The 122,182-nt window shown below is 40.4% G+C and overlaps 1 protein-coding gene across 2 annotated transcripts; it reads left to right on the top strand.

Annotated features, from left to right (window-relative positions):
* Positions 1–24,151: 24,151 nt before the first annotated feature.
* Positions 24,152–99,033, top strand: MAP2K3 (mitogen-activated protein kinase kinase 3). 2 transcript variants are annotated; one of them, XM_074205338.1, is made up of 13 exons: positions 57,017–57,058; positions 57,193–57,243; positions 75,642–75,711; positions 77,312–77,360; positions 83,141–83,254; positions 83,740–83,859; positions 84,516–84,632; positions 85,310–85,361; positions 88,344–88,471; positions 89,812–89,889; positions 93,548–93,687; positions 94,890–94,935; positions 97,178–99,033. In XM_074205338.1, the coding sequence occupies exons 2-13, from the start codon at positions 57,228–57,230 to the stop codon at positions 97,259–97,261; spliced, it is 1,014 nt and encodes a 337-aa protein (XP_074061439.1). In that variant the 5' UTR covers positions 57,017–57,058; positions 57,193–57,227; the 3' UTR covers positions 97,262–99,033. The 2 variants fall into 2 exon arrangements, with proteins under 2 accessions (XP_074061437.1, XP_074061439.1); XM_074205336.1 differs by lacking the exons at positions 57,017–57,058; positions 57,193–57,243 and adding an exon at positions 24,152–24,449.
* The last annotated feature ends 23,149 nt before the right edge of the window (positions 99,034–122,182 follow it).

The raw sequence follows: 122,182 nt of genomic DNA, 5'->3' as shown, positions 1-122,182 counted from the left end.
ATATAATTATATTACTTAAATATAATATATGCATATTACACATAAATACATATATTTAAAATGAAATCTAAAATTTACATATATTTATCTGGATCTATTGATTTATTTTCAATTGTCCATTTATTTGTTTATCTGTTTGTTGGGCTATACCTGTGCTTTCCTGGTGGTATGGAACTACCAACTATCCACACAGGGTGGCATTTTTCTTCACCTTCCAGCTGCTTATGGCCACTGAGAGTTTAAGTTACTTGCCCAGGGTCATTCAGTCATAATTTGTCAGTTAAAGGACTTGAACCTTGGAGTCTTGACAGGATACCAGCTACATTCATTTAAAAACACACACCTATATTGCATATACAAGGTGCCCCCAAAGTCTGCTAATAATTTAAAACAACGCTAAGACTGAAGACATCCTGTATAATATAGAACATATTTTATGTCAAATATGTCCTTATCTATCATAGTAAACATATAAAGGAAACTATATAAATATAGTTTGTTAGACTATCACGGAATAAATGTATGTATAGCTAATATAAAAAAAAAATCTGTTTTTGTATGTTAAGTATAAGTGCACATGCATGCATATATATATTTATTTATGTATGAGTGGTATCTTGGTACACTTGTACTGGCTATATGACTCTAGATAAGTCAACTAATCTCTCAGTGCCCCCAGGTTATCCTCTAAAAGTCTGCATTGCAAAGTTGGTGTGAAACTGCTGTGGTAAAGGGAATTTCTTAATCCCTATGCCAATGAAATCACTATATATATATATATATATATATATATATATATATATATATATATATATATATATATTTTATATTTTATATATATATTTATATATATATATTAATGTTGAATACAGACTATGTCTATGTTTGATATATGCCTATATATTGAAAATGCTACATGAGACTAAGCAGAGGAATAGTTTGGAAAGATTTTCTGGGGTAGGATCATTTAAGGTCTTGACTTTATTATTGGGGTTATTCTAGATGGATTAGATACATTGATATTTGTATGACTTTCAAATATTGGAATATTAAATAAACATAAATTCATTTTAGTAAATATTTGTAGAACACTGTTCCTCACTGCCCTAGGTGCTGTCTGGGGAAAAAAGTGCTATGTAAGTAGGAGTTAATGTTATCATCATCATCATTATTATTAATCATAGAAAAGAAGCACCTGGTCTCAAAGAATTCACTAATTGAATAAATAAGACCTCACTTTCTAGATAAGAAAATGAGTTAGAATGTCAAAAACATGACTGAGGTCATACTATGTCAGTGACAAGACCAAGACTAGGCCCAAGATCTCCTTCAAAATGGCCTTATGACTTATGGAAACCAGAAATATTTGTTCTCTTTACCTTCCCAGGAAAGGGTTTGAAATTTCCTCCTTTGTCTGATTTTTCTGATTTTCTTTCTCTAACTGGTCCCTCCTTGGTTGTCTCTCCACCAGTAGAAATCTTTCAAAATCTAATTCCTTCATGAAACTTTCTCTGATTCTACCTTGTTCCTTTACCCTAAAATCTATCAAGGGACTGTTTGGTGGAACAATGGATAGAGCACCAGTCCTTAAAGCCTGAGGACCTGAATTCAAATCTAACCTCAGACACTTAATAATTACTTAGCTAAGTGATCTAGGGCAAGTCTCAACTCTATTATCTTTCAAAACAACAACAACAACAACAAAATCTATCAGACCACGCCCATCCTTCCCATACACTTCCACCCCTCCCCCACCCCACCTTGCAATAGGTTATAGTCTACCCACTGGATTGGGAATTCCTTCAAAATAAATGTTAATAGTACTTATGGAGAACACAGTAATAGGTATTGAAGAAGAAACAAAAATTTAGAAATAAGATCCTGCTGTCATGAAGCTTACAGTCTAATAAGGGATAAATCCACAGGTAACTATCATATACATAGTAAATATATTAATGATGGGTTGAAAAAAAAAGGAATTAAGGGAAGGCTAGGTGGCACAGTGGATAGAGCATCGGCCCTGAAGTCAGAAGTACCTGAGTTCAAATTTGGCCTCGGACACTTTATAATCACCTAGCTGTGTGGCCTTGGGCAAGCCACTTAACCCCATTTGCCTTGCAAAAAAAACCTAAAAAAAAAGGAATTAAATGCATCTGAGGGAGAAGTTCATTATTAGGGAGACATCAAGGGAGACTTCCAGAAGGAAGTGACATCTGAGATGGGTTCTAAAAGATGGGCAAGAATTGGGGTGGTGGCTAGGTGGCATAGTGGATAGAGTACAGGCCCTGGAGTCAGGAGTATCTGAGTTCAAATCTGACCTCAGACACTTAATAAATACCTAGCTGTGTGGCCTTGGGCAAGTCACTTAGCTCCATTGCCTTGCAAAAAAAAATAAGAATTTAATAAGGGGTAAAAGAGAAGGGAGGATATTCAGGAAAAAGGGGCAGGGAGAAGAAAGGCAGTGGGGCAAAAGAGCAGAGGGTATGTCCTAATTTGGTAGGGAATATTCCATTTTGGAACTCTACTTCTGGAATAATGACTATATGGAAGGTATAACAGAAGTCGAGAATGTTTCCTAGCACTAGAATGCAAGGAAGACTTTGAATGCTAAGCAAAAAAAAATTTGATTTTACAGGGAGGCTTTGAAGACTTTTGAGCAGAGGAGTGACCTCCCTTACATATAAGACACAATTCCTGCCTTAAGGAACTTCTAAGCCATAAATAGTTAAATGTCCAAGTGGGAAATAAAACTGGTGCTATTAATAGCCAGTGTTTATATAGCATTTTTAATGCTATATATTTTCCATGCTTATTTCATTTGATCCTCACACCAACTTTGTGAAGTAGATACTATTGCTATTCCCATTTTACAGATGAGAAAGATTATTCTGAGAGAGGTTCCTTGACTTTACCCAGGGAGAGATCCAGACAGTAAGGGTAGATGGAGTTCAGAGGAAGGCAAGGGCATTAGGGGCCAGGTACTAAGGGGAGGCTTCTTGGGGAAGGTGGGATTTGAATTGTCCCAAAAGGATGGGTAGGATTTACTTAGGCAGAGAAGTATGGAGAGCATTCCAGGAAATAGGACTGAATGAATATGGAAAGACATCTGAGGTTGGAATAGGCAAGAATGGCAGAGTAGCACAGAGCTTTTCCTGAATGGATTTCAGTCTTATTTGGAGGTTGAGGCTGGTAAGGGAGAGCTCAGGTTGAATAGGATGGTCCAGTAGTGGATTGAAATTGGATCTTACCAGCTCTTAGGCTGTTTGTTAAATTTCCAGTTTGAGCATTTACACTCTGAAAATCAGAAAATGCTATGTATAAGAGATTAATTTTTCTTTTTATTTATTATCTAGATTTAAGACAATGACAAAGAAAATGTTAATGATACAGCTTAAACTTGTGTGTCCTGTGAACATCAATTCCCCTTTCACCCCCACCCCCTCAAGCTTGTTGTTAAAACATTTGCCAATATGCCCCTGGTGGTTTTTGTTTGTCCTTCATTTTGGAAGAGGACTTTGGCATCTGAGTCATGCATTAGATTCAGGAAGTGAGGGAGGGCTGTGAAAAGTCAAGTTTTCTCCAGAACCATCTGGGTCCAATGGAGTTGGATGATGAAAGCACTTGAGTAGCAAATACTGTTTAGTAGTTTCTAGAGGTACCTATAGTCATCTATAGATAGATATCTATATATATCTAAATATATAATAGTTATATGCATAGTTGTAGATGATAAAGATAGAGATCTCTATAGCGATATTTCTCAGGGACAGCTAAATGGTGCAGTGGATAGAGTACCAGCCCTGGAGTCAGGAGGATCTGAGTTCAAATTTGACCTCAGACAATAATTGCCTAGTTGTGTGACCTTGGGCAAGTCATTTAACCCCACTGCCTTGCAATCCCCTCCAAAAAAGATGTGAATCTAGAAATATTTCCCTATTTCCAAAGTTACCTCTAGACAAAGACATACATGCCTACAATTATAGATATCTATAATAGATATGTTTAGCTATAGCTATCTATAGATCAATATATCTATAGATTTTAGATATAGTTGTCGATAAAAATAGATTTCTATAGACATGTTGATATTTATCTATGAACATTTCTATAGATACCTTTAAACAAATATAACTTACATAGATACATAGATATGGTTAGATATAGCTATTTATTGATAGATAAATGAATATATGTCTAAAGACAGATAATGTTGTAGTAGATAGAGATGTATCTCTCTATTTTTATTTCTATTTCTATCTTTATCTCTATCATCCCTTAAGAGCTATTCCTAAAGCAAGGCATGACAAAAATGGTACTTTTTAAAAAATTCAATTTTATTTTATTTTCACTTCCAAATTCTTTCCCCTTTCCTACTTCCCTCCTCCCCTCATTGATAAGGTTAGAAAAATAAAACCCATTACAAATATATTTAGACATGCAAAACAAATTTTTGCATTAGTCATGCACAGAAGTGGTACTTTAAGAAGATGAATATGACAGAATTATTTAGAGGTAGAAGATATACAGTTGAGGAATCCAGAAAAAAGGTTTTAATGGGAGAGTATCTAGAGAGCTGACCTTGTTGTCAGGGAGACTGGTTCAGGTCCTGCCTCTGATATGGTCAGGTTTGTGTGACCCTGATCTTGACAAGTCCTGTGTCCTCTCTGTGTTCTCTAGACACCTTTGTGTGGGTTACCAAGAAGGAACCTACCTGTTGCATTAGTAAAGGGAATTTCCTCCTCCCAACTCTGATACCTATTACTAGAGTCAGAAGACAAGTCTGAATTCTTTGCCTCTAGGTTTTTTTGATTTCCTGGCCAAGGGCAGGTCACTTAGCTCCTTGAGGATCTCAGCTTCCCTGTTCAAATGGAGTGGTTTAGAGTAAGCCCTGCCCCGCTTCCAGCTTGGACATCCTGTGATTCAGTGATCAGATCAGCCTGTTGCTTGGATGAGGTCAGCCTGAATCTTTTGGTTCCCTGAACACCTACGTATCCTGGATTGAAAGACTTGTTTCAACAAGCTTAGAAAAGCCACTTATAATTCAGAACCTCTTAAACACTAACCATTAAGAGGAAACTCCACGGGATTGCTAGGAGGCAGAAATGTTCATATTTCCTCATAGAAGGGGTCATCCTAGAACACCTGCAGCTCTTAGACTTTTGACCTGCCATCTAGTGGACAAGGCACAGGGGTGATGAGTGTCATATTGTAATTTTCCATATGCTTTCTGCACTCATGATTGATATTTGTTAGGGGAGCAAGTTCATCCATTTTTCCCTTCAATTGAGACCCAGAGAGACAACCTGATATGCCTAAAAAAAAAAACCCCCAAAACCAACAACAAACCAGATAGGGGCAGCTAGGTGGTGCAGTGGATACTAGCCCTGTAGCCAGGAGGACCTGAATTCAAATCCTCCCTCAGACACTTAATAAGTGCCTACTTATATGAACTTGGGCAAGTCATTTAACCCCATTGCCCTGCAAAAAAAAAAAAAAAAAAGAAAAGAAAAGAAAAAGAAAAAGCAGATAATCCAGTAATTAAGGCAGGACTATAAACTAGCTAATACTCCTTAGGTGTATGCATAGGTCCTTGGTCCTATTTGATCAAGTGGAGACCTAATTTGCTTCTCCCAGATAGGGAAATCAGGAGGCCCAGGTTCTCTTGCTGACTCTTCTTGTGACAAGGTGTGTGACTCTGTTTAGATCATTTTGCCTCCCTGGGGTCTCAGCTTTCTCATCTGTGAAATGGAACTAGTCATCTTCTGCATCTCTGAGCTCATGGGCTTGGTATGAAACCAAATAAGATAATGAGTTTGTATTCCTTAGAGATAAGGATTATTTATTATTAGACTTTGAGTATTTGAGAATAAGATAGGGTCACATCTGCTTATCTGATGACTTATATTTAGAATCTTAAGATGATTGAAGAGGAAACTGAGGTCCACAGTAGTTAAATGAATTGCCAGAGGTCACACAATTAATTTAGAAGCAGAGGAAGGCTCAGCAGCATGGTAATTAGAGCACTGTCAGAACATTTATGATTTACTTTTTTTTCATATTTATTCATTATTCAAGTAATAAATTTATTTGCTTATTTACAAGTCAGGACAACTAGATGCTAATTCAGCTTCTGATACTTATTTGATGGGCTTCATTGTATTAAAAATAACTTCATTTTAATTCTCTGCAGATGATAATACACTTCCATACCCTTCTATGGGTTTGCTGTTGGGAAAGTACTTTGTAAAAGCTGAAGAGATAAAGAAATGTGAGTGATTATTATGAACATGATTTGTAGAACTCTCCTTGAGTATTGCAACATATGGTCATACTGCTTAGTCAGAAATAAGGTCATGTGGGGCAGAACCCTCAATTTGGAATCAGAGGATGCTTTTCATCCCTGGCTCTTCCATTTACTTGACCTGTGACTTCAGGAAAGTCAGTTGATTGCTCTTTTTTTCCAGTATCTTCTGTAACAGAAGAGGGTGAACCAGATGAACTTTAAAGTCCTTTGCTGTCTCCAGATCTAGGATCTTCTAGGCACATCTACATAATTGGAATTGATATTGGACTGGATTTCCAGCACCATTCGAACAATGCTTAAAGTTTTTATTTGGAGACTCCTGAGTGCTCCCTAGGGCAATAGGGACATCTGGGAAAAAAAAGTTTTAATTCTATGTTTAATTAAATAGAGTTTAAGAGCACATAGAGTTTTGGAGATGCCTGGGCTCTTGCAGAGGTAATTAAAACATTCCTTTCATTAAGTTGCCGAGATGTGTATGAGTCCAATTTGTTTTGTACAGGACAGGGCCATATAAACTTTTTATAGACACACAAGGTTATCACAGCAGGGTAATTACAGAATCATTAAGACTCATTGAAAAGTCAAACCTGTTTACCTTTTCCTGGAATTCTTTAGGGTTCATTTGTTCCTTGTTATCTTGGAGAGGGCCAACATACCTTTCTGTCTAGAGGGATGTTCATTGCAGCTGAGTCTTCTGGACCCTTTTAGCTGCTCTGCAGCATCTGGTGAGGATTCTACCTGATTGGAGGACCAGCTGTGATTTTCCTCAAGTATGGAGACCAGAACCAGGATTAGGAGCCAAGATTCCCTCACTCTTAGATATTTCCTTTGGTTCTTTTTTTTGTTTGTTTAATTTTTTTTTGTTGGCAAGGAAATGGGGTTAGGTGACTTGCCCAAGATCATACAGCTCAGTAAACATTAAGTGTCAGAGTCTGGATTTGAACTCAGGTCCTCCTGAGACTGGTGCTCTATCCACTGTACCATCTGTCTGTTCTCATCTCCTTTTGTTCTACAGGGATCATGATTAGGAATGGGAGAAGAACATCTTGGCTCTATCCTCTAAGATTGATACCCTGAGATAGGAGACTGAGGGATTCTTAAGAAAACTGTTTTGAAGGGAAAAGAACACCACTGGTTCTATTCCACACATTTTGCTTTCTAGAGTCATAAGATTGTAAACTGTTAGAGTTGACCTTAGAGGTCATAACACTAAACCCCTCATTTTGTTGTTGTTATTGAGTCATTTCAATCATGTCTGACTCTTTGTGACCCCAGTGGGTGTTTTCTTAGCAAAGATAATGGAGAGGTTTACCATTTCCTTCTACAACTTATTTGATAGATGAGGAAACTGAGGCAAACAGAGTGAAGTGACTTGCCCAGGTTGGCAGAACTAGGAAGTACCTGAGGGCAGATTTGAACTTAGGAAGATGAAGCTTCCTGACTCCAGACCTAGTTTTCCACCCTTCAGCTGCCTCTCTTCGTTTTATAGATGAGTAAAACTGAGGCCTAGAGTTAGGAAACAATTGGCCCAAAGTCATATAGCAAGTCAGTCTCAAATTCAAGTCTCATGATTCCAAGAGTCTAATGTTCTCTTCACTATTCAATATGGCCACAATGGCTCTACCATTATATATCTATTCTTTCTTCATTCTAGGGGTTAGGGGTAAGGGGTATGGCATTCTAAAAATCCACATAAATTTTTTTTTACTCTCCCTTTATGCCTGAGAAAACATCTGAATTATAATGGTATTAAAGATAAAATATTTTGACATTATATAATATTATACATGTATTTTATGCATTGTGACTTTATGATTTCTAAGATGATTCTTCTATGTCATCTGTTGAGTTTCACATATCAACTGTGACTTTTGTTACATCCCCAAAATTTTCATTTAATTTTTTTGCCAACCTATCAATCAAAACCACAATGGGGAAATTTGTGATGTGGAAGGAATAGTTATATATCTGTATATGTGTGTATATTATATATATATAATATATACAAAGAGAAAGAGAGTATGTCAAATTCTTGATTTTTTTACATCAAATTATCTGTTTTTTTGCATATCTACTTATATGTTAGTAAATATAATAGAATAATGATATTAGTATGTATGTATATACATAGTCAAACTTGATTACATGTGAATTATATGTTTGCAACAAATCTACATATATACATGCATATATAAAATACATATAATAAGCATATATCAGTGCACATAATAGTTTAATAATATATGAGTATATATATATATGCACCCCCTTTTAGCTCTAAATCTATGATCTTATTTTTCTAAGGAAGTCTTATCTTCTAATTAGATTGTCAGCTCTATTTTGTACCTTATTTATATATTTTTCTTTGACTGTATGGTATGCTGAATGTTTAATAGGTACTCAATAGTTCTTTCTTTTACTGTGATTTTGGGCAAAGCATTTAATTTTTCTGGGCCTTAGTTTCCTCAAATCTAATGATTCTGTGGGCTAGGTGCAAAAAGAAAGGAAATGAACACCGGATGTGGTTTTAGGAGATTTGGACTTGAACACTGGCTTTGTCACTTGTTAGTATGACTTGGAACAGATCACTCCTATAAAATAAAGAGAATGATCTTGGTGCCACCTGTCTCTTGGGGAAAATCTTCAAGTGGTCTATAAAGAAGAGCTCCTACTTGTATTTATTTATAAAAAGGGTTTATGGGGGGGTTCCTAATTAGATTGATGAACTTCCTAGAAGACTAAACTTTTTGAGGATTGTCTATAATTCTCCCTAAGAATTATGAACATTTTTATCTGTGGACACCTTGTTAAGAGGACAACTACTGATGTGTAGCAGAAGATATGAAGTCCCATCAAATTGAGCTGGTCCAAGGTGAACTGTTTGCTTTGGAGTTGATTCTTTCTATTTTCCAGGGCTGTGGTTCTCTGGGGGGGGGTCTCCCAAAATCCTTTCAGGGTACAATAAGGTTAAACTATTTTTCATAATAATGACAAGATGTCTTAATTTCTAATAAACTAGAAACAAGGGCCACTAAACTATATTTAAGGATTCACACAAGATATACATTGACTTGGAAAACCATTTATTAACATTATCTGTGTTCCATTGTATTTTTATTTATTCTGCTAAATATTTCCCAATTACATTTTAATTTGGCTCATGCCATCCTCTGAAGAGTTGCCCTCCATCATATATTTGGCACCTCTGTTTAAGAATATAAAGGAATCTTGGGACCAAAAATCTTGTGAACCCTTTGCCTATGGGATAGATTCAGGGCAGAAGCTTCCTCTAAAATGAATTGGTTGGTCTTGGATTAAAGGATCATAACTTTAGAGTTGGAGAAACCTGAGATGCCATTGAGGTCAATCCCCATATCTTTGAGATGAGTTAATCAAGGTTCAGGAACCTGATATAAGAGATTTCATGGAGTAAGGGATAAATAGAGCATTGGACCTGACGTCAGAGAATCCTATGAGCCAAATTTGTCTCAGGGGTTTAAAAATTCTTGGACAAATCATCTTGGGCAAATCTGTTCTCAGGAAAAGCAGAGAAAGATCAGGTGGGTCACCTCTTTTTGGTGCCTTTAGAGGAAGTGCAGTTTCCGTATTCTTTTGCATTGCCATGAATTTGATTACCCTCTCTTGGCCTCAGTTTCCTCATCTATAAAATAAGAAGGGGTTTCTGAGACTCCCACTAGCTCTTTAACTATGGTTGTTGTTTTTTTTTTTTGCAAGGCAAACGGGGTTAAGTGGCTTGCCCAAGGCCACACAGCTAGGTAATTATTAAGTGTCTGAGACCAGATTTGAATCCAGGTACTCCTGACTTCAGGGCTGGTGCTTCATCCTCTACAACACCTAGCCGCCCCTATGGTTGTTTTTTTAAATTTGTTTTTTTAATTCAGTTGTGATGGTGACACCATTTAGAGAAGATACTTGGAGTAGTTTGGTCATTTTACAAATGAGGAAACTGAGGTAAACAGGGTGAAATAACTTGCCTAGAGTCATGCAACAACTTTGTGTCTGAAGCCAGATTTGAAATTAGGTTCTCCTGACTCCAGGGCAGATGCTCTATTCACCTTATTGCCAATCTTCCCCTTAACTATGATCTGATAATAGTTGACTTGCCAAGGGGCACAGAGCCCCACTTAAAAATTCTTTAAAAACAAGTGCTAAGGGGTGGCTAGGTGGCACAGTGGATAGAGCACCGGCCCTGGAGTCAGGAGTACCTGGGTTCTAATCTGGTCTCAGACACTTAATAATTACCTAGCCGTGTGGCCTTGGGCAAGCCACTTAACCCCATCTGCCTTGCAAAAATCTAAAAAAAAAAATTTAAGTTCCAAATTCTCTCCTTTCCTCTTCCATCCACTCTTTGAGAAGAAAGCAATTTGATATAGAGCAAACATGTTCAATCATGGAAAACATGTTTCCATATTATTCATGTTACAAAAGTAAACAAAAGACCTCCCTTTACCCCGATACATACAAAAGAAAAAAAAAAAGAAGTATGCTTCAATATGTATACAGACGCCATCAGTTCTTTTCTCTGGAGGTGGACAGCATTTTTTATCCTAGATCCTTCAGAATTGTCTTGGATCATTGTATTACAGAGAATAGTTATATCTCTCACAGTTGATCATCTTTACAATTGAGGATTCTTTTGAGAAGTCAAACTAGGCCATCAAATGAGGCCATTTGCCTAGTTTCTCACTCAGTCTTTAATCATTGAATGGATGTTGCTTCAGATGTCCTGGGAAAGACCTTACCTTAAAAAAGGCTATCTCCTGGGCCATCTCTGGTCATCCTGACCTACTGGACTGGTAGCTTTGTGGAGCTCTTCCTCACTTAAATCCAATTTACTTAAAAATCATGGCATCACCTTCCAGATGTCACTTATCTTCTTTGAGAATGAGAAACAAATGACAATTCTTACAATACTGCTATTACCATGTACATGGTTCTCTTGGTTCTGCTCACTTTGCATCAGCTCATATGAATCTTTTTCCCTCTTTAATTTAAAAAAATTTTTTTCTCAATTACATGTCAACAAAAATTTTAAACATTCTTTTAAAAAAAAATTTGGAGTTCTCTTCTCCTGACTCCTCCTTGTCTTTTCCCCCCTCCTTAAGAAGACAAGCAATTGGGGGAGGGGTGGCTAGGTGGTGGGGGCAGCTAGGTGGCACAGTGGATAGAACACCGGCCTTGAAGTCAGGAGTACCTGGGGTTCAAATCCTGTCTCAGACACTTAATAATTACCTAGCTGTGTGGCCTTGGGCAAGCTACTTAACCCCATTGCTTTGAAAAATCTTAAAAAAAAAAAAGACAAGCAATTTCATATAGATTCAGTCATGTAAAACATGAGGTGGGATTTAAAAGTTAGGACTTCCTACCTCAAAGACCAGGTTCTTATCTACTAGACTATGCTGCCTGGATCAATTTTTGTGAGAAGAGCCATCTGTTTTTTTTTTTTTTTTTTTTTTTTTTTGCTGGAGAATAGAAATGAACCAGCAGACATGCTCAGTCTTTTTAGTTTCCTTTTTGCCCTAGTTTAGAGATCTTGAAAGCACACCAACATTAAAATCAAATTCAAATTCATGGCAATGCAAAAGTATATGGAAACTGCACTTTCTCTAAAAGCACCAAGAAGAGGTAACCCACCTGATTTTTCTCTGCTTTTCTTGTGTTTTTCTGAGCACAAATCAGAGACCAGAGACCAGAAACCTAAAAGGTAGACTTTTCAGGGGAGTAATGGAATATAGTGGAATATAGTATAAAGTATAAAGAAGCTCTGTATGTATTCCAATACACCCTAAAGAAGCTTCAAGGGATGATGTCATCCCTGAACTCCCATCTCTTGGTAAGAGGAGGGGGATATTGTGGTCAGCTGATCCCAATGTTGACTTCCTGACAATACCAAGTTCAGTTTCCTTGTAAGGGGAGTTCAAACAATGGTGTGTCATGAAATTAGAAGGATTTCATGACCCTGGTGGAAATGGAGATGACTCATTGGAGAGGACAATTATGTTGTTTACTTATGGGCCACTGTGAGTATTTTATATGTTTTCTATATTTGTTTAAGGCTCCTATGAGTCCCCTGTATCATCTATATTTTTATGGGGGTAAGTGGGAAATACAGACTGTTCTGGACCCAATATATATTGAATACTCTGTTACCCCCCCATCTGTGGAACCTAGATCTTAGATCTTAACTATATATATATATATATACATATATATATATATATATATATATATATATTTGGAGATTTTCCTATAATAAATTCTGAGTTGAGGTAATGAATAAATGAGATATTGCTCTTTTAGGATCACCCATCTGTCACTATTGAACCCAGTCTGTGGGAACTCAGAGTTAGGGAGTCTCATGTCTTGAGTTACAACCATTCATTTTTTATAAAAACTCACACATTTATCGTACTTCTGTTAAGAGCAAGACCCTGTGTTAGCTGTTTCGGGGTCATAAATGACAAAGTCACAGTCTGATTGATTGATTGCTGATCAAATAATAATGGCTAATATTTCAATAGCACTTATTTCAAGTTGGGTACCATAACCTAAATGATTTAATGCTCTTGAGTGGGAACATGAATGAACAGGTGGAACAGCTTAAACCTTCAATTCAAGTCATGCAGATGACTACCGCTTGCACAGTTAGCTATGGCATGGCTGATTTTTCCCTTTTGGTCTAAACATGCTCCCTTCTCGATGACCTTCCTTTCTCTATTAATGTCACCACTCTCGTTCCAATCATTCAGAGCTTGAAATGTAATTTCTTACTCTTCTTTCTCCTTCAACTCTTTCATCCAAACAGTCCCTAGTTCCTACTGAGTTAATCTTCATAATACCACTCACATTGTCACCATCTCGATCACATTTTCCCTGGATTATTAAAACCAATTTCCTCACAATACCTTCTGAGTTTATTTTTGAAGAATGCTAAAACCAAGTGCAGCTCACTTCATAACCTCTTAAGTTTTTTCATTCTGCTCTTAAATACCAAAAAAGAGCATTTCTATATTTACAGGAAAAGAAAAAAGAGAAATGCATATACAAATTTAAATCTTCATTTCATATTGCTTGCTTTTCCCCTCTTTTAAAAATATCAAATATTTTATTCTCTTAATTACATGTAAAAACAATTTTGCATTCTTTTTTTCAAATCTCCCCCACCCCTTCGCTTACCTCCTCTCCTCATTGAGAATTTAAGAGATGTGATATAGGTTATATATGTTGCTTTTTTAAAAATAAATCCCATAATTACTTCCAGAACTATCCTATTTATCTGTGCTTCTGTCCAAACTTCTTTCTTTTCTCTTCTGCGCACACATCATAATATTTGACATCTATTACCTTATTGATGTTTCCAAAAGACTTCTGAGGGCAAGAATTGTTATTCCAATTTTTTATATGTTAATTTTGTAGACACAGGTTAAATGACTTGCTCAGTTAATAAGTGTCAGAGCTGGAGTTTGGATCATCATCTTGTTCTATACAATTTATCAGACAAATATAATTTTAATTATCTGTTGGAATCTTAGAATCCAGAATTAAAAGGAAGCTCAGAGATCATTCCAAAATCAAACTTTGAATTTAAAGAAAATTAACTTTTCTTTTCAATTAATAAATTTTTTTCTCTCCCTCACCATTGAGGGAGAAGAAAAAAAGTTTCTTGTAACAAATATGCATACATTCCTGAAAAGATATGTCCAAAAATTATGTCTCAATGCACAGAGTTTATTACTTTGTCTCTCTCTCTCTCTCTCTCTCTCTCTCTCCCTCCCTCCCTCTCTCCCTAAATCAGGAAATCAGGATTAAGTGTCTGAGGCCAGATTTGAATTCAGATTGGTATTCCTTGCCAATCTAGCTGCCCTAGTCTATTACTATTCTATCAATAGATGGGTAGTATGCTTTATCATAAGTACTTTGGAATCATGCTGGATTATTGTATTCATCTTAAGTTCTACAATTTTTGGAGGTAGTAAAGTGTTCTTCAGTCTTTCAAAACTGTCAACTCCCTTACTTGACAAATGAGAAAACTAAGGTTCAGAGAGCCAAAGGAATTTTCCTTAAGTATTATATGTAACAAGTAGCAGATCTAGAATTTTTACCCCAGTCTGATGACAAGAGCATTACATTTTCCAAAATTCTATGCAATTTGTCCTTATCCCTGCTCCTTTTCATTAGTGCAAAGTGAGAGTTAGCTGATAAAAACAACTGAGGCACTATGGCATAAAAATAGCAATAGTCTACATAAAATATTACTTATTTTTTTCAATTTTGTTCCACCCATTTTCTCCATGGATTCTTCTTTGTTTGTTTGTTGTTTTTTTTTTTTTTTTTAGTTTTTGCAAGGCAATGGGGTTAAGTGGCTTGCCCAAAGCCACACAGGTAATTATTAAGTGTCTGAGATCGGATTTGAACCCAGGTACTCCTGGCTCCAAGGCCCGTGCTTTATCCAGTACACCACCTAGCCGCCCCTCCATGGATTCTTATGACAACTCTTGTCATTATTATCACCATTTTATAGATAAGAAAACTGAGTGAAAGTGATTTGACCTTGGTCACATAGCTAGGAAGTGCCAGTAGCAGATTTGGAACTTAGGTCTTGCCTATTTACAACTCCAAATTTCTTTCCACTTACACAATGGAAAGAGGCTTGAATTTGGGGTTCAGTCAGAGCATGTGAGTTCAAATTTCATCTCTACTACTTGCTTCCTGCATGGTTTGGGCTAAATTTGGTAATCTTTTCCCCCAAACTCTCCCCTTTTCTGAACTTCCTTATTACTTTTGAGTAATCCTACTTCTGCAACCTCCATTCCTTTCTTCCCTCACATAGCTGTTGAATCTGTTGGCAAACCATTTCGAACTTTATAAGATCTTTCTACCTGTATAGTCACCACCTTAGGCTCTCAACTCCTTAGAGACTATTGCAATCATCTAACTGATCTCCCTGCCTCAAGTCTTTCCCTACTCTAATCTATACTCTGCTTCCAAGATGATTTTTCTAAAGCCTAAGTCTGATCATGTCATTCCCATTCTTAGTGAGCTGCAGTGGCTCTCTATAACCTTTTGGATTCAAAATATCCTTTGTTTGACATTTAAAGTTCTTTATAACCTCTCCCCTTCCTCTCTTTCCAGTCTTTTTATACTTCATTTTGCTACACATACTGTTTAGTCCAGTTATACTAACCTATTTACTGTTCCTTGAATAGAAGACTCCATTTACCATCTCTATGCTTTTGCTTTGACTATTTCCCGTGCCTGGAATGCCCTTCCATCTCATCTTCACCTCTTGAAGTGTGCACACATCAAAATCTTTGACATCTATTATCTTATTGATGATTCCAAAAGACTTCTAATGAGGGCAAGAATTGTTATTCCAATTTTTATATGCTAATTTTGTAGACAGGTTTAATGATTTGCTCAGTTAATAAGTGTCAGAGCTGGAGTTTGGATTCATCATCTTTTTGTCTTATACCATTTATCAGACAAATATAATTTTAATTATCTGTTGGGATCTTAGAATCCGGAATTAAAAGGAAACTCAGATCATCCAAAATCAAACTTTGAATTTAAAGAAAATTAACTTTTCTTTTCAATTAATAAAAATTTTAAAACTAAAGTCAAATTCCACTTTCTAAAGATCTTTCCCAATCGCCTCAGATGCCAGAATCTTTTCTTCTAAAGTTAGCTTCCATCTACTCTGCATATAACATATACATACATACATACATATATGTGTATATGTATGTAAATGTAGTTAAAGATATTAATTTGGATTTATAATAGATCATTAAGCTCTCTATGGAGAGGTTTTTTGTTTTTTAGGTTTTTTGCAAGGCAAATGGGGTTAAGTGGCTTGCCCAAGGCCACACAGCTAGGTAATTATTAAGTGTCTGAGGCTGGATTTGAACCCAGGTACTCCAGACTGCAGGGCTGGTGCTTTATCCACTTCACCACCTAGCCACCCCTGGGTTTTTTTTTTTATTTGCATTATATCCTCAGGTTTAGCACAGTGCCTAACATATTGTAAATGCTTCATAAATACTTGCTGACAGATTGACTTTTTGTATTTCAATTTCCTCATTTATCAAATATGAGACTTATATCAGGTGATCTCTGAAGTCCCTTTCAGCTCTAAATCAATGACATATGGGTTTTAAATATATGCTTATTTTCTCTCCATTAAAGTCTTTTCTTGCTGCCTCATGGTGGCCTGTAGGTGACCCTGGGTGGGTTCTTGAAGACCATGCCAAGATGTGCAAGTTCTGGAAGGTTAGATCTACCAGAATCTGCCAGCTGGAAAGACCTCCAGCTCAGACTTGATGACAGACTGTGTCTGTGTCATCTAAGGACCAGCCTGGCTAATAATACTAATATTAGCTCATATTTATATAGCACTTGAAAGTTTACAAACAACTTTCTTCACCACAGCTTGGTGAGGTAGGTAGCTAATTTCAGAGGGGCTCATCACTTACTTAGGTGATGAATATTTTTGGCCCTAGCAACTTCTGAAAACTATCTATTAAGGCAAAGAGGGCTGGGTATCTTTGTTGGGGGAGGGAATACCCACACTGATGAAATCACTTTGAAAAATGTATGGTTATAACCACCTTCTAAACCAAAGGTTGGAGAACAAGCGCTGAAGATTTAAAAAGAAAAGTTTCAACTACAGTCCTATTATACGTTTTGGAGGCTATGTGGGAGAGTGGAGAGAACACTGAACTTGGAAATCAGGAAGACATGAGTACAAATAATACTTTAGTCTCATCAGCTGTGTGATTCTGGGCAAGTCATTTAGCCTCTGTGTCTCAGTTTCCTTACTGTAGAATGTGGAAATTGGACTCAGTGACCTCTGAAGCTCTCATTACCAGCTTTCCTAATTTTGGGGAGGTTTTTTCCCATATTATTATCAAAAGAGATGGGCTTTTATGCCCAAAATAACTCTGGAAGACCATGTAATAACTTTTAAAAAAATTTTTTTTAAATTAAAGATTTTATTTTGAGCTTTACAATTTTCCCCCTAATCTTACTTCCCTCCCCCAACCCCAACAGAAGGCAATTTATCTGTCTTTACATTGTTTCCATGGTGAACACTGAATCAAATTGAATATGATGAGAGAGAAATCATATCCTTAAGGAAGAAACATAAAGTATAAGAGATTAGCAAGATCAGACAGTAAGATATCAGTTCTTTTTTCTAAATTTATAGTAATAGTCCTTGGTCTTTGTTCAAATTCCAAAGTTGTTTCTCTGGATCATGTAATAACTTTTAATGGGATTTTGGTCTCATTGGTAGAGGGGATACCCACATAGATGAAATGAAAGATTCTTGAAATATTATTAATTCTCACTAAAGTCTTTTTCCAACATCCCATTAGAGTAGATTATGCTCTGACCAGTCTTGTAGAAATGAAGTGGAAGCAGTTGCTTTCTCAATTATGAGCTTTCCCAACAGATTTTAAATATATACACATACATACATACATACATTTATATATGTATATATGTATATGTATACATATATGTATATATGTGTATATACATATCCATATACACAATACATATGTACACATGTAAATATCTATGTATATGCATAGGGAATTTTTCTAAACTGGGATGGGGTTGATTTAAGGGAGTGGGGAGGGGGAGTAGGGTCAACAGCTATCTTAATTTAGAGTTCCTCAAAGCCTGGCCGCTAGGTGGCAGTGGCCCAACAATGGAAATTTGTAAGAATCTGCTTCCAATTGAGAAGACTTTTTTCTCTCCCTAGAGTTAAACTGTACTTGGATGGGATTGAGGATGGGAGAAGGAGGTGGACAGAATCCTGGTGAAGAAGAGCATCAGGCTATAACAATGACCACAACAGTGGCCACAGCGACAGCAACAGCAACTAGCATTTACAAAGATCAAGAAAAACTGAGAAAGATCCTCTGCAATATTGAGTAGATCCTCCTTCCCCTTTGGATGGAAGGAGAAAGACAAGAATTCTCTTTAGGAATGGGATGCTATATGCATTTTTGGAGGATGTGTCCAAATCAATGAGTGTTTAAGTTTGTAAAGTGATTCCCTTGTGAAGAAGATAATGAAGGTATCAGTATGCCCATTTTACAAATGAGGAAATTCAGGCTTATTGAATTATGTGATTTTCTTAGGGTTATGCAGCCAGGAAGCTGTGGGACCTGGAATTTGAACTTTGTTTTCCAGATTTCAAGTCTTTTACACTCTCTTGCCTGATGACCAGTCAAGGCTGCAATTACCCCTTGGCAGCTTTTCCTGTCTCTGGATTCTTCCTGGTCACTAGGAGAGTAGCTTTAATTCATTCTTCAACTGTTGCTAGGTTACTGTTCAGGAAGTAGGATTCCTGTTACTCCTTTGATAACAAATCTACATTGGTTACCCATTGTTGACTACAAAATGGGTTTTCACTTTTGAGAACCCTGCCTCATATAGCCCCTCTCTCCAAGTTTACCTCCCACTATTTCTCAAGGTAATACTCCACTTCAGTCAGGCTAATCTTTTTGCAATCAAGTCAAAGGATTTTTATTTTGGGAAGAACCTTTATGATGCAATGGATAGATTGTTGGGTCCTACTCTTGCAATTCTTTTTTGTTTCAGAAACTGGCATTTATATAGGCATCATGGTAGTGGACAGAGAACTGGCCTTAGAGGTACACTAATTGTGTGACTCTGCCTAAATCACTTCTCGGTATTCCTTAGGCAATTCTCTATAAATTATAGACCAGCAACTATTACAGGCAAGGAGTTTCCATAAAGGGAATTTCCTGCAAATCTGGACTAAAAAATCTGGACTTTGCTTTGAAGTCAGCAAAAGGCTTTATGACTTGGGTTCCAATCTCACCTCTGCCACTCACTTGACTCAATGACTTAAGGCAAGTAATTTTCCCTCTGAAGGCCTCTGTTTGCTCATCTGTAAAATGTGTGGGCTGAATATGATTATGCCTGAGGTCCCTTTCAGCTTTAGATTTTATGATCCTATGGTCTAATTATCTGGAGTCACCAGATGCTGGGGCCTAATTTGTCATTTGCTAATGGGGATCACCAGGTTCTTCATGGCTTAAGGAAACTGAGATAGGAACTTAGTAGGTGCTCAGTAAATGTTTATTCATCTGAATTAAATAAGGTTAATGTACCATCCCTACCCTAGCCAAGGATCACACAAAGGAATAGGACATTTTCATAGCTGACAAGGTATTTTCACATTCATTGTTATTCCATTTATGAAATGATTCAGTAGCACAAGTTCTATTCCCATTTTTACAAATAGACTAGAAAGAGCATTGGTTTTAGAAGCAGCAACCCTGGATTCAGATTCTGACTTTGCTGCTTACTAGCTGAGTATCCTTGAACAAATCACTGCTCCTCCTTGAGCCTCAATTTCTGTCTCTTAAAATTCGGACATTGGACTCAAGGAGTTCTAAGGTCAGCCACAGTAATAATATCCTACAGTTCCTAAGGAAGAAATGGAGACCTGGAGCAGGGAACAGATTTGATTAATATTTCATGGCTAGCAAGTGTCAAAGTTGGGACTGAATTTTGGTTTTTTGTTTGTTTGATTTGTTTTTTTTAACCATTTCTGTAGTTTATAGCACTGACTATAGAACGTGGGTGAGAAACTAGGTTGAAGAATGTTCCTGGTTCAGCTAGTCTAAATTAACTTTATCAGTCTGTGGTACTTGTTCTCTTACATATTGTCCTAGCTCTGAAGCATTCTGGGGTGCTCTGACATGGAGCCTAGGGCAGTAATTATAGTTAGGTAGATGGAACAAAGATTTCTCTTATCAATAGTCTGTCTAAAGTCAGTGGTGTTGTGAGAAGTAGAAGGATATTAGTGAAAAGGTGCCTCTGGAGCCCAAGGTTCTGGGTTCAAATGTCACTTCTGGTATTTAACTCCTTTAGTAAGTCACTTAAAAAAATAATAATACATAACATGTATATAGTACTTATTATGAACCAAGCACTATGCTAAGTTCTTTTAAATTATCTCAATTGGGGGGGGTGGCTAGGTGCTGCAGTGGATAGAGCACTGGCCCTAGAGTCAGGAGTACTTGAGTTCAAAGCTGGCTTCAGACACTTAATTACCTAGCTGTGTGGCCTTGGGCAAGCCACTTAACCCCATTGCCTTGCAAAACCCTAAAAATTAAAAAAAATAAATTATCTCAATTTAACTTTACTACAAGCCTGGAAGATACTTGCTGTTATTATTCCAGTTTTACAGAATGAGAAACTGGGGCAGATAGCTGTTAAGTGATTTGCCTAAGGTCACAGAGATAGTGGGTATCTGAGGGCAGATTTGAATTCTGATCTTTTCTGACTCTAGGACCAGCACTCTCTTCACTATACCACCTATTTTCAGACCTATTTGCCTAACTATAAAACAAAGGGGTTTAAATCAATGATGTTTGAGATTCCTTCCATCTCTCTAGCTGTAGAATTCTGTCATTTAGGATAAAGCCTGGATGAACTCAGCCAGGATTGTCTAATAGGTAAAGTTTGATTCTATGGGCAAATCTCTTCCCTCTGGATCTCATTTTTCTCATTAATAAATGTTTATTTTGTTAATTATCAATTAATAAATTACATTAATAACATGTTTCCTCATTAATAAAAATAAGAAAGGTGGATTAGATGATTCCTAAGATCTCTTGCTGCTATCCTAATCATTCATTTTTTACAGAAAACTTTGTTTTATAAAATACTTTATCTATTGATTTGTGAAGTAGGTAGGTAGTGGAAGAATTATTGTTATTGTCATTTTACAACTTAGTCAGCTGAGGCTTAGTGGTGTTAAGTGACTTTCCCATTACAGTCAGGACTTACTCAGGCTTCTTGATTTCAAGTCTCTTGCTATTTTTGTATTTCAGTTTTTCCTTTTAGGTTTGCCATATAAAAGATTGATCCTCTATGCAATCATGAATATTTGTTTTCAGGGTTTTCCCCCATTTTGTGGTACTGGCTCCCCCTTACCAGGTGAGGTGTCTTTTACTATCCTCTGTTCTCTACTAGTTACTTAACCTCTGTGGTAGAGCCCTTCCTAGCTCTTATTAGTCTGATGAGCCACAGTCAGACACAGTGTACCTTAACTCCAACATAGTGACATCATTTTGGTTCTCTGCAAGAACAAACCAACCAATCAATCAATTTAACTCAGTTTCTTCATCTGTAAAATGGGAATAATGATGGCACCTAACTCTCAGGGCTTTTGTGAAAAATCAAAATGATATAATACCCGGTAATTACTTAGCACAGTACCTGAGACAGAGTAAACATTTTACAAATGTCAACTATGATTGTTGCTATCCTGTTGAGGTTCCTCCTTTTACCGACCAAAGCCTTCTTTAAGAAAAGATCTTGGAAGCTTATTCACACTAAGGAAGAGAATGATATGTAAAACTTAATTTGTGAGTGAGGGATTTTCATTTTGAAAGGTGATAATTTTTTAAGCTAAAGCAAGGCAGACCCTAATCTGGACTTTTAGGCATTAGCTTCACCAGCTAGGTGGAGCATGGATTGTTTTGGATAGAGGACCCTCTTTTCATCAGTGCCCCAGATAATTTTCTAATTTCATAGCACTTTGCATATACTTACTATGTACTAATTGCATCATATTTATGTGTATATAACAAGTCATTTAACCTCTGCCTCAGTTTCTTCATCTGTAAAATGGGGAGAACCACTTTCCCAGAGTGATTGTGAGTAGCACAATGCCTGGCAATAGGAAATGCTATATAAAATCTTATATTTTTTTAACATGATGCTTGAGGCCCAGGAGCTTGTTTTATTCTCCTAGAGATTCATACAGGATCTTGAACTCAGAAAGTGCTTAATGAATATTAATTGCATGAACTAATGCTAATGTGTAGGTCTGACTCTGACTATAAATACTGTGAGGTTCAGTCACACCCATGGGTGCTAGAGAAATAATTCTGGAGGGGTGAGGGAGACAGTAAACTGAAGGAGTGAGACTTTTCAGATTTTTGCATTCTGGTTTATAGCCTCCTTTCCCTCTCTCAAATGTGCTCAACTCCCTGTCTCACCCCAGGTCTTTTCTTCCTTTGAGGCTTTGTGGTTTGGTGGAGATTTGGAGCTCTGTAGAGTAACATAAAAACTCTCAGCCAGAAGATGAGATGGGAGATATGGTGTATATAGTATGTTTATGGGTGTGTGTGTATATATGTATTTATACGTGTGAGAAGAATGAATTCATGCCAGTTTGAACTGGTAGACCAGTAAGCAAGAAGACAAAAAAAATGTTTCTTAGAAAATACACTGGATCTGTGTGGTTGGACAATGACAAGTGAATGTGTGTAGGTCTATTTTAGATTAACAGGATACTGGAGGGAAAGGAAACTTAACCTAGTTCAATAATCCCTTTATAAGAATGAAGTCAATTCTCCTGGTAAATCTAAGAGTATCTGAGTGCCTCTCAATTAATATTTCTGTCCCTACCTTGGCTCAGATACCTGAGCTAGTCACAAGTATCTCTCAAAGCTAGTAATTTTTTTCGGGTGTAGAACAAACCTTGTCTCCTCTAGGAAGCATTCCTTGATGACTCTAGTTCACTCTAAATGGCATTTGGTGCTTATCATGCATTGTTTGCATGGCTTTCTCTTTTATCTGTAGCAGTCTTTTTTTCCAGTTAAATGATGAGTTTTTGTTTGGTAAGGACTTCATTTTTCCTTCTCTCTAGCATCTGGTAAAGGGTGCAGCACATGGTGGACACTTAAAATAAACACTTATTAATTGAATTTGCAGCCTATTTACGTATCATTGTGTTTATTTTTGACTCTATTTGTACATATGTATGTGAGTCATGCCTTCTGTATACTGTAATGGGAAGAGCACTGATCTTAGGTATTAAGACTTGATTATGATATCCAGTTTCAACCCCGACTGGCTTCCTGGGACACTGTGATCACCTGGTGCTGGAGACACCTAACATCTTCCTACCTTTTCCCTTATCTGTAAATGAGATTGACACAAAGTAACCTTGCAAACCTTGAAATACAATATAAATATCAGTTGTCATTAAAACTTCACTCGGGGAAGGCTAGGCCTGCACAGTGGCCCTGGAGTCAGCAGTGCCTGAGTTCAGATTTGACCTCAGACACTTTAATTCCCTAGCTGTGTGACCTTGGGCAAGCCACTTAACCCCATTGCCTTGCAAAAAAAAAAAGGAAAAATTAACTTCACTCAGACTTACCCGTTTACCGGCCCTGAGCCTTACTCTCCAAGTCCTTTCCCCCCTTTTTTAAACTCGAGTCTCCAGTTTCTGAGGAATGGGAAGAGCTAGCTCGGGTCCCGTTGGAGGGTTTGCGGTGTGCACATGGACACTTTGTATTTGCAAAAACTGCGACTTCGGGACTTGGCTGGTTGATTTGTTGATTGTTTAGACTTGGAGAAAATAATGCAGATTAGATTTAGAAATGTGCTGTTCTCCAAATCCCCCCTTCCTCCGGGGAGCCAGCTGTTCTCTATTTGCCAGGACATTCTTGCAAAGAAGCCCTAATCCTTGCACCATCCACTTCCACCCGTGGCGAGGAGCGCGTTTGGCCGAGGCCGGAGGGACACGCAGGCTATTATTAGCGGTGCAAACCCAGCCCGGCCTCCGAGGGCCAGGGCGTGCGCTGCGCTCGGGAGGCGGGGCCGAGGCTTTAAGCGGCAGGGGCGGGGCTGCTGGGAACGTGCGGGAAGTCGGCTGTGTATTGGGCGAGCCGACGAGGGGCGGGTCCTTGCCTCCCGCGGGGCAGCCCGCTCCCCAGCCTCCCTCCCTCGGCGGCTCAGTCTGGCTCCGGCGCCGCCCTCAGCGGACGGACGCGTTCGGCCCTCCGCCCGCGGCTCCCCGGCCGAGCCTCGCCAGCCCCCGCGCTCGGGGCCAGGGATGTGTGCAGAGGAAGCCGCTCCGAGCTCTCGTGGACTCCGCCCGTCCCGGGGAGGCGAGGCATGAGCCTGCCCCGCGCCGCCGCCGCCGCCGCCGCCGCCCGCCGCCCCCGGCTCTAACCCCCGCGTCGTGCTCGCCCGGGCCAGCCTCCGGCCTCAGCCTCAGCCTCCGGCTGCAGCGGAGCCCGGCCCCGCGCCGCCGGCCTCAGCATGTCCCTCTCCACCAGAGGTAGGTGCAGGCAGGGCCTCCGGCCGCACCCCGCTCCCGGACTTCCCGGGCTGGCTCGCTTGCACCCCTCTTTCCCCACCCTAGCACCCCTAAGCCGACTTCAGGTCCTTCCCTCCATCCCTTGGCATTTCTCCTGGCCTCTAGTTCTGCAGAGAGCTCCCCTGCTTTTTCCCTTCCTTCCTTCCTCCTACCCTGAACCCTCCCCTCCACCTCCTTCATAGCTGCAAACTTATCTGGAAATTACTAGGCTTTTCCTCCGGCCACTAACCGCCCCCCCACTCCCCTTCCTTTGCTCCCCAATTTGCATTGACCCCTCCTGTATTTTCCAGGCCTCTGTGCTTTCTAGCCCTTCTAGGCTGGGGAGGGTAACCTATCTCATCTAAACCTTTCAAATTCAATTCCTCGTAATCCGGCGTTTATCACTGGCCCCGCCCAGGAAAGTGTGCAACTGTACAGTCCCTTAATTTTTTGAATTGAATTGGGAGAAAGCAGAGTTAGGCGCATTTCCATTTTCCTGGCTCTTGGGATCCTGCTAGGGAAGAGCTGGGCTGCCTTGCATTGCTCCCAGGCTGGCAGACGCTTTCTGGGAAGGCTAAGGACTGTTCTGTTCTCCCCCACCCCCCCCTCCTAGCTCCTTCCTGGAAATTTAGAAAAAGGCAGTAGCAACAGAGAAGGATTTGTCATTCTGAGGGGAACTCAGGCCTGTGGGAAAAGCAAGGGAAGGGGCTAGAACAGAGGAAAGGGGGTTATTTTGTGGTAAGGGAAAAAATGATGATTTGGCATGTTGGTACCTTGTATGAAGGTTGGGTCTCTTTAAGTAATTCCTAACCTGACAGAACAGTAGATGAATGTGCCCTGCTAACAGGTTTTTCTTTCCTCAATTTACTCACAGGGGAGTAGAGAGATTGGGGCTTTTGATTTGGACCTGTTGCAGGCAGGCAAGGTCAGAACTACTTTGCCCAGTGGTTTCAAAACCCAATAGCTCAATATTTTAGGATCTTGGAGAGACTGGAACAAGTACTTGATCCTCTTTGGGTTTTTTTCCTGAAGATTGCAGAAAAGGGGGGGGGGGGATGTCCCGGCAAGCAGGTTTCTCATTTGATCCTTCATTGGAAAATACACAGCAGGGGAAAATATGCACTGTAGTCTGTATTGGTCATCAGTCGGGTGGGATGAATGTGTCATCATTTAGATTTCTGCCACCTTAGGTTTCCGTGACTTGAGCACTGAAGTATGGATTGACTGGGGGCTGTACATTATTGAGGTCAGCAAGATTTTAAACTGTAATTACATCTTACATAAATGGGGATGCCAGATACCTGACCGTTGCCCAACTGTTCATGAGTAACAATTGAAATACTCGGTGAAGGAGCATGAAGGAACCAGCACGTGTCGGAGAATAACATGCTTCTCATAGTTCTTAAGGTATTTCAAAGATGTTAAATAAGAGACTTCTCAGAACATTCTTTGGAAGTGGTCATTGGACAAAAGAATGAATTTATTTCATAGAAGGGAAACTTTTTAGCATAGAAGATCAACTTTGTAACCCATCTGGGGTTCAAGTCTTGTTTTTATTAGGGTTTGATTAGAACAACTGGCTTTAAATGATGATTACAGTTGCCTAGGGAGAGAAGTAAACAAGTTATGATGTTTCATGTGTGAAAAAAAGAGAGAGATGATTTAATACTTGGTTATCCCAAGAGCATGTTTAGAAGACTGGGACATTTGCTTTGTCCATCATTAAGGTATTATAAACAGGTTACTCTTTCTGGAGGAAAATTAACTCTGGCCCTCCTATTGATGTGCTGAGCTTTTTAAGGGATCTTTTGAAGGGAGCCCAAGTTGATCTGTCAGACTGATATGACTTTGGCTTTGTTCATTACCTGCCTAATAAAAAACTCTAAGAACAGGAGATGCCTTTTCCTGACATAAGCACGTGTGTAATCAATTTGAACCTATGAATGGCAGGCATTATGATCTCTTCTGATTCTTACCCTCTAGTGGGAATCGATTCTAGACCAATTCTTTGGTATCTCTTCACAGATGGGAGGGATGCAAAAGAGCAGCAAAATAAACCTTGAAACAGGCTGCTGCACAGCTGGCTTTCCAATTTTGCTTTGGGAGTTCGGAGCTCCCCACTCTGTGGACTCCAAGGAATTTGAACAAAATAGGGAGTGGTTGTCACTTGACCTTAGGCTTTTCTTTGGTTTTAAGTCATTGAGCTTCTTCCTTTGCAACTAATGACAGGGTACACCTCTCTCTCTCTCTCTCTCTCTCTCTCTCTTTCTCTCTGTGTGTGTGTGTGTGTGTGTGTGTGTGTGTGTGTGTTGGTGAGATAGCTCTATGAAGTTTGAAAGTTTGCCTGCAAAAGTGCAACCCAGCCTACTTAGCAACTGTATTTTAAGATCTGGCCTGTTTGATACCCTTTCTCTTTAGATGTTACAACTTTAGTAGTCAAATCCAGAGCTGTTGCATTTGCAAAAGATAAATCTTTGTCACAGTTTATCGGATTTGTATGCATTCTGAGTGTGGCCCTGATGGAGGATTGTTTCACCCAAGACTGTATCACCTTCAAGTCCAATATATAAAGTGAAAATAAAGCCTGGAGGTGGGGGAAGTGGGAAGGGGAGGAGTGAGAATTTCCCTTTACTTCCCTCCTGTGTGAGCTCTTTTTTTTTTACCCGAACTAGTTTCTGAATTTCTGGGCAGGCATACCACTTTATCCAGTTTTAATCTTTTTTTTTTTTTTTTTTGCCTCAGGCTCTGCCTGACATAAGAGTGTGTCATGGACCCGGAAATACATGACACTTCAGCCCTGTTGCCTTTTTTTTCCTTGATGGCAGTTAAGGAGGTACAAAATTGAGTGTTGTAGGTAACACCAAGAAGGACTTCCCCCTCCCTTTCAGTGACGCACAGGAAAGGCTATATTAGGGTGCCTGTGACTTGGGGTTTTCATTGAGCATAATTCTTAAACTGCGTTGTGTTTTTTTTTTTTTTTAAGTGGAAGAGTGGACTCTAGCTTCCTGTGTAGCCAAGGTATGAATCAGCAGCAATAAAATGCTACTGAATGGGGTTGCTGACTCACAGGCAGAACATGCATGTTGGAACCAGCCTCTTGATACAACAGGCTTGGATTGGCTGCTTAAAAGGGCGATGTTTCATCTCTCCCGGCCCCTCACCCCCACTTCCCCATAGATTCCCTTTCTAGGACTCTTGTTTCCTGACTCCTTCTGACTGGAGCCTCTTTCCACATATCAGCCTCTCACTTCCCATTTCAATAACCCTGCTGCCATTCAATACTAGTCCAAGAAGCCTTCCTCTGTGGGTTGAACCTCTGCCTTCTTTGGGAGAGTTTCCCTGAATTGAAAAGAGTGATTGCTGGTTTCATCTTGCACATGTTCCCCTGGTTTGGGCAGAATATCATGACACCCTTACCTCACTCTGTCCTAAGACTTTCTAGCTAATGTGTGGTCTTCCACTCTCCAAATCAACTGATTACTAATGTGTATTTGCATAGCCAATGTTCTTAGCTCAGAAGTCTTCTGTAAGTGCAGAAAAATGATGATGAAATGTCTTCCTATTAGGTCATCATCATGGCATCAAAGATTTAGAAGTGGAAGGACCCTGGGAGTTCATCTAATCCAACCTCCTCATTTTACAGATGAGGAAAATGAGACCCTGAGAAAGTTAATGAGATTGTCTATGGTATGTAATAGGTAGCAGAACTGGGATTTGAACTCATTCCCTGTTTCATTCCCCTGAACCACGTTTCCCCAAGTTCATAAGAAAAATAATTAGGATTTCATAGCCTAAGTCTTTTTTGGCTATGAATAGACTCCATTAAAAATAATTCCTAAAGGGATTGTTGTTAGGATTCCTGTTTTTTTCTGGACATGAAGTCCTTTGGTCTAAATTTGATTACTTCATTCTTTGATGAGCTATTGCTATGTATAGATGTGAAAACCTTTGTCTTATCACAAGAGGGTTGGTCTGCTGCTTTACCTTTATTGAGATAACTAGGTTATAACCAACCTAGAGCAATATTATATGGGAGTGATTGAGGGAAAGGGAAGTGATCCAAGTGAAGCAAAGGAAGCAAAGAATGTGGATACATAGAGCCTCCATCTTGCCTTGGAGGTCTTTCCCATTGGGCCATTACTGTTCCCTGGTCTTTCCTATTTAAGACAACCTCAATCTGTTCTTGATGTTTACTGTTGCTGACTCCTTCCTCTTTGGTCTTAACTAGCAGTAATCATAGAAATCCCAAAAAAGCAATGGTATGAAAGGAGGATGTGAGCAGGAACAAGGGTAGGGTAGCACCAGAGATACTGGCCCTTTCAAAACTCTCATTGTGGGGACTTTTGATATGTTTCTTTGGAAAACTTCAGACCCTAGTGCCGCTGTGTTCAATCATGTCTCTATGTATTTAATTAATAATATGTGTCTTGAAGTTTTGATTCCTGATAAGAGGTACTGTATCATTTCCAGATTATAATGCTTTTGGCTGAGTTGAGCTCTAGTAACTTTTCTCCTGTCTCTCATTGTGTTCTTTCCATTCCAGATGCCAACTTAGACCTGGCCTATTCTGTTAACTTCCTGACTCCCCAGATATCTGCATGCTTGTACACTGTTAGATACGGATTTCTAAAACCACTTCTCTCCTGTTTTACCCCTGCTGAAGAACCCATACTCTGAACATTAAGGACCCTCCATTGTCAGATAACTAGGAGATGTTTGGTATACAGTAGATATGAAGTGAGGAGACTGGGTTAGATCTTAGTTCTTTTACTTTGAATAAGCTATTTTATTTTTCTAGGTCTCAGTTTCCTCATTTGTAAAGTGAGAAATTTGAACTAGATAATCCAAAGCCATTATTATTTATTAGGGGGCCTACTGTTTGCAGTGGGTAGTGTACTGGCTCTGAAGTCAGGAGGACCTGAGTTCAAATTTGGCCTCAGATACTTACTAGCTCTGTGACTTTGGGCAAGTCTTTTAACCCTGATTGCCTTTTTTTTTTTTTGCAAGGCAAACGGGGATAAGTGGCTTGCCCAAGACCACACAGCTAGGTAATTATTAAGTGTCTGAGATCGGATTTGAACCCAGGTATGCCTGACTCCAGTGCTTTATCCACTACGCCACCTAGCCGCCCCTACTATGCCACCTAGCCGCCCCTAAAGCCACCTAGCCACCCCTCTGATTGCCTCTTATACAGAGCCATCACCAGTCATCCTGAGCCCTATCTGGCCACTGGACCCAGATGGTTCTAGAGGAGAAAGTGAGACTGGTGACTTCACATAGCAACCCCCCTCATTCATTCAGATCCAATTCACATGCTTGTCATGGCATCACCTCCCTGATGTCATAATGTCACAATCTTCTTTGAGAATTAAAGACAACATCATCATCACTATTTACTCAGCCAACTACCATGCCTTCTAACATGTCTTTTTAAACTTTGCTGGGTATTTCCCAGACTAAGTCTTAATCTAACCAGTTTAGGTTTCTTCATTGTACTCAAACATACCATACTTGTTCCTACCTACATGCTTTTGCTCATGCTATTTGACCCTTGAGCTCACCTCTTTCCCTTTTCTTTGACTTTTAAATCCTAGATTGATCTTTGATGTCTTACCTTCCCCATGAAGTCTTTGAACTTGAAATCCTGTTATGATAGCTCTTTTCTTTGAACTCTTATAGTCTTTAGTGAAGCTGAGACTTGAATTTGCTAATCATGGGGCATGACCAGTATCATTCTGCATTTAATCCTACACTGCTTTGAGTTGTTGTTTAGTTGGTGTGTCTTTGCTCCTTTATGCTGATGTAATCTTCTAGAGGGCAAGGGCCACACATTATACTTTGTAAACCATAGCATAGAGTTATGTACAGGGCATAGGGATGGCTTGGCTCACGCCCTTGGGAGCCCATGTCATAGACCAGCCTAGTTGGTTGCTTCCAGTTGGCTTGGTGCATCTGGTGGTGAAGAAGATTAAAGTCAAAGCTTGGGTTAATTTGACTCCCTTCCCTCTTCCACCTACCCCTTCCTTCTCTTGTTCTTGGAATCTTTTTGCTTAGGTTACTGTGGGGAGAAGAATTTGAAATTGGATCATAGATCTTATAATAGAATTGTAGATTTCAGAAGCTAGTTGAGTTTAACCATTTTGAATGTAGAGCCCTTTCTGATATATTATTGTATTCCATTAGAATGCAAGTTTCTTAGAGTCAGTTTTTTCTTTTTTCTGTTCTCTTTATTATTATTATTATTCTGCATTTATGCACATTATAGGACTTAGTAAATGTGTGTCCATAGAGAGATTGATCCCAAGAAATTAATTTGCTCCAGACTGCATAGGTAATATGTAATACAGACTCTTAGCCAGTGCTTCTTTTCTTTTTTTTCTTTCTCTCTCTTTTTTTTGGGGGGGCGGTGAGCCAATTCGGATTAAGTATTTTACAGCTAATAAGAGTCTGAGGCTGGATTTAAAGTCAGGTCCTCCTGCATGCAGGACTGGTGTTGTATCTACTGCACCACTGAATTGCCCTAAATTCAGTGCTTTTGAGTTAATGTGGTTTGTTTTGTTGTTACTCTGTCCCCAGGATGTGAAGTGCATTTTTAGCTTTGGAGTCTGCTGTGCTCTCTCTCTCTCAGTACAGTTATGTTCTTAAGGACCTCCAGCCACTATTTTTTTTCTTTGCATTTTTTTGTCATAAGACTCCTTCAATATGAGTTTCTGGTTCCCCCCCCCCCCCCTTCTCTTGGCAGTTTTTCCTAGGAACATTTTTATTCAGCCTGCAGGATATGGTATTGTGCATGGAATCTTAGCTGTTCCCCTGAGAACCCTGTGAAACTTATCACTGAGAAACCCCCAGCTACCAAGTAGACCGATGCAAACATTTTTATGTGTCGCTTTACTTCTCATGATAGTACAGTAGCTTCCTATAAGTTATCACAGGAACCAGCACCCTGGAGCCCAAGTATAAAAGTGACATATACAGGCTTTTGTAGAACATAGTCTGGTTGTTGCTTTCTACCTACCTCCAGCCATTTGTGAGAATTTCCCCAGCTCTGCTGTTTGAGAGGATTAGCAGGAGATCTTTGGTCATAAGAACACAGGGAAGAACAGGTGTTGTTAGCTTGATGTTCCCCTCTCCCCCCTTTTTTTTGGCAAGGCAATGGGGTTAACTGACTTGCCCAAGGTCACACAGCTAGTTAATTATTAAGTGTCTGAGGCTGGATTTGAACTCAGGTACTCCTGACTCCAGGGCTGGTGCTCTATCCACCTAGCAGCCCCTTGATATCCCTTTTTTTAGAAAGATACCTGACCCCCTGTCCAGGAACATAACACAAAGGCTTTAGACTCACAGAATTGGACTTTTTAATTGGGGTTCTGTGGATAGATTTCAGGGAATCCATGAATTTGGATGGGGAAAAATGGCATCTTTATGTAATTTTTATTTTAATGTTATTTTATGTTATGCATTTAAAAACTTTCTTCAGAAAAGGGGTCCATAGACTTCACCAGATTGATAGGAATATACGATTCAAAAAAAAAAAGATGAAGAATTGCTGATCTAGACCAATCTCTACAACTTTGCCATTCATTCTCTACTTAAAGACCTAAGAGTTCAAATTGTTGTGGAACGTTACCACCTATGTAGAGCTGAAGTCAACTTTTCTTTCAGTATTTACCTATTGGTTTGGATTTTGTCTTTAAGCAAAACAAGTCAAATCTCTCTCTCTCTCTCTCTCTCTCTCTCTTTTTTTGTTTTAGGTTTTTGCAAGGCTACTGGGGTTAAGTGGCTTGCCCAAGGCCACACAGCTAGGTAATTATTAAGTGTCTGAGACCGGATTTGAACCCAGGTACTCCTTGACTCCAAGGCCAGTGCTTTATCTACTATGCCACCTAGCCGCCCCCTCTCTCTTACTCTTGATAGCCTTTCGGGTAGTTATAGACAGGGATAACATCCCACTTAAGTCATTTCTTTTTTTTATTCTAGAACTCTATTTCCTTCAACTGATTCCAATGTAATAGAGCCTCCAGTTCTTTCATTATCTGAATATTTCACTTTGCAGGTATCTTTTCTAAAACATGGCACCCAAAACTGACTTTAGATGTGGATTGACTGAAGAAGATAGGATAGGTGCCCTTATTTCCTTTGGTTTGATTATCTTTGCTACCTCTATTCATTCAGCCCAAGACCACACACCAACTAATTTGACTGCATTATCACATATTGACTCATATCAAGTTTCCAGGCCACCAATCTATGCTTATCTCCCCCTGGATCTTTTTACACATATTATTTTGTCATACCCCTCTCCTCACCATACATTTTGAACTTTTTTTTTTTTTTAGGTTTTTTGCTAGGCAGATGGGGTTAAGTGGCTTGCCCAAGGCCACACAGCTAGGTAATTATTAAGTGTCTGAGACCAGATTTGAACCCAGGTACTCCTGACTCCAGGGCCGGTGCTTTATCCACTGCGCCACCTAGCCGCCCTCCTCACCATACATTTTGAACCAAATAACCTTATTTTTGAACCCATATTTGGTATTTACATTTATCCACCTGCAGTTCCCTTTGATTGGATTCATCCTGTTTTTCCTAGCCTTTTGAGATCTTTTTTTTTTTTCCAAGGCAAATGGGGTTAAGTGGCTTGCCCAAGGCCACATAGCTAGGTAGTTATTAGGTGTCTGAGACTGGATTTGAACCCAGGTACTCCTGACTCCAAGGCCGGTGCTTTATCCACTGTACCACCTAGCTGCCCCTTGAGATCTTTTTGAATCTTGCCTTTTTTTTTGTCATTCATCATTAACTATCCTTTCTAGTTTTGTGTCATCATATACATTTGCCATCTATGCTATCCAAATCATTGATAACAATGTTCTGTTGACAGTCTTCCTTCCAGAATGGAATCCATTGCCTTGGGAGTTGGTAAGTTCATGCTCACTCTTGTCTCCAGGCAGAGGTTGAATGACCACATGTCAAGCATGCTGCAGTTTTCTGTGTAGGTTGATCCAATTGCCTACTGAACTTCCTTCTGATTGTAAATTCTGTAATATGTTGACATTAATTATGATTTTGGGGGTTTAATCAGTCAGTATAATTTGAAGCCACCTGACAATGCTGATATCTAACCTACATCTCTCCATCTTATCCATGTTGACATTGTGAGACCTTTTGTGAGCTCTTTTACTGAAAATCCTAGTATGTGATATCTGGTATTTCTCTGATTTAGTCTGGTAAATGTTAAAAAGAAATAAGGAATGAGCTTAGTCTGACATGACCTGTTCTTTATGAACTCATGATAATAACTTTTAAGTGATCAACACCTCTGAGTACTCAAAAGTGATTTTTTAAAATAAATAAAATGTGGAGTATAATAAAGTGTATATTATGTTATATGAATAAGTGTATAAATAAAATATGAGACACATTAATAAGATATACAAATATCTAAATATTTAAATACATATAAATATATATCTCACCTTTCATAAGTATGAAACTGATAATAGAAATCACATAATTTGAACACTTATTGTTATTTTCAAAGACAGTGCCTGGCACAATATTAAGAGCAAAAAGGACAGTCCTAGCCTCAACGAACTTCTATATTCTGTTGATCTGACTTATATATTGTGATAGGGAAAACTAATACTTAAAAGGTATTAAAAGGTATTGCTTGTAGAGCAAGGAGGAGATATTTGTTTGTACTTGGGCAAAGCTGATGTGAAAAAGATAGAGAACTCTGGAGACAGGAGAAGTGGGAGTGAGCATGGTGTGGGCACCTCATGAAATGATTTTCTAGACCAGGGATTGGCCAGTCAGAAGAGTGCCTCAGAGTGGCAACAACATAGAGTCATAGCTCTAGGTCTAGAAAGGATATAAAAGGCCATCTAGTCTAGCCTCCTAATTTTATATGTGAAGAAACTGAGGTCCAGAAATTAAATGATTTTCCTAAGGTTCCACCAATAGGAACCCATGTACTCTTACTCCAAAGTCAGAGCTGGTTCTTTTTTTAAAAATCATATAAATAATTTATTTGTTTTCTAATTACATACAATAGTAGTTTCTACCAATCATTTTTTGAAAGGATTTGAATTTTACAATTTTTTTCTCCCTCCCCCAACTGAGGGCAATCTGATATAGTCTTTACATTTGCTTCCATGATATGCATAGATCAAAATTGAATGTGTTGAGAGAAGATACAGATTCAAAAGGAAGAAAGAAAATATCAGAGATAGCAAAATTATGTAATACATAAGAGAACTTTTAAAAATTGAAGATAATCTTTGGTCTTCATTTAAACTCCACAGTTCCTTCTCTGGATACAGATGGCATTCTCCATCAAAGTTCCCCTAAAATTGTCCCTGCTTATTGCACTGATGGAATGAGCAAGTCCTTCAAGGTTGATCGTCACCCCATGTTATTTTTAAAGTATATAATGTTCTTCTGGTTCTGTTCATTTCACTCAGCATGAATTCGTGCAAGTCTTTAAAGGCTTTTCTGAAATCCCATTCCCCCATGATTTCATAAAGAATACTAGTTAGTGTTCTATCACATACATATACCACAATTTGTTCATCCATTCCCCAATTGATGGGCATCTCCTCAATTTCCAATTCTTTGCCACCACAAACAGAATTGCTCTGAATATTTTTGTACATGTAGGGTTTTTACCCTTTTTCATCATCTCTTCAGGATATAGACCCAGTAGCGGTATTGATGGATCAAAGGGTATGCACCATATTATTGCCCTTTGAGCATAATTACAAATTGCTTTCCAGAAAGGTTGGATCAGTCACAGCAGGGCTGTTTTCTAAAGGCATACTATCACCAAGGCATTCTTTCAGTCCAGGTAGGATTTTAATATTAGCCAAGATCAGACTTATCTTAGAGTGAGTGTGAGATGGAGCTTTTTGGTGAGTGTCAGGTCTAATTCTATCATTTTATAGATGAAAAGACTTGTCCAAGGTCATGAAGTGATTTTTGAAGCTCAGCTATTGATTCATAGACCTTGTATTGGAGGCACATTATCAAGTGCTTCCCTCTAATGACATTGTGGATCATTTCTCAGCATGGCTTCTCCTTTCAAGCAGGGTCATCTGTACACAACTCACTAAGTCCTATGTCCTCAGTACCCTAACTCAACTCTTCCTTCCTCTTGGAATGCTGTCCTTCCTCCTTTTTTCTCCTCCTCTTTTCTCCTCCACCAATTCATGCAAGTCAACCAGTCTAACAACTAATAAATCATGTTCATGATTTCCTCCAATATCTCAAGGCCTTTCTTTGACTCTCTACTCTATATGCATTACTCTTACTTTTCGCTTCCCCTCCCCCTACCATTGACACTTAGACATAATCTTATCTTGCCTTTTCTCACATGCTGCTTTGCCAATGTACCCTATTTGTATCATGTGTGCACATTTTGTCTCCTTCATTGCTGTAGATTGTAATTTCTTGGAGGACTGGATGTTCTTTGGGCATATCCCATGTAAGATCCTTAACTGGTTTTAAGGAAATAGGATGCTTTTGAAATGATATTATAGGGACAGTTAACTCCTCAGGGAAAACATTCTTCTTCTTCTTCTTCTTTTTTAGTTTTTGCAAGGCAATGGGGTCAAGTGACTTGCCCAAGGCCGCACAGCTAGGTAATTATTAAGTGTCTGAGGCCTAATTTGAATTTAGGTACTCCTGACTCCAGGGCCAGTGCTCTATCCATTGCACCACCTAGCCACCCCTCAGGGAAAACATTCTAAGTAAATTCTATTGTAAGCAGTTGGTCAGAGGATGTTACCATAGTTTTATGATTTTACAGCGTTGTTTGGTTATAGTGGATTAGTGAATTTATGAACTATTTTGGGGTTACAGAGGCCTAAGGTAGGGTTTTGCATACAGGTTCACAGAATTATACAATGCCAGAGTTCCAGAGGCATCAGAACTTGTCTGGTATAACCCTGAAATCTTACTTCCCCACTACAGAATCCTTGAATAGTATTCCTGATCTGTGATTGAGAGCTTTCTCTATGTAAGACATTCCATTCTATTGTTCAGCTGCTCTCAATATTAGGTTTTGTCCTTGTACAGAACTGAAATTTCTTTCCTTGGAACTTGTTTACTTTTCCCTAATCCTTACATGATTTAAAAATGCTTCTAGCTTTTCTTTTATTTGATTTAGAATTTTCTTGGGAGCAGCCAGGTGACATAGTGGATAGAACCCTGGATTTGGAGCCTGGAAGACCTGATTTCAAATCCAGCCTTAGACATTTAGCTGTGTGACCCCTGGGCAAGTCACTTCACCTTATTTGCCTCAGTTTCCTCATTTACAAAATTAGCTGGAGAGAAAAAAAATGGCAAACCATTCCAGTATCTTTGCCAAGAAAACCCCCAAAAGGGATTATGAAGGGTAGGTCACAATTTAAAGTACTGAGCAACAACAAACAGCAATGATATTTATAGTATTTCCACTTATTATTCAATTTTTTTGAGTGTATTACTTATCTAACTAAAAAAAATTCTCAGTTTATCTTGTTTGGTTTGTTTTTACATCTCTTTTGCTCCTGGTACTTTAGTAGATTCATTTGATCTTTTAAATTCAATTGTGTTGGGGCAGCTAGGTGGCACACCAGCCCTGGAGTCAGGAGTACCTGGGTTCAAATCTGGTCTCAGACACTTAATAATTACCTAGCTGTGTGGCCTTGGGCAAGCCACTTAACCCCATATGCCTTACAAAAACCTAAAAAAAAAAATTCAATTGTGTTAACTCTCTGTGTTCATTTAAAAATTTTGGTTATTTTCTTGTGTCTCCTTTTTCTGTCTCTCCTTTCACTGTCTGTCTCTGTCTGTCTTCTTAATCTCATCTCTAACTTCTATCTTTTGATCCTAGTTCTCCCTTGTTTCTTCATAGTTAACCCACTTCCTCTTCCAGGTGACAGTTCTTCACATAATTGAAGACAAATTTCACAAATTTGCCTCTGGAATGGAGGTGGGGATCATTTCTCCTCTGAGTTAAACAGCCTGATTTATTTCATTCATCTGCTTTTTTGAATATACATTTTCGGGGGCTGCTAGGTGGCGCAATGAATAGAGCCCTAGAGTCTGGAATACCTGAGTTCAAATCCAGCCTCAGACACTTAATAATTACCTAGCTGTGTGGTCTTGGGCAAGCCACTTAACCCCATTGCCTTGCAAAAACTTAAAAAAGATTAAATATACATTTTAAAATTAAAAATTAAATATACATTTTCTTTTTTATTATGAACTTAGCAAACAAGAACATTTCAGTACAAAAAGAACAGAAAAAGAATAGGATATGAATCTGTGAATTTCTATATTATATGGTTTGTTTTTTTAAAATGTATCTGTTTACTGGTTAGTAATTTCTCTGCTTGTCTGTCTCTTTCTGACCTTCCTTTTGCTCTCTACTTTGTATTTTTAAAAAATATTTCATTGTAGCTGGGTTTTCTTTTCATCCCTGTTATTTCTTGTTACCTCTTCCCTTCTCCCAACCATAGCAGTCCTCTATGGGTGGGAGAGGGGAAGAGTTAATGGGTAGTAATACATATATATGGTAAATAGTATTTTTCCATTCACATGTTTAGCTTTCAGCATTTTTTTTTATTTTTATTTTTATTTATTTATTTTTTTAGGTTTTTGCAAGGCAGTGGGGTTAAGTGGCTTGCCCAAGGCCACACAGATAGGTAATTATTAAGTATCTGAGGCTGGATTTGAACTCAGGTACTCCTGACTTCCAGGGCCAGTGCTTTATCCACTGTGCCACCTAGCTGCCCCCAGCATTCTTTTTTAAAATAAAATTTTGAATTCCAATTTTTCTCCCTCTCCTCTAGGATGGCAAGCAATCTTATATAGTTTATATACATGTGCAATCATTCTAACAAATATATTCAAGTAAAATTTTGAAATATTTGAAAATGTAAGTTTCATTGTATACTTGGTCCATTTTCTCCTCTCTGCTAAGAGGTGGGAAACAGGCTTGCCTTGTCCTTCTTGTGAAGAAAGGACTAGTCTTCTCATCAATTGTAGTTCTGAAGTCACGTTTCTTGATAATGTCATCTCTCCCTTGTTTGTATAGCATGGTTTCCAGACTTTTTACTAGGGACTGTCCTCTTTTCTCTTAGCACTCCAGTTTGTCAGTATCCCCTTTATAATGACTTGCTCCAGGAGAGATGCCACATTCCATTTGTGCCTTGACCAGAAGAATCTGGAGAAATTCTCACTTACTTCTTTCTATGTGTTATATATATTTCTCTTTATGCATAGGATTGAATCAGCTTTTTTTGGTAACCACATCATAGTGTTGACTCATTGGGCTTCTTTTAAATAAATAACCCATCAATGATGTGATTCCTGGAAGGGAGCTTTGGGGATGGGTGCTAGAAAGAAATTCCTTTCCTTTTGTGCTTCTGCTTTTTTTTTATCCTTTAAATCTGTCCATCTGGTTTCTGTCCTGCCCTACTGCCCCTTGTTGGGACCAGAGTTTTCCAGCATTCCATAGCTCTGGGTACTCAGGTTTGACTGACATCCTGTAGTTTAACAAATTGGGGTACAGTTTTCAACTTGCCAAAGTTTTTCCAGAAGGGTGAGCCAGACATGCTAGAACATGCCTTTGGAAGCCGACATTTTGCAGGAGTGTTTTCTGCATGGGACCATTGTTTGCTGGATACAGGATATTGTATTGCACCTGCAGTCTTAACTAGGCAGCTGCTTGAAGGCTGATGGAGTCTGCTGACTGACTTATGGCCCTGCAAAATGATATCATCAACTCCCAATTCAGATAGTATGACTGCAACTCACCAGAGCTTAGCGAAGATGAGAAGTACTGGTTGTTGCAGGAGGCAGGGTTAGAATGTACCATGTCTAGTCCCTTTGCTCCAAAGTCCTGCCCTATCTTGGGTTGGGGAAGAGTGAAGGTAGAACTACCCCAGTACCTCGGGCCAGATATTAAGATCTTGTCAAGGAATGTTTTTTCCTGCTCTCTCTCCCACCTTGGAAACCAGATGTTTGCCAAAAGCAGAACTGGGGACCTTCAAGCAGCCCTGTCCCACTGCTGCCTGTTTCCGGGAGATTTCTTTAATGATTTACAGGGTGAGGCACTCATATGGAAGGAGGTCATCTCAGTTGAAGGTGCCAAGTCTTGTTCTTGGCAAGAATCTGATCTCCCTCCCTTAGGTTAATGAGCTGCCAAGGCCCCTGTGTGTAGTCTTTGAAATTCCAGCTTTTTAAGCAAGAGACTTTTTTTTAAAATCCAGGCAGGTGGGTCATTGGTAGTCACACAGTGGGACACAGGGCCCACATACAAGAAGAAATCAGGGGCTCAGGGCAGTGGTGGTAGCCAGACATAGATTCCCAGAGTGAAACTATAGGGATCAGGAAATTAGTGATCTCTGCTTAGAGGTACCATGTTTCCTTCTGGCCTGGTGCCAGGAGTCACTGGGTTGAAGTCCCTAGGATCAGGGATGACAGTGGTCAGATTTTGTGTGTGTATGTGTACATGCATGCGCACATGCACACGCACCCCTTATGTCCTAATGAGACAATAGTCTGCTGCCTTCTATGATCAAGGGATTTTGGACTTAATGTTTTCTTCCCTACAATTTTTTTTTTTTTTGGCAGGACAGTGGGGTTAAGTAACTTGCCCAAGGTCTTATGTGACCTCATGTGACACAGAACTAGGTAATTGTTATGTGTCTGAGACTGCATTTGAATTCAGGTCCTCCTGACTCCAGGGCCAGTACTCTATCCACTGCACTACCTAGCTGCCCCTACAATTTTTTTAAGCAAAGTAACTGTTACTGATGTTTTTTACCTGTCAGTGTAACAAAGAAATATGTAAAAATATAAAAACTGCATTGATAAATTGTATTAAGAGAATAGGAAATTAACATTTTTGGCAGAGGGTAGAATGTAGGATGGAGAGAAAATAGATTTTTGATAATTGGAAAGGATAATATAAAAAAATATTTAATTTATTTTTCAATTACATGCAATGATAGTTTTCAGCAGTCTTTTTTTGCAAAGTTCTGAGTTACACATTTTTCTCTCTCTTCCTTTCCCCTTCCCCTTGACAGAAAGTGTCCTAATGTAGATTATACATGTATAACTGTGTTGAACATAAATCCATATTCATCATGTTCTGAATGAAGAATCAAATCGAAACATGAAAAAAAAATTAGAGAGAAAAAATCCATACTACAAAAGACAACTTTTTAAAAAATTGAGTATAGTGAGCTTTGGTTTGCATTTAAATTCCATAGTTCCTTCTCTACATAAGGATGATATTTTCCATCACATGTAAAAAAGCTAATTTTTCTTAAAAGTCCCAAGAAAGGGGTAGTCTTAAAAGAAACGTCTTTTTTTTTTTAAATTTTAGGTTTTTTTGCAAGGCAAATGGGGTTAAGTGGCTTGTCCAAGGCCGCACAACCAGGTAATTATTAAGTGTCTGAGACTGGATTTGAACTCAGGTATTCCTGACTCCAGGGCTGGTGCTTTATCCACTGTGCCACCTAGCCGCCCTCTCATTTTTTTTTTTTAATAGGAGAGTAAAACTATAAGTGCTTAGGTCCTTAGAGAGAGAAGAAATAAAGGGAGGACTGGTCAGATTTTTGTCAATAATGATTTTTTTCTAGATTCCCTGTTCTATTCCTGTTGAAAGGCAGGACCTGAATAGAGACAAATACAATAAACTCCAAACTGCTGGATTAGTGGCTTTCAGAAGGGGCATATGGAAGGGCAGGTCATTCCACCCCCCCCCCCACCCCCATTTGCTGTTTTAGTCCACTGCTGGAGTTTTTAGATTAAAGCTCAGCAGTAGGGAATGAACAATGTCCTTCTTCCCTTGAAACAGGGAATTGGCCTCCCTGGTTTAAAATGGGAAGACAAAAGAACCAGGACTAGGTAGTTGTTTGCTCTCTTTTGAGTATGGTCTTTGGCAGTTATCCCACTGGGTATATGCTCTTGCTGAGTAGGTCTTCATTGTGGATTCTCTCCCAGCTCTTCTACCTCCCCCCCCAGTTCAGGATTAAATTAAAAAATTTAAATATACAAATATATGTAGGGTCTGTCTGTATATTATGAATGGCCTTTTTATATGTATAGGAATGGAGAAGAGGGAGAGTTTCATTTTACCATTTGGGAGTCTTTTATGAAATCTAAGGGCCATCTCTGCAAAAAGAGAAGTCAGGATTTCAACAGAAATTTCTCTCTGCACCTCTTCCTCTTCCACCAGTTCTTCCCCATTACCTTTGGCTTGTGAAAAAGTTTCTCACTTTCCTTATTCACTAAAGATATGTCTACTAGGAACTCTAACTGCCTAATCTAGTGCAGATGTATGTAAATTTGCCCATCTGGCCTTTGGGATGGCAGGGTTTTTGTTGTTGTTTTAATTTAAAATTAAAAAAAGTTGGCAGGAAAGTTTTGCTTGTTTCAGAGAAACACATGTCTTGTAACAGGTGTGTGAATCAGAAAGGCTGGGATATGAGTCCATATGAGTTTGTACCTTTCTAGGTTAAAAGCAACATTTTGATGTTTTTTAATGGTGGAAAGGTGAATAGGTTTGTGATTTAATGTTATGTATTTATCTGTGGTTGATCATTTTTACCAGTCATTCAGTCTTCTCTTTTTTCAATGAAGACAGTTAGAACATAATGTACATTAGGTATATATATATATATATATATATATATATATATATATATATATATATTCATATATGTATATATGAAGTTGACCTGGGGATCCAAGATCTGAGTCAGAGTTAGATTAGGTAGGGACTCTTCTTTTTCCCCTCTGTGGTTTAAGGGCTTTAGAAGCCCAATTGTACTGTTTTTCCCAGGGTTACTGGCCACAAGATTCGATGGGAAAATTGTAGATCCTTAAAAGTTGTCATTTTTCTGAGGACCAAGTGTCTGCAGGTGGTGGTATTAGGGCAGAGTTCCCCTTTCTCATCCCAGTTTCTAAATCAGAGTGGAGGGAGCAAGAAACCTGGCAAAATAAGGAGGAGCAATGTGGGATGAGCAGAATTCTGCAATTCAAAGTGACTTAGGCTTCTTCTCTTGGGATTCAGGATGCTGTGATGGTTCAAACTCTTACCTAGTCCCTCCTTCACTGCTCCTACTTGTCATCTTGGATAAATCATCTAAACTCTCTGGGTCTGTAAAGGGTTTTCTCATCTGTAAGATGAGACAATAAGATCCCTTCCAGTTTAAAATAAATTCTGCAATTCTCTTATCTTCCCTTAGGTATTACAAAATGTAAATTATGAGTAAAATGTAAATTTCTTCAGGGCAGTCAGTGTTTCCCTCCTATCTTTGTATCCCAAGTACCAGCAAATTCTAGGCATTCTTATGCTTAATAAATACTTGTGGACTGATTGATTAATTATAATAGGATAGATGTTTACCCTGTTCTACAAAGGAGGAAACTGAGGCTCATGCTTGCCAAAGGTCACATAACTAATTCACAGAAATGTACTGCAGTGCTGATTTGAACAGATCTAGTTTTTTTTTTTTTTTAGGTTTTTTGCAAGGCAAATGGGCTTAAGTGGCTTGCCCAAGACCACACAGCTAGGTAATTATTATTTAGTGTCTGAGGCCAGATTTGAACTCAGGTACTCCTGACTCCAGGGCCGGTTCTCTATCCACTGCGCCACCTAGCTGCCCCTGAACAGATCTAGTTTTAAAAATCTTTTTATTTTAATATATTTTTCATTTAACAAACATTGCTTTCCCTAGACATCTGAAAAAAAAGAAAAAATCCTTATGGCCAAAGAAAACAAATTTCCGCTTTGTCTGTATCCTCAAATGCCCATCTCCTTCTGTACCTTGGGTCTGTCCCCTCTCTTTCAAGAAGTGAACATAATCTATTTTTTGGAATCATCATTGGTCATTACATTGAGTAGAACAACAGATTTGCTTTTAGAAGGGCTGTCCTGTATAAGAACTCCATGAACAGAATAATCTTCCCTCCCTTGTAGGTAAAGATACATTCTGCCCAAAGGTACCTAATCATAGGGGGCATCTAAGTGTCACAGTGGGTAGAGCACTGGCTGTGAAGTTGGGAGGACCTGAGTTCAAATTTGGCCTCAGACACTGTGTGACCTTGGACTGTCCCTTAGTCCTGATTGCTTTGTATCCAGGGCCCTCTTCAGTTGTCTTGATCCTTATCTGTCCCTTGAACCCTGTGAAGCTGGTGCCTTAGCACAGCACCCACTCACTTAAATCCAATTCACATGCATGACATGACATCACCTCCCTGATGTAATGGTCTCCTTCAAGAAAAAAAGGACAAATAGCAACTAATCATTCTAATTATAGGATTTTGCCTTTCCTTGCTGGAACTGCTTTGGGTCAGGTCTATACAAGGAAACCACAAGAAACTAGGATTTACCCAAGATCTTCTCAAGAACCAACTCCTTAGGCTGATTTTCCTTATTGGTAGTTGCATAAATGTGTTCCATGGAAAACCAAGTGTGACCAGTTTGTAGCTTTTCTGTCTGTTATCTTAGATGCAAAAAAAAAAATGTTATCTTTTCTGCTCCAAGCCCAGTGAAACAGCCCTTGAAGTTTCTGATTGAATAAATAATTTCTCTCTTGCAGTGTGGCTAGAATAGGCAGGGCTGACAGCCTTAATATGTTAGGATTCTAATTAAATGGGAAGAATGGAACCCATCAGAGGAATCCTGGGAGGGTCTCCTGGGAGAAGGCTGAGTCCTATTTCAGAAAGCAATATTTGGGGAGAGTGATTCCACTGGAGAGCTGCTGTGCTTGGCTCCAGGCCTCAGGCAAGGTTCCATGCAGAGAGATGATGTGTTATCTGGTTAAACCACACATCTAGCTCTTCGACTTGCTTGTGCAAACTCCTCATGAAGCTTTCTGCAGCCAGTCAGCCTCTGGACCAGAGAGCTAGTCTAAAGAAAGTCAGCTGCTTTCCTACCCGTGGGGCCTGCTGTCTTGCATATGCCTGGGAGTTTGGGGGTTTGTTTGCTTACAGTCCTTTTCCAGGAATGTTCCATTTTGTGACCACCGAAGTGGGGTGGAGGCAGCTGGCAGAAGGATTCTGGGGCTTTGCTTTTGAGCTCTGGCCCTGGGCAGGCAGTCAAACCACCTTTCTGAGAGTCTGGGTTTTAAGTGCAGGCCTTACTAGGAGCAAGGGGAGGTGGGGAGGAGAAAGAGCTGCAAACCTGATACAGGCTAGCTGAGGGTTTTGTTACCCTTAGGTTATACTGGGACGTGTCTCCAGTCCCTCTCCCCAGCTCTGTAGCCAAGCAGGACCAAAGCCTGCAGAAAGGTGCCCATATTTCCAAGTGCAATCCAAAACCAGAGCATTTTTCAGTTCCCTTGTGGGAGAGCTGCAGTTTCCATTTCAAAACTGGTGAAATATTGTATAAATGCATGTAGAATGTACATATACATGTGTGCACATGCATGTGACACACACTCGCTCTTATACTGGGTAGAGGAGCTGGCTCCTTGGGGTGCCCTGTAGCCTGGAATGCAGATGGGGAACAGAGCAAACTGGCTCATGACCAAGTAGAATGTGTGCGTTGCTCTATGAAGAAAATCTTGATCCTACCCACAGTCTTGGTCTCATGTGCAGACGGGACGTTCCCTTGGAGCTCTGTGCAGCCACTTTAGAATCCCTGCACTTCCACAGAAGGCCTTTTGTTTGCCCATCTGTTGAGCAGCCTTCCTGAGGAAGGTATTGCTCCCCCCCCATCCAGACTTGGAGAGGGGCTGTGAAAAGACCCTGCCTAGGTTGCAGTCACTGCTCTGCCCCTTGCTAGCTCACTGCTCTGAGCTGGGACAAGTCCCCTAACCTCATCTGAGCTTCAGCAGCTTAATTAAAAATATGGAAGTAAAACTGTACATAACATGCTCGATCAATGGAAGCTATTCTGAGAGTTTAGGTTGCTGGGGGAGTTTTGTTTCCTAGGGGTTGTTGATGCTGCTAAACAGACATCTGTTAGTTCTTACTCTTCTGTCTGGGTGGCATTTGTGTTTCCAGATTTCTGTCTGGTCTAGCCTAAATAGTTTTAAGAAATCATTAGGCTGCAAAAATTTTTTCTTCTGGCATTTACCCATTTTATCACTGCCACCTTTTGCTGCTTCCCAGGTCAAGAGTTATGCTTTTATCTCCAGTAGAGTTGTCAGATACTTAGACTTTCCCAGGCCTACAATACTTCTGAACTGAACCAGATCCAAATTTAATTGGGCAATCTTTAACAAAATAAATAGAAATACAATAAAATATTGAGAATGTTACATTTGAAAGATAAATCAATATGTGGAGCAGGGATCCTTCTTTACAAATTAGCGGCTCCTGTTTCTCTTTGGTTTGACCTCCCCGCTCCTCCCCACCAGAATACAGAAAGCACATCAATGTTCCCCATTTGAAGGGAGACTTTGAAAACTGATTAAAAGAAAGGAGGAGATGGTAAAAATACAGTCAACTTTTGAAACTATGGACAAAATAATTTTTGTGACCTTGGAATATGTTTATATCGATATCTGTCCATATATGCCTGACTTTAATTGAATTACCTTCTGTTGGGGGTGGCTATGTGGCATAGTGGATAAAGCACCAGCCCTGGAGTCAGGAGTACCTGGGTTCAAATCCGGTCTCAGACACTTAATAATTACCTAGCTGTGTGGCCTTGGTCAGCCACTTAACCCCCATTGCCTTGAAAAAACAAAAACAAAAACAAAACAAACAAAAAAAATTACTGCTTTTGTGTTTGGTTTAAACCAGGGTGAAAATTTGGCTGCATTCTCTAAGCACACACCCAGTGATAGTGCAGGAACTAGATAACCTGAACTTCAGTTAAGTCCTCAGTTACTTTCCATTCCTTCTAGGCTAAAATACAAACTCCTCAGCTTTCAATGCTAGACCAAGGAGTTTCCCTACAATATTTACTCCTGACTGCCTTTTCAGACTTCTTTCATTTGGTTGCCCTCCATACATTGTGTATTCCAACTAAACAGTCCCTGAACACAGACTGACAAATACAGTTTCTCAGCCGCCTCAGATTTCTTTGTTATTGAGTCATTTCAGTGTCTGCTCTTTGTGACCCCTTTTGGGGTTTTCTTGGCAAGGATACTGGAGTGATTGACCATTTCCTTCTCTGGTCCATTTTACAGATAAGGAACTACCCAGGTAGTACCTGTTAGTTGAAGCCATTCTTGATTCCCCCCAATGATTAATACTCTCTCCTCAAATCACTTTGCACATTTAATTGAAATCCAAGCATTTATTAGTTACCCTCCTCAGGAGGAAAAGGATCATATTTCTAGGCAATGTACTGGGTGCTGAGGTTGCCAAATCAACAGGAAACCATTACTGCCTTCAAAGATCTTACATTCTTTTTTTTGTTTTGCAAGGCAATGGGACTAAGTGACTTGCCCAAGGTCATATAACTAGGTCATTAAGCATCTGAGGCTGGATTTGAACTCAGGTCCTCCTGACTCCCCAGCCAGTGCTCTATCCACTGTGCTACCTAGCTGCCCTCTTACATTCTTTTAATAAAGCAACAAGAACAACATACACATTTAAATATATACTAAAATTTCAACATAGCCATTATCTTATGCTCTGTTTTACTAACAATTTATTTTTGAACTTTGTAAAAATATTTTCATAGGCTGCCACTAAGTGACTGAAAGCATTGCCTTTGTAACCTTATCCTTAACATCATCCAAAGAATGAAGTTTGAGTGCACACATGAAAAGTTTGAGGTGACCCTACAAGGAATAATCTAATGGCAGAGAATCTCTTCTACTGAACCAGCAGTCTGAGAAAATGTTTTCTAAAATCTATCCTACAAATAATATAATACATAATGATATATGGACCGCATCCTGTTCAAATTAAAATTAAAAATTTATTTCAAAATTCTCAAGACTAAATAAATGTAAGATTTTTTTTGGCAGGCAATCAGGATTAAGTGATTTGCTAGCTAGTAAGTGTCTTGAAACTGGATTTGAAATCAGGTTCTTTTGAATCTAGGACCAGTGTTCTGTTCACTTCATCAACTAGCTACTCTGTGTTAAATACATTTAAATAATCTTTCAAATTTTTTTGGTTAAGTTTTTAGTATTAAAATTTATGAAATTATCAAAACTTAAAACTGTATAAAATACTTCCAGGATACCTTGTATATAGAAGGTGGGGACTAGACTTATAGTTTTATTGGTATAAGTTACTACTAGTTGAAGTGACTTCCTCTACCAAAGAAAACTGCCCCAAATACCTCCAGGACACCTTGTGTACAGAAGGCATGTACTAGCTTAGAGTTTTATTGGTGTAAGTTACTCTTAGTTGAGATGACTTCCTGTGCCAATGAAGATTGTCACCTCTTGAAGTAAACTCTTGAGTGAACCTGAAACATATTAGAATGCAACGGGGAAATAAATAATAATAATGATGATAGGGGTGGCTGGGCGGCTAGGCGGATAGAACGGATAGCGCCGGCCCTGGAGTCAGGAGGACCTGGGTTCAAATCCGGTCTCAAACACTTAATTACCTAGCTGTGTGGCCTTGGGCAAGCCACTTAACCCCATTTACCTTGCAAAAAAAAAAACCTAAAAAAAAATAATGATGATGAAAATACATTTGAACATAGGTGAAGTTAATACATGGTTTTCTGAGTTAGTATGTGCTCCCCTCTTCTTTTTTTTTGAGTCTGACATTCATGGCTCTTGTCTTGGATTTTGAATTAGGCTCTTCCTGGCTGAATTGTTATCCACTACATTATTCTGCCTGCCTCTATTCAGGCGATATTTTAGGGGGAGGCACTAGAACCTAGAGGGTGGGAATCAAGAAAGGGAAGCTTAAATGGCCCAATGGATAGAGAGAGCACTGACCCTGAGATAGGCCTGTGCAAAGTCATCAGCCTCACTCTCTTCTCTTGGGTCATCTGAGATCAGTGGCAAGACATAGGTCAGGACTACTAGAGATGATCCCATTCCTGGAGTCAGGAAAATCAGAACCCAAATATGACCTCAGACACTTAGTAGCTATGTGATCTTGGGCAAGTCACTTAACCTTGATTGCCATCCAAAAAAAAAAGAGAGAAGAAGAAAAGTCTTATGTAGGAAACAGAACTTGAGCTGAACTTTGAAGGTAATCAGGGATTTTTAGAAATCACAAGGAGATCATCCTCACAGTAGCTAAGTTTGGAGGCTGTCAGTGTATTTGTTATATTCCTCAAGCTGCCTGCTAGGAGATGAACTTTTTCTGTTTGGTCTTTGAATCACCAGCACAATGACTTGCTGGATTGGGCATTTTAGTAAGTGTTTGTGGAATTAATAATTAAGAATTGTTTAGTCGACACGGATCTGGACTTGGGTTATGATGACTTGAGTCTGAATCTACAGCACTATCAGATAGTAATTTTGTGACTGGGGGCAGGTCACTGTACCTCTTGTAATCTCAGTTTCCTCTTCAGTCAAAATGAGAAAATATTTTGTATTATTTCCTTTACAGGTTGCTATGAGTATCAAAGGATATGATGACATTAAAACATTATGTAAATGATTGCAGATTTATAACCTAGATCAGATTGCTTACTGTGGGGGAAGGTAGGGAAGGAGGGATAGAATTTGGAACTTAAGACTTAAAAAAGAAGATTGTTAAAAATGGTTTTTACTTGTAATTGTGGAAAAATAAAATATTATTTAAAAAATAAAAACAAACATTATGTAACATCTTAAAGGTCTGTGTAACTGTTAGCTGGTGTTATAGTTATATCAGCAGTTTCTCAGATGGCTAGGTTCTTGAGCTAATGTCTTTCATGGAGGGGCTGGTCTTTAGTCAGGCAATAAATATTTATAGGCTCCTACTATGTGCTAAGCACTATTTTATGTCCTGGGAATACAAAGAAAGACAAAAAATCAGTCCCTTCTCTTAAGGAGCTCACATTCAAATGGAGGTAGGTGGCTCTGTTATCATCTGGAGCTAAATTTGTTTCCAGAATCAAATTATTTGGGGCTGTGAGTACCAGATCCAACTTTGAATCTGGCATAACTGGTTAGGTAACTTATGTCTCCATATAGTGGAAGTATACCTCAGAGGAGGATTAAACCATAGAATCATGGGCCTGTTAGACCTGGGAAGGAACTTCTGAGATCACCTAGTTCCTTGTTTTATAGAAGGAAAAGGAGGTTCATGAAGATCAAGTGATTTCTCTCTCCTTCCTGCTAACTTCTGTCCTGAGCCCTAGCCTCACATCAACTACCTCTGGGACTGGAATTCCCACAGACATGTTCAAATCACAATTCATTATCTTCTCCCTTTTGTAAACCTCTCAAATACCCCAACCTTACTTCTTCTAGACTTTCTTTTGTTGGCATTGTTGTTTATGCTTCCTTCTTGAGGCAGACTGATGACATCAACAGGGTGAAGTCTTGACTTGCAAGTGAGTTGGATTTAAGTGAGATAGGGCTGTGCAAAGTCATCAACCTCACTCTCTTCTCTTGGGTCATCTGAGTCCAGTGGCAAGACATAGGTCAGGACTACTGGAGATGGTTCCATTTGCAGTGGGAGGTCTTGCAACTTCCATGTCATCCTTAGCTTGGGTGAGTTCAAACTCACCCCATTCTGTTGCCAGGAATGATTGTTTTCTCCTTTACAACATCTTTTTTTATACATCTTTTCTTCATTCACATAGTCACCACCTTGTTGTGGCCCACATCACCTCACAGCTGGACTCTTGGACTAGTCCCTCCCACTCCAGTCCATCTTCCCTTCACAGTACAGATCCAGACCACATCACATTCTTAATGAATTTCATTGGTTCCCTATTACTTCCAGCATCAAGCATAAAAATATTCTGTTTGACTTTTAAAACCCTTCATAAACTACCTTTCCCTATCTTTCCATTCCTTTTACACTTTACTTCCTGCTATGTTTTCTATGACCTGGTATCATGAATCATAAACAAATCATAGATAGACAGCCTTCTTGTTTTGCCTTGAATGTGATACTCCATCTCCCAAAACTGTGCATTTTCATTTGGTATTTCTTGGGTCTCTCCCATCTCATTTCTATTTGCCTTTTTCCTTGGATTCTTTTGAGATTCAGTTCTAATTGTTCTTTAGAATGTGATTCCCATGTGGATGTATACTGTCAGCTTTTGCACCCCAAAATCAGGGCTTGGTTTGGGGGTTAGACTGGGACACTGAAAGGTGTGAGCATCATTCGCCTTTGGTTAATCAGTTAAATGAGCAGTGGTTGCTGGGAGGGAGAGACCTCTGTTTTGAGGTGAGTCTTAAATTCCACGAACCTGGGAAAATACCTTTTCTTATTGTTATTACTTCATCACCCCCCACCCCCCATTTAAACAGGACACTAAATTCTGGTTATTATTTTTTTAGTTTCTTTTAGGTTTTTTTTTTTTTTTTTTGCAAGGCAATGGAGTTAAGTGGCTTGCCCAAGACCACACAGCTGGGTAATTATTAAGTGTCTGAGGCTGGATTTGAACTCAGGTAGGTTACTCCTGACTCCAGGGCTGGTGCTGTATCCACTGTGCCACCTAGCTGCCCCAATTCTGGTTATTATTACAAAACCATTAATAACTTGATTTCCATAGCTCTTTAGGATTTACAGAAGTTTAATTATATAACAGTAATTTGAGGCAGGCAGGGTTCTAAAGGAGTTAGAGCCAGAAAGGAACTTATAGGTCTAACCCTCCTAATTTTAACATATAACTGAGACCCAGAAAGAGGGAGTGGGGAGTGGCTTACCCAGTGTCATATAGGTAATACAAAATAGCTTACATTTATATAAAGTGCTTTAAGTTTTGCGGAGCTCTTTATAGAGATTATTGCTTGAGGTTGTTAAGTGTCAGAGTTGAGGTTTGAACCTAAATGTCTTAACTCTAAATCCAGTATCTTAGGGGAACGGATGAAGATTTTTAGTGTTTACTATTGCTAAGCTCATTTGTTGATGTTGAGTTTCAGTTGTGTTCTATTCTTGGCAATCCCATTTGGGGTTTTCTTGGCAAAGATACTGGAGTGGTTGACCATTTTCTTCTCTAGTTCAATTTAAAGATGAGTTAACTGAGGCAAATAGGGATAAATGACTTGGGTATAAATGATTTGTCCAGGGGCACATACTAGTAAAGTCAGATTCAAACCTAGGAAGTTGAGTCTTCCTGACTCCAGGCCCAGAGCTCTAGCTACTGCATCACTTGGGGGACATTAATAGAGGCAGCTAGGACAGGCTCTGCCTTAAGGAGTGTTTACATTCTAATGAGGAAGACAGCACATAAAGGGGAACTGGAAAGGGGGTGGGGAGGGAGGTGACTGACTTATGCCCAGACTTAATGGAGGTGGCCTGGTTCTGGTCATGGTAAGGTGAAAGTTCACTTATCAGAACCAGGAGACTCAAGGTAGAGTCCTGGGATTGGGAATGGAGTCAGGAGGGTCCCAGTGCAGGCCTGCTGCCTGGTAAGGACATAGCCTGGAAGAGACTGTGTTCAGAATGAGGGAGGTGATGGTCTTGGTTTTTGCTCTGTCCAGGCCAGACCTTATCTACTTTAATGTTTTCAGTCTGGGGAGGCATGTCTTCAGAAGGACATTGTTAATAAATAATAGCTTATCTTTCTACAGGACTTCAGCATTTAGAAAGCACTTTACATAAGTTATCTGCTTTGAGTCCTACACCAACCGTATGAAGTAGTGACTTTTATTACCCTTATAAGGAAATTGAGGCTCAATGAATTTGAATGACCTGTCCAAGATCCTGAAGGTATCAGATCTCAGAGATGGACTTTAAACCCAGGTCTTCCTAAATCCATTCTAGGACATATTGCCTTTCTGGAGTGCTACTAGAATATTCTATGGAGGAAGGATTACATTTTGCCCTTCTTCATGTCCCAGAGGAAGGAAGTAGGAACAGTGAGTGAAGATGAAGAGAGATAGGGTTTCACCTAGAAATAAAGGGAAATATTAATTAATAGATATTAGGCTCTACATATCTCTTATGTATGGGATGTTCAAGGAGGACTGGCACCCCTGGAATGAGGACTTGCTGACCCTCTTCAGTGCTAGTGTTGCTCATCCACCTTTGGTGCCCATCTTTCATCTAACTCTCACCTGTGGCTCCAGAAAGCTATAGTATGAACAGTGGCCCATATGTAGGTAAAATCATCTCCACTGATAGGCTAAACCAGGGTGAGGGCAACCATTTGGCCTCAGACCTTCCAGTGAGTTAGGGAGATGTGACTTCCTTAGGCAGAATGGGCAGATGAGAACTAATTGTTCCAAGAGCCATTTAAGTAAAATGCAGGCAGGTGTGGTGGTGGAATGCCTAAACCCTTGGTCAGACATCGAAGGCACCAAGGTCATTCTTGGCATCCCAGGTCATTGCCAGTCATCCTGACTTTTTTCCGTTGGACTTCAGTGACTCAGGAAGAGAGAGTGAGGCTGACAACTTTGTGCAACTCTGGCTCACTTAAGTCCAGTTCAGCCAGGAGAAAAAGACGTCATTGTGATGTCACTGATCTTCTTCAAAAAAGAAGGATGAACAACAGTAACATACCTCTCAGGCACTGTGCTAAGTGATGGGAATATAAAAACAACAAACAAAGTAATCTCTATTAGTGAGGAACTGACATTCTAATGAAGGGGGGACAAAGCCTTCTAGAAGTAGAACATGCTTGCCTAGGAAATAATGAGTGTTCTGTCACTGAAGATCTTTGAGCAGAGATTCTAAATGTCTACAATGTGTCAGAGGAGGTTCTAGAGGGGATTCCTGTTAAAGTACTGGCTGTCCTGCTTCCATTCATTCTGAGATTCAGTGATTTCTTCCATAGGTTTTTGTCCCCGAGACTTTTCTTTTTCAGAGGTTAGTGGGTGGTCTAGTGGCCAAACTTCCTCTGGGAACTAGAGTTCTTCTGGTTCTGCCAATAACTTCATGTGGCTGAAAATAGATTATTTTACCTCCTTAAACCCTCAGTTTTCTTATCTGTAAAATGAACTGAAAGAGAAATAGCAAACCACTTTAGTCTCTTTGCCAAGAAAACCCTAAAAGGGGTCATGAAGAGTCAGATATGATTGAAACAACTAAACAAAAAAAAATTGGAAATAATAACAGAACCTACTTCTCAGGGTGTTGTAAAGATCTGGTGAAATAGCCCTAAGGAACTGTACAATTGATAGTTTTGATGACAGATGGTGAAATACTTTTCAATAGAACTTGTTAAAAACTTAACTGGAACTTTTTCCAATATCTGCTGATATTGGGGATAGATAGTAGATTTAGTTGCTTTTTTACATCAAATGAAAGAGAGCCTGGAAATTGGGTTGGGTGTTTCTAGAATAGGCTAAGGCTGGGAACTACAGAACTTAATCTTACCTCTTCTCTGTTCCTTATGTGGGACAAATATGCTTTCTTTCACACTTCTTTGTCTGATATTTGAGAAACTCTGAGATAAATCTAGCAGATAAATGAAAGGATATTTTATACAATCTATGTAGACCAATGGTGTCAAACTCAGCTAGAAATGGGTTATTAAACTATATAGAAAGATCCCTGAAGTCATGTTTACTTAGAAAACCACATATTAAATTTATTTATGTTATGTTTTATTTTTATTTTATTTTGTTAAACATTTTCCAGTTATATTTTAATCTGGTATGGGCAGTACTCGGCCTGTTTGATGCTTCTGGTGTAGATTATTTTCATGATTTCATATATTGTCCTTAACTCTTTCTGATGGACTGCCTTTCCTAAGACTTTTTCCCTTAAGAGATCAGACTCTCATGGTTCTTATTGAGAAAGATCATACTGAATCCCTGAATAATGTAACTTGACCTTAAGAGTTTTGCTTGTAGGTCTCAATACATTTATTTCTCTGTTCACTAAATAAGTATTTATCAAGCAACTATCATGTGCCTAGGACTCTGTCAGGCACTGGGTGGGGAGAGATAAGGGAATAAGCATATATTTAGTGCCTACTATGTTCAGCCATTTTACTAAGAACTTTTTACAAATGTCTCATTTCATCCTCCCAACAATCCTGGGAGGTTGATTCTGATTTTATTCCCATTTTATAGTTGAGGAAATTGAGGAAAATAAAGGTTATGTTTTCTTGATAAGGGTCCTATAGGTAGTGTCTGAGGTTGAATTTGAACTCAGTCTTCTTAACTCAAGGCCCAACATTCTTTCCATGGCTACCTAGCTATCTCAGGGTCCAGGAAGAGAAAGGGGAAGACCTTTGGCTGATGATATAAGGCCTGTGATCTGACGATGCCTTGGCAACCACTAGTAGAACTCAAAATTGAACAATTTTAGGGATAAATTAATTGTTTAACTTATAAGAGGTGAATAATATTGTAAATATTCAAATGGCCCTTGGCAGAATAAAGGTTCGCTACCGACAAAGACTGAAAACCAGTTCCTTCCTCCAGGATCTTAAATTCTACTGGATCTTGGGTGGTGTCTGAAGTTAATACATGCATCTTGTCAGACAGATTGATTTTAGAGAAACCTGAATAGAGCATGTCAGTGTGAATCAGGAGTTCTTATTTTTTTTTGTGTCATGAACCCTTTTAGAAGTCTGGTGTAGCCTGTAGACCCTTTCTCAGAATGTTTTTAAATGCATAAAATAAAACTCAAGATTAAAAGGAAACTAATTATATTGAAATGCAAATACCTTATTTCTTTAAAAAAAAAAGCAAAACCCAACCACACACATAAGTTCACAGACCTGAAGTCAAAAAAAGACCCATATTTTAAACTTAAAATTCCTGCTCTCTAGCTGATTCTCTGCATATTATCTGACTCTTTCTGTTCCTGGAACTTTTCTCTTGCCTGTTCATACGTATGCCCCATTTTACTGGCTTTTGAAATAGGAGTACACTGTTGGCCAAGGTATGTATGTGCATGCCAGGTTTGTTCCCTTTAAGTCTTTGCAAGGAAGTCTGATTTGAGGAATTGGGGACACTTGAGCAGGAAGAATGAAGAAGAGATTTGATAGGGGTGGCCAGGAGACACCTGCAGTTGAAACAGAGCATATGTAACTCATGTCTGAAAAACCAGTCCCCACCTTGCTTATTTTTTTCCAGCTATCCTTGCTACATGCTGTGCCCTTGTAATCTACTGAGTGATGTTTCCATTGTTTGTCCTGATCTGTTGTCAGGATCCTGTGATTTGCACAAGCACCTATGGGACAAAAAAACTTCAGATCTGGTCATCTCCAGACCAAAGCCAGGGCCCTTGACATCTGTGTTATCCAGAATAAATAGCATGTGACCTAGTGCTCACTGCCTTTTATTCACTTTAAACAAGGCTGATGTGGTAGTGTTGTTGTTGTTGGTTTTTTTTTTTTAATTTTATTTTCAAAGCTGCTAAATTGGCATGGCAGCCTGTACTTCTTTACCCTGGCAGCTGGTACTCTCAGCCTCCAAAGGGTTCCAGTTTCACTCTTGACGCAGGTTGCAGCGCTGTGGGTTGGACTGCAGGCTGCCCCGAAACTGATAGGGGAGGCAGGGGAGGTGGTAGATCATCAGGAGGGGGAACCAAACACGATTTCTCTTGCAGAACAAGCTCCCAATAGCTTCTCTGTTTCTGGAGAAACCCTGAAAGCAGTGCTACTGCGAGAAGTCTGCAGAGTTTAGAAAAGGGGCATATTATCTCTCCAAGTTTAAATCCCATCCAGGAGGTGGGTGCCCCGTCCAAAGCGGAACCAACATGTAGTTGGCCGCTTTTCATGTTCCAGCATATTACTCTAAAGAAATCATCATGTTGGATCATGCACTTGAAGAAATAAAGAATTCTGCTCTTGAAGCATTTTTCCTGGGGATCTAGCCCAGAACTTTTACAAACTGGGCTCATCAGCCGGTGAGAGAAAACTGCGCTTTTTGCAGACTTTGAGCCCAGCTGAAACTAATGGGGAAAGAAAGGGGGTGTGGATCAAATTGACCTAGATTTGTGTGCAGTGGGGCCAGCAGCTTCTCCTAGCACCTGAAGGCCAGGAGGGACATTTCCCAGGGTGTCAGAAAGGGGTAGTTCATAGGCAGAAGAATTGCAAAAGTTGGTTTAGGGAATGAGAATCAGTGCACTTTAGAAATAGGACGCTGCAACCTTTGTCTCCTTTCTGGAAAAAACACCTTTCGAAAAAAAACATTTAAAATACAGAGCCCGGGCATCGTCTCCCCAGCACATGTCCCGATCCAGAAAGTTTCTCTCTCACTCTCACTCTCTCTCTCTCTCTCTCTCTCTCTCTCTCTCTCTCTCTCGTGTTCATTTTTTAAAAAAACAATTCTGTGCTTCAGCGCCTCCATGTTCTGGCCTTTGTCCAGTTTCCTGTTTTACGTCACTTGCTAGTTAACTGCTGCAGCTTTTACAACTGTGCTTTCAAGTGTAATCTGAGCTGGAACTGCCCAACTTCAGCTGCCACGGCTCCTGCCTACGAGACAGCACTGAATCTCCCCTCTATCTACCTTTCCCTGCTTCCTCATTCCCTCTCTCAGACCCTTCCATCCCGGGCTGCAGGAATTCTGCAGCGACCACATAGCTTTGGGTCTGGAGAGAGAGAAGAAGGGAAGCCTGGCAGGGCAGCGGGGCAGAAACCCCAGGTCACTTGCAGAAAGGTCATCCACCTTTCCTTTGTGCCGACCTTTTTTGTTTGTTGTGCCTGTTTGGGAAGGAAGCCTTTAGGATGTTTTGCTGGAAGGGCTTTTGAGTTTGACTCCGGCTCCTGTTAACCATCTCTCCTCCCCCCCAGGCACTCTCGGTTCTCTGCTTCAATTCTGGGAAGCCATGGACAAAAGGCAAGGTATATGTTGCAATGTTGGAAACCTGTGGAAATGGGGGTAGGGTGGCAAGGGGTGAGAATGGGGAGCTGTAGAGGAGCTTTAGTTATTTAAACAAGGATTATTTAATTTAAGTTGGTGGAATTTTCACCTTTGCTTTTACACTGTTTACAAGTGTGGGTTGCTTGCTCTTTTCCCTTCTGTTGGGTTGCCCTAATGGAAAATGAAAATGTGTATTGACTGGGATTTGCTTGGAAAGCCAGTGCTGGATGGGTAGATGATAGAGAGTTTACTGGAATGACATCAGGGGAAAACAACAACAATAACAACACTACACAGCAACAGCAAACTACCGTTTGCCTGGTTGTGAGAGTGAGTGGGTGTATTTTTTGTTTTTTTTCTTTAGTAGTGCTTGGTGGGCAACGGGGGTGCTAATTTGAGTGTTTCCTGAAAAGCCGAGGCCCCTCCCCTACCTCTCTTCACCTCCCTCCCTTGAATTGGGTAGGGGCTGCAGGGCCTGGCAGACTTTATAGTTCACTTGCCAGATTTAGCAGAGGTGGAACAGGTGATGAGTACAGTGGTGGGGGTGGAACGTTTTTTGTAATGATTCCTTTTCTACTGTCCTGTTATGACTGCAGTTGGGATGTGTATTGTGCCACTATGGTGCTATTTCTGGGGCTTTCTTTTGTGATTAGCCATTTATGTGTGCATAACAAATTTTTTTTTGTCCCTGGCAAGGAGATAAGGTAATTTGTCTGACTTTTCTTCAACACAGATTATTCACTAGCATTCTTAAAGGAATAACCACAGTGATTTGCTCATTTCTGGACTGTGGTATTGTCAGCTCTGCTCAGGGTAATTGCAGGAACCTGTGGGAGCCAGCTCTCCTTTTTAGCTTCAGTGCAGTGTTTCCTTAGTTAAAGCTTGTTTTGAAGTTGCTCAGTTTATCCATGGCGACCTAGATCCTGTTCTTGTGTCTCTAGGGGCACTAGGATTTCTGGCCTTTCTCCTTCCTGCCAAACATTCACCTACTTCTTTTTATCTTTTCTCCTTAAACTCAGCTCCTTGTGTTTAGTTGTTTTTCCTTGTGCAAGAGTCCAATTAATGGCATTTGATTGATGGAACATGAGAGTTCCAGGAAATCAAGGGTTGGAAACTCTTAGACTTTGTTCTGCACCTGGAGTGTTTGGGTCCTGGGGGGAGTGGGGCTTCCCCATTTGCAGGTGGCCTGGGCGCTGGGGAGGAGGTGGTGGGTGGTGTTTCAAAGGTCAGTTGGGTCATACAATCACATTTTCTGATGCTGGCCCTGTGTTCCTGGCTTTCCTCTAATTTATGCAGTAAGAATTGTCCATGCCAAGAAACAAGACAGAGAGGGGGAGTATGTTCGTAGTTTGGGTGACAGGCAATTATGGTTGACCTGTCAGTCAGGGAAGTTGAAAGATCTGTTCAGGAGGTTGTAGAGAGACCTCAGAGAAGGAACCCAGAAGGAGGAAGTGCTTGCCTTTGAGGTCAGGAGATTTAGGAAGCACAGCAGAATGACTTCCAAATCATTGTTGAGTCCTTTCTTTCTTTCTTTCTTTCTTTCTTTCTTTCTTTCCTTCCTTCCTTCCTTCCTTCCTTCCTTCCTTCCTTCCTTCCTTCCTTCCTTCCTTCATGGAGGTGTCAGAGGAAGAGGAAGAAGGGATTATAGGACTACAGATCCAAAGCTGGAAGGGGCCTAAGAGACCATTCAATCCAGTTTCCCATTTTACAAATGAGGAAACTGAGGCCCTGAAAAGTTGTGACTTACCCATGGTCACCCGGGTAGTAAAGTGGTAAAGGGAGGACCAGAGCCTAGGTCTTCCTAATTCCAAGTGCAGTCCTATCTTCATTGTACTAATTAATGAACTTTAGAGCTGACTGGACCAACCCCTCCTTTTTTTTTTAAAGATGATGAGACCATGGTTTTTGGCAGGTTAAAGGACTTACCTCGAGTCACCCAAGAAGCCTCAGAGGCAGAATTCAAACCCAGGTCTGGCTCTTTCCACTGTACCATGTTACCTCTGGGAGAGGGCCAAGACCAAGTGTGAGCACTTCCCTTGCTTCTCTGTGGGCCTCCTTGGTGAGTCATGGAGGGACCGCGAGCAGGTGGAAGGGGGAGGGGTAGCCTTCTTCAGGCTGGTTTCCTGCTCCAAAGGTAAAGGCCTGCAGCTGCTGGGACAGGCTTTGACATCATCCTCCCAAATGCTCATCACACACTGCTGAGATGTGCTGAGTGGGAGTCTGGCCAGCTGTCAGGCTGAGCCTGCCCACCCCACCTCTTAGGCGCCAGGCTTGGGCTCATGGCCCAGGGCAACTACAAACATGCGGTCAGGTTCCTTATTCCTAACCTGAGCCCTTGAAAAGAGTAGTAAGAAAGTCTTTGGCTTGGAGGAAACACTGACTCCAGGAAGAAGAGTGTATACCCTTCCACCCTCTCTACCCTTCCAAAGGATTATCCTTTTAAACTAAGATTTTTTTTTTAAAAAAGGAGGGAAAAAAACAAATTTTACCAAGCTAAACAACATATCAAGGGGCGGCTAGGTGGGGTAGTGGATAAAGCACCGGCCCTGGAGTCAGGAGTACCTGGGTTCAAATCTTGTCTCAGACACTTAATAATTACCTAGCTGTGTGGCCTTGGGCAAGCCACTTAACCCCATTTGCCTTGCAAAAAAAAAAACAACTAAAAAAAAACCCAACATATCACCCAAATTCAAAATCATATATAGTGTTCTGTATCTGTACTCCCAACACCTGAAATGCAGAAATTCCCAAATCTCTTCTTCGAGGCTAAGCTTTTGATCATTTTATTTTAACCACATGACCTCACTCTTCTTTTTTTAAAAATTAAATTTTTTTGATAGTCTTTGTTTTTAACATTGCCAAAATTTCTCCAGTATCCTTCCCTTTCCCTGGAGAGCCTTCCCATATATAACAAATAATTTTTTTTAGAAATATTTTATTTATTTTGAGTTTTTACAATTTTTCCCCCAATTTTGCTTCCCTTTCCCATCCCCCCACAGAAGGCTGTCTGTTAGTCTTTACATTGTTTCCATGGTATATACTGATCTAAGTTGAATGTGATGAGAGAGAAATTATATGCTTAAAGAAGAAAAATAAAGTATAAGAGATAGCAAAATTACATAATACGATAATGGTTTTTTTCCCCCTAAATTAAAGGTAATAGTCTTTGGTCTTTGTTTAAACTTCACAATTCTTTCTCAGATGATATTTTCCATTGTAGACAGCCCCAAATTGTCCCTGATTGTTGCACTGATGGAATGAACAAGTCCATCGAGGTTGATCATCACCCCCTTGTTGCTGTTAGGGTATACGGTGTTTTTCTGGTTCTGCTCATCTCAGCATCAGTTCATGTAACTCCTTCCAGGCTTCCCTTAATTCCTGTCTCTCCTGGTTTCTAATAGAACAATAGTGTTCCATGATATACATATCCCACAGTTTGTTAAGCCATTTCCCAATTGAAGGACATTTACTTGATTTCCAATTCTTTGCCACCACAAACAGGGCTGCTATGAATATTTTTGTACAAGTGATGTTTTTACCCTCTTTCATAATCTCTTGGGTATAGACCCAGTAGTGGTATTGCTGGATCAAAGGGTATGCATATTTTTGTTGCCCTTTGGGTGTAATTCCAAATTGCTCTCCAGAAAGGTTGGAGGGATTGGATTGGGATTGAGATTGGGAGCATGATTTCATATGGTTATCTCCATAGCTCCATCAACAATATATCAGTGTTCCAGATTTCCCACATTCCTTCCAACACTGATCATTGTCCTTTCTGGTCATATTGGCCAGTCTGAGAGGTATGAGGTGCTATCTCAGAGATGTTTTAGTTTGCATTTCTCTAATAAGTAATGATTTAGGGGTGGCTAGGTGGCACAGTAGATAAAGCACCAGCCCTGGAGTCAGGAGTACCTGGGTTCAAATCTGGTCTCAGACACTTAATAATCACCTAGTTGTGTGGCCTTGGGCAAGCCATTTAACCCTATTTGCCTTGCAAAAAAACCTAAAAAAAAAAAAGTAATGATTTAGAGCAATTTTTCATATGACTATGGATCGCTTTGATTTCCTCATCTGTAAATGCCTTTCATATTCTTTGACCATTTGTCAATTGGGGAATGGCTTGTGTTTTTTGCAAATTTGACTTAGTTCTCTGTCTGTTTTAGAAATGAGTCCTTTGTCAAAAATACTAGTTGTAAAAATCCTTTCCCAATTTACTACATTTCTTTTGATCTTGGTTACAGTGGTACAAATAAAATATTTAAAGAAAAAAGTGGACAAAATCAGCAAAATGGTTCAATATATCCAAAAAAACCCACCTGAAAATAAGTACAGTGTTTTACACCCATGAACCTCTGACTTCTGCAAAGGAATAGGGTAGTCATGTCTTCTCATAGCTCTGAGACATTGCTTTTTCTTTGTAATTATACAAGCATTCACTTTTGAATGTTCTTTCCATTAACATTGTGATAGTCAATGTGTGTATTTTCTTGGATTTACTTACTTTACTCTGTATCAGTTCATTTAAGCTACTTATCATGACCTTCTTGAGATACATTAGTGATGTAATCTCTAGGTCAAAGAGCATGGACATTTTAGTCATTTTATTTTCATAATTCCAAAATGCCTACACTGATTCACAGTTCCACCAGCAATAGGCCAGTGGGGTCTCTCTTCTTACAACCTCTTCCATCTTGTGTCATATTTGCTGATTTGATGGGTTTGAGAACTTAGAACTGCTTGGATTTTTATTTTTCTCTTATTAGTGATTGGGAGCATGATTTCATATGGTTAGTCATCATTTGTAGTTCTTTTGTTCATATCCTTTACAGGGCCCTATCCTCCTGAGATGCAGAGATGAGCTCTGCAGTTAATGGGTGGGATGATGTAGTGGAAAGAGCAATGACTGTGGGAGACCATGGCTTCACTCCCAGTTTGAAGCATACTTAGAAGCCCTGTCACTATGCTTTGCACATTTCTAATGTACTTATCATGTATTATTATTGTGTCTTTTTGTTATCTGTTTGTCATTTTTCCCCTCTCCCATAATCTAAACTCCATGAGGCCAGGAATCATATATCTTACTTAGATTTTGTATCTTGCTCTGCAAAAGATAGACTGTCAGTGTTTGCTGAAGAAATAGTTTCCCCTCTAGGGTCATAGACTCCCAGGATCCAATCAGTCAGTAAGCACTTAAAAGTGCCTAATGTTTGTTTTTGTGCTAGGCCCTGGGTAAACAAAGACAAAAGCAAAAAAATATTCTCTGTACTCAAGAAGTTGATATTATAACTGAGACAGCATATGCTCTCTAAGGTTCTTACAAAGCAGAGAGATACATGGTAACTTTTGAAGAGAAGGCACTAAGAGATGGTGGGGGAAGGACTTAAAAGGATATTCAGATCTTTGCAATTGGGGAGACAATCTGTAGAAAAGCACCAAGAGGGGAGATGGAGCATAGTGGGACAGCAAGTTGGGTAGGATCATCACAGTGAGGGGAAGGAGAATTATGAAAAAAAGACTGGAAAGATAGGAAAGATAGGATGGGGCTCAAATTGTAAAGAACTTTAAAGACAAAAAACAGTTCCTATTTGAACCTAGATGTAATAGGGAGTTAATGCAGTTAACTAAGAGGGGGGGTAGTGACTTCCCAATCTCTTTAAAATATATTTTGTCATAGAACTGGGAAAAGAGATTTAAATTTTTTTTATCTTTCTGATTTGTGAGTTGCCTTAGACACACATCGTCAAACATTAGAATGAAAAGGGAACGAATCCAACCTTTCATTTTACAGCAGGGGAAACTGAAACCCAGAGTGGCTCCATGATTTACTTAAGGTCAGATAGTAGGTAGTAAAGCCAGGTTTCAGAACCAGGATTTCTGATTCCAAATTGCCTTACTCCATTGAGCTTCTCTGTCTAGAGAAAAGTGTTTTCAGGCTTCTATTTTTCTCTTTGTGAATGCTACTACCATCCCTGGATTTGCTGTAGTTTCCTCTGATTTCTGTGTGGAGCTAGTGGGTGGATGACTTGCAATTATATATTTGGAGTCCTGCAAGTTTTTTAGACAGAGGACCCCTCTGAAGGTACTTTAATCCATTGAATGAAGTAAGGGCTTCTGTTAGATCCTTTTGATATCTTTAGGAAGATCTTGGAAAATTATCAGAATTTAAAATTAAAAAATTTAGGGCAGTGAGGTAGCACAGTGAATAGAGCACTGGCCTCGAGTTGGAAAGACTCCTCTTCTTGAGTTTGAACTCAGATACTTACTAACTGTATAACCCCAGGCAAGTCACTTAACCCTGATTGCCTCAGTTTCTGCAGCTATAAAATGAGAAGGAAATGGTAAACCTCTCCAGTATCTTTGCTAAGGAAATTCCAAATGGGGTCATAAAGAATCAGACATAACTGAAACAACTGAACATAACAAAAATCATAAAATAGAACTCCTGCCATGTAGTGGCATTTCACTGGGTATGTGCTGGCCTAGGAATCAGGAAGAATCAAATTTGAATCCCACTCCAAGAATTCATTAGCAGCATGACCCTGAGCAAATAACTTAACCTTTATTGACTTTATTTTCCTTATCTCTATAAGAGGGAAATAATATGGGACTATCAAATGAGAAAATGTATGTAAAATAATTGCGAATCCACAAACCTGTATTAATATCCTCTAACAGTGCATGTTGATTCTTAGGAATATTAGGTTCTCTCAAAAGAAGTAGAAGACTGGCTCTGCCCTTGAGGAGTTTACAATCTAATTAGAAAGCTGAAATATATACATAAAATGGCATATTATTTATAAGACAACATACTAGCAATTTTTCACTTAATGCAAGTATTTACTGTGCAGACAGTAACAAAGTGCTAAAGAAAGAAGAAATCAGATTTGGGTGGGGTCAATAAAACTATAGTGAGCTAGCATGATTTCAAAACTGGCTATTGACTAAAAATTTCTATTAGATTGGAAGTGCCCCCTGCCCCCCATAAATGTTTTATTATGCTTTATTTTTTTGTGATGTTTTTATTTTACATTTTGTAAAATTTGGAAGTGATTGCTTGAAGTTTTCCTTGTGTTTATGCATAGTCCACATAGTTTCTTTTTTCAACTTCATGGTTACACACCAGGCACTGCCTCTGAGAAATTGATGGTCATCAGGTAACTTCCATAGAAGACAGGAGATGAGGGTGGGTCCTTTGGGAGAGATGGTTTTTTTTGTTCTTCCCTTGGTCCTGAGTTTTAACTTAGGTTTGGTCACTGATTTAAGGTGTGGTCTAGATTTAGGAACATACATGTTGTTACTCACAGAGCTTCCATTGTCCCTATCTGTAACATAAATGCCTTGTTTGGGAGGTAACCCCAAAACAAAACAAAAAATTGAAATCACTAAATTGATTGTGCATGGCAGGATGACTATCCTAATAGCCTCATATGTTATATCTCTTAAAAGGTAAGTTATGCATGTATTTCACTCCCATTTGACAGGTGAGGTAACTGATACCAAGAAGAAGTTAAATGACTTGTCCAGGTTCATATAACCAATAAATAGCAGGACTGAGAGCCAAACTCTGGTCTTCTGATTACAAATCTAGTGCCTATTACCCAACAGCATCCCAAAAGAATTCTTGGGAAAAGGATTCCCTGAATGATTTATGAAATTGTGAGCTTTTTAATGAATTTGAATATGATTTATAAAAATTAGATTTTGTATATCTATATATGTACACATGTACATCTAGTTGCATACACACAAAGTACTCCCTCAATTTAACCCCCCCCCCCATTTTAATTCAGTTTTAAGCTTTAATAGGAACATGGCCCTCTTGTCCTGGAAAGTTCTTGGCCATGTGAGTGTGTCCCTGGAGTGTTGCTGGTGGTGATGGCATTAATGACTCTCTAGGACTTCAGAGTCCCTAGAGGAAAGCTCTAGGTCTAACTCCTAATTTTTTACTTGATAAATTTCAGATGACTTAACTTTTAAGAGGGGAGTTAAATCTCACAGCCTAGAAATCTGCCCCCAATTTAGCAGTTTAGTGGTTCCCTCTTGCCTCTGGGATAAAATACACATTTTTTTATTTTTTTTGTTTTGTTTTGAAAGGCAGTGGGTTTAAGTGACTCTCCCAAGGTTACACAGCTAGGTAATTATTATGTGTCTGAGGTTGAATTTGAACTTAGGTCCTCCTGACTCCAGGGTTGGTGCTCTATCCATCCAGCTGCCCCCACATTTTTTTTTTTGACTAGGTATTTAAAACCCTTCAGAATCTGGCTCCAGCTTACCTCTTCTGGGCCTACTGTGTTTTACTCTTTATCTTACCAATCTATGTTCTAGACAAAGTGGTTGTCCCTGGTATACTATATTCCATCCTCTTGTCTTCTTTGTAAGAGTTAGGGTGCATTCCCTCCTCACCTGCTTCTTAGGATCATCAAAGCATCAACTTGGAGCTGGAACGTCATTAGATTCATTCTCACATCCCTTTTCCCCTTCATTTTGCCAAAAGTTAAGAGAGAGAGAGAGAGGTACTGTGACTTGTCCCAGGTCACAACTCTCTCAGGTGGGGGGGGGGCTGGAGCAGGGATAGGATTCTTCCTTATTGCAAGTTCATTCATGAATGTCAAGCTACTTAGTCTCCTTTAAGGCTTAGCTCAAGTGCCATCTCCTACATGAAGCTTTTCTTGATATCTTCACTTGCTAGTTCCCTTCTCTTGATTACCTTTTATTTATTTTGTAAATGTTTTCCATTCACTTTTCTGTGTAGATATTGCTTTTTCCCTATTCCCCCTTTCTTGAGGGCAGAGACTTTTGTTTTTGCCTTTGTACCTCCTATATAACACACACAGGTGTTCAGTAAATGCTTGTTTAATGAATGGATGGATTGAAGAGGAGGGTGGGGAGGTGACCCAAGACTGAGGAGAGTGTACCTGGCTCTGTTGTGCCAGACATCCTATAGCCTTTTACAATACTCCTTGCCATGCTGCTTATATCTTGAATTTTTGAATAAAGAAAGAACTTAAAAAAGCAATACAGATTAGTGTGGGAATTTCTTCTCCTGGGTCACTGAAAACTGCATTGATCTTCACCCCAGGTCAGCTGAGCTGCTTTTATTTATATCTTCCTAGTTAGTGGGACCTGGAGGTTGGTGGCTCTTAGGAAGGGAATCTTGCCTGTTGGCCAGAGTGGCCTTGGAACAGCTGGACCTTTGGGTACTTCCCACTCCAATGGGTTCTCAGGCACTGAGGGGCCAGGGGAGGGTAGTTCAGGAGGCTTAATTTTATGGGTTATTCTTGAAAGAGGAGTGAGTGAGTGTATTTGGAGTGACAGAGATATTTGGGGCAGTGCAGTATAATGGGGAGAACTTAGCAGACCTTTAAGTCCCTGCACCGGGATAGATGTTGAGGACTGAGAGTCAAAAACAAAATAATCAAGGAGCATTATATTCTGCTGCAGGAGAAACCTGCATTCATATCTGGATCCTGACATTTGTTAGCTATGGTATGGTTGAAAAACCTGTCACTTTACCAATCTGAACTCATTTCCCCATATGTAAAATGGAACCAAAGATACTCCTTAGTGAGCACCTTCATAGGATTGTTGTGAGTCTAAGGAGATGGAGGTATGGTGACTACTTTGTAAAAGCTGTGTTTAAGTATCTCCTCTTCCTTACATAGGTAAGGCATATATTCCATTATGATTCTCTGAGACTTCTAGACCTCTGGAGGAAAGCTCTAGGTATAACTCCTAATTGTTACTTGATGAATTTCAGATGGGCAGTTTCTTTGGGGTCTTCATGGGCATAGAGGAGGAGAGTAAAAGCCGAGAGAGACCTAAGCCTCTGAGGGTCTCAAAGCAGTAACCAAGCAGAAGCTTGGACCTCTGGCTCCACACCCCGTTGTAGTTTTCTCTCTATTATATGACTTCCCCAACTCACTATTATAGGGGGATTAATTATGCATATTGGGAGTCCTTCTTGGATTCCTGCAGAAGAAAGGATGTGTGTCCTTTCTGGGCCCAGCAGGAAGTGGGGAACAGACTCAGATTGTCACTACCACTCCCCCACCTCTTTACAAATTGGAACCCATGTCTTATGTCTGCAGATGTGCTGGCATAGACTTTCTCTAGACTTAGACCTCTCCCTCTTGCAGCTGAGTAAAAGCTATTGGTTCTCTCTTTGTGATCTGGGTTGAGAAGGAAAAGGCAAAGAATGGAGAATAATGTGAAGAAGAGAAAAGAGGTTACAGGATTGCAGAGGGCTGGGTGCGTAGCAAGGGTCCTTGTCTCTTTTTTGCTTCTGAGGACAGAGAACAAGGTCCAATTCCAATTCAGTGAAACCCAAAGGGCTTGTGATACTGTACTCAGCTAGAGCTGTTCTGACTTCGAGACTTTTTTTATTTTCTTGTGCTTGGTCTGAATTGGCCATCTCAAGGCAACAGGTTATCTTTGAAGATAGTGGAGAGGACTGTAATCCTTTTCTCATTTCAAGATACTTCTCTTCTGCTCTGATCTTAACCTCTTCTCCCCCTTAAGTTACAGGTGGAAAGAAAGAATTCTGTTTCTAATTCCAAATTTATTAGGTAATCAAATGAAGTCAATTTCCAGCTTGGTACCTGGGAAAGAGCAGTGAATTTGAAGATGGAGAACCTAGGTTCAGATTCTTTCATTGATGCTTAGTATTACTGTGTCCTTGGTCATTTACTTAATCACTTTAAGCCATATTTACTTCAGCTGTAAAATGTTCCCAGGACTCACTAGGTATCCTCTTACATATCTTTTCCATCTAGATCTGGGATCCTTTGTTCGAATGCTTTCCAGGTCCCTTGCCTTTTTCCCTTGCATGCCATTTTCTTATATTAAGGGCTTGCCTGGGCAGACTTTCCTTCCCTTCCTCTTTTTATAGACAATTATAGCTAAATGACTTGTTCGGAGTCACACAGCTAGAAAGTGTCTGAGACTGAATTTGAACTTGGGTCCTCCTGACTCTAGGGCTGGTGTTCTGTCTACTGTGCCACATAGCTGCCCCAATCCCCTCCCCTGTTAAAAGAGAAATATGCTTAGTTGAAAGAGAGGGGGAGGTTTAGTGTTCAGACTTCTGAACTGTAACCACCTCTAGCCACCCTTCAAAATCTAGCTTGCATGCTACTTCCTACAAGAAACCTCTGTGATCCCCTACCCCTAACACCCTTCATTATATAACTGTATTTTTTTAAAATTACTCCATCTTCATTATCACTTTGTATTTCTTAAGCTTGTCTTAGACTGTTCTGCAGTGTTACTACTGTATATTTATACCACATTCATATTATGTGGTATCACTTGCCATGATTGTATTGACAATTGTATTCCATTGACAATTGAGGAGAATGGTTGGAGAGGGGAAAGGTGATATGGAGACCAAGGAAAAGGATAAGCTTTTGTAGGAATTTCAGGGGTCAGCTTGGTGGCACAATGAATGGACTACTGCTCTGGAAATCTTGAGGACCTGAATTCAAATAAGGGTTCAGATACTTAGCTGTGTGACCCTTGGTTAAGTCACTTGATCCCAATTGCCTCCAAGGGGAAAAAAAAGCAAAAGTTCCAACCAGAGGCAAGGAGGGCCTATGCTGGGTAGTTGTAGTATAAGTTAAAGAGAATGGGACAGATGAAAAATGGGATGTGGAGGGAGAAACAACAAAACATTACCATTGTTGGATGTGGGAGATGAGAATCATAGGATCAGAGATTTCAAGCTGGAAAGAATTTCAGAAGTCTGAAATTTTACAGAAGAAGAAACAGATCTATATGGGACTTGCCTATGGTCCCAGGTAACAAACTTCAGAGGCAGGATTTGAACCCTGACCCTGTAAGACACCCACTTTACCATTCTGAAAGTGAAAATTTGAAGATGATGCCAAGGTTGCAAGCAAAAGTAACTGAAAGGATGATGATACCTTTGAAAAAAAAAACCATATTTTTAAAAGAATTAACTGTGAGGAAAAAGAGAAAGAGATACCTAAAAGAGATTCAGTTAGAAATATCTGATAGACAGTTTGTTCTTTATCCCCTCTGGGATTCAGAGGATTGTAAAATCCTCTAGTTTACAATACCCTCTTGAACCTGACCTCTTCCTGCCTTTCCACTTACTGTGTGATCCTCCGACTCTAGCTTTCTTGTTGCTCCTCAATCATGACGCTGTATCTTCTGACTCCAGACATGTTACTGGCTCTCCCCCATGTCTAGAATGCTCTCTCCTCAGCTCTGCTTCCTGGATTTCTTCACATCTTAGCTAAAACCCTCCTTTTTCCAAGAAATCTTTCCTAGTCCTCTTTCCTCTAAGACTGCCCCAGTTTATTCTGTTCCACATAGATCTTGATTGCATGTTGTTTTTCCCCATTAGACTATGAGTTTCTTGAGAGTAAGGGCTGTGGTTTTGCTTTTTCTTTCAATCATTGTAGATGATAGCTTATTGATTGATGCTGGAGCTCAAAAGAGATCAGGGCTAGATAGATCTGGCAAGTCATCTGTGTAGAGATAATCACTGAACCTATGGATGCTAATGAGATCCCAGAGAGAAATAACTCAGGACAAAGCCTTGGGCTGCACCCAGGGTGATCAGGTCACTGTATCTCCTGGGGATTGCCATCAGATGCTATAGTAGAACCCAGGGACAGCTAGGTGGCACAATGGATAGTTTAGAATTGGGAAAACTCGTCATTGTGAGTTCAAATATGACCTTAGCCAACTAGTTTTGTGACATTGGGAAAGTAAGTTAATACTGTGTACCTCAGTTTCTTCATATATAAAATGAACTGGTGATGGAAATGGCAAACTCCTCCAGTATCTTTGCCAAGAAAACCCCAAATGGGTCACTGAGAGTTGGACATGTCAGAAAATACTGACATGTACAAAAAACAGAGCCCTATCTCATATAGTAGAGCATTAATTTACTGTTAGTGTCATTACTGTGGAATTTAATTTCTCTCCAATGAATCCTTAAAATTTTTAGTGGAGAGTGTCACCTCTAACATGCTTGATTTCTGACCTGATCCTTTTAACATTTCTGGTTCTCCGGAAAGATTTGCTGTGCATTTGATCTTGCTTCACATTTTTTGAGCCTAAGCTCTTTTCAGCACTATGACAATATGCTTTTGAGAAGTCTGTTATAATACTGTTACATAATTTTCTATTATACTATATGTTATGTAATGTGTTTATAATATTAAATGATATATAATATCACTAAGTTTGTTCATCTTGATTTGTGGATCAATCGAGTAATTCTTCAACTTTCCTTGAATCTTCTCTCATCCTAGTTTCTTGTTCTTTTGCTTTCTGGGTGTTACCTTCTTTTTATTATTATTATTATTATTATTATTATTATTTTTTACCTTCTGTTTTTAAGGCACTTATAAATTGGGAAAACATTTCCTTTGAGATAGCTCTTCAAAGATAGCATGAGCATTAGTATCCCCATTTTATAGAGTAGGAAACTGAGACTGAGAAGTTAAGTGACTTACTCACAATCTCAGAGATTGAGAATGGAAAAGCTGCTCTTACTCTCTGAGGCTTGTTCTTTAATATAACCAGCTGCTTCTCTCAGGTAATGTTTTTGTGCTTTTCATGCTTAGGTCAGTGGGGATAATAATTGTATCTACCTTCCAGGAGGACCAATTGAGATAATTGGGGCTATTTTGAACTTACAACCCATCTGTGGCTGCCCATCCTATGTATCTCTTATCTGTTCTTTCCTTAAGTTTCCCATAAAAGGTTGGGTTCTCTCAATGTGCTGGAGCCTTCCTTGATTTCTCTTGCCATGGAGAGGATAACAGTGGAGCACTCCAGGTTATGTAGCAGTTAACCTTCTCTCTCCCATGGAACCAACTCATCTTTTTCTTTCAGATTTTTCTTTGACAACATTACACCAGTTTTTAGTTCCACATTTGTAATGTCTTACAAAATGCACACCTGCCACCCACCTCTCCATTGGATAGGATCATGGATGTAGTCAGAGGAAGCCTCAGAGACCATTTGACTCAACTCCCTTCTTTTATGGATAAGGACTCTCTTTGTGAGTGTCTAAGTAACTTGGACAAGAGTGGATAGGTATTTTTGGGGGGGATTTTTGCAAGACATTGGGGTTAAGTGACTCGCCCAAGGTCACACAGCTAGGTAATTGTCTGAGGTTGAATTTGAACTCAGGTCCTCCTCACTCCAGGGCCACTGCTCTATCCACTGCTCCACCTAGCTGCCCAAGATTGGATAAGTATTAAGCAATCAGTTGACATTTGACCCAGTCAGTCAATAAGCATTTATGTAGCAGTCTTACCCTGTGATAAATAATCTTTGGGGATCCATTGAAAAGCAAAACCCAGTTCCTGCTCTTAAAGAGCTCATAATCTAATGGAAGAAACAGCAAATAAGCCACAAACAAGATGTGTAGGGGATAAATTGGAACTTGTCTTAGAAGGCAATAAGATTAAGGAAACCTGGAAAAGGTAAGGTCTCTCCCAGAAGGTGGAGTTTTGATTGACACTTGAGGGAAGCCAAGAGGTTGAGATGAGGAGGCAGGCTTCCAGGCATGGGGAATGGTCAGTGAAAGTGCATGAAGTCAGGAGGGAGATGGGGTATCAAATTAGAAGACCAGATGATTGAACAGAAAGCATGGGTGTAAGAGGGCTGGAAAGGTGGGAAGGGGCTAAATTATGAAGGGTATTAAAAGGGCAGCTAGGGGGCTCCATGGATAGAGTGCTGGTCCTGGAGTCAGGAAGAATCATCTTCCTGAGTCTCAGAACCTAACTAGCTGTGTAATCTTGGGCAAGTCACTTAACCTGGTTTGCCTCAGTTTCCTAACCTCTAAAATGAACTGGAGAAGAAATGGCAAAACACTCCAGTCTTTTTGCCGAGAAAACCCCAGATAGGGTCACCAAGAGTCAGATATGACTGAAACACTGAACATAAACAAAAGCCAAAGGATTTTGTTTGGACCTAGAGGTAATAGGAAACCATTGACTCTGGTATTAGGTTGCCGTTAGCACTCATTTGAATATAGTAGATGCTTAATAAATATTTGTTGAATTGAATTGGACTGTGGATCCTTTCTGTCTATAATAGTCTGGTCCTTAGGAGATTAACTTTGATAGTCATGATTCCAACACCATGCTCTGGCTAGACCTCTTTTTTTGTGAACTTTTCCTAAAGGAGTTGAGGAGGATGAACAGGAGGATGAGTAGTGCAGACTGGAGTGGGGGTGTTGCTTTGACTATACCGGGGCTCTCCTGTCCCCAACAGCCTGGGGAAATCAGGGGCCCATTGACAAGTCCAAGGACATGGCGACCTCTAGTGTTCCACACTGAGAGAGACAGGCAGCAGACCAACGGGTAAGGGGCACTCTGCTCCCAGCCTCTGTGTCTTTCTGTCAGTTATGGGTTGGGGAGATCCCAGGACTTTGAGTACTCCACACATTCTGAATGTTTGATGATTAAAAGCAGCGCCCCTGAATGAGAAAGCAACTTATAACATGGAATCCTGACCCTCAGTAGCTGAAGTTGGGGAGATGAAACTGATACACACATTGGTACATGGATAGTACGCTACATTCAGATTTTTTGGGCTCTTGTCTTTGTAGCCTTGGGCAAGTTGCTTAATCTCAAAGTTTCAAGAAAGAATTGAGTCTTAAGATCATATAAGATAACTGTCTATTTTCCTAGGCAAATGAAAAACCCAAATTTGAGATGCTAGACCCTGACGGATATAAATTGACCCATTTTTTTTTCTTCTCCACATTTGAATCTGGAATCTGAATTCCAGAAACAAGGCAGACTGACTTATTTGTAAGCTTCTCAAGTGCAGGGATTGTTTTCATTTTTGTCTTTCTTTGATTAGCATGTCTTGGGCTGGGCACATAGTAGGTGCCTAATAAATGCTTATTGAGACAAAATGAATTGTTGATGGGAGTCAATCTTAATAGTTGGATTAAAGGTGCCATCTTTTCTTAGTGTTATCTTTTCATCTTGGCCTCCACTCCTTTCTTATCCTTCTGTATTGCCTCTTATATTTTGCTTGTAGTATTCCCATTTCTAATGAAGACTGCAGAACCCAGAAGGATAATTCAGTACGACTGTATTTAGAACTTCATTAGAGAAGAGAGCAGAAAGCTTTGTTTGGTGGCCCTATAATGACTTCACTCATGGCTGCCCCCAAAGGATAGTGGGAGAGCAGCCTTTTTTCTCTACGACATAATAAGCTATGTTGTAGGTGTCCAGAGTAAAAGGTCATGGCTTTTCTTTTACTGTAACAATAACCTTTTTCTTTTCTTTAGCATCAGTGACCCCTTTTATTCTGGTGTTGGATAGAAGTGATAGATCTGTCTTAGGAGGAAGTGGTCTGTCTCTATGTCAGCTGGGTTACTCTGGCCCCTTCTACTTTTTTCCTGAAAAAAGTGTACTTTTTAGTACCTTTCTTCTGAGTGCCTGAATCACAAACCCTGAGTCATTCATTCTTTGACTCATTTATTCTCTCCTCATTCTCCCCCATCTCACCTCAATGAGGTCATTGTTGGGCAAATGGGACCCTTCTTTCACACATGGGGAAAACAAACACAGAGATAGTTGTCTACCACCAAGTCACTAACCGAACTGGATAAAGAAATGGTAGATTCTTGTCTCTTAGTTTAGTGTTCTGTCAGTTCTGTTATTGCTTGTCTGGCAAACTTGTTTTTTTAATCAATTTTTTTCTCTCAAAAGTTTTTGAATTTTAAACTTTTGCTGGGTAGCAAGTTCTAGGAATTCAGAGGAAACTTATCTTGCTATAATTCATTTCCAGAGGAGAGCTCTAGCTTTGGAGGGAATAGTCTTCGTGTTGGTGACCAGGTTGTTGAAGAGGTGGGGGATGGAAGGATGGGAAAAATATGGGTTAATACAATGCAAGCCAGTGGTCTTGTCTCAGAGAAGAGAATTTAACTTTCTTTATGTTACGTGGAGTTGCTTTTGATCAAAGCTGGTCTAAAAATTTCAATCTTAGTGAGGAATTGGATGGGGTATGTAATTGATGCTTGGAAATTCTGGGCTGAGGTCCCCTGAAAGAGGCAACCAAGGCTGGGTTGAAGGAATCATGGCTCGAGGCAGTGTGGTATAATAGAAAAAGCTGATTCTTCAGTCAGAGGACCTGAGTTTAAATCTCAGTAAATACAAACTTTTATGGTAACTTTAGGTAAATTGATCTCCCTCAGCCTCAGTTTCCAAATAAGCTCTAGTAGCCCTGAGTCCTCTTCCAGGACTAGACCTATGATCTTCTAACTTTAAGGTAGCCCTGCATTACTTGGTAAATGTCACTTGAGGGTGACTCCAAGCTAATGTAGACTCTTCATAGGAGCTCACTTTTTGACCTTTGATAACTGAAAAGGAAATGGCGTCTCCTTAGTCTCCTGCCTTATGAAAGAGATGGCATCATCTCACAAGACTGCAATGCTGTAGTTCCCCCTCATCAGTCAGGCTGCCAGATCCTCTCTTCTCGTGCCTGCCCAGTCATGTCTTGGTCTCTGTGGCGAACTAGGTGGATGGAGGTTGACAGCTGCCTGGCCCCCAGAATGCCCGACCAGGTGGAGAAGCTGATTGACAGGGGCTGTGGGTCTACAGTTACTTCATGCTTGAGGCATGGGCTAGTAGTATGAGCAGGGGACAAAGACTTCAGGAGGGCACACCAGCTTCTGAGATTGACCTTGACAGTTATTTTACCTTCATACTTCAAATTTCATATATTTTCCCAATAGCAGAGGGGCCTTCCTGGAGGCAGACACAGGTGGGGTGGGGTAGGGGGTGGGGATGGTTGGGGGACTGGGGCTGGAGGTATGAGGACTAGAGGCAGGGGAAAGGAAAGGGAAGTAGAAGAAGGGAAGATTTTCCTCAGGAGGAAGGGAAGAAGACTTGAAGTCCTTTGGGATATAATTAATGGAAATACAAAGTCTGGGGTACTACCAGAATTTTCTGCATTGACAACAGAAACCTGGAAAGGTTGTGTTATATTGAGGGGCATAGTATAGGGAATGCTAGACTTGGAGTCAATAAGACCTGGATTTACATTCTGCCTCTAACATCAGTTCACTGTATGTTTTACAGCAGAGCAAGTCATTTCATAATTTCAAGACTCATCTGTAAAATGAGGATAATTTCTTTGTACCTGCCTAGCAGGGTTGTTATGTGACTCAAATGAAATAAGATATATAAAGTGCTATATAAATGCCAACTATTATTATTATTATATGTGTTTATTCAGGGGTTCTTAATTTTTTTTTCTTAACATCCCAAGCATCTTTTGCAGTTTGGGTAAATCTATGAACCCTTTCTAAGGATAATAAAACATATAGAGTTTTTGATCTTTATAAACCTTAAGGAATATAAATTTTTTTCTTTTGCAGGAAAAATCAAGAACAGGAAGGATTTAAAAATATCATGTACCTCCTGCAAGCTACCCATCTCCAACCCAACGTAAGTTTCCCACATACTGATTCTTGTTTTTTTTGGTAAGTGGCAGTTGAAGTGGGGAGGGCTCTTAAAGTTCAACACGAATCAGGTTGTTCTACTTGCGTGGCCCTGTACTTGGGGGGGAGGAGATGCAAAGCTTGGTTGGTTCTTTCCCTCAAAACTTCCAATCGGTTGGGGCATGTGACCTAAACACAAATAATCTATAGTATAAAAGAGCTAGTCCTTGATAAATTTCATTAGAAAATAGTAAATATAATGCTATCTGAGGTCCAAAAAGCTATTTTTTTTTATAGTTGGCATGAACAGGAAGAAAAATAGAAGAGGCCTGAAGACAGGCCTGATTCCGCCCCTTGGAATTGTGATTTTCTGAGAGGCACTTCTGTCTGAAATTTTTTCATTTGATATCTTTTGCTTTGCTGAAATGTTTTTAGGCTACCACAGTTATCCCTGTGTGACCCTTTAATTCAGACTTTTAAAGTAAGTCTGATCTTCACTTCTGTTTAATTGAGCCTTTGCCTCCTCCCACCAATACAACTTGATGGGCATAAGCTGTCATTCTGGGGAAATGGGTGTTTGAAAACAGGGCCATTTGGTCAGAGTTTGATATAGTATTTACCCCCTTATAAAATGCTCCATTCCAGTACCCTTTCTCATCTTGGCTCTTGGAATATTTCCATTAATTTACCAAGTGTTCAGTGGCATTGTGTTAGATGCTGGAGATGTAAAGATAAAGGTCAGCAATCCCTTCCTCCAAAGAGCTTATGTTATTGTAGAGGAGGTGAACACCATGTATGCAGACAGATATGTACAAAATCTAGACAAATTGCAAAGTAATTTGGGGTATGAGGATGGTTGGGAGAGCACTAAATGCAAGCATCCTGAAGATATTGGCACCTTGAGTTGTCTGTGAAGGAAATCTTGGGATTTCTACAAGATGGAGCTGAGGAGAGAAGGCATTCCAAGCTTGGAGGACAACCTGTGGAAAGGAAAGGCCTAGTGGAGGCAGATGGGGATGTTCTTTATGGAGAACAACAAATTGGTTTATACCTGGGACTTGAGAACTGGAGTCACACAGAATGTGTGAGAGGAGAAATAATATGAATAGTTTGGAAAAAAAGATAGATGAGTTTGTATTTTGTCTACCCTGAAATAAGCCAGAACGGGGAGGAAAGAGGAGAGGACACTGAATTCTTTGACACCTTACTATGGGTTAGAACATGTAATTTAGACTGAGATCATTCACTTGTGAGTAAATATTGGTGTCAGTTTTCATAGTGAATGGGGAAACTCTTCTGATGATTGTGACTACTAAACCACTTTTCTATAATTATAAAGAGTTTTACATACATCATTTCCTTTGAGGCTTACAATAATCTTGGGAAGTAGAATTGCCCATTTTCCAGAAGAGGAGACTGAGGGTTGGAAATGTCAAGTGATTTACTTGGGGCCACATAGCTGTTGAGAATTAGAGCTGGGATAGAAACCCAGATCTTCACCCAGTGTTCATCCTGTGATGTTGTCTTGTTCTCTTCTGATCATGATGCTCACCTATAGCTAAGCCCCAATGAAAAGACTCATGGGATTTTTCTTTTTTTCTTTCTAGACCTCCCAGGAACCTGGACTCCAGGACGTTCATTACAATTGGCGACAAGGTATATGATGCCAGTTAACATTTCCTCTCTCTCTCCTAACTGTAAAGATGTCTGTTTTTGTCATATATATATATTATATATCTTCTTAGGATTTAGCTTTAACAAAGAAACAAAACAAAATATACTTTCTCCAAACAATGACCTCTTCAACATTTGAAATTTTCTGACATAACTTTTTCCTGTGCTCTCTCCTGAGACTTGAGAGCTCCAGTGTTTGAACAATTCCTTCCCCAAAGAGAAAGGCATCCTCATCTAGTTTCCCTCAGTCTATCTTTTGGAAGGGATCCCACCATTTTCACCTTCTGTAGGAACTGGTTCTTTTTCGGGGGAGGATACAACAACAGTATCCCTCCCTTCTTCCTCTCAGCCAAGCTGGGGCTCTGCTTGTCTGGTCCCTGGTGTGGTGGGCAGAAGAGAAGGAGCTTTTGTGTTCTCTGCCTTGGTGTGATTCATGTTACAGGGCGAGGGCCCCATCTCTAAGTGAATGAGCAATTTATCCAGGGCTTTGACTCCCAGACTTCGTCTAGGAGGTGTACAGAGATCCTGTAAGCAAATACTAAAGGGTGTTTGAGGTTTTCTGGGGAAGCTTTTCCAAGCAGTGTCTGGGGCTTATGCTCTGCGGAGTACTGTATAACGAAAGGTCAGAGTCCTTCTCCAACTCTCTCCACCCAGCTTGTGGCTAGGGACTGAAAGGGCTGCCCTCTTAGCTCTTAGCTCTGCAAGACACAGTCTATCATTGTAACTCCCCCATTCTTCCTTTCTTTCCCACCCCCCCCACCCCCGAAAAAATTGAATCCAAACCCTAGGATCTCAAGGGTCTGCCTTGTTACCCGTCTAGAGAAGTCAGGGCAGGGAGGGTTGGTTGATGAGTACTTGGCAGGGTCTCTGGGCAGCTTCTTTCTGCCTAGCTCCAGGAGGCTTGATGTACTGGCTAGAAATAGCTTCTGGTTTTTGTTCTCCCTGTTCAGCATCCTCTAGGGACTGCGTGAGTCTGTGTACAGGGAGACTATTTATAGACCTTCTTATGCATGGGATCAGAGTTATATCTGACTGCTTACCTTCCTAGGGGCAGGTGCTAAATTGAATGGAATTTGGACTCTTCTGCCTTCTACTGCCTTGGTAGTGGTAGTGGTGGGGCCGCAGGGGGAGAAAACATGGCTTTCCTTGCTTAAATGGATTACATAAATTATCCCTAGATTGCCAGTTATTAACATAAACATTCTGGAAGGACACACCTCTAAATAGCTCCATAAGTGGGAGGAGAAATAGGTTTTTGAGGTATTTATCTTCTGTCCATATGACCTTAAGGCTTAAATGGCATTTACTAGTGGCCTTGGGGTCACTTCTTAGAGGGACAGCAGGATGTCCTGGGGGGAGGTCAAAACGTAGAATTTGGGAGTCAGTGGACAAGCCACTGAACCTCTCTCAAAGCTGGTTTCTCATATATAAAATGATGATGATGATGTTGATGATAACCTTTTCTACCTTTTTCACAGAGTTTTGGGGCTCAGTTGAAATAAGAAAAGTGCCTTGTAAGCCTTAAAGGAAGGACTTTATAAATAGCTGTTGCTGTTGCTCTCAATAGCTTATATTTTCCGTATAATTCTTTGGGAGGGTGAGGGTCTGAACAACAACTCTTCCCTGGTGTTGCATACATTGTACAAACTGGAGATTTGTCTCCTTTTGATGCTCTCCTCAGAAGCCTCCCAGTGGGACTTCTGACACTTGTGAGAGAACTTGGGGTACAACTAGTATGCCAGAACATGCCCCAACATTTGCCTGCCTGGCAAAGTTTTGGATGAGAAATTCTGGTTGACCCCCACCCCCACCCCCACCCCCACCAGTAGCTCCAAAATCAGCTGTCCAGGGTCTGTCGCACCTGAAATCAGTGTAACTATAACTCTACTTGTGATTAAATAAGGGGTTCTTTTTTTTGAATCATTGACTACTTTGGCAGTCTGGTGAAGTCTTATAGACCTCTTTCTCAATATAATTCTTTTAAATGTATAAAATAGGGTGGCTAGGTGGCACAGTGGATAAAGTACCGGCCTTGGAGTCAGGAGTACCTGGGTTCAAATCCGGACTTAGACACTTAAAAATTACCTAGCTGTGTGGCCTTGGACAAGCCACTTAACACCATTTGCCTAGCAAAAACTAAAAAGAAAAAAAATGTATAAAATACATAGGATTAAAAAGGAAACCAGTCCCATTGAAACAAAGATGTAAGATTTTCCCCTATCCAAGTTCATGGGACACCACCCCTACAAGATATCTCATTACAAATCCTTGACTTTATGAGAGAACAGTAGGATAATAAGAGAGACAGAGATGGAGTTGAAGGTGTGTATAGCTTGAGATGAGGGACCTCTGTGGTAGAACTAAGTTAGTGTATTCATTCTGTAGGAGGATAGTGCCCATGTTTCTGCTAGGGGAGGGGACCATTGACTTACTGTTAGGGTTTTGGCAGTCTGGGCTACTGGATATTCCTAAAATAAAACATTAGTCAGAACTGGAAAAACAAAAATTAAAAACACCCTTTTTTAAAATAATTTTTTCAATGAACAAAACTTTATTTTCTCTCCCTCCTATCTCCCATTGAAAAAGATTAAAAAAAAAAGAAAAAATAAAACCTTTCTAACAACTGAGCATAGTCTAGCAAATCAAATTCCTAAATTAGTCATGCTCAAAAAAAGTTTCAATTTGAAACCCGAGTCCATCATTTCTCTGTCAAGAATCACATAGCAAGCTTCATCAGTGATTTCCTAGAATTGTGACTGGTCATTGCCTTGATCAGAATTCTTAAGTCTTTTAAAGGTTTTTCATTTCTATATTGAACAACCATCCTTTAAAACTGTACATTGTAGGGGAAGCCAGAAGCCCTGTTTTCTCAGCCTGCTTTCTATTGACTTGATAGCAAAATACCTTGTGTCACTGGGATCTGGACTTCTTGAAGCTGTGATCTCCCCATTATCATACTGGATTTTTCCTGGGTGGGGTAGTGCTGCTATGCACCAAATAAAGCTCATCTCCCATGGTGGGGGGGCGGGGAGAAAGGGAGAGAGAGATCGAGAGAGAATGAGAACAAACCTGCCTGTCTGCAACCACTTTGCAGAAATAGATTTAATAAATTGTTTTTTACTAAAGAAAACCTGCTGGAAGATCCCTTTTCCTCTATGCAAAGTAAAGTACTTGTGCCTAGGATCTTTGTTAGTCATGTTGTGTGCATGTGCAGCCTTTTGCAGCTGTCACTTGGGGGCAGAAACCTGCCCTGATTGCTTCAGCCAAAAGTATGTGTAATCTCCTGAGCTCATCTAGTACTTCTGTGCTACTCACTCAGGCCAGGCCACTTTTTAAAAAATATTACAGTTTTCTTCAGTGAAGAGAAGGGAAAAAATTGTTTGTAATTAGCACATTGGTTGTTTATACCAAATAAGCTCCCCATGCCTGCCAAACTGACATTCCTAAAGCAGAGCTGGCCATGACGCTGCTTCTCAGAAATCTTGACTGATTCTTTATTGTGTCTAGGATTAGAACACAAACTTCTTTTGTTTATTTATTTAAAAAAATTTTTTTTTGAATCTTACAATTTTCTCTCCATTCTTGCTCCCCCCCCCCCCACAGAAGGCAGTCTAATAGTCTTTGCATTGTTTCCATGCTATACATTGAACAAAACTGAATGAGAATACAAACTTCTTAGCACAAGGTTAAAGCTCTCTGTGATTTGGCTCCCACCTACTCTTATAGTGTTTGTCATTGTTATTAAGTCGTTTTCAGTCATGTCTGACTCTTCATGATCCAACTTGGGATTTTCTTGGCAGAGATGCTGAAGTTTTTTGCTATTTCCTTTCCCAGCTCATATTACAGATGAGGAAACTGAGGCAAACAGAATGAAATGGCTTGCCCAAAGTAACAACGTTAGTAAGTGTCTGAAGCCAGATTTGAACTCATGAAGATGAATTTTTTTGGCTCCAGAGACCTGTTACTCTATCCACTATGCCACCTAGCTAACCTCTTTTAGTGTTATTCTAACAAGTATTTAAGTGCTTAAATTGTACTAAGTGCTGGGAATAGGAAGAAAGGGAAAAAAAAGTATAGTTCCTCCCCTCAAGAAGCTTAATGAAGGAGACAACTTGCAAGTAATTATTTGTGTGTGTGTGTGTGTGTGTGTGTGTGTGTGTGTGTGGAGAGAGAGAGAGAGAATGAGAGAAAACTCTCCATTCCAATCAAACTGACCACCTAGCAGTTCCTTGTATACCAGATTAAATGTTACTTGCCAAGAGTAAAATAATTTCTAATCATGACTTTGATAGTTTGTTCAGAAATCAGCTTTAGAGGGGCGGCTAGGTGGCGCAGTGGATAGAGCACCGGCCTTGGAGTCAGAAGTACCTGGGTCCAAATCTGGACTCAGACACTTAATAATGACCTAGCTGTGTGGCCTTGGGCAAGCCACTTAACCCCATTTGCCTTGCAAAAACCTTAAAAAAAAAAAAAAGAAAGAAAGATATCTGCTTTAGAGAGAAATCTTGGGGTAAGGGGGACAGATTATATACTTATTATAGTCCTACTTTTAATTCTTGCTTCTCAGTATAGGGGGTCATTAAGCTACTGGCCTCTCTCTTTTCAGAAGGCTCAAGCCTTTTCTGAACTCTTTTTGCCTGTTGTACACAGATCTGGTCTGGTGGAAGGGAGGAGGCCAGAGATATGCACTGGAAAATAGCACTGGGTTTGGAGTCAAAGAATCTGTATTTGAGTCCTCGCTCTTCCACTCACCAACTGTGTGACCTTGGGCAAGCCAAAATCTTTTATTTTTCAAGGCAATGGGTTAAGGTCACACACCTAGGTAATTATTGTGTCTGAGGCTAGATTTGAACTCAAGACCTCTTGTCTCCAGGGTCAGTGTTCTATCCACTGGGTCACTTTGCTGCCCCTGCAATCCTCAATTCCACCCTAAGTTTTATCATTTGTAAAAATAGGGAGTTAAATTGAATGAGGACGAGAGAATGAAGAGCCCACTCTGACTCCTCACCCTCACTGTTCTCACTTGTCCTTGACAGTTACATTCACAGTGTGAGAATTTTGTACCAAGCCATAACAATACTGTGTGGCTTTCTTCTTCTTTATGGTTTTTCTTCGAAACTAGTGTCTTCCTGCTTGTAATCCATCAGGTTTTTTAATTCATTCAATAAGCATTCATTAAACACCTTCTTTTGGTTGGACATTGTATGCTGGGACAAAATTGGGACAAAATCTCTCTCTCTCTCTCTCTCTCTCTCTCTTCACACACACACACACACACACACACACACACACAGCATCCTTGGCATGTGTTAAATCTGGGTGGTTGGTGGTAAACACACCAGTAGTTTGGAGTAAATAGTGTTGATGTTTACCTATTATAAAGGCCCCTGACTCATTCAAAAATTCCTGAGCCTTTGTCTGTTCATGTGAGGGCATATGTCATTGGCAGGATGGGGCTGATAAAAGGGACTAGATTTCCCATTCATTGATTTCCTAGGAAGTTTGAGGACTTCTTCTGCCCAAGAATAATATCTTAACTTGTGAGTGATATTTGGACAAGTTGCTTCCTTGAGGTCATGTGAGAGCCTTGGCCATGTCTGTAGAAGGTTAAGCGGCTAAAATTCTGAGTTATCTTCATGCCAATTAGTGGCTCTTGATGTTTGTGTTTGACTGGAGAGGGAGCTGAGAATGTCTACATCCCTAGGGTGTGGGCATTGTTCAGGTCTTGGGCCTTATTAACTTTCTCTTTTCTTTCTTTCTAGAATTTTGAAGTGGCAGCTGATGATTTAGTATCCATTTCAGAGCTGGGTCGGGGTGCCTATGGGGTAGTAGAGAAGGTTCGACATGCCCAGAGTGGAACCATTATGGCTGTCAAGGTAATAATGAATGGAGCTCAGAGAAAGATGAGTGGCTGTGGGTGGTGGTGTGTGAGCATTAAGACCTATTGTCTAATGCAGCACCAATTAGTACCTCTCTAAGATAAACCTTGCCCAGAGGGTGGAATGGTCAGAAAGAGGTGTCTTCATCTGGAAAATAATGGGAAAATGGGATCCTAGTTTTGAAAAGACTCACAGGTCTGAAAAGAACCTCAAGTAGTCCCTGTTCATTGGTTGGCTTTTGGGTGAGATAAGTGTCAACCCTCTTAGATTAGGTGAGACTGGGGACAAGAGAGTCCAAATGATGACTTTCAGAGGAGATCCTATCTGCTTTTTGTATTCCTTTCTATCTTATAATCACAGCTATCTGACAGTATCTGTAGCCAGGATTTCTCCCATACCCTACCTCCTTAAGAGACTGTGCAATGGAATCCAAGAATAGGATTCATTTAGGGGTTATTTCAAATTCTCTCTTCCTTCCCCAGAGGATCCGAGCAACTGTGAACACTCAGGAACAGAAGAGGCTTCTCATGGATCTGGATATCTCCATGAGGACTGTTGACTGCTTCTATACAGTCACTTTCTATGGAGCCCTTTTCAGAGAGGTAATAAATGGGGCACAAATGGATGTGACTGTACCACGGCTTTCCACTGTGCTTAGTGTGGCAAATGGGAACACAAACTCAACTCAAGTCGGCAAGCATTTATTAAGTACTGGGGTAAGACAAAAACAGGCCTTATCCTCAAGGAGCTCACAATCTCATGAGGAAATACAGCATACAAACAATCATGTATAAACAAGATGGGTATATGTGTGAATAAACATACACATATGCATGTGTACATACAGACATAATGTAATATATGTATGTGTGTCCACTGTGATCAGATCCAATAGACAGCTTGATCAGTCTGTATAATAGTCATTGAATAAAATACCATAGGAATTAGTTCTTGGATCATAAGTTAATAGATTTAGTGTTAGAAGAGATCTTAGAGGTCATCGAACTCACCTCTCACTTTTAAGATGAGGAAATTTGGGCACAGAGAGGCCCAGGATCATCTGGCTCCTAAGTATTTGAGATGGGTTTTGAAGCCAGGTCTTCATGACTGCTAGTTCAGTTCTTGCTTTTTCACTTCTGCCAGGTCTTTAGCTTGGTATAGCCCCTTAGCATCCAGCAGGGGAGGTCAGTGGTGCTGGGGATGGGGAGGGAGAATTAAGATTTTCCTATTGATTCCCTTTTTTTGTTGTTGCCACTAGGGTGATGTATGGATCTGTATGGAACTGATGGACACATCCTTGGACAAATTTTACAAGAAAGTTCTAGAGAAAGAGATGACCATACCAGAGGATATTTTAGGAAAAATAGCAGTATCTGTAAGTGGCTGAATCTCCTGCTTTTTAAGCTTTTGGATTTAGAGTGCTGAGAGGGGGTGGGGGTGGGGTGGGGTGGATGAGGAGATGATGCTTGCCATCCTAACACAAGAATCCTATCAAGAAATGGTTCTGGAATAATGGAATAAGAAGATTCCACCCATGGGAAGAATGTTCTTGGGAGACCTGGATCTTCTTGACTCACCTCTTTAGCAGTTGATCATTTCTCAGTCACTCATTGGTTCCCATGGGTTTCCATGGTTCTTGGATTAAAGTCTTCTTGCTTTGGAAATATGCTGATGAGTGACATCTAGTTCTGACATCTTGGAGTTTTGGGGATTTGCAATTGGGTTGCTATACAACTTTGAAAGGTCTTTGAAACAAATGAGCTCCTCACCCTGTAATTTTCCAATTCATTTAACTCTAGGTTCCCATTATTTTAGGATTAAAATCACCCAATGCCTCATTGTTTGAACTTGACTGCTGAGTTGCCATGTGTTGACGCTGAGCAGAGACACTTTTCTTTGCCCTTTATTTATTTTTTTCCTTGCCCTTTAAATGTGAAATGTGGAGTTGCCCTTTTCCCCCTTTAAGTAACCTGATAAACCTTTCTATGTTTGAATAACTCATATCTCTCTCTTTTTTTCCCTTCCTCTTTTCATTCCCCATGGCATCCCAAGATTGTTCGAGCCCTGGAGCACTTACATAGTAAACTGTCTGTTATTCACAGAGGTAAGTGCTACCCTTGTGCTGATTTATTCATTCATCCATTCAGACCATTACATTCAAATCCTAGCTATGTCATTGGCACTAACCTCTTAAGTTATGGACCTTCTCTGGAACTCAGTTACCTTATCCATAAAATAGGGAGACTAGTACTTACACTACCATTTAAAGAATTGTTTTGGGGAAAGTACTTTGTAAATCTTACAGTATTTTAGAAATGCATTTAGAAAGTGGAGCCAAGATGGTGAATTAGAGGTAACTCAACCAAATTCTCCAGTATTCCTCTTCAGACAACTTTAAAATAATGCCTCAAATAAAATTTTGTAGAAGCAGTGCTAGCAAAGGGTCAAAGTGAGATATTTTTCTAGCCCAAGACAACTTAGGAGGTTAGCAGGAGAGGTCTGTAACCCTGGGGTGGAGGGTAGACATGGAATGCTCACAGCCCCTGCAGTGGGCCTTGGAAGTGACTGTGACAGCAGCAGTTTGGGAGCTCTCAGCCTAGGCTGTAAAGGGAGGGGGATTGGACAATTGGTCAGAAGGATATTACAGGGCAACCCTTTGCATGCGTGCATGTGCACAAACACATATACACACTTTGAAGTTTGGGACAGTGCCTTCCCACCTCCAGGTAAGCAGAACCCAAAGTTCAAAATCAAGAAATAGGCTGGAAAAATGAACAAACAAATGAAAGGAACTTGACCATAAAAAGCTACTCTGGTGTCAGGGGAAGACCAAGACACAAACTCAGAAGAAAAATAGATTATGAAAATACCTACAGCCAAAGCCTCAAAAGAAATATATTAATTGGACACAAACTCAACAAGGATTCCTGGAAGAGTTAAAGAAAGAGTTGAGTAATAGAGAAAAATTTAGAAAAGAAATGAGAATAATCAAGAAAATTATGAAAAGAGAATTAACAGTTTGGTAAAAGACACAATAATTGAAGAAAATGACACCTTAAGAATTGGGCAGATAGTTGAAAGAGGCACAAAAATTAGAATTGGGTAAGTGGAAGTTAATTATGGCATGAGACACCAAGAAACAGTGAAGTAAAGTCAGAAGAGTGAAAAAGAATATGTGAAGTAGTTCTTCAGAAAAACAACTGACCTGGAAAATAGATTGAGGAGAGATAATTTGAGAATTATTGGATCAACTGAAGACCATTATAAAAAAAAAAAAGCTTAGACATCATATTTCAGAAGTTATCAAGGAAAACCAACCTAATATCTTAGATCCAGGGGGCAAAATAGAAATTTGAAGAATCTACTAATTGCCTGCTGAAAAAGTTCCCTAAATCAAAGCTCCCAGGAATATTTTAGCCAACTTCCAGATTTTGTAGGTCAAAGAGAAAATACTTCAAGCAGCAAGAAAGAATCAATTCAAATATCATGGAGCCACATTCTGGATCCTACAAGATTTGGCAATTTTTACTTTTAAGAAGCAGAGGGCTTGGAAAATGTATCCCTGAAAGCAAAGGAGCTACAACTAAGAATAATGTATTCAGCAAAACTAAGTATAATCCTCCAGAGGGAAAATGGATATTTAGTGAAATTGAGGACTTTCAAACTTTCCTATTGAAAATCCAGACCTGAGTAGAAAATTGATTCTGCAACATAGATTGTAGAGAAGCATTAAAAAAAAAAAGCAAATGTGAAAGAAATCATGAGGATCAATAAATTTAAACTATTTATATTCCTATAGGGAAAAGTAATACATGTAATTTCAAAGAACTTTATCATTATTAGACCAGTTAGATCCTTCTTGGGGAAGGAAATGATAAACTACTTTAGTATCTTTGACAAGAAAACCCCAAATGGGAACATGAAGAATTGGACAGAAGTGAAAAATGATTGAACAATGATAAGAACAACAGAACCAGTCTACTTAGACAAAGGGCATGGATGTGAGTTGATGTCCCCTAAAATGAAGGGTTGAGAAACAAAGACGCACTAGGAGAAGAGGGGAGGGAGAGGAAAAATGGTGAAAATTATTTCACATAAAAGAGGTTGCACAGGGAAGAACTTTTACAATGAAGGTGAAAATGGGGAGTGAGGTGGATAATGCATGAACCTCAAACTTATCAAAATTAGCTTAAAGAGGGAAAAATATGTGTGTATATGTATATGTAATTATATACTCATGTTACTCACAAGACTCACAGTATGGACCAACCAGATTAAAATGTAATTGCTCCCCAAACTTTAAAGTGCTATATAAATACCGTTGTTAAAACTTTTACTAATAGACATTAATATTCTCCTTTTTGCATCCAGTGTAGAATAATAGTAGGACTACCCATAGTCCCTTTAAGCTTGTTGATTTTTCTTCAAGTCACTTTTATAAAATTCAAATTGAATGTTAAACATGATTGTACATGTGTAATCTATATTGACCTATTCAGGCGGCAACTTCTGCTCTTTTTTGTTCTTTTTTGCCCTTAGTGGAGACCTAAAACAATTCAGTACAATTAGGTGGTACAGCAGATAGAATGCAAGGCTGAAGTCAGGAAGACTCATCTATTAAGTGTCTGAGGCCATATTTGAACTTAGGAACATGAGTCTTCCTGACTCCAGACCTGGTGCACTATGGACACTTAGCTACCCCTTTCATATTGCTTGTTAAATCATACCTTTTCCAAGGCAAAACGCTTCATTTCCATTGTCTTTTATAGGATGTGATTCTGAATATTCCTCCTCTACACATACTCAAATTTGTCAAAGTCCTTTTAAAAATATGGCACTCAGAATTGAAATCAAGTGTGGTCTAGCTATATGTCATAGCAAAGATTTATGTGGGAAGCAGGAAATCTGACTTTTAGCTCTCTTGTCAAATAGTTTTCTCCCCTCCCCCCTTTTTTTCAGGATATATTAAGTCCTGAAATTTTTTCCTGGTCTTATTTCCTACTCTTGTATTTCACCTTATAGCTTTTTCTCCCCCTTTTAAAAATTTTGACCATTTTTGATTATTTCTCTTCTTAATTTCTCTTAGATGTCAAACCATCCAATGTTCTTATCAACAAGGAAGGCCATGTAAAAATGTGTGACTTTGGGATCAGTGGCTACTTGGTGGACTCAGTTGCCAAGACCATGGATGCTGGTTGCAAACCATATATGGCGGTAAGTGGGGTCACTTTCTCAGAACAGTACAGTCACCTCCCAGGAGAAGCTTCTGCTGATTAAAAAAAGTAACTTTGGGCAACTGGGACTAGTTTTTCTATCTGTTAAATGGAGATAGTGAAAGTTACTGAACCAATAAAAACCTCATTTAGTGGGCTGTGGGTTTTCTTTTTCTCATTTTTACAGTCTAATGTTGACATTCTTGAGTATCTTGGGACCTTGGGCTCAACTGCACACTGTCTTAGAGACAAAGCATCCGGAAAAAAAGCCCTGAAGATGAGGTGCTAAATTGGGAATTGCTGTGTGTAGATTATTTGATGGGAGGATTGCCTTCAGCTCATTTTTAACCCTAGATCAGCTTCTTTCCTTATGCCAAATAGGCTTCTAGTTTCCTTCGCCCCTCAAAGCTTATGTCTTCATGCTAGCCAAATTAAAACATATTTTTGAAATGAGATTTGGTGGGGAGTGTTAGGAAAATTTTTATCCCTGCAACCAAGTAAGAAAGATTTTTTGGATTATTCACTCTGGTGCCATCCATGCCTCTGATTCCCATCATTGGCAGCACTGAATGAAAGTTGCTAAATATGTACAGTATAGTCTTCATTATTCTTCACTGTGAGAGTGACATTTTTATTAGCACCAAATGGTGATACTTTTCCTGCTATTTGTTGGATATAAACAAAGCTCTTAAAAAAATGATAAACACTACCCACTAGGACAACTGTTCCTGACAAGCTGTGGAAGCCTCAGGCTATAGTGGGGAAAAAGAGGAAGGGGTGGCAAAGGAGGCAGCTTGGTATATTGGAATGGAGACTAGTCCACACAATGTGGGGGTGCCATGTTCTGATTCCCTTTCTTCTACTCACTGTGACATTGAACATGCCATTATTCCCACTCTGGGCCAAAGTTTTCTCTGTAAAATGGGGGCATCAGATTCCACAATCCCCCTGAGGTCTCTTTCAGGTCTCAGATTTGATTCTTTGAGGAAGCGGAATGTGCCTTTTGGAAGCCTCTGTAAAATGGGGATAATATTCACACAAGCCTCCCAAGTAATCCTTGAGGAGCAAATGAGGTGTTCCCGGGCAAGTACACACTGTTAAGAGCTGTACAGATGCCAGCCCTTGTTCAGAGTTGGCCCCCAGCTGCCCTCTTCGTCCTTCCACCCTCACTTGCCCCTTGGTTCTCCAGAGGCCAGAGAGACCTGTATTGAGCTTCTGTCCTTAGCTTGCTGGGTGTTTTCTATGGGACTGTTGTGTTTGGATGGACTCTGGGCTATGACTCCTCCTTGGGCTTCTCAAGAACAAGGAACTATCTTAATTTCTCTCTTCTCACTCTTACAGCCAGAGAGAATCAACCCCGAGCTGAACCAAAAAGGCTACAATGTGAAGTCAGATGTCTGGAGTCTGGGAATCACTATGGTAAGAACCATAAGATACTCCGGGCCGAAGCTGCCTTTTGTGGGTTACTGGGGCTGGGGAGGGAGTGGCAGGAGAAAAGCTTGATTGTCCCCTCAATCTCCATCATCCCTCCAAAAGTAATTAAAATTGTGCACAAGGGGAAATTGGAAGTGATTGGGTGTGTCAGATATACGGGTCAGGGAGGTGTGGGAATGAGGCAGAAGATGGGGTCAAATGTACCTGGAGAAAGGCAAAAGGAAGAGGAGGCAGCAGTCTACAGTGGGAGTCTTGAATTTGAAGTCAGAGGACTTGTGTTGAAGTCAGCAAGTCACTTTAACTTCTCTGGACCTCAGTGGACCTCTTCTATAAAATGGGAGTAGGGGGTGGGCCTGGGGGGGAGGGTTAGCTAAATGGCCTCTGAAGTCCCCTTCCAACTCTAAATCTATGAACTTGTAATTGAATCCAGGTGAGGCAGGTTAAAATGAAGACTGAGGTTAGTTTTTTTTTTAAGTTTTTGCAAGGCAATGGGGTTAAGTGACTTGCCCAAGGTCACACAGCTAGGTAATTATTATGTGTCTGAGATCAGATTTGAACTTAGGTCCTCCTGACTCCAGGACTGGTTCTCTATCCACTATGCCACCTAGCTGCCCCCTGAGGTTAGTCTTAAATGAAGTCACAGTGGCTGTGCTCCATTTGTGACTGGTTTTAGGCATTGATTGTGTGTGTGTGTGTATGTGGCAGGGTTAGTTCTTTCTTAGTATCAGTTGGTGAATCTGTTTTTTTCCACACACTCCCCCACAACCCCTACTCCTTCTAAGTCACTGTCCTGCACATTGGAGTGAAAATGAATGGAACTGGGTTTTCAATCAGAGGATTTGGATTCAAATGCTGACTTTTCATCCTGATACCCTCTGTGACCTCGGGCAAGTCACTACTTTGGACTGTTTCCTTGCAAAATGAGAGAGTTGGATTACATGATCTGAGGTCCCTTTGAGGGCAGGAACCCAACTTTCTAGCCCTTTTACAGCAGATGCCTGGGATGATCACCCTAATGCTTAGCCACAACTCTGGATGCTGATCCTCTGAATTCTCCCTCCTGTATTTTTGGGGAGGACTTTTTGCCCATTTAGGATAACTCAGGCTGGCATTTCTCTGGGTTTAAAAATAGAATCTAGGTGGTGCATTGTTGTTCAAGGGAAATTCTGGGCCTACATTAATTAATATGGCATCTAGGGAGATTCTCAGCCCTTTGGCACTGACTCACTTCCCCTTTCCCCTACTCTGTGGGTCTCAGAAAGAGGGAATGAATTTGTACTTCTCCCAAGGGCCTTTCAGGCAGATGGTGCATTTGTCCAGGGGATTTCCCTCAGACCCTTCCCTAGCATTGTTAGCTGGGATTACCATCTCCCCCCAAAGTTTTCTTGCCTTCCGGCCGAGTTCTCCAGAATTTTTCCACCCTCAGTCTCCACCCTCAGTCCCAAACAGTGAGCTCATGGGCACCTTCTCCTCCACCCTCCCTCGGCACAGGAAGTGCCTTCACATTGGTCCCTGAAGAACCAGGCCAACCAGATTTCCTTGTAGGAACCCCAGCTGGTTCCCATTGTGGAACAAGGAAAGCCACCACTCAAGGCTGCCCTCCTGCGGCTGCTTCCCAGGCTGTTTCTAGGTTTTCTGTAATGCATATGTTAGGTGGGATGGCTCATCTGTTCTAAACTAGCCCCCTTCCCTCCCTGCTTCCAGATGCCCATGCCCCTGCCTAAGTGAGGGAAGGAGGTAGGCGAGGCGAGGGACTATCGCTTCATTTATTTGGAATGCTCTATGCAAGGAAACTGCTGAGTCTTCTTCTTTGAAATAGTACAGTAGACTTGGATCTGGGATTGAGTGTGAGAAGTGAATTTTAGAGATAATCCAATTCCATTGTTCTTCTGATGGAAGAACTGTTAGTTAGAGGTATGTGTATTTATCTTGATGAGCAAGATTTTCGTGATTGCAGAAATATGGTTTGGTTTCTTCAGATCTGTCTTTTGATCTCTGATCAATCAACAAGTGTTTATTGAGCACCTATGTGCTTTTGAGTAGTTTTGACATTTTGCTTGTTTACACTATTGATTACTAAGAAAATCATTTTAGATTCAGCCTCTACAGAAACAGACTTCACCTTAGTAGCATAATGATCTGCACTTCCAGAATGGTGTATTTGAATTCATGAGGTTTTATTATCTGAAAGAGATGCCTTCACATATGTAAAAGTGTGCATAGATGTGTGTGTCTGTGTGTGTATATATATAAAATCTGTGTGTTCAGATACAAATAATCATGTGTTATAATACAATTTTAGATCTGCATCAATTATAACATACATCTGTGATGTTTAAACATGGTTTGGACTGATGCACTAATTAAGAGCATGTTTACCTTTTTATTTCCAGTTCTAATCATTTGTTTGAACTACAGTCTCTGGAGCCCATTCTTCACTTGTGCTTTTCAGTAACAGCTACAGTTGAATTTTAAAAATTCTCTTGAATTTCGCACCCCCATTTCTTCAAGCATGGTTCAAGGACAATTTGGTATTTTTGAATTAATGGTGGTTGAAGTCAAAAAGACTCCAGCTAATGAACAATTTGTCCCTTGAGAAGATGACCTTCACTTAATGAAGATGCTATTGTTTAAAAAAATTCAAGGGACTGTTTGAAAATAGTCTTGATTTCATGTTTCTCTGTGATCATAGATCACAGGATTTTATTAGGTTTGGGGAAACTCCTCTAATGCCTATCAGAAGCTTACCCCTCCCACTCAAAAAAACAACTGCCAAATCTAGATTTTCTTCTTTCCCCTGCCCTCACTTTTTTTTGGGTGAGGGTTTTTTTTTTTTTTAGGTTTTTGCAATGCAAATGGAGTTAAGTGGCTTGCCCAAGGCCACACAGCTAGGTAATTATTAAGTGTCTGAGATTGGATTTGAACCTAGGTACTCCTGACTCCAGGGCAGGTGCTTTATCCACTTCACCACCTAGCCGCCCCCATGGGTGAAGTTTTTAACAGAACAGATTTAATGACCTACCCTCTCTATCTGTCCAAACCAATAGAGTACCAAACCTAGTAAAAAAAAGAGCTGAGCAGCTTTAAAACCTCAGTTCCTAGATGAAATCTGCTGTTCCTGAGTACTTCTTATTGAACTGCATTGGCTTAAAAACCAAGAAGTAGGTATCCACCTGAATCTACTTATACTCTCTGATTTCCATCTTTTTGCTTCTGGACTTTTGTGACCAGAGAAGAATCTGTCACATAGGTTTGGGATATAGAGACAAGGTACTACTGTGATCAGGGGTGTGTAGGTGAAACTACATTTCAGGTGGCTCTCCCTTCTTGGGGTGAGTCACCCCCATACTCTAGGAAAAATGTTTACCAGCTTTGACTATGAGTGCCAGTAGGAGAATGCTGTTCTTGAACCCATTTCATTAGACTGAGTGTAGTCAAGAGAGAAATAGGAAACCTGACCATCTCTCTTTAGGCATCTGGGTCTTGGGAACCTGAGCTTTTCTCTGATTGCTCCATGGAGTGATACCAATGTTTTAACCTTGTCCTCCTCCATGGGTTCAAGACTGGATGAGGTATGAACTGTGGGATTTTGGAAAGGTGAGGGGACATGATTAATGAAAGATCTTTTTCCTTTGGGCTACAGATTGAGATGGCCATCCTTCGGTTTCCATATGAATCATGGGGAACCCCATTCCAGCAACTGAAACAGGTGGTGGAAGAGCCTTCTCCTCAGCTCCCTGCTGACCGATTCTCTTCTGATTTTGTGGACTTCACAGCTCAGTGGTGAGTCTTTTCTATGATTGCCTTGGTGATGGTGGTAATGGCTTTTTGTGAGTCAAGTTTTTAGGTAAAATCATTCTTTTAGAGAAAGGGAGGGTCTTTGCTCTTTCCCAATAGGGCTAGCTAAATTTCCAAAACTTTTTAATCATGTGTCTAATGCTCTTCTGGTGAGGCTAGTGGGGACCATCCTTAAGTATTTGGACCACACATTTATCTTAGGGTGGCAGTGTTCTTGAAGGTGAGAGTAGGCAAAGAGCCTTCTTTCTAACTACTTTCATTGAAGACGCAGGGACAGTCCTTAGAAAGACACTTAGTCCAGCCTTTACTAGTACAGCCAGCCTGTGCTTAAACTCTGCCATTGATTAAACCCAAAGCAGCCTATCTGCTCTTGCCTTTGGGACATTTTTGTATTGAGGCAATATGATATAATGCAATGGTTCTCAACATTATTTTTTTCTGTAAATCCCCTTGAGAAAAGGATAACTTAAATAGCTACTCATATTATCTGAAATGATTTACTGCTTAAGATGCTATTAAAATTTTTTTTCAAATCATGAAATGGGAATTGCTGGCATACTGAATAAGGCACTAGACTTGAAGTCAGATCTTGTTTATTAAATCCTGCCTTAGGTACTTGTTTGACTCTTGGCAAGTCACTTGATATTTCTGAGTCTGAGATTCCTTATCTATAAAATGAGGATGGGAATGGACTTGATAGCTATTAGATGGTTCCTTCTACTCTGATCCTATGGAAATCTCCCTCCCCGATAACTTGTGTTTTCTCTTAGGCTCCTGGAGCCATACAATCTTGGTATATTTGAAGACCCAAAGATACATACATGGAGTTTTTAGCAATTTGACATTTCTACTGGCCAAGGCCTGGGCTAAGTGATAGGTACACAAATACAAATAAGTAAAATAGTTTATCCACTACAGTCCTGGAGTATGTGTCTAGTTTGGTGAATCCTAAGTTTGCCTTTGGAGTTAGGACTGGTTTCTGCTAATGGTCCCAGCCTGGATACTCCAGTAGCTGTTCTGCCTACTAGCAAGTTAACTTTTCTTTGTCCGTCCTTGCAGGCAAAATCACTCTGGGCTTTTGGGATTGTTGGGACCAAGTCAGTGAAAGGCTGGGATATGATTGTGTGATCTACTGCTCTCTACTCCCTGCTCAGAGGGTTCATGTCTGTCCTGTTTTTCCATTGTAGTTTGAGGAAGAATCCTGCAGAAAGAATGAGCTACCTGCAGTTAATGGTGAGTACCCAGGAATCAACTTTCCAATGTGAAAGTAATACTTTCACATTGCAATACAATAAGTTTAGAGAAGGCATTAGATGATATCTTTCTGGATATTAGAGACTGTGACTGCCCTGGTAGGCTGGTCAAGACCCAATTGGGGAGATGCTGATGTAAAATGAATTGTTTAGCCAAGGATGTGAGGGTAGGGTAGATTTCTTTATTTTCCTTAGACATTTTTTATCTGTCTTTTTTTTTTATTCATCTTCATTTCCATGTTTATCCCTCCTCTTCCTCATTCTAAGAGGTGGGTTTCTTTTGATAAAGTTTAGTTTAGCAACTTGACCTTAGTTGCTGGTATTGGGGGCACACCTCTTTTTGAGGTGTGCCTTGGAACTGCTTTTGGGAAAATTTGACTGTTGACTTATCCAGCATTGGGAAGTCAGCAGGCACAGGGCTGGAAAACCCAAAGCTTTAATTAGCTCTGGGGGGAAGTGGCCTGGGACAGGAGGAGGCTTGCTTGGTGACTCAGTGACTTTCCTCAAGTCCATGTGGAGATTACATAAGTCTTAGGGGAAAATTCATATACCACAACCTAGACCTCAAGAGTAGTTGGTTGGCCACCATGTTGCCTCCTGGCATAACCCAGCACCAGGACTGGATTCAATTTTGATTTGGGGCAGGATAAAAAAAGCCCTCTCACATGGTCTACTTTTGGTATAGCTGAGCATCAAAGATAGACTTGCTCATTAGACCAGTTTTTCTGTGATCAGTGATGGCACAGAGCTAGAATGATGCCAATTGGAGCCATACTTTAAGATAGTTGCAGCTTTGAAAATGGTGGATCTCAGCCTTTTTTTACTATTGTCAAAGATTAGTTGAGGATTGTGGGACCTTGAATTCATGGTGCTGTAGCAAGGAACTCATTTAGGGAAGAGACTCTTGCCTTTTGAGGAAGAATTGTCCTTAACCCAAGGGGATGAAATGCTGTCATGGGCCAAGACAAAAAACTAAGATGATAAGCCTAAACTTAAGTTATACTCATAGTGTTGGGAAAGAACATTGGTCCTAGAGGTAGAATTTGAGTTGAGTTCTTACTTAGTTTCACCATATAACTAAGTGTATGATCCCTGGATAGGTCTCAACATCTCTGAGTCTCAGTTTCCTTTATTGTAAAGAAGGGAGAATCATATTCTTTATAGGGTTACTATAAAGGAAGTACTTTAGAGATGGGAAGTGCCACCAGCCACTCTTTGTTTTCTGAGACCAAACAACTCTCTGAGTCTGCTGGAGAGGTAGTCCTGACTGGGCTCTGCATCTCTCGGGAAGGAATGTGGCCCACCTGGGGGATTCTAGAGCTTGAATCAGCTGTTGCTTCAACTAGGACTTGTGGGCTTCTTCAGGGCCTGAGAGATCCCTACTCTGGAAAGACTGATGGGCATGAATAATTGAAAACAGAGGAAGAGGAAGCGTAGTAGCTACTAGACATCAGTTCCTGCTCTGTTGGCGTTGCAGAAGTGTGAGTGGGTGGAAATAGAAAAGGAACTTTGTCTGTTAAATTTAATCAGCATCTATCTCTGGAGTATCCTACCTACTGTGGGAGATACAAAGGAAAATATGCCTGCCCTCATGGACCTTACACTCAAATAATCAGGGCTTCTATACATGTGCACACACACACACACCCCCCCCACACACACACCCCCAAAATAAATATTTTAGGTGGCAGCAGAACATCTAATAGCTTGGGGATGGAGTGCAGGCATGCTCAGCATAATACCAAACTTGATCTCAAAGGAATCTCAGAGGCAGAGGTAAAGAAGGAGGGATCTTAGAGACATGGAGGTCCAGCCCATACTAAGACCAGAGGGAAGTAAGGGATGGAATATTGTGTAAGGAGATTCTTTTTTTCTTTTTGGTTTTTGCAAGACAATGGAGTTAAGTGACTTGCCCATGGTCACACAGCCAGGGTAATTATTAAGTGTCTGAGGCCACATTTGAACTCACTTCTCCTGACTCCAGGGCCAGTACTCTATCCACTGTGCCACCTAGCTGCCCCTGTGTATGAGATTCTTAAGCAACCAAGGTGGTGCATGGATTATTGACTCATTGTGCTGATGAGGGCTTTTCCAGCATGGTCTTGAGCCCAAGGATTTTGACTTCATATCAATGTTTTCCTGGAATAATACAAACAGGTTAGGGGTAGGGAGTAGATATATAATGAAATGACTCAATCTGACTTGTCTTTTCTCTTTGACAGGAGCATCCTTTCTTTACTTTGCACACAACCAAAGAGACGGACATCGCTGCCTTTGTGAAGGAGATCCTGGGTGAGGATTCATAGAGGAAGGACATTACTGCTCTGTGGGGCACCCTCTTCCCCTCTCCCTGGAAAACAGAAATGAGGAATGGCGTTCTTGGTGGTTTGCACAGATCATGTCCCCAGTCCTGTCCACCTCCAACCTGGAGCACGGCATTAGTGTATTCTCATGTCATCCTGTGTATCTTTGAGCTAAAAGAGCTACCTAGCCAGCACCATGGAAATCCAAGGACAACGTTTGGTCACTGCTCCCACAGAAGCCCATGCAGCATTGGCCATGTGGAATTTCTCCACTAGCAAGACTCTTATCACCATGACTCCTGGGGGCTGAGAAACCAGTCCTTTGCTTAGCCAGGAACTGAGACCTTAGGAGTTAAGATGTTGGGGTAAGGGTGGTTTTGAAGGAGGGAGGGGGGTATTTCTTTGGGTCTTGCGATGTGCCATTTGTCCCAAGTGCCACAAAAACTGACCTGGTGTGCAGAGCTGCCCAATGTTTTGAGTAGAGTGAGTTTCTGGAACTACCAGCTCTGTAATTTTTTGTTCATTTATTCACTCGGTTCTTCCCCCAAATCCATTTCTTTCTCTCAGCATTGCAGAAATCTGACTTCTCGATACCTCTCCCCCATAAGGTATAACAGCTCCTATCTCTGCAGCAGGGCCCTCCATTTTTCCCTTCCCTAAATCTACTTTTTTTTTTAGACTCTGGATCCCCTACCCTTGGAGGGAGAGCTTTGAATTCCAGGGAATGGGAGGTGAATGGGATGGTGTTGGCCAAGTGGCCTTGGATGTCTGTAGTGAGTCTAAGAAAGAATCCCGTGTTCTTTTCCTAGGCCCTGAGGGTGTAGATGTATCATGAGGGGCAATGAGTGTGGGAGGTAAGGATGTGATCCTGCCCCCTCTTATACAAGGTGCTGGCCTCTATTACTCCCATAGTTTTATTTTTAAAAAGACCCAACAAGTTCCCCATCAGGGCCCAGGGATTTGCTGAGCTGCTCCATAAATCACTCCCAACCATCTCTTCCATATCAGCCCTGAGGATCAGATTAGGTCCTTTTTTTTTTTTTGGTCCTTCTGACAACCCAAGAGTATTATGAGCCTATGTAAACAGTAAATTGTATAGGGTAAGCAGAACATAGGTTGTATTATATTTTTTATATCTATATATAATGAACTTTTAAAACCAGTTCCTTATTTTAATCTGATGACAGATAATAGTCCTCCCTGGGGGATGGGGGTGGGGTAGGCTCTGGGATCATGTCTGATTACTGTGAATATCAGAGATTGGTCCCATCCCCTTTCCCAGGCTATACTTCCTGCCCGGAAGATTCTTTTCCTCCTTCCCTTCACCTCAACTTTAGCTTCCTTTAAGGGTTAGTTCAAGAACAGCCTTGCCTCATTTCCCTGTTGAGAACTTCCCTTGAAGGTAAGAAAGGGAGGAGAAAGGGTCTGCTCCAGGAAGGACTGTCTCTCTAGTCAGAAATGTTGCAGGTTGCCTACAATTTTCAAGGGAAGTGGGAGTGAAAATAAACTTTAGGTCCAGTGATTTTCTTTGAAGAAATGTCTACTATCTTTGAAGCTGCTGAGGGTAGAAATGGGAAGAGGTATAGTGTCCTTGGTAAAGGAATTGATTTATACACCTAAGTTGAAAAGACCTGGATGGGGGTAGGGGGTGGGACATCCCAGATTTTTTGAGTCTCTAAATCTTCAATTCTAACAAGTATTGCCACACACCTCTCTCCTTCCCCTTCCTCCATTTAAACTGAAGCCCTTTGCCCTCTGTTCAAGGCGGGGGGGGGGGGGGGGGGAGGGTCATCTTGTCTGTAAGGGTTGTATAATCCAGACAGATTTTTAAATGTCTCATTGGAGAGAGATGTTGTTCAGTTGTAGCTGCGGAAGCTTCTCTGTCTGACCTTGGTGGTCAGATTTGAATGTTTCCAGTTGTCCTGGGAATGGAATAGAGGCCTTTATTTTTGTCTCTGTATTCTTCCCTCCTTTCTCTTTACCCCAAGAAAAAAAAAAAAGAGTAAATGTGCAAACCATCCTGACTCTTTGAAATATGTGTGGGTAACCTGCCCACACTTGGGACTGAAGTCTAGCCGTAAACTTTATTAACTTGCCTGGTTGTTTTGAGTTTTAATTTTCTTTTTTTAATTTATCATACTTTTTTTTTTTCTTGCTTTGAGGGTTTGGCTATTTTTTTCTTGCATGGATTAGCTGCCTTCCACTCTCCCTACCCCCAGGGAGTGTTAGCACACCCAGTTACAAGACATTGCACTATCGTAATGTCTAACTGGTTATTGGTAGTGTTGGGGGATAGATGGGGACATCATTGGGCCCCCCAAGACCTCTGTTCAAAGAGGAGATTGGGGCTGGAGTAAGGGTAGGTGAGTTCCTTTTCGTTAACACACAAGCTCCTGCCTTGTGGATGTTGGTGGGAGAGGTGCCTCTGACTTCCAAGGGATATGTTCTCCCACTGTGGATGTTTTGCTTCATGGATTATTAAATTTTTTTTTTTAAGAAAAAAGTTAAGGGGAAAGGTTAAAAAATAAAAGCAGAATTTGGAAAATATTTGTCCCAGTAAAAGGGTAAAGCCATCCCACTGCCTTTGGCCCCTTTTCCTCTGCTCTCTGAGAGGGAGCTGGCTAGAACCTGGTTGCTGTTTTCAATAAAAATAAAAAAAGAAATAAGATTTTGTGTGAGCCTATGTCTTTAACCACCACAACTTATAAATGTTTTCTTTTTGGGGGGATGGTCATAGAAGAACTCTGCATCCTTCTAGGACTTTGGGATAAGTATAGTTATTTGGAAAAACAACCTGAGGATTTCCCCTTGGTGTGATCCCTTCCAAGGAATACAAGATCCATTAAATGTTAGACCTGGAAGGGGCCTTTGTGACCAGCTAATCCAATCTTCTTTTGTTTTAGAGATGGAGTCTCAGTTCTCTCCTCACCCCACTTCAGTGTTCCCTAATTGAGTTTTATTCCTCTGGGACCAGAATGCTTTTCTGTGGATGTAGGTTCTGATTTGGAAGCTAGGTTTTCTTGGACCTCAGAAAGATGTTCTAATGTTAGCTCACAATCCTGCACCACTTAGTTGGCAGTGGGCCTCCCTCACAACACACTTGAGAGTTAGGCAGTATGAAGATTCTCTTTTGTTGTATTCAATCATATCCAACTCAGTGGGATTCAATTTTGGGGTGTTTTTTGGCAGATACTGGAGTGGTTTTACCATTTACTTCTCATTTTACAGGTGAAGAACTGAGGCAAATAATTGTTAAGTGATTTGCCTTGGGTGACAGCTACTGTTTGAACTCAGGGGTTTCTGACTCCAAGCCTGAACCTCTGTTCACTGTGTAACCTACCCTGCCCCATTTCTCTTTTACAGATGTGGCAATGTCCTTGGTTTGGGGACTTCCCAGGGGTCACACTGTTAAGTGTCCAAGAGATTTGGACCCAGAATTCATGACCATTTTAGTGGTTCATAGATGTAGGATTGGAAAAAGATTTTGATTTAGAACTTATTCCACTCTCCCTCCTTTCATTTTACGATAGGACAAACAGCTTAAACAGGGGTAATATGATTTATTTGCTCTGGGTTATACCTAGAAAATGTTAAAAGGAGGGTTTGAGGCTTCTGAAGCCCCCCAAACTAGAATCCTGTCTGTTTCACATAAATGCTCAAATTATGGAATACTAATAGGTAGCAATTAAGGATTTGAACTCAGGTCTTTGGCCTATGTTTCCAGTTCACTTTTTGGAATAATAAGGCTCTTCCTACTGATTTGTTCCACAACATATCCTAGCTTGGAAAATCATTGTTTGTGATTTATGACCTGGGCTCTGATGAGTATTTACTCCTTTTCATCCCTGGTCTCAGACCCACTATACCACTTCTGGTCTGTCTTTGTACTTTATTTCCTCTCTCTCCTGTTTCCAACCTACCCCTCCAACCTCAGGAAGAAGGTGTCAGTCATAGTTCTGTGGCTTTAGTCCCTGGCTCTGTGACTTCCCTGTTCAAAACATTCTTCCCTGACTACCATTCCCATATGTATGTGTTTTATTCCCCTCCTGACCAACTGCCACCAATGGGACAGGACATGGTTGAAGAGGACCATCCTGAGGAAGAGAGGAGGCACCACCTCAGTATCCCCTCCCTTAGCTCCTGGTGGAGACAACCTGGGATGCTGAGCCAACGAGCCTGTCGAATAGCAATGTCCCACAGACCACCATCCCTCCTTGCAGTCTGGCTCCGAGAATCCTTCATCCAGAAAAGCAAACTTCATGAGGATGTGACATGCCAGATGTACCTGCTTTGGGGAGGAAAGAGTTCCTAGCACCAGAGACCTTGGCACTGTCAAATGAACCAACATCAGGAGCCAATATGAAGACAATAGAGAAGTTATGTCCTGAAGATCTGGTGCCATCTGGCTTGCAACTGAAACTCATCTGTGTTGTGGTCTCATCTAGAACATGAATTCTTTGAGAGCAGGGAGTGTATTGTTTGGTTTTTGTATCCTCAGTGCTTAGCACAGTGCCTCCATATATAGTTATGTGATAAATAAATGTTCCTTCGTTCTTCCATCCATCTGTCCATCCAACCCTCAATCACCCTCCCTCTCTCCTCTCCTCCCTCCTCTCCCTCCTTCCCTCTCTTCCTCCCTCCCTCCTTCCTTTCTTCCCTTCCTCCATCCCTCCCTGTCTTCCTTTCTTCCATTTATCCATCCATTATTCAATATCCTTGACACATCCCGAGGGGTTCAGACTCCTCAGACTTGAGGGATACTGGCTCTTGATTCTACCCCACCCTCCGCCCCAGTCTTGGAGAATAGCACCGCTCTGTCAGGAGATGAGGCTCCTATTCAGCCCCAGGATGATGATAATAATATGATCTTTCATAGGGCATTACTAGATTTGCAATGTTATTTCTTCTGATACTCATGACAGTTTTATGAGGTAGGAAATACAGCTGAATAAGTTACCAAGCGGCTAAATGACCTTATTGGTATCCATGATCACATGACTTTTTTTGGGGGGGTGAGAGTTTGGTTCAGAAGAAACTCTAGATGTGGTGACTCCCTCTATCAATGTAGGTTGACCACAAATTTGTAACTTAGAGCACTGCCTCACTCAAAGTTTAGTCTTACCCTTGCTCATACAGTGGGTATGAGTTGTCAAGAAGCAAGACTTGGACTGGAGTCTTCTTGACTCCAAACTAGCCCCTAGTCCTTGTAGCTGTTCTGGCCACTCGGCTAATAAGGATTATAGCTGGGATCTGCACTCACTGCTTAGCACGGGCACCTGCCTGCCTAATAAATGCTTATCGACTGACTGATAAGATTTCTCCTGACTTGTGTACATTCATTATTACCATGTTGTATATCCATTAGATAGCAAGCTCTGTGAAGGCAGGGACTGTTTTTTCCCTCTTTTTGTATGCTTAGCACTCAACTTGGAGCCTGACTATAGAAGATACTTAATGGGTGTTTATTGATTGACTTCAGGTTCAACATTCTTTTTTTTAAAATTATTTTAAAATTAATTTTTTTTTAGTTTTTTGCAAGGCAAATGGGGTTAAATGACTTGCCCAAGGCCACACAACTAGGTAATTATTAAGTGTCTGAGGACAGATTTGAACTCAGGTCCTCCTGACTCCAGGGCTGGTGCTCTATCCACTGTGCCACTTAGTTGCCTCTACTTTGAATATTCTTAAAATGCACATGTGCATTTTTTTTGGAGATTATTTCTATTGGTCATTTTGTTTCCAAATGTATATTTCCTTGGGCCTCAGTTTTACTATCTGTAAAATGGATCTCTGTTTCTTGACTTCTTTCAAAATTCAGATTAGATCCCACTTTCCGCAAGAGACTTTTCTTTTTAACCTCTCCACCCCTTCTATTTTCTCTGAGATTAGTTTCCTTTTAAATATTTTATATATATATAATATGTATATGTATGTATGTATATATCTTGTGTGCTTACAGTAATTTCATATTGTTCCTTGTTAGCATGGGAGCTCCTTGAGGACAGGGACCATATTTTTTACCTTTTTATGGATCTTGGTGCTCTGAAAGCACTTTAAAAGAAACCTTGTTGCTCAGCTAACTGACCTTCATCTTGAAGCCTTGAAGCAGAAAAGGGAGGGAAAAAGATGGGGGAATGGACAAGATTGGGTGCGATTGACTCCTTCTAGGTAATGAAATTTATTAGAAAGATATTCAGTGAGTTTGGAAAGGATGGAGGAGACTGAGTTGCTGAATGCAAATGATGGAGGCTATCTTTTTTTCCTGGCCAGGACTCAGGTACAAAGTGCCCAGGACATGTCTGTACTTGGGAGAAGTGTAGCTCATCTCTTGTAACCAGTCCTCTATTTACACCATCCCTCCCTTCCCCCAGTTTGTAGGATTATAGATGTGAGAGAATCCCCAGGTGTCAGGGCAAGAATCCCAAACTGTCATCTCACATGTTTGTGTCATGTCCCAGGTATGCACATCTATGGATGTGATTCTGTGCATGTTAGAAAAGTGGTATGGGGTCAGGAAGACCCTGGAATTCTCCAGAGATTGGAAGGTCTTTTATTTTAGACATACATTATACATACATGCATGCATGCATACATATATAGATTGCAGATGGCAAAAGGGGATATTTCAAGTCCTTCCTGAAATTTATTCTAGCAGTGTGTCCATTGGTGGTCATTTCACTTATCAGGGTTTCCAGGTAACTCTGAAAGGTTGAACTAGTCAGTGACTGGGGAAAATCATCATTTACCCTGGGGTAGTTCCCTGAGACTATTAAATTACTGACTAGCCATGTAATTTTAGGTCAGTTTCCCAGGCAGCAATCTAAGATTAAGTTGAAGATAATTTTCTGCGTCTGTATTGGACGGAAGAAGTTTCCATACTGAGAATTCCATGAAATCACTGGTACAACTCAGAATAGTGAGGGTGAAAGAGGTGTGTGTGTGTGTGTGTGTGTGTGTGTGTGTGTGTGTGTGTGTGTGTGTGTGTGTGTCTGTGTCTGTGTGTCTGTGTGTGTGTGTGTGTCTGTGTGTGTGTCTGTGATTTCTTTGCAGAATCAGAATCTAGGTTAGGTTCCCTCTCTTACCTCTAAGGGGCAGCAGAGGCCAACTTTTGTCCCTTATCCCTGGGCTGATGCAGCTGAGAATGAAATGGTTGCTGGACTTGGGTTTGGCTGGGAAGTCACAGAGGAGGGAACTGAGGGCCAGAGGTTAAGGGAAAAGATGCCATCTCTCCCTTTTTAGGGATGAGGGATCTGGATTTAGGGGACAAAGTTTCAACTGGACTATATGGTTAGGCAATGTTAGCCAGAGCACAGGATCCTTCCTGAGTATTATGGATAATCCAGTCCTGTTAACTCCCTGTGGCTCCTTCCCTAATGCTCATCCAAGCATAATATCCTAGTCTCTGATCAGGACTTGTCTGTAGAACTTTGCACTAATGTGCTCTAGGAGTAGGCAATGGTGCATTTTCTGGGTCTCCTAATTAATGGTCCTAGGTGTTCCCTAATTTTCATTAAGCTGGGTTTGCTTTAAAGGGGGTGGTAGCAGACAAGGCGGGGAGAATTGGGGAGGCAGATTCGAGTGAGGAGTCAAAACAAGGATTCTGTGGGTCATATTTGGGCAAGGTGGGCTTTTCTCTCCTGAGGGAGTCTGGAAAGAACAGATAGGTGGTACAACGTATTGAGTGGTGGATCTGGAATCCTGATCCTGAGCAAATCATTTAACCTATCTACCTCAGTTTCTTTATTTGTAAAAATAGGACTAATAATAGCATCTACTCCCAAGGTTGTTGCAAATATCAAATGAGGTAATAGTTGTAAAGTGCTTTGTAAATCTTAGTGATAATAACATTAATTAGGCATTTATTAAGCACCCAATGTGTACAAAATATTTTCTATAAATTGGGAGAGCTACTAAGTTCTTATGAAACAGTCCTGGTCCTCACAGTTGAACAAGGTGCCTACTCAGATAACTATGACACATAGTATTACAGCAAATGGGACAGCTAGGTGTCGCCATTGTTCACAGAATGCCTGGCCTGGAGCCAGGAAGACTCATTTTACAATGTGTGAACTTGGGTAAGTCACTTCACCCTGTGGGTCTCAGTTTCCTCATCTGTAAAATGAGTTGAGAAAGGAAATGGCAAAACACTTCAGTATCTTTGCCAAGAAAACCCCAAATGGAATCACAAAGAGTCAGTCACTACTGAATGAAAGCAATAATTATAGCAGAAGATAGCCAGCATTGAACAGTGGAAAGAATGTTGACTGGGAAGTGAGGGGAACCTGGGTTCAAATCTTGCCTTTGATGCTAGCTACCTATGGACAAGTGATTAAAATAGTTCCTTAAGTTGTTGAATAAGGAGAATTTTATAAGCTTATGAAAGAGAATGTAAACTCCTTGGGGATAGAGACTGTCTGAACCAGCAAGGTGCCAATAAAGTGCTGTATGTTTCCTGGTGACATTTGAACTTAGAAATTCAATAATCCCAGCATGGGAAGTAAGGGAGAGAAGATATTCTGAGGAAAGGTATAGGAGGGCTGCAGGCAGCAAAGACATAGAGATGGGAAAGTACACAATACAGTTATCCCTTCTACATCTCAACTTTCCTCGTTGCAATTTTGACATATTGTGGGTAAGCTTAAGATATTAAATGGGAATTATTTTAGCATTTTGGGGAAGCTGCAGACAACATACAAAGGGCAGCAGATAACATATAAAATGTGTAGATATTTAGAAATGCATAAAATATATATGTAATATAATACAATATCAACATTACTTATCTTTGAATTCTATAATAATTAAGACTTTTTCTCTGGAATGAAGGGAAGGCCAAAAAATTTTATGCAGATTGTGGGTACCACATCTTTAACCCCTTGAGATGGAGAGGGGATAACTGATGGGTTAATTGAGGAGACAGAAGAGTTTAATTTGGTTAGAATATAGTGTATGGAGGGGAGTATTTTGGGAGAAGATGGGATAGAATTCTGCCAGTTGGGGAGGATCCAGTTTTTTTTTTTTTTTTTTTTAGTTTTTAGTTTTTGCTAGGCAAGGGGTGGGGGTAAGTGACTTGCCCAAGACCACACAGCTAGGTAATTATTAAGTGTCTGAGGCTGGATTTGAACTCAGGTCCTCCTGACTCCAGGACCGGTGCTCTATCCACTGCGTCACCTAGCCACACCCCCCCCATGGGAGGATCCAGTTTTGAGGCCAATAGAATCATTCCATCTTTTATCCTAGTTCCCTCCAAATTGTGATTTCTGAGAAGTTTGCCTTGGGTTCTTCAGTCTCTCTGTTGCCCTCTCCCCAGCTTAACAGAGTTCTCATTCTATTCACCAATCTAATCAAAGTTCCTATTGCTGGGTTTTAATAAATTCATTCTTATTAAAAAGCCATGTGTCTGATGGTAGCTTTGCGTTTTTACTCAGGGATTTGTACCATTAAAGAGGAGACCTAGGGGGGCAGTTAGGTGGTGTAGTGGATAAAGCACCGGCCCAGGAGTACCTGGGTTCAAATCCAGTCTCAGACACTTAATAATTACCTAGCCATGTGGCCTTGGGCCCCATTTGCCTTGCAAAAAACCTATTAAAAAAAAAGGAGGAGAACAGTTAACTCAAAGGAATGATATGCCAGGTATAGTTTCAGGTAGTGTGCTGGATGATTGGAAAAGATATACAAATAAAGACCAAATAAAAGTAGGATCCTTAGGATCCCTCAAATCATTACATACAAGGCAACCATTTACTCTGCTTGTGGCTTAATACCTATTCTAGGATGTACTCTTAGGAGAATCAAGAGACTCAGATCCCTGGTGTGTCACTATTTGCTTATATGACCTTTAACAAGGCATTTTCCCCTCTTAGGACCTCAATTTTCTCCTCCATAAAAATGAGAAGAGTGGAGTCAATCTAGATCAGCAGTTCTAAATCTGGGGATTTGTGAACTTTCAAAAAAAATTTAATAATCATCAGTGTACTTTGGTATAACTCTATTTTCTTTGCGATCCTGTGTATTTCATCTTATGCATTTAAAAATGTTCTGAGAAGGGGATCTGTAGACTTCATCAGATTGCCCAAAGGGCCAATGACACGTTTGAAAAAGGTTCTGTATGATCTCAAAGATCCCTTCCAGTTCTCATATTCTAAGACCTTATTTCAAACCCTGCTTCTTTTTGTTATTGTTATTCATTCTTCCTTCTAGAAGAATAGTGACATCACAAGATTGATATCTTGCCTTGGATTTAAGTGAGACAAAGTTGTACAAAGTCATTAGCCTTATTCTCTCCTCTGGATCACCAGAGTCCAATGGCAAGTTAAAACTGTGTGATAGGTCACTTAAGTGCATTCAGTCTCAGTTTCCTCATCCATAAAGTGGGAATAAGAATAACCAATCTCCCAGGTTGTTGTTGTAAGTATCAAATGAGATATTTTATGTATGTGAGATATACAAATATAAAGGAAACGTAAGTATATGAGACATACGTATGTAAATGAAATGTAAAAATGTGAAGAATATTTATATATGCGATCCTACATATGTAAATGAGATGCATATATATGAGATCATACATTTGTAAATGAAATATCATAGAGCAAATTTGAAGGTGTATTCTAAATGTTACTATTATTATGATAGGAATCTAAGATTCCTTCCTGACATTCTATATCCTTTAGTCCATACCCCTTTGTTCTCTTTTAGCTCTAGGAAGGCTCCTTTTAGCCTTGACCTTCTCTGCTCTAAGTTCTGAGAGTCCTTCCAGCTCTTATGCTATATGGGCTTAAGTTCCATCATTCAATTCCCAACTGGACTTGGTCAGCTTCTCCTCTTCCTTCTCAGGTACCTAGGCCTCTCCAGGTGGATTAGTTTAGGCAGAAGCTGGCGCAGAGAGCCTTGTGGCCCTTTCTAGTTTGAGGAGGAGTTTTGGTTTGGAAGCTGGGTGTGAGTGGGGGCCTTGGTATGGGGAGGGGGCAGGGGAAGCGGAGCTGTCTCTGGTACTGTTTCCATAAAGGGCTGCCAGTCTTTCCCAGCTTGCTGAGCAGAATCTCTGTGAGAACAAAACCATCAAGTTGGGTAATAAGAGAGATAGTCCTTCATTGACTGAAACTTGTGGAAATGGGCTATAATAACCTCCAAGGGGAGGGCTGCTAGGTGGCACAATGGATAGAGCACCAGCCCTGGAGTCAAGAGTACCTGAGTTCAAATGTGACCTCAGACACTTAATAATAACCTAGCTTGTGATCTTGGGCAAGTCATTTAACCCCATTGCCTTGCAAAAACCAAAAAAGAAAGAAAAAAAGAAATAACCTCCAAGGGATTATAGGGAAAAGAAGGAAAAGGATGGCTTGGAGGAGCACTCCCTCCCCACCTTCTCCCCCCCATGGGTGGGTAGAATAGGAATTTGAGGGGGTGTGTGGAATAGTGGTTGGGCTATGGGAGAAAGGGAAGCTTTGGATTCAAGAAACAGATGTTTCCATTAGATTAGGGTCTCCTTTCCCCACCTTTCCTCTGTCTCTCATTCTCCCTAGTCCCTGAAAATAGCAGTCGTGCCTCAGTGTTCTGCTCTAGCAATGGAAACCACACCTGGAAAGGGACAGAGATAGATTGGAAAGAAATCATCAGTGATTTCAGGATAAGGATGTGGGTTGTGAATAGCAAGGGAGAAAGTGGGAAGACTGAAGTGGGGGACAAGTTATTGGAATCTTTTCTGAAGTCTCCTCAAGGTAGTGACAAATTGTCTCATTATCATCTCTAAAGCATTGGATTTGGACTGGAAGCACCCATAAATGTCATGGAATCCAACTTCTCCATTTTATTCATGAGGAAATGAAGACCAGAGAAGTAAAGTTACTGACCTGAAGTCACAGAGTTGATAAATGACTGACCAGGGACTAGACTCAAAACTTCTGACTCAAAATCTTTGTATGGTGACAGAGAAATGTGAACTACTGTTATTTTTCAGAACTTAATCAACCAAGGATTTATTAAGTATTTATTATTTGTTGTATGTAGGCACTCTATTAGACTGTGAGTACACAAAAATAAGGGCAGTTAGGTGGCACAGTGAAAAGAGCACTGAATCTGAAGACAAGAAGACTCTTTTTCAAATCTAGCCTCAAACACATACTAGCTGTGTGTTCCTGAGGAAGTCACTTCTTCCTGTTTGCTTTAGTTTCCTCATCTGTAAAATGAGCTGGAGAAGGAAATGGTAAATTACTACAGTATCTTTTGTCAAGAAAAACCCCAAATGGGGTCACCAAGAGTGGGACATATTTGAAATGACTGAACAACAACGTAAGGACAAAAAAGGGTTCAATCCTTGCCCACAGGGAGCTTACATTCTATCAGGGCACAAAACATGTACGTATAAAAGTATGTACAAAATAGTTATAAGGTAATTTGGGGGATAAGTGTAATTTGTAGTTAAAAGAGTATTTGGTTTCAGCAAACTAAGCTTAATGACAATATTTATTTTCAAGACTTGAGTTATACAGTGAGTAGAAAGGATAGCTCTCCTCGAGTTCAAGGGAAGGAAAAACAGGAAGGAAAGTAAAGAGGAGACAGCCCTGTTGACTTGGCTTGACCAAGTGTTTGGATCCTCATGCCCCACTCTGCCCCTAATTTCCCCCCACTCATCTTAGAAATCTATGAGGTTTGATAACTAGGAGTGAATCTGAGACCAAAACAAACCCAAGGGAGCTCAGGAATGGGAAGGGAAACTGAGTCTTAGGGACTTTATCCCTGGCAGATGGAGTGATGCAGAAGAGTGCTGGATTTGAGGATCTGGGTTCAAATACTGTCACTGCTGCCTGCTACTCTGCCCCCTGGATTCTCCAACTCTTAAAATGAAAGCCTTGGCTGGTAGGGATTGTCTTGCATGCCAGTTTTTGTATAGATAGAGTTTAGCACAGTGTCTGGAACATAGAACCTAATGTTTTCTATGTTTCTGTCTCTCTCTTCCTTTCTCTTTCTCTCTCTCCCCCCTTTTTTTCTCTCTTCTCTCATTCGCTCTGTCTTCCCCTTCTCTTTCTCCCCCCCTTTCCCCTCCCTTCTTTTCTCTCACTTTTCCATCTCCTCCTCTCTCTACCTTTTCTTTCTCCCTCATTGCCCTTCTCTTTCTCCCTTCCTTTCTCTTTCCCCTTCTTTTCCTCATCTCTTTCTTCCTTTCTCTCTTCGCCCTCACTTTCTTCTCTTTTCCCTTCCCCACCTCCTCTTTTTTCCCCCTCTGACTCTTCTCTTTTCCCTTTCTTATTTTCTTTCCCCCTCTTCTCTTCTCCTTCTCCTCCTCTTTCCCCCTTTTTTCTCCCCCTCTTTCTCCTCTCTCTTTTTCCCTTTCTCTCTCCTTCCTCCCTCTCCCCTTCCCTCCCTTTCCCCCTTTTCTCTCTCTTTCTTTCCCTCCTCCTCCCCCATCCATCCCCTTTCCTCTCTGATGTATATGTGATCTTTTTTTCCCCTTTTTTTTGCAAGGCAAATGGAGTTAAGTAGCTTGCCCAAGGCCACACAGCTAGGTAATTATTAAGTGTCTGAGACCAGATTTGAACTCAGGTACTCCTGACTCCAGGGCCGGTGCTCTATCCACTTGTATATGTGATTTTGAACAAGTATTTGTACTTCCTGTGTGACCTTGGCCAAGTGCCTTCACCTTCTAAGGCACTGGTTTCTTCATCTATAAGATGCAGAGTTGGGCCTGATAACCTCTGAGGTACCTTTTAACTCTGGGTTCTGGTGCTCATGTATATGATTCCATTTAGATACTTTGGTGTAAGCTCTTTAGTTCTTTCCCACATAGAGGTAGAGAAATCCTAGAACCTCAGAATAACTGAGTTGGAATGGTCTTCAGAACTCATCTTATTTAACTCTTCCTTTCACAGATGAGTGAATAGAATAGAAGGTTAGAGAGGGACAGTGACTTCTCTGTGATCACACAGTGGATGAATGACAGGGCTAAGCTTACTATGTCTAAAATCTCTTTCTTTTCTCCTAAGCCAATGCTTTCCCCACTTTCCTATTATACTTATAGCCTATTGTCCTTGGATTTCCCAAGGCTGAGAATGAGAGGGATGGGGGCTGGGGATTTCTGGAAGTGGATTTGGGGGAGAGAGGGTGCATTTTATCAAATGACATAAGAACATGTGAGGAAGGAGAAATCGATTTCATGGGGGGTAAAGCTAAGGGAGAAAATCAAGTAAGGTTCCACAGAGGAGGCACTTTCCCCAACCCAGCTTCCTCTGAAAATACTAACAGAGAATTCCAATCTCCCTGCTAGGGCTTGAGCCAGAGGGGGTTGGAGAGAGATGGTAGGGGGACTCAGGAAGGATTTACATCAGAGGAGCTGGAATGATCAATGTCTCAGAATGGCTGAAATCTGACAAATCTGAGTGAAGACTCTCTGTTTCAATTACAGCCTTAATAGCCATATCAAGTCACATTAAAAATGCAGCAGACCCTGTCAGAGGCAGGGAGGCAGAGAGACAAGGGATCCTGTCCAAGTGGAAAACTCATTCGTTAAAAGTTCCTTGATGAGGTCAGAGATTTGTCTAGTCTTTTTTTAAACCCAGTGGCTGAGGAAAGAAGGTGGTAACGGCTACTCTGGAAGTCATTCTCAAAATTCAGGGGGTCATGGAAGTTGGGCACTCAATTACTATGTCTAAAATCTCTATCATAAGCCTATCACTACCTCAGTGTCCAGGGGGAATGGATGAATTCTTGGTTCACTCCAATACAATTCAAACATCATTTACAGGTGTCCACTGTTTGCAGCATCTAGTGCTTGATACTGGAGGAGAGAAGAGGCCTTGTTCTCATGGAGATTATAGTCTGGTGGTGGGATAAAACAATGAGCTACAATAGACCTATATAAGAGTTTGGTGGCACAGGGGCTTTGGATCAGGAAAAGAAGAGATTTTATTAAAGAGGTGGCATTGAAACTAGGCCTTGAAGACTGGGAAGCACATTGCCAGTTTTGTCCTTAGGGAGCTTATAAACAGTCTCTATGCTGGGGACAATTTTGATGCTGCCCAGAGAGAGAGCTGAGTCAGGCCATTGTTTAAGTTGACCAGAAAGTCCAGATTCCCCTGTCAAATCCCCAAAGGTTTCTTTCTCTCTCTCTTCCTGCTTAAGAACAATTTTTATTCTTCAATCCTGTGCTTGTAGGGACAGGTAGGATCACTCTATTTTCCATATTGGTGCCCTCACTGAGCTTCCAGAGACCCATTAGTAAGCCTGGTCTCTCTTCCCAACATTTATTATAATATAGGTTTCAAGAAATGTGTCATATGCCTGTGAGGAGTATATAACATTGCATTTAACAATTACCTGGTTGAAGAGAGCCCCCAAGGGGAATTCTGATCACTCCAGTGACTGCTTAGTAGAGTGGAGGCAGGCATTAGCAGTTTCCTTCTAGAGCTGCAAATATTTGGCACTGAGCCTGGGTAGAAGTTGCAGTAGGCAGATAGTTTCATTGCAGATAAGGGTTCAGAGTATGTAGATAGCTCAGGGGATCTGTTAGTATCCTGAAAGGAATTAAAAGAGGATTTCTAGTGTATTGGGTAGATCCTCTGTGGATTATTTATAGGAAGTCATGGGAGAAAATGATCAGTTGGGACTGGAACTAGGGCAAATTCAATTTAGAGGAAGTAGGTGGAGGATGGATTGAAGAGAATGGATGACATCTAGAGATTGCGTGTCTTACACTGTGAATCTTGGGAAAATGGGCTCCTTGCAGCAGGGTCAAATGGTGCAGTTCAGCTGGTCAGCAGAGGGTCTTGAACGGAGTTGTGGTGATGATGGGTGGCAGTGGGGGAGGAATTATAATGAATGCCCCTTTTCCTGAAAATTCCTGGTTATCAGTACCCTGAATAAGTTATAGCTCTAAGTACCACACAGGAAGAGAAAGCATGGATGAATTGTCATTTGTGCAGATGGAGGAGCTACACTGAATATAATGCTAATAACCATAGCTAGCATTTATATAACATTTTAAGATGTGCAAAGTGTTATGGGTACTATTATTATCCACATTTTACAAATGAGAAAACTGAGGATGAGTGAAGTTATGTGGGGTTATACAGCTAATAAGTATTTGAGACAGGATTTTTTTTTTTTGCAAGGCAATGGGGTTAAGTAACTTGCCCAAGGTCACACAGCTAGGTAATCATTAAATATCTGAGATCAGATTTGAACGCAGGTCCTCCTGACTCTAGGACTGGTTCTCTATCCACTGTGCCACCTAGCTGCTCCTGAAGTAGGATTTGAACTCCTGTTTTCTGTGTCCAACACTATTCACAACAACTTCTAGATGTCACAACTCTGAGAAGATTTTGGGTACATTGAAGACTTATGGTGGGGAGAGAAATTTACTTAATTGGGACTAGGGTTAACTGAGGTGTAAATGCAAATACATATATATATATATATATATATATATACATATATATATATATATGTATATATATATATGTATATATATATATATATGTATTGCTAGGCAATGGGGTTAAGTGATTTGTCCAAGGCCACACAGCTAGGTAATTATTAAGTGTCTGAGACCAGATTTGAACTCAGGTACTCCTGACTCCAGGGCCAGTGCTCTATCCATTGCGCCACGTAGCCACCCAGCAAATACATATTTTTAAATACAATTTTATTAGTAATTTTTGTTACTAATCATTTTCTTTTACAAATAACGCTCTTCCTTCTCCTCTCTTCAGCAAGTCATCCCTTCTAAGAAGAAAAAAAAAGAGAGAATAAAATCAAGCATGTGAATTAGACTTAAATGAGGGGGTACTGTGCTAAGTCACCCAGCCACATTTTCTCCTCCAGAGTCATCTGGATCCAGTGGCCAAAGATGAATCAGGACAACTGGAGATGACCCTGGATGTGTGGCAATCAGGGTAAAGTGACTTGCCCAAAGTCACACATCTAATAAGTGGTAAGTGTCTGAGACTGGATTTGAATTCCTATCCTCCTGACTCCAAGGCCAGTACAACCACCTAGCTGCCCTGTGACACAGTAGATAGAAAGAAGAAAACAGACATTAATTAAGTGCCTACTACTTGCCAGGTACAACAACCATGATAGGTAGGTGCTCTTATTAACACCATTTTATAGTTGGGGAAACTGAGGCAGGCAGTGGTTAAGTGACCTGCTCAGGGTCACACAGTCAGTTTTGAACTCAGGTTCTAGCACTCTACTTTACTATGCCACCTAGCTACACAATAGTAGTAATATCAATAATAATTCACATTCATTCCACATGAAGGAATGAATGAAAAAAGCACTTAAGTATGTATTACATATTGAGCACTACATACTGAGAATCAAGGCAGTCCTCATTCTCAAAAAGAACTTTCTAGTGGTGAGGCAACAAATAGTCGAAAGTTTAGCTGGAAAGTGAATGAAAGGGTCTGGTGGTCCTAGGGGATGGATGACCAGGCCTTGGGAGTGTGGAGAGGATATTGTCAGGCCATCTGGTAGGGCTCAATGTATCTTGGGGTGACAGGGAAGGACAGATGATAGTATTCTTTCTATATCACATACTAGGAAGGAGACTTTTTTCCCTGGATTCTTTGCTACTTTTAAAGGCAGCATGGCTGAACTAAACCAAGAATCCTCTGCCATGGCCAGCTGAGCGCCAAGCTCACCTTCCTATTTCTTAGGAAAGAGTTGACTGAGAGACAGGATGCTCTGTAAATGGCTGAAGATTTATGTCTTTTATCTTCAGTCAATAAGGAGGCGTCAGCCATGTAGCAATTTGATTGACTGACTCCAATTTCCATCAATGCAATGGAAAATAATGAGGCTTAGAAATGCATCATAGGAGTGCTAGCAACAAGATTTTTACTGAATGAGGGGAATGATCTCTGTTATATCTTTTTCTTTGTGATTCTACCTCCTGGAAAAATTCTGTTGTCTTGAGATATCATTTCAGACTGAAACCCATATTAATGATTCTCTGATGAGGGCTTGGTTGTAGAGTCACCCAGGATCTACTAGGGTCTGCTCAAGGAAAAATATTTTTGTGTCTTACTGGTAAAAAGACATATGACACAAATCATATTTTCTTTCAGTCATCAAATCCTAGAATATAAGAGTTGAGAGCAACTTTAGATCATGGAAAACTGGAACTGGAAATCATGCCTGAGATAGTGGGTCCTTACACATTCCTGTCTGCCTGTTGCCTCTACTACCTTAGAAGTTTATGTGGTATAATAATTAGAAATGAGAGATAATATTTATAGATACCATGTATTTAGAGATGGCAGAATCACACAGGAAACTGAGGCTAGAGAAACTAAACGTCTTACTCAAGTTTATCCAGTAATAATACCAGCTTGGGTAATAGACACTAGAGGCAATGGATTCTCCCTTAGTCTGTGCTTGGAACAGTAGATTGGACCTGGAAATAATTTCAAGTGATGAGCTGGAAGGAACCTTAGAACACAGAATGTTAGAGAAGAAAATTATCTTAGAACATAGAAGACTGGAGCTAGAAGGGAATTTGGAACTTAGAAAGTTGGAACTGGAAAGGACTTTAATGTCCAATTACTTGGTCTAACCTTATTTTATGGAGGAAACTGATTCAAAGTGCATATATGGGTATATATATATATATATATGTGCATATATTCATGTACATACATATATACATATGTGTGTATATATACTTATATTTATGTATGATTTTTGGAACAAATGGCTCATTTAAGAACTTTTTAATAGGGGTGGCTAGGTGGGGCAGTGGATAAAGCACCGGCCCTGGAGTCAGGAGTACCTGGGTTCAAATATGGTCTCAGACACTTAATAATTACCTAGCTGTTGTGGACTTGGGCAAGCCACTTAACCCCATTTGCCTTGCAAAAACCTAAAAAAAAAAGAACTTTTTAATAATAAGGGTAATATATGTGTAACTGGAAAAATAAAATATATTTATAATAATAATAATAATAATAATAATAATAATAATAACTAGTATTTATATAATCCTGAGAGGTGGATACCATTTTGCAAATGAGGAAACTGAGGCAAATAGTGGTTAAATGAGTTATCCAGAATCACACCACTGGGATCTGAGGCTGGATTTGATCTCAAGTCTTCCTGATTCCAGAACCAATACTTTGTGAATTGTACCACTTAGCTCCCTTTATCTCTAAGTGCTTTTAGTTTTACAAAGTTGTCTATTTTAGTAGTTAGCTAACTTTAACAATGAACTGTTTTGTAATTTTGTAATCCTGTGAATTGTGTGCCTCCTAGTGAGGAATTAGTTTCAGTTTACTGGAGTGTATCCTATGCAGATATTGCTCCAGATTTCCTGAGTGGGGGCTTCTAGAGAAGAGAATTGAAAAAATCCCTGCCAATATACCTGGGCCCATCATATCACGAGAAAGACTTTGACAAAAAAGGTAGTCTAGGTGGGTGTTGATGTCCAAGATTTCAGAGTGACAACAAATCTTTGAGAAGCAGTATTATACATTGGATCCTCAGGTCAAAGGATCTGAGTTCAAATCCTCTCTTGTGATTTATTTCCTGTGTGACTTCAAGTAACTCTTTGGTCCTCAATTTCCTTATCTTTAAAATGGGAGGAGGGGGTGTTGTACTAGAAGGCTTCTGTTATCCCTTACAGCTCTGTATCTATGACCCTGTGATCTTTGAGGACAGAGTCCAAGTCCTGAGGCAGGCTTTCACACTCATCAACTCAGCTTTATTTTCTCTGTCCCTGGGAAGTAGGCAGGCACGATGAGGAAGGTTGAGAGTCATCCAAGGTCAGGCAGTGGAAATATTGGTGACAGAATCTAGATGCCAAAGTTGGGGTACTCTGATTGCCATGAGATTTTTATTCCAGTCTCTGGGAAGAAAAGAATGGGGACTTAACTGTGACCAAGGGAGGGGGCTGAGGTCAATCTCCCAGAAAACCCCATTTGTTTCCTGAATGTCACTATTCTCTTTCTACCTCTCCTCAACACTCCCCTGAGTCTCAGCAGCCCCAAATAGTCTATTCTGGTGGTAAATTGCTTTTTGAGTGGGAGAGTTAAGCTGTTCAACACCACTTACATCTCTAAGCGGTTTCCCCAGCCTGGGGTCATCAGGGCTTCTCTGGGTGATTGGAAATGTGATTGCTGGAGGCAGATCGGATGCTGCAAGAATTAAGGTTCCTGAGAGAGCCTGAGACAGCCCCTGGATAGGTGTTTCTACTTTGTAAGGCCTGAATCTCCTCTCTTTCCCTTCGTCCTTATTTTTTTTTTTTTTTTGGCCTCGGGACGAGCTGACTTGGATGAAGCCATGGGCAGGAAACATAGGCAGATGGTTTGAATCTGCCCCTTGGGGCAAGACTGGAAGGTGTGAGCCCCAGAAGAACTTAGAGGTGTTAACAGCTTGGTGTGGTGAATGTGCCCTGGATTTGTAGTCAGACCTGAATCTTGCTTCAGACCCTTATCAATGGTATGACCCTGGGCTAATGACTTAACTTTGGTCTTTCTCAATGTCCTCCCTGGAGTAATGAGGGAGCTAAACTTCAAAACCTTTATGGTCCCTTGTAGCTCTAAATCTAGACCCCTTTGAGTCTGTGATTCCCCTGTCTGGGTTCTAGAAGCAATTGGGTATTGAGATCCTGAGAAAGATGTTGACTTGACTTTTTTTTTTTTTAGATTTTTCAAGGCAATGGGGTTATGTGGTTTGCCCAAGGCCACACAGCTAGGTAATTACTAAGTGTCTGAGGTCGGATTTGAACCCAGGTACTCCTGACTCCAAGGCCGGTGCTCTATCCACTGTGCCACTTAGCCACCCCTCTGCCTTGACTTCTCTGTTCAGCCGCTTCTGGATTGGTTTCTGTAGGATTCAGAAATGGGTGGGACTGCTTGACCAGCATCAAATTGTGGAAGAGGGAAAGGCCTACCTGTACACAGGCATTTCAGAGTTTTTCACAGCAGAAACTTTCGGTTTGCATGAGTTTGAGGTCTTGAAATGTCTTGTTTTGACACTTTTATCATAGAGTAATTTTTATCTCAAGAGGAAGGAAACTGAGGCCCAGGGAGAGTTAGTGCCCAAGGTCAAAAAGGTAATAAGCATTGAACAGTTAATGAATAAACATTTAATTGAATACCTTCTACATGTTAGACACTGCTAAGAGCTGGGGATGCAAAAAGAAGCAAAAGACAGTACCTGCCCTCAGGGAGTTTATAATCTAAAGGTGAAGACAGCATGCAAACAAAATATACAAAGCAAATTATAGACAGGAAAAATAGAAAATAATTAACAGAGGGAAAGCGATGGATTATGAAGGATTGAAGAAGGCTTCCTGTAGGAAGTGGAGTTTTTTTGGGACTTAAAGGAAGTCAGGGAGACTGATAGAGGCTGATAGAGCAGAGGAGGGAGAACATTCTAGGCATGGGGAACAATCAGAAAGAAGTTCAGAGTTGAGGAGTGTCTTTTTGGAACAGTCAGTGCCTCTGGATTGAAGAGTGAGGTGTAAGAAGACTGGAAAGGTAGAAGGGAGCTAGGTTATGAAAGGCTTTGAATGCCAAACAGCATTTTGTATTTGCTCCTGGAGGCAATAGGGAGCCACTGGAGTTTATTAAGTAGGGATGATGGTAACATCATCAGAATTGCTTTAGTGGCTGAATGTAGGTTGGATTGGAGTGGGGCGTGACTTGAGGCAAGCAGACCCACCAGCAGGCTATTATAGTAATCCAGGCTTGAGGTGATGAGGAATTGCACTAGAGTACATTAGAGGTCACACTTGAACTCAGGTCCTCTGATTCATACAAACTGTGTGACTTTGGATAGGGTCTCAGTAGTCTTCCCTCTAGCCTTTTGAACTAGAACATCCTTAAGGTCTTTACCTCTATCAATATAGTGCTCCCTATCACTCATCATTCTCCCCTCTGATCCTTTATTCATACCTTTCCTCACCTTTGCTTGCCCTAATGGATAGGGCACTGAACTTGTAATCAGAAAGACTTGTGTTCAGATTCTGCCTCTAATATTTACTATCTGTGCAGTATTAAACAAATCCATTTTCTCTGTGTCTGTTTCCTTATCTGTAAGATGAGGGGACTGATCTCAGACACTTCTAAGATCCCTTCTTGCTCATAAAATCTGTACTCTAATAACCTTGCTCTTGTGCTTCCAGGGCAATGAAATGATCAAATGGTCTTTACTGGGGACAGGAGTGGTTTAGGGAGAGGTGAAGAGTTCATGAAAATGCAGCCTAGGATCTCTCAGGCTCACAAGATGATGGTTCCCTATTCTATCCACATAGCTTAGGAAAGGAAAGAGGATGTAAAGATTTTTTTTGCTGTGGCTAAGCTTGCCAGAAGGGCATTGAAAGAGGAACCAACCTCCCAGGTCCTCCTCTGAATCGGAGGTTTGGAGATTGAGGGATTAGGGTTGCACAAGCTATTTGGTGATGATTTGGTTTCAGTCATGCTTCAGTTTGGGTTGTTAGATGGATTGTGAGAGTAAGTCACCTGCACCTACAATCAAAAAAACCCAAACAAACCCTGGACTCCCCATTGACTAAGTGCCCTATAAGGGATTGTTGTTGGTTGGTAATTTCAGTTGTGCTGACTCTTCGTGGTCTCATTTGGGGTTTTCTTGGCAAAGATACTGGAGTGATTTGTGTCATTTACTTCTCTAGCCCATTTTACAGATGAAGAAACAGAGGCAAACAGAGTGAAGTGACTTATCCAGAGTCACACAGCTAGTAAGTGTCTGAGGCTGGCTTTCAACTCAGAAAAATGAGTCTGTGCCACTTTGCCACCTAATGGTCCTATAAGGAATTAGATTCATCAACTACTGGAGCTAGGTGGAACCTCAGAGATCAGGAGTTGTATAAAGGGAGAAATTGAAGCCCCAACCAAAGTCATGCTGACAGTGGTAAAGCTTGATCTGGAGCCCTGATCTTTACTGACTCCCTGTCTAATGCCCTTAGTGATATACTCCAGGATTGCCATTGTTTGCTGTGAGGATTCAGAGTGGAATACTGGAAAAAACACCATCTTGAGTCAAAGAACTTGGGTTCAAATCTTGCCTATGGTGCTTGCTTCCTGTGAGACTTTGGGCAATTCCCTTACCTTCTCTAGGCCATTTGTAACAATGAAAGGACAGAACTAGATGGCCTTTGAGATTTTTTCTAGCTCTATCCCATGACCATGGATTACTTCAAGGGGGTCTAGCAGTTAGGATTAGACATGACCTCTGTTTCCTCATTTATAAAAAAGAAGGGAATAAACTAGATGACTTTGAGATCTATGATGCTAAGATCCAGGATGCATGTAAAAGCATAGCCCTTTGAAAAGATATTGGAGGGAAGCTAGGTGGCATAGTGGACAGCCCTGGGGTCAGGAGAACCTGAGTTCAAATCTGGCTTCAGACATTTAATAATTGCCTAGCTGTGTGACCTTGGGCAAGTCACTCTTAACCCCATTGCCTTAAATAAATAAAATAAAAAAAGAAAAGATATTGGCAGCCCCTTCCCTAAATTAGGTAGACAATGGCACCCTCACACTGAGTTCCCCTTCTCTTACTGTCTTTCTTGACCAGAGAGATTCCAATCAGAGCTCTGTGTCTGTCTCTGCCTCTTTCTCTCTCCACTTTCTAAACTCAGGGTGAATTCTTTTTCTCTATATATCTTCTGAACCTGGTCAAAGTGAGCCCTGTGAGACTGATCTCTTTCCTGACCTCAGCGTGGGGACAGGCCATCCCAGCATCAACAGAAGGAAGGGTGGTCTTCTCTTTTTCCCTCCATTCTCATACACCTTCTAGTAAGGAAGTTATTAACAGGTCTGGGTCACAGAAGGTGATGGGGAGTGAGTTTAATCCCCATAACTTCTATAAAATTTTCAGAATGTTGACACATCATAATGCCACAGCTTTTAGAAGAGACTATTAGATAATAACCATCATTTTTATAGGTCCTCAAGGACCTCAAGGAGGCAGCTAGACAACTCAAAGGATAGAGTCTTGGGCCTGGAGTCAGAAAGACCTGAATTCAACTCTAACCTTAAACACTAGACTCTGGGCAAGTCACTTAACCTCTGTTTATCTTAATCCACTGAAGAAGAAGAAAATGGCAAACTAGTATCTCTGCCAAGAAAAATTCGTGGATAAGTGTTGGCATAATGAAGAGATGGACATGACTGAATAACAGTTTGCAAAGTGTTTTACAAATATTATCTCATTTGATCCTCACAACAACTATGTGTAGTGGGCACTATTATTATTTCTATTTTATAGATAAAGAAACTGAGGTAGGAGGAAGTTAAGACACTTGTCTGGGTCTCAGAGATAATAAGATTCAAACTCATGTCTTCTTGACTCCAGGTCCAATGTTCTATCTATTGAGCCTCTGACTCTAAGGATCAGAAGACAGTGAAATCATAGATTTAATACCAAAAGGAAACCCAGAGTCCATCTAGTCTTAATTTCTCCTTAAACTTGAGGAATCTGGGTGATTTAGCAGTGCTCACTCTGCTAATATGCATCTGAGGTTGAATTTGAACTTGTCTTCCTAAATTCAAGTCCAGTATTTTATTCAACACACCATGCTGTTTTTCATGTATTCCAATTTGTTATCTTAATTAGGAGGAAACTGAAACCCAGAGAGGTTAAAAAAAAACTGTCTAAAGACCCAGAAATTTATTGGTAGGGTCAGGATTCAAACTGAGGTCCTCTGAATGGTAGAGATTATGATCCAATAGAAAGAAAACTGGATTTGAAGTCAGAGGATTTGAGTTCAAATCTTTCCTCTGACACTTGCCAACTGGATAGTGTTGAATGTTATTTCATTTTTCAGGACCTTAGTTCTATAAGATGGACTAGGTGACCTTCGAGGGCCCTTCAAGTTCTAACTCTATGAACTCATAGTCTCTTTCCATGACACTGCCACTTTGGGACTGGCCACCTGTCTGTCCTGTTCCTAGTTCTTCGGGT

Source organism: Macrotis lagotis, chromosome X (genome assembly GCF_037893015.1).
Source record: "Macrotis lagotis isolate mMagLag1 chromosome X, bilby.v1.9.chrom.fasta, whole genome shotgun sequence".
Classification (NCBI taxonomy): Eukaryota; Metazoa; Chordata; class Mammalia; order Peramelemorphia; family Peramelidae; genus Macrotis; species Macrotis lagotis.
Note: the sequence above shows the minus strand (reverse complement) of the source record. Positions and strands in the feature narration are given on the sequence as shown.

What these genes read in the sequence shown, in the direction of transcription:
- MAP2K3 (XM_074205336.1), top strand. An exon ending in GTTGCAAACCATATATGGCG is followed by an intron (nt 88,472 to 89,811) that starts GTAAGTGGGGTC and finishes TCACTCTTACAG; the next exon opens with CCAGAGAGAATCAACCCCGA. An exon ending in GTGGACTTCACAGCTCAGTG is followed by an intron (nt 93,688 to 94,889) that starts GTGAGTCTTTTC and finishes TTTCCATTGTAG; the next exon opens with TTTGAGGAAGAATCCTGCAG.